The sequence below is a fragment of the Gigantopelta aegis genome, chromosome 15, assembly GCF_016097555.1.
Source record: "Gigantopelta aegis isolate Gae_Host chromosome 15, Gae_host_genome, whole genome shotgun sequence".
In the NCBI taxonomy this organism is placed as follows: domain Eukaryota; kingdom Metazoa; phylum Mollusca; class Gastropoda; order Neomphalida; family Peltospiridae; genus Gigantopelta; species Gigantopelta aegis.
In genome coordinates, this window is record NC_054713.1 from 30648604 (window position 1) to 30787963 (window position 139360).

General features: G+C 36.7%; 1 protein-coding gene across 1 annotated transcript; it reads left to right on the forward strand.

The window, feature by feature from the left end:
- Positions 1–291: 291 nt before the first annotated feature.
- LOC121389989 (eukaryotic translation initiation factor 4 gamma 1-like) lies at positions 292–65750 on the forward strand. Its single transcript, XM_041521680.1, is given in 25 exon segments — positions 292–517; positions 1228–1400; positions 7702–7906; positions 13325–13420; positions 14998–15084; positions 17530–17574; positions 19889–19990; positions 32192–32329; positions 37684–37743; positions 38721–38867; positions 39380–39459; positions 40688–40844; positions 43116–43220; positions 44802–44937; positions 45497–45624; positions 46383–46489; positions 49982–50059; positions 50578–50764; positions 51317–51489; positions 51866–52070; positions 54565–54660; positions 60439–60579; positions 61932–62013; positions 64347–64493; positions 65255–65750. Coding segments are annotated over 25 exon segments (3072 nt in total). The 5' UTR covers positions 292–502; the 3' UTR covers positions 65437–65750.
- Positions 65751–139360: the final 73610 nt, after the last annotated feature.

Sequence of the window (139360 nt, forward strand, 5' to 3'; positions counted from 1 at the left end):
TTCCACAATGTGAAGAGACGATAGATATCACATGGGTATCTCTTCCACTGCGGTGTAATAAAACAAGATATTCCACAATGTGAAGAGACGATAGATATCACATGGGTATCTCTTCCACCGCGGTGTAATAAAACAAGTTATTTCACAATGTGAAGAGACGATAAATATCACATTGGTATCTCTTCCACTGCGGTATAATAAATTCTATTATTACCCACCTGGTGAACGTACAAATTTCATATGCACCTCCAGTTGCATATTAGTTATTTTGATATGTGATATCATCTTCCCTGGTCTTAGCTCTGTATATTCGCACGTTTCATTGGGTTTTGTTGGAAGTAATATTATTGTCTGATTTTACATTGTTTGAAGGCGGGACAGTCAAGAAGGTAATAAGACACGAGACCCAAGACAGAAAAAAACTAAGAAACGGGCGGAAGCGGTTGAAGAATGGAGTGTAGGCGAATTCAAAACAAGGGAAATTATCGATGAACTTCTGCAGATGCAAGACAGAAAGGTGTGTTGAATGCAAGACAGAAAGGTGTGTTGAATGCAAGACAGAAAGGTGTGTTGAGTGCAAGACAAAAAGGTGTGTTGAATGCAAGACAGAAAGGTGTGTTGAATGCAAAACAAAATGTGTCTATGGTGAAAGTTTTGAAAACCAACAGAAGTGCGCTATTATACAAACGATGCAGTAAAAGGTAGTGTTTTTGTACCAGTATAGAGCTTGACAGAAATGTTGGTGGTTTTGAAAATGAAATGAAAAAACAAAACTGCACTTTATGATAACCTGTCCAGTTTATAATTCTGTTAGGTTGAGGTTTATTAAGCAGCATAAATTCATGTTATAAAGGTTTTAAATCACTGATAATAATGATGTCCGTCGGTCCATCTGTCTGTCCCACCTATAGTTTTCTGGATGATTTTTTCACAATCACAATGCCTTGAGATATTGAACTGAAATTTTGTTTATAGCTTTAAATTATCATGTACTGTTACAGATAAAGTTTACCCATTTTTGACAGAGTTATGGCCCTTGAACTTAGAAGATACGAACATTTGTTTTCCGCACTTTATTTTTGGCAATGCCTGAAGATATTGAGATGAGATTTTGTATATATTTTTATCATCTACTGTTATAGATCAAATTTAACTTTCATGGCAATTTACCCATTTTCCACAGTTATGGCCCTTGAACTTTGAAGATACGTACATTTTGTGTTTCAGGAAGCAGTTTTGTGTGTGATAGAGCTGCAGTGTCCAAGCATGATGGATACATTTGTACAGACTGCAATAAACCATGTGCTTGAACGGTCGCGCCCAGCTAGACACCAGACCGGGGCTTTCCTCCACGATCTCATCAGAGCAAATGTGATAAATCTAGATGCTTACTTAAAAGGGTGAGCTTTTATCTCAACCTTCATGAATATATTTTTCTTCCCAGTACTAATTTACCTGCGGTTTAGTGGGTGGGAGAATTGATGACTTTGATGGACACGAGCAATCCTGGAAAATAAGAAAATGACAAGTGAAGTTTAATTTGTCAATATACCAAAATAAATAATTAAGAAAAGTGACATAAAAAAATTGACAGTTCCATGGTGTTGCCAATTGCCCTGGTTAATTGCCAGAATTGCTCACATTTTAAAAGTTTTTTACAATCCCAAGCAACTAAAGACAGTAATTGTCCCATCAAGGGAAGACACCACAGACAACAGGAGTGGGTACAAACCTAGCTCAGCTCTAGAGGCCCAATTATGGGTACGACTATTAACCTGTAGTGTTGATTTACAGAATTTTAAAAGCACTCTCTCTCTGGCAGGAAAGTTTCCAGATATTTTAATGATATGAACTGGGCACCCCAAACCTCACTGGCATATAAAAGGACAGGCTCAACAAGAGAATTAAATAACTGGCATGAAATGTCTACTGGTAGGTTCACATTTGAGAATTCTTTCTGCATCTTGTAAAAACAACCTAGTCCTTTGCTCCAAAGTGATCGGGAACATTCTTTAAAAGTTCCATTTTGAGTAAAGTCAACCCCTAAATATGTATACTTTGTTACAACTGGGACTTTATTGCCCGAGAGATGCCAAGTAAGCTTATTTGTTGTACTTTGGCCACCAAAAATAACAATTTTTTTTTAATTTAAATTAATAGTAAGATTGTTGTCATTACAATATATATCTAGTTGATCAAGGAGCTGTTGTAGACCATGTGGGGTTTCTGATAAAAGTAGAAGATCATCTGCAAAAAGTAGATGGCTTAGGCGCATTGTGTCTAGTGATACTTTATCTCCAATGTTACATAAATATTCTTGGAAGTCATTAATAAACATAGTAAATAGTGTTGGAGATAAAATACAGCCCTGGCGAACACCAATGTTTGATTGGAATGGTTGTGATATGCCTTTATTAGTCTGAACACTATATGTAACATTAACATATAAAGATTCGATTATTTTTAAAACATTACCTGTAACCCCCATAAGAGCAATTTTATTAAATAATTTGCTTCTATCCACAAAATCGAATGCTCGTTTGAGATCTACAAAGCATGCATAGACCTTTTTCTTTTTACATTTATATTTATCAATTAGGGTTTTTAGTGTAAATATGTGATCTGTTGTTCTAAATCCTTGCCTGAACCCAGCTTGACAGATATCAATTTGGTTGGTTTGTTGTAGGTAGTCTACAATTCGTTTATTTATTATTATGCAAAACAATTTACCAATACAACTACTTAGAGCTATTCCATGATAGTTACTTGGGTCTGTTTTGTCACCTTTTTTGTGCAAAGGGACAATTATTGAATGGGCCCACTGTGGAGGAAAATAGCCTATTGACAATATATCATTGAAAAGTTTGACAACATGATCTAGTATTAATGGAAAGAGACATTTGATAAGCTCATTACTGACATTGTCTACACCCTGTGCCTTTTTCAGCTTAATATCTTCAATACATGCTATAATTTCCAGTGCTGATATTGGTGAATTAATCACTTGGTTATCCTGCAGATTAGTATAATCAACCTCATTAGAAGAACAGTTAACTGTTGGATCTTGGTAGATCTTTTCAAAGTGGTCTACTAATTCATGAGGATCAGGGAACACTTCGGGTTTTTTTTTTCATCCTTGATACTATTAATTGTATGTCATAAAGCTTTTGTGTCATTCTTAGGTATACTTCCAAGTTTTGAAACAAGATCACTTTTATGAGACCTTTTTTTATGACGGGTTAATCTCTTATATTTCTTTTTGGACAGAAATGCATTTTGCTTTGTTTCTTGTGTGTTATTAGCATTAAATGTCTTGAAATTAGATTCCATAGTCAATTTGGCATTTTTGCATTCTATGTCAAACCAAAGATTTTTCTTCAGAGATCTATTTAGATTCTGATTTTTGGTAGCATATATATTTATGGCATTTACTATAGATTCAAACAAGTTGACACAGCAGCTTGTGTCTACATCCGACGTTGGTGGTGGTGTCAAAATTAACCTATTGAGTGCCTCTTTGTTTTCATCTGACATTACTGCTGAGTATACACGTGGCATGCTATTATTATTGTGCCATTTTCTTTGTTTACGTTTCGTGAATTTATGGCTGAATTTTTTTGGATTTTCCTATGACTTTTTGTTTCTAACTGATATATTAAGTTTTAGGGAGAGCTGACAGTGATCTGATGTCCATGAAAGTGGTTTAATATTAAAATATTTCACAAGGCTGTAGAGTTCTTCAGATGTAAGAACATAATCTAATCCATAATGTAAATTCACTACATGCTACAAAAGAAACAAAAGGCTTTAAACCAGTTTTACATTAAAAAAGCCAATCCACCACGGGATGCTTGCACAAACTGTTTGCGTGGATTGGAAATTGAAAAATATCCTGTAAAATTGAAGTCACTCTTGTTTCCTAACCATGTCTCAGAGAGACCAATAACATGAAAGTTTTTAAAACACTTATTAAATTCATCACGTTTTAAGTCGGATATACCTTGTATATTCCAAAATGAAATATTAAATTGTGAATTTGATGTTAACATTAATCAAATTCAACCTTCCGGAATGTTGATCCATTGGCTATATAACCCCCTACTTCACCTCTCTCACATACACTTCACGTTTTGCACACATTTATGTACATGAATATCGGAACAGATTATTGAGATGCTGCAGTATATATTGAGCACTCTGATGATCAGTGAATGGCGTCCTGCTGGTAGCGCTCCCTGGGAAACCCCAAGGAACATTGCTGTCTCTTACTGTAGACGGTACGTGAGTTGAGAATGGATGATATTGATGTTGATTGCTTATCCTGTCATTTGGAGTTGAGAAAATGTTGGCATTATAAGTGTTTGTCATCCGTTGACCATTCATCCGTTCACTGGAATGCACCATAGTATTTTTGTTGTGATGATGCTGGTTCCTCTCGGCATGATCGGTTTTTCTGTGGGGATAACTGTTGCTTCTGTTTGGCAATGGTGGGAAATCTTGGTGGGTGTACTTGTGCTCCCTGGCATGCACCTGTGGATGGATGTCAGTATCACGACTTGATCTGTCTTTGTTGTGTTTAATTGTAAGACCCACAGACTCCAGGAATGAGTTGGCAAGAATACGAGATTTATATTTACTGGGGTGGACTTTGTCGTGATACATGTTCTTTTTGGGGGCACCATTCACTGTAACAAACAGAGTTGAATGGTCAATTACTTCCACATTTAATGAGGAAGCTAATTTTTTTTTATTATTATTTGCGTTGTTGATGTTTTTGTGGAGCTGGCCTCGAGTTGAAGAAGGCAAGATGAGTGAAAAGTAAATGGCTGCATTTGGAAATTTACTTTTACATTCATTAAACAACTGTTTGTATTCACTTACTTCAAAAGCGTAATCTGGAGGGGTATGGCAATCATTTACTCCAATGTGAACAATGACTTTCTTCACAGTTGTTTTTTGAGGCAAGTTCTTGACTCGTTCCGTGAGTTTGGTCACTCCATGTCCTGGGTAAAACAACACCTTTGACGTACGGTTTGGAATGTGTTGACCGATAAAACGCAGAATCGAGTCACCTAAGAAAAGTGAGGTTACTTCATCACTGATGTATGTATTGCATGTTGGGGTGGCTGGCTGCCTTTTGTTCTCATATTTACCTTCCGTTTGAAGTTTGGTGTTGTGAATGGTCTTTACATTTTGCTGTTTCTTTTTCACCTGAATAAATTGCTCTTCTTCGTTGTCTTCTTCTGTACTTGATTGCTCATCTGTGTTGTTTATGGGGTTGTTTGTTTCTTTTATGCATGACAGAACAGTTTTCTTTAACGGCCTTGGTCCGTGGTACATTTGATCTGTCCTCAAACTGTCCCTCTTTAATTTCTATCAAAGTCTCCACTGTTGATTTCTGTGAAGTTTGGAGTAACTCCACATTTACTGCATGTAAACTGGCAGATAGGGCTCTGTTTTTCTTTTCAAGTTGTTCAAGTTTTCTTTCTAGCGTTTCATTGACCTTTTTTATTTGGATATTGTCAAGTTGTAAATTTTCTATAGATCTGTTATGGGATTCTTGCATTTTCTTTATGCGATTTGAGAATTGCACTCTTATGTCATTGATCAATTCTACCGTGTCCCTCATGTGGTCGTCCATTCTGGACTCTTGGGTGCAGAAAGCTTCACGTAGGTCTGTAATCTTTTGGCTAAAATCTAATGTGGAGCCAGCCCACTGGTTACCTTTTCGTGTTGTGCATTTTGAATGGTTAGCTTTCACAGGTATTTTTTTTGTTTTGTACAATTTTTTAGGTTTAGTACAGTTGGTGTCATTGATTTCATCGTCCATATCAACCTCAGAATAGTTTGTTGTCGATTCTGTAAAAGGCGTTGTAACAGTATAGTCATCCGAGTTATCAATGGATACTTGAACAGGCATATTGGTTTGCATGGTGTTATAAGTGAATAGATCTTGTTCAGTGGTGTCTAGAGTTTTTCTGTCCTCTAGTTTCATTAATGTGGCGACATCTTTCTTACTTATTTCTCTGATAGTTATGTTTTTGGCAATTTGTGAGTTTTGGAACTTCGTTCTCAACCCACAACTGTGCCTGCCGCTGAAACATTAGATGGCATGTGGTTCTGTATACTTGCAGAGTTCCCCACTTAATGTGTTTTCCTTGGCTATCCACAGTTGTTATAGCTACATGTATCTTGTCTTCAGTGATTGTTGTTTTGGTTTCATCTGTTACTTCTGTCCATGTGATTCGTAATTGATTGTCATGTTCACTCTGTCCTCAGTATCGGTGAAATATTGCTTGTCTATATAATTGGAAAATGTCAGGTTTTAAAATCACACTTGCACATTTATTGTTATTTTTCCAAGTGAAATCAGAAAGATTGTTTTTCACATCACAAACATTCAGGGTAGTTTTTATTTTGGATAATGCTTTCTCTCTGTTAAGTGTATAGTTTGTTGTTTCTTGGTGTTGTGTTTTTGTTGGTGGTATACTGTTATTACATGTGGGTACTATCTCATCTGTGGCAGGATCAGACAATAAACATGCCTTACCAGGGGGGTCCAACACAGCCACGGCCATCATGGCCAAGCAGCATTGAAGGTTCACTTACATTATGTAACTCTGTTTAGGTCCAGCTGGTTAACAGAGGCACATATTCTTGTAAAGTTTTGGGTAATCCAAAAATGGTTTTCTTTAGAAAAAAAACAAAAAACAAAAAACATTTCTATTAATCTTTTTTCGAAAATATTTTCACAACAGATTACAACTAGTATTACAAACAATTAGACCAAACCATAGTGTTCCAAATGAAATAGAAATATAGAAATATCCAAGTTTCTGTGGAGCTAAAAATGCACGACTTACATGTATATGGCTAATGACTTGTAGCATATAACGTTGCCGTTTCAAAACGATGTCTGTTGCATTAAGATGTTGAACGAATAGCTCGTATCAAGAAATAACACTTACATGAACTATAATAATATTTCTTAAATGGGTTCTCTGGGGCAGTCTTCACAAACTAATAGAGTGATATTTTGGAATTTTAAATATTTATTCAATTTTAAATATTTATTAAAAAATTAACATTGAACATTTTTAAATATTCTTAAACTTGACACTTGGTTTCCTCAAAAGTGGTCTTTACAAATTAAAGGGACATACCCTAGTTTTTAAACACTATGGCATTTTTTTTTTTTTTTTACTATTATAGCCGTTTTTGATAACTGAAATCATGCTTAGATTTTATGGTTTAGATTATGAGTTTTCATACATTTGAAGTTTGTTTGGTCATCATGGTGTTTTTAATATAACAAAATTAATTTTCATATTTTTAAAAACGCACATGCGTCTGAGAAGTAACAGTTATGGAGTCGAGGTTTAGTCTATTGTTAGAGGGTATTTTACCGTTTCAAAATCACAGACTCCTGTTTCACTCAATTGTAACTGTATCCAAATGTGTTACAGGTTTGTAGATTAACTAAACTTAGTGTTAAATTTCATGGGTTGAAACTAGGTTCTGGATCTTTAATGAATTATCTACTACTGACAAAATTAAAAATTAAATAGAGCCCTACCAGTAGGCATTTTATTTTAATTTGATTTATGTTTTTCCAGAACTACTGTTGATTAAATGTTTTTAATATAGTATAACTCTAATTTATTAATTCAAGTAATGTAAAATCACAAACTTGTTTTCCAGTTTGACTAAAATTCTGCAGTTTGCTGAAGATCTGGAAATTGATATTCCCAGGATATGGAAATATTTAGGAGAGCTTATTGGGCCAATGGTGCAGGATGGAAGTGTTCCTTTGAGCTTCTTGCAGCAAGCTTGCAAACCTCTGATAAAGAACAATAAAGCTGGCATCTTGGTTGCTGAAATCTTGCATGATGCCAGGCAAGACCTGGTGAGTCATTTAATACTAGTAGAGCAAATACTGTAGGAAGGGTTTGACAAATCCACCAGCTTTCAGTCTGGGCTAGTGAATTTTTGGTCTGAGCTAGTGGAAATTATCAACTGCATTACTATAATAGATGGAACACTAGCCAAAGCTTCCGTGAGGGCTAGTGGAAATTGTCAACTGCATTACTATAATAGATGGAACACTAGCCAAAGCTTCCGTGAGGGCTAGTGGAAATTGTCAACTGCATTACTATAATAGATGGAACACTAGCCAAAGCTTCCGTGAGGGCTAGTGGAAATTGTCAACTGCATTACTATAATAGATGGAACACTAGCCAAAGCTTCCGTGAGGGCTAGTGGAAATTGTCAACTGCATTACTATAATAGATGGAACACTAGCCAAAGCTTCCGTGAGGGCTAGTGGAAATTGTCAACTGCATTACTATAATAGATGGAACACTAGCCAAAGCTTCCGTGAGGGCTAGTGGAAATTGTCAACTGCATTACTATAATAGATGGAACACTAGCCAAAGCTTCCGTGAGGGCTAGTGGAAATTGTCAACTGCATTACTATAATAGATGGAACACTAGCCAAAGCTTCCGTGAGGGCTAGTGGAAATTGTCAACTGCATTACTATAATAGATGGAACACTAGCCAAAGCTTCCGTGAGGGCTAGTGGAAATTGTCAACTGTATTACTATAATAGATGGAACACTAGCTAAAGCTGCTGTGAGGTCTTTCTCAAACACTTGTAGAACACTGCTGTAGGTGAGGTTCGACAAATCCACCAGCTCTGTCCCGGCTAGTGAAGTTTTGCTCTGGGCTGATGGAAATTGTCCACTGTATTACTATAATAGATGGAACACTAGCTATAAAGCTGCTGTGAGGTCTTTCTCAAACACTTGTAGAACACTGCTGTAGGTGAGGTTCGACAAATCCACCAGCTCTGTCCCAGCTAGTGAAGTTTTGCTCTGGGCTGATGGAAATTATCCACTGTATTACTATAATAGATGGAACACTAGCTAAAGCTGCTGTGAGGTCTTTCTCAAACACTTGTAGAACACTGCTGTAGGCAGGCATAACTGATATTAAAGCTGGTCTGATTCCTGTCAGTAACTATTGCTGGTAGAAGTAGTCACAGATGCCTCTTAATAATAAAGTGATGGGAACTGGTAGGTGTGCGGCAAGCACCGAGGCAGGATGTAGTTCAGTGGTGAAGTGCTTGACTGGTCCTGTCTGTGGAATGGTGCATATAAATAAAATGTGTTGAGTGCGTTGTTAAATAAACCATTTCCTTCCTTCCTTTACTAGCCTGACGTGTAGTTGGCCTGTAATCAATCTCCAATTGGAGACTGGTGTATCAAAGGCCATGGTATGTGCTGTCTGGTCTGTGGGATGGTGCATATAAAAGATCCCTTGCTATACAATGTAGTGTGTTTCCTTTCTAAGACTATATTTCAAAATTACCAAATGTTTGACATCCAATAGTTGATGATTAATAAATCAATGTGCTCTAGTGGTGTTGTTAAACAAAACAAACTTTTAACTATAGATAAGAACTGGAATAGACAGCAAAGGCTGTTGAAAGATGGAAGAATTTGCCAGATCAGAAGAAATATAGATAGATAACTAGTTTAACGTGCCCATATACCACTAGGGTTTCGAACATGGGGGGGTGAATTTAAGGTGGGCGGAATGGAATACGAATTTAGTTGTTAGGTCAAAGACCTAAAGCCAAAATGAGCTAATTTCATACTACTCATGTTTGGACAAAAAATTAAGTCCAAATAATAAAATTAGAGTGCTCGACCGAAAGGGTTTTAAGGTGATTTGAGCATTTTAGACGGGCTGCCAAAATAAAGTGCGTCGGACTGTTTACAAATAAATAAATAAATAAAATTAAATTAAAAAATAAAATGAAATAAAATTTTGAATGCCGGCCAAAATTTTAAAAGTCCAACTAAGCCCTTGGAACGGTTGGCAACTACGGGGATGAGATGAAGTGCTTCGCGTTGAACTGTGGCACCAGTTTCCTCCACCGGTGGGCTAGCAAGGTCTTGGCTAGCTGGACGTAATGGGCACCAGCGATGATCTTCAGGACTCTATGGACGGTGTTGTTGTCCATTTCTCTGAAGAGAACTCCTTGTTTGTAGAGTCCATCCCGGCGTGACGTCACCACAAGTCTAAATGTCCTGTCCCCTAGCTCCATGTCGTGGATCCCAACCTCAGTGCCGTCTGGGAAGCGCTTGAAGGATCCTTCGATGACGCCTCCCGGCAGTGATGCCGTGTGTGGTGTGTCCCCGACTAAGTACTTCAAGTACTGGCCCTTTATCTTCGACACTGCGAGACTCCAGGCAGCGAAGTCCCTGCCTCGGGTGGAGGCGGAAGGCCGGGCCTTGGCTGGCTGGTCACTCAGACGAGTGACGGCCTTCCGTTTCGCAACAGCAATATCTGGTTTGGTCGCTGCAGAGTCCCCCGGGGGTGGGGGTCCCGATGCGGATACAAGCGGAGGGGTTTGGAACGGAAGACGCCAGCCGTGGAGTCTCGCACATGGCGGTGTCCACACTGGCGTCGACTCGTCAAGCTGGTCAGTCTGCGTTGAAACAGCTGGCTTGTCGGGTTGTGGAGGTGGGGGCGGCGACGCAGACGGGACCGCCGCTGGCAGTTGAGCCGCCAACTTTGTTCCCCCCTGTGCCGACCCTGGCGCACATTTCCTCCTCCTTGTCCCTCTTCCCTTCCTCTTCTGAGTGACCGCGTCGCCATACACCAAAGTCACAGTTGCCCGTGATCCGGTGTAAGCAACGCGGTACTCTAACAGCTTCCCTAACTAACAAGCAGTCCCCCCAGGTGGGGGGGGTAAGTCGAGAGCATATGAACATACGTCCAGCTTCATCGCGTGTTGTCAGAGAAGTGAGAAAGAAATATGATGGAATTCAAAGTAATGGTGGTGGGGTGGGGTGGGGTGGGGGGTGGGGGGGGTAGTGTGATCATAAATATTAATAATATTAGTATTTTATCTCAGAAATTTGACCCAAATAAAGTATCTGTTCATGTTAAATGGGATAAACTGTGTTAAAATTAAGGGACATTAAAAACTGTAAATATTTTAATGATAGGAAATTAGGCATCAAAATAAGGCAAAAACAGTCATTTAGGTTACCACGAGTCAGAATTGAGAACAATTCTTCGTGGTCTGCAATGTCATTATAAACAAAAGGTACACCACATAAATTTTGGTCTTGTCAGGGCAGGTCACAGTGTAATCATAAATATTATATTAGTATTTTATCTCAGTTCTCATTTTAGAAAATAAAGTATCTTTTCATGTTAAATGGGATAAACTGTTAAAATTAAGGGACATCAAAATCATAAATATTATATTAGTATTAAAATTAAACGACATACATTTTGTGATAATTTATTGTATTAACCCGGTTAATATGTTATGCAAATTTAAAGGTACATGCAAATTTGCAAGATCTCTAGGTAATAATGTGTTGCTGTGAATGGGTCATTTGTTTACAAGCCAACAAAACATGTATACCTGAGCGTAACATTTTCATAAGATATAGTTAAAATGTGTGATGTCAAACTAATTTGTGATGACGTCATATTACCAATGGAGGCGACTTAAGTACTGAGATTTACTAAACATTTAATTAAAATTTTATTTTAGAAGTGTTATAGGATAAATAGAATTCGCTACTTGTGTTTTTTAATATGTAAAATATCTAGTTAATCGGTACTTGTCGAGGCAGAGCCTCGACAAATACCAATTAACATAGACTCTGTTGATATTTTACATATTAAAAAATACTCATGAAAAATCCTCTATGTAACCTCAAGGTTAGCAGGACTTTTAAGGTCAGTAATAGGGCTTCTAGAATATGGTAGCCTGACGTCCGTGGCGAGTGTTTGTCACAGTAAGGTCAGTAATAGGGCTTCTAGAATATGGTAACCTGATGTCCGTGGCGAGTGTTTGTCACAGTAAGGTCAGTAATAGGGCTTGTAGAATATGGTAGCCTGACATCCGTGGCGAGTGTTTGTCACAGTAAGGTCAGTAATAGGGCTTCTAGAATATGGTAGCCTGACGTCCGTGGCGAGTGTTTGTCACAGTAAGGTCAGTAATAGGGCTTCTAGAATATGGTAACCTGACGTCCGTGGCGAGTGTTTGTCACAGTAGGGTCAGTAATAGGGCTTCTAGAATATGGTAACCTGACGTCCGTGGCGAGTGTTTGTCACAGTAGGGTCAGTAATAGGGCTTCTAGAATTTGGTAACCTGGCGTCCGTGGCGAGTGTTTGTCACAGTAGGGTCAGTAATAGGGCTTCTAGAATATGGTAACCTGACGTCCGTGGCGAGTGTTTGTCACAGTAGGGTCAGTAATAGGGCTTCTAGAATATGGTAGCCTGACGTCCGTGGCGAGTGTTTGTCACAGTAGGGTCAGTAATAGGGCTTGTAGAATATGGTAGCCTGACGTCCGTGGCGAGTGTTTGTCACAGTAGGGTCAGTAATAGGGCTTGTAGAATATGGTAGCCTGACGTCCGTGGCGAGTGTTTGTCACAGTAGGGTCAGTAATAGGGCTTGTAGAATATGGTAGCCTGACGTCCGTGGCGAGTGTTTGTCACAGTAGGGTCAGTAATAGGGCTTGTAGAATATGGTAGCCTGACGTCCGTGGCGAGTGTTTGTCACAGTAGGGTCAGTAATAGGGCTTGTAGGATATGGTAGCCTGACGTCCGTGGCGAGTGTTTGTCACAGTAGGGTCAGTAATAGGGCTTGTAGGATATGGTAGCCTGACGTCCGTGGCGAGTGTTTGTCACAGCAGGGTCAGTAATAGGGCTTCTAGGATATGGTAGCCTGACGTCCGTGGCGAGTGTTTGTCACAGCAGGGTCAGTAATAGGGCTTCTAGGATATGGTAGCCTGACGTCCGTGGCGAGTGTTTGTCACAGCAGGGTCAGTAATAGGGCTTCTAGAATATGGTAGCCTGACGTCCGTGGTGAGTGTTTGTCACAGCAGGGTCAGTAATAGGGCTTCTAGAATATGGTAGCCTGACGTCCGTGGTGAGTGTTTGTCACAGCAGGGTCAGTAATAGGGCTTCTAGAATATGGTAGCCTGACGTCCGTGACGAGTGTTTGTCACAGTAGGGTCAGTAATAGGGCTTCTAGAATATGGTAACCTGACGTCCGTGGCGAGTGTTTGTCACAGTAGGGTCAGTAAAAAGTTTGTTCCACCATGCCCGACAGATTTTTTGTGCAAATTTACAGAACATACAGAAGTAGGCCTAGTAGATTTTTAACCATGACTAGTGGCTTTTGAAAATCGCTGATGGATTTTTAGTAAAATTCTAGAAGCTCTGTCATTAATCTTTTTTCCTATCAAAATATTCCCATTGATTATTTTATTTTTTATTTTTTACAATCAGGGTCACAAGATTGTAGGAGATTTGTGGCGGTCATCTGGTCTTCAGTGGTCAGATTTTGTTCCACATCAAGAAGTTGAGCAGTTCTTGAAATATAAGGTGTGTTTTATTCGTTTGTGTGTCCAAGAAGTGTTTACTTCTACATTTGTTCATCAGTAGACGGCAGGCAATGATTGACTGCAACTGTTAAAGATTGTTTATTTATTTCATGTTTATCGGGGTACGAACAAAACAAAAAAATCATCTGCAAACTGTGAATCGGTGAAGTGTTACAAAGTATTGTCTCCCACTGGAACCCATATGGTTATAAATATCTTGTTTCTTATTAAAGTGTTACATCCCACTATAACCCATATGGTTATAAATGTCTTGGTTCATATTAAAGTGTTACATCCCACTAGAACCCATATGGTTATAAATATCTTGTTTCTTATTAAAGTGTTACATCCCACTAGAACCCATATGGTTATAAATATCTTGGTTCATATTAAAGTGTTACATTCCACTAGAACCCATATGGTTATAAATATCTTGCTTCATATTAAAGTGTTACATCCCACTCACTAGAACATAAAGATTGGTGCACAACGACCGTACCAAAATGTCAGTCATACCAGTTTATAAACTATAGTGAAATAAATTAAAATCGATTATGTGTAATAAATAGGATATTAAACTTTCTTCCATTTCATATCATGTTTATGTCTCTCATGAAATAATTTCCACTGTCACTGACTAAAGTTTGTAAGAACTGAAAATTATTTCACTCGGGACATAAACATGATACGAAATGGAAGCTTGTTTAATATCCTCTAATTGCACGACTGGTATATCAAAGACCGTTGTATGTACTACCCTGTCTGTGGGATGGTGCATATAAAAGATCCCTTAAATAAAATATTGTGTATTTTATTTTGCTTAAATTTACAATATCAGCTGGATACACTGTCATTAAAATGTACGTTCAATACTAGCTTGATGTAATTCATTAGGTTTAACTTACAGTATCAGCTGGATACACTGTCATTAAAATGTACGTTCAATACTAGCTTGATGTAATTCATTAGGTTAAACTTACAGTATCAGCTGGATACACTGTCATTAAAATGTACGTTCAATACTAGCTTGATGTAATTCATTAGGTTAAACTTACAGTATCAGCTGGATACACTGTCATTAAAATGTAAGTTCAATACTAGCTTGATGTAATTCATTAGGTTAAACTTACAGTATCAGCTGGATACACTGTCATTAAAATGTAAGTTCAATACTAGCTTGAGGTAATTCATTAGGTTAAACTTACAGTATCAGATGGATACACTGTCATTAAAATGTACGTTCAGTACTAGCTTGATGTAATTCATTAGGTTAAACTTACAGTATCAGCTGGATACACTGTCATTAAAATGTACGTTCAGTACTAGCTTGATGTAATTCATTAGGTTAAACTTACAGTATCAGCTGGATACACTGTCATTAAAATGTACGTTCAATACTAGCTTGATGTAATTCATTAGGTTTAACTTACAGTATCAGCTGGATACACTGTCATTAAAATGTACGTTCAATACTAGCTTGATGTAATTCATTAGGTTAAACTTACAGTATCCTCTACACTGTCATTAAAATGTGTCACTACTTATTGAATTTGAAATGTTTTGTTTTTCCTCTTTCAGGACTTGGAGTTTACAGTGGATCCATCTTCCCAGCCTAGGGCACTCACAGTTGACAACATCTGTGATGGACAGCTCACAAAATCTGAGGTAAGATGATTTGAAACACCTCATAGACCGTAATAATGAAAGTGTATTCGACTGGATTGAGGTAAGATGATTTGAAACACCTCATAGACCGTAATAATGAAAGTGTATTCGACTGGATTGAGGTAAGATGATTTGAAACACCTCATACACTGTGATAATGAAAGTGTATTCGACTGGACTGAGGTAAGATGATTTGAAACACCTCATACACTGTACTAATGAAAGTGTATTCGACTGGACTGAGGTAAGATGATTTGAAACACCTCATACACTGTGATAATGAAAGTGTATTCGACTGGACTGAGGTAAGATGATTTGAAACACCTCATAGACCGTAATAATGAAAGTGTATTCGACTGGATTGAGGTAAGATGATTTGAAACACCTCATAGACCGTAATAATGAAGGTGTATTCAACTGGACTGAGGTACATGTAAGATGATTTGAAACACCTCACAAAATATCACTGTGATAATGCTTGATGTAATTCGATTGGACTGAGGTAAGATGATTTGAAACACCTCATACACTGTACGTTCAATGAAAGCTTGATTCGATTCATTTGAGGTAAGATGATTTGAAACACCTCATACACTGTCATTAAAATGTATTCATACTAGCTTGGATTAGGTTGACAGTATAAGCTGGACTTGAAACACCTCATAGATTGTATAATGAAAGTGTATTCAACTGGATTGAGGTACATGTAAGATGATTTGAAACACCTCATAGATCGTAATAATGAAAGTGTATTCAACTGGATTGATGTACATGTAAGATGTATTTGTAACACCTCATCACCGTAATAATGACTTGTGTTTTCGACTGGATTGAGGTAGGATGATTTAATTACCTCATAGACGGTAATCATGAAAGTGTATTCGACTGGATTGAGGTAAGATGATTTGAAACACCTCATAGATCGTAACATGAAAGTGTATTCAACTTCAGTGAGGTAGGATGATTTGATACACCTCATACACACAAGTAATTAAAGTGTATTCACTAGACTGAGGTAAGATGATTTGATAACACCTCATACACTGTGATAATGAACTTGTATTTACTGTGACTGAGATAAGATGACTTGAGATAACACCTCATACACTGTGATAATAAGTTGTGTATTCGAGATACTGAGGTAAGATGATTTGAAACACCTCATACACCGTCATCATGAAAATGTATTCGACTCTTGAGGTGTTTTGATTTGAAACACTCACAGATAATGAAAGTAGATCCACTGGAGATAGGTAAGTCATTTAGAACATCTCAATAACCGTGATAATTGAAAGTGTAATTCGACTGGATTCAGGTAAGATGAGTTGAAACATTTGAGATAATATCACTATGATAAGTTAGTAAGTGTATCCGACTGAGATTAGGTAAGATGATTTGAAACAAGTCACAAGTTATCAGTTATGATAATGAAAGTGTATTGGACTGGATTTAGGTAAGATGATTTGTTGACCTCATAGACCATCATAATGCTCAAGTGTATTCGACTGGATTGAGTTAAGATAATTTGTCAACCTCATAGTAAGTTCATAGTTGAAAGTGTATTCGACTGGCTGAGGTAAGATGATTTGAATCACCTCATACACGATGATAATGAAAGTGTATCCGACTGGATTGAGGTAAGATGATTTGTAACACCTCATAGACCATCATAATGAAAGTGTATTCAACTGGATTGATTTGAAACACCTCATAGACCGTAATAATGAAAGTGTATCCGACTGGATTGAGGTAAGATGATTTGAAACACCTCATAGACCATCATAATGAAAGTGTATTCGACTGGATTGAGGTAAGATGATTTAGAACACCTCATGCACTGTGATAATGAAAGTGTATTCGACTGGACTGAGGTAAGATGATTTCAAACACCTCATACACTGTGATAATGAAAGTATTCAACTGGATTGAGGTAAGATGATTTGAAACACCTCATGCACCGTGATAATGAAAGTGTATTCGACTGGATTGAGGTAAGATTATTTGAAACACCTCATGCACCGTGATAATGAAAGTGTATTCGACTTGACTGAGGTAAGATGATTTGAAATGCCTCATACACTGTGATAATGAAAGTGTATTCAACTGGATTGTGGTGAGATGATTTAGAACACCTCATACACTGATAATGAAAGTGTATTCGACTGGACTGAGGTAAGATGATTTGAAATGCCTCATACATTGTGATAATGAAAGTGTATTCGACTGGACTGAGGTTAGATTATTTGAAACACCTCATACACTCTGATAATGAAATTGTATCTGATTGGATTGAGATTAAAACTTTATTAAATACTGTTACTGTTTTTTATTGCAAACACTCAAGTATTATCAATCAAATATGTATACATTTAATGGATTTAGCATGATGCATATTTGACTGCACTTTCCTTTTTTCTTCTTTTTTTCCATTATTTGTGTTTTTAGCCACAGGCAGCCAATGTCATGGTACAGCAACAACAAATGATGGGGGTAAGTTAGTATGTTAGTGTTATTCTAATAATAATGTATTGGTCCATACAATGTAGCTTGGCTGTACAAGGCTTGGTGGTAATAAATATTAACGGTCAGGAGTAATAGACTTTTAAAAAAACCCACTGAACCTAACTCTTCCCCCCAAGAAAACAACAACAACAAAAACTTCAGAAATAAAGTGAAATTTCGTGTTAAAACAAAAACCCATTACAAAAATGCAACCAAACCACAACCTAACCTAACCAAAGATGACTTCGGTTATGCAAAGCAAGTAAGTTTTTCTCCATTCTGCCTTAATTAATATTGTCCTTGTTCCTCCTCCTTCAGTATCCTATGGGCCTGCTTTTGGGTTGGAAATACAAACCACCATTTCAGTGTATGTTACCTTCATCACAATTTGTTTCAATCTTGCGAGATCAGTAAATATTTGCACAGTTGTGTATTTATTGGGTGTTCTATAAAGGTCATTTAGAATTAATTAACTGGTGTTGATGGTGCGTTGATTAGGGCAAGATGATGCTAGACGATCGAGACATGGTGCTGTGTCACGCTAAGACACATTAGGGGAAACACTTGGCATTTTCTATTTCTGCGCCCCTGATGAAACTGTTGTTTATAATTGGGTTTTCTAAATCTATTCTGAATACTCCATTGGTTGAAGTTTGAGTTGCAATTCATTTTGAGTGAAGTAACATAATTTCAAGTGATGGACCTAGTTTTAAACACCGGCCTCGGTGTCGTAGTGGTTAGGCCATCGGTCTACATGCTGGTAGGTACTGGGTTTGGATTCCAGTCGAGGTATGGGATTTTTAATCCAGATACCGACTCCAAACTCTGAGTGAGTGCTCCGCAAGGTTCAATGGGTTGTATGACCAACATGTATCCGATCAATTACATCCTTAACTGGAGGAATGTTGGTTTTGCTGTCCTTCTAATTCATGTTTGAGATCCTGTTGCTGCCTGGAATAAACTTTAGCAGCACATTGTATTTGAACAAATCTTTGACTCAATATTTAGTGTACGAATGACACCAGTTTGGATTTCACAAAGTGGAACATTTTGTATAAATACAATATGCTTTAAAGTGGCATTCGTTTGGTCAAAACATAGAACAAGAATTAATTGATAATAGTATTTTTGTATCCACAGTGTATTTTTTCAATATTAGAAACATTTTTGATAGTTGATATGGACATTATCGTATCTTGATGGTGAGAGCAGTCTCCTTGTATATAAAAACCGCTTATTTTGACACTGCAATATCTAGTACAAAATCGTCAATTTCGTGTATAAGCCGATTTAGTAATTTTTTGTCCAGTTTGTATGTTGTATTGATTTGTCAACAAATAGACAATGTGCTTTTCTTTTTCAAAGTTTGAGGTTTTTATTTTAATCATTTAATACAACCAATCATCATTATACCTTTTATTTATAGTGCAAAAATAGTTGAGCAAATAAATCTAACAGGAAAATAAACAATTCAGCTGTAACAATGACATTGCAATATTTTGAAAAATAATTTAAGATACTAATTATGATATGAAAGAAGGGAAAGTAATATTTTTATATGCAGTATATTTTAGATATGATGTTTTGATACATAATTTTTAAATTTGACATAACAGTAATGAAATATTACCAAAAAACAAATGTCACGTCCTGGCTTACAATTTTTTTTTTCTTCAAATAAAACCATCATTAAAACCATTAAAACAAAAGTAAATTGGTGATAAAAGTATATTTGTATGTGCCTTAAGGGTGTTAACTTTAGGCTATAATAAAAACCTAGTTTAACAGATCATTTTAAAATGTCCACACCCATGGACCAAATACCATGGAATGGCCCTCATGTAGTATGGTCATGTGCCAATTGTAGGACGATTTATTTATGGCATCACTTATTTTATGTACCCTGCCAACTAGATGCTATTAGAAATAGAATAATTTTTTGAAGAAAAAAAAAGTTTTATAAATTAAATTTGCTATATGAAACAAAGATGGCGAACAGGATGAAAAACTTTTTTTTCACCATTAAAATGACAATAAAACAAGTAAAAAAAAATATATTCATCCAGCGTATAATGCATTCAAGAAAAAAAAAATACATGACATTGCATGCCCAAACATTTTTTTCTTCTTGATTTCCAGAACGCTATAACTAAATAGTCTTCTTATATGTAAGAGTCAATAGATGGTTTATATAATTTGTAAATATAATTTTTTAACTCGTCTGTCAAAATTTTTACTTGCATTTGGCAACTGGTCGAGTATTTTCTGCACCTCTGCAATAACTTAGAACTCTTGTCTACAGGTGTCAACAGAGCAAGAAGAAATAAAACTGCACAAATCTGATGCACCATGGCAACCCAGTCACAAGAAAGAAACAAAAAGTGGTGAAGAAGGAAAGACAGAGGTAAAACTGAGTTTTGAGAATATGGTGAAAATGGGAATAGTGGAAATATTTAGTCGACTACACTTTGAATGTTATTTATTTCCAGTATTGTAAAGTTACATTTTCAGGTCCAGGTCATAAAAAACCAATATCAACACGAACGATGGATCGTTTGTGCAAAAACTATAATCGCTCATCAGAAAATGTAAACTGACTTGTTTTGGCTAATATAACTATTTTTGGAATAAAATAAGAGAACGGGCCTAGCATTGCAGGTGTGAGAAAAAAACGATGTATCCATTTGAACTCGACATCACGGTCAATATTACAAAGTCGGCACTGTCATTAGAAGTGTCAATAATTAACATTTAGTAACATAGTTGCACGTTCCCTTTGAGCATTTCGCTGCGGGAAAATGATACGCGGTTTGGAAATTAAGCGGTTTATGAGTATTTATTAAACGTGACATCACTTTAGCTGGACATTTACTTATAGAGTTGTAAAATGTCAGGACCTAATGCGAAAAAATGCAAAAAGGACACTGTTAGTGAAAACTTTCAAACATTTGTGGTTTTTCGACGATTTCGCAGTTAATACAAATGAGAATGATATGTATGGACAATTTTTGCTATATCCGTAGTGAAGCTAGGTTAAAGACAAATGAAGGGTCAGCTTTGGACAATGTCAAAAATTATGTTGATGGGGTGTCATTTTGATTTACAAATGACGTCACGACTTATTAAGAGCTGTATTCGTAACGTCTGGCACTTTGGTACATTATGCTAAAACAGCGGTTTAAGATACACTGTTGATATATATATATATATTTTAAAGGTATGTAATAAATACAGAACCTCACATACGTTATTTTCACTTCCTGTTTATTGCACACGTTTATTCTGAGCAAGAACATACCACGAGACGGCTATGCGGGATATATTCTTGCGCACAATAAACTCGTGCAATAAATAGGACGCGAAAAAAACGTATGTGAAGTTCAGTGTATTATTTACTTTTTGACACCTGTGTGGTTACGTTGAAATATATGCATTAATTCTGAAATGACATGTATTGTAATGAAAACAAACACAGCCCTTGCTAAATCAACTTATTAAAATATGACATACACAGCGAAGAAAATAGTACATTTAATAAGGGACTTACAAATAACAAAGTGGAAATTAGAACATGCTGAAACACTGAGCTGCAGCATCGATTGAGGATTCGCGGGAAATCCCCGTTTCATTCAGACTGTTGTTTGGCGCCAACAAGTACTCCCCTGTAACAGAACCGATGGGGTAGTGTGCTGAAATGTAAATGGCAGCTTTCAAGTTGGTCCCAGCATACCAAATAATAATAATAATAATTTAGTATTTATGATGAGAATTTGGAGAAAAGCTACGAAAATCGCTCATCTTAGATTCTCCTTTGCTTACCGTTGCCGGTTAACCTTTTCATTTGTATCTGAATCACTGGAGAAAATTGTTCGTGCAAACACTAAACCACACGAACGACATATCGTTTGTCTGAAAAAATCTAATTTTATGCCCTGAGGTCAGGTTAGGTCAGGTAATAGGGTTTAACAGGCACATTCAGAACAAGCTGTTGTAGCACACGCCTGTCATGGGCACAAGTGTCGACTTATGCTGGCTCCTGTCCAGGACAGGAAAAGGTTAGGGGTGGGGGTGGGAGAGGGGGTCGCCCACGCTGGCATGTGCAAAGGAAGACAAGCAGCCTGACCAGGGTCGGTAGCAGCCGAGATTTGGTTTTGATGCTATTGAATTTGCAAATGTCCTGTAGGATAAAAGTCAGATAGAAAATGTTGCGCAATTTCTTAAAGGTAATTTTGATGCTTAATTTAGAACGGTTCATCAAAATTGAAAATGGAGCTAATTGGTTAATTTGACTTAGTTGATCGAAAGATAACTTCTTTAGCATTTTCTTAAACATTTAAGCCATTATTTAGATAATTTATTGAGGTATTAGTTTACACCAGTAATAGGGAAGTCGGGTGTACTTTTAGCGTGACCAGCCAAACAGGGGGCGGGTCTTAGTTCGCTGATTCAGCCGGCTCTACTGATTCAGCATGCTGAGTTCAGCGACACTGATTTTGGTTGTTTTAGATGTGAATACCCTCCCAGTGCGCTGATTCAGCACGCTGATTTTACCAGCATGCTGGTTTTTTCACTGATTAGCAAAAGTTATAAAAAGGCAGCGTTTAACGCTGGCCGTCAGTCTGCCTTTACCCTTACATTAGGTGGGTTGGGACCCATTTTGTTTATTTTCTAAAATTGTGGGGTTTTAAATAAAGAGTTGGGATTAAACAGCCATTCTCACTAATAAGTAGTATCAATAAACATGATAATTATATTTGGCAATAATAATTAATTAGAAATTTAATATTTAGATATAGGTTAGCCTTCAATAAACTGAGAGCCCAGAAGTGCTATGGTATTTACTGTGAAAAGTTAACATTAACAACTGGAGGCAGCCATTTTGTTTTGTTTTTGTGACGTCCGGTGATATAGCTTGGGGCGAAGTAACGTCAGCTCCGTCCATCTGCTCTATGCACAGTGTAAACAAACGCTCTAATTTATGACAAGGCGCATCGCTTTCATCAACCTGACTTGTAAAACAACATAAATGACTTGATAGTATAATAAACTATTTAACTAGATATATTTCAGTTTGCATCAATAGAACGAAATGGAGTTATAGTATTTTTCTTTTTTTTAAAATCCAAAGAAAAAAATGCATATTGTTAGGCCTATTGGTATGCTACATTCGAGCAAAAATTACCACTCACGATACCCAAGTGATAATTATCTTTTCTTTGGGACTACATAATTGGTCAGTTTTGTGATTTTAGATGGAAAAGTCTACTTAATCAAGGGTTTTACAGAATTACTTGTAGTAATAAAGCAGACTGCTTATCGATTACGATTAGAGGGGTGTCCGTACGGTTAACACACAATACCCTGTGATCTTAATAAAAGAGGCACGTCTTTTTAGTGTGTCTAGACACAGTGTCTGGGGACCGTCTAAATATACATATACACCTGCCAATCAGGAACCACAGGTACAGGCCACAGAAAGAAAAGACCAATTAACTAAGAAAATACTCGGATTATTATTTCAGTACGTGGGTTAATTTATGTACAAACAATAATACAGTTATTTCAACACTTTGACAATGGTGGTTTATTTTGTATTAAAAATAAATATATAATTGTTGCTGGCTTACTGGGATGACTATTATTACAGAATATTGCGATGCATCCGCAAAAATCAGGTATGTTTTGTTTCTTCAGTTCGAAGACTAATTCCAGATGTGACACGTTCGGTATTACGTAACCACCAGCTCGCCAGAGGGCATATTCACTGGGATGATACAAAATTACTGCGCCCGTTATATATATATATTAGCCGTCACATTTAACTGTTTTATTAATTAACTATACGATTATACTTGTTGATATTAAGCAATAATGTGTATTATATATTGTTGAATATGCATACCAGGTCAAATGCCTTGATTGTCCCTTCCTTTAAAACATAGGTGATATCATTCTGAGGTAGGAATATGTAGTCTGTTGAGTTAGAAATATTGAAATAGAAGTTAAGTCTAGTTTAATATTGCTGAAGTAGTGAAAAGTGAGGTAGTTCACTCGGTGTATAAGAGAAGATAGAATAGAAGTAGTGAAGAGTGAGAAGTATTGGAATAGAAGTTAAGTCTAGTTTAATATATTGCTGAAGTAGTGAAAAGTGAGGTAGTTCACTCGGTGTATAAGAGAAGATAGAATAGAAGTAGTGAAGAGTGAGAAGTATTGGAATAGAAGTTAAAGTGTAGTTTAATATATTGCTGAAGTAGTGAAAAGTGAGGTAGTTCACTCGGTGTATATGAGAAGATAGAATAGAAGTAGTGAAGAGTGAGAAGTAGTGAAATAGAAGTTAAAGTGTAGTTTAATATATTGCTGAAGTAGTGAAAAGTGAGGTAGTTCACTCGGTGTATATGAGAAGATAGAATAGAAGTAGTGAAGAGTGAGAAGTAGTGAAATAGAAGTTAAAGTGTAGTTTAATATATTGCTGAAGTAGTGAAAAGTGAGGTAGTTCACTCGGTGTATATGAGAAGATAGAATAGAAGTAGTGAAGAGTGAGAAGTATTGAAATAGAAGTTAAAGTGTAGTTTAATATATTGCTGAAGTAGTGAAAAGTGAGGTAGTTCACTCGGTGTATAAGAGAAGATAGAATAGAAGTAGTGAAGAGTGAGACGTATTGAAATAGAAGTTAAAGTGTAGTTTAATATATTGCTGAAGTAGTGAAAAGTGAGGTAGTTCACTCGGTGTATAAGAGAAGATAGAATAGAAGTAGTGAAGAGTGAGAAGTATTGGAATAGAAGTTAAAGTGTAGTTTAATATATTGCTGAAGTAGTGAAAAGTGAGGTAGTTCACTCGGTGTATAAGAGAAGATAGAATAGAAGTAGTGAAGAGTGAGAAGTATTGGAATAGAAGTTAAAGTGTAGTTTAATATATTGCTGAAGTAGTGAAAAGTGAGGTAGTTCACTCGGTGTATAAGAGAAGATAGAATAGAAGTAGTGAAGAGTGAGAAGTATTGGAATAGAAGTTAAAGTGTAGTTTAATATATTGCTGAAGTAGTGAAAAGTGAGGTAGTTCACTCGGTGTATAAGAGAAGATAGAATAGAAGTAGTGAAGAGTGAGACGTATTGGAATAGAAGTTAAAGTGTAGTTTAATATATTGCTGAAGTAGTGAAAAGTGAGGTAGTTCACTCGGTGTATAAGAGAAGATAGAATAGAAGTAGTGAAGAGTGAGAAGTATTGGAATAGAAGTTAAAGTGTAGTTTAATATATTGCTGAAGTAGTGAAAAGTGAGGTAGTTCACTCGGTGTATAAGAGAAGATAGAATAGAAGTAGTGAAGAGTGAGAAGTATTGGAATAGAAGTTAAAGTGTAGTTTAATATATTGCTGAAGTAGTGAAAACTGAGGTAGTTCACACTTTGTATAAGAGAAGATAGAATAGAAGTAGTGAAGAGTGATAGGTGAAATATAGTTGAAGTAGTTGTGGGTGATGTAGTGACACCCTACTGAGTTTATAGTGTTTAAGTGGTAGTTGAGGGTGATGTAGTGCCACCCTGTGTAGTTTATAGTGTTGAAGTAGTAGTTGAGGGTGATGTAGTGCCACCCTGTGTAGTTATTATAGTATTGAAGTGACAGAGAGTGATGTAGTGCCACTCTGAGTAGAGAAATATAGTACCGAAGTAGTAGGAAGTAGTGAGAGATAGTATTAGAGATAGTGTAGTGAACTGCAGTATTAAAGATAAAGCAATGTAGTAAACTAGCACATCTGAAGTTAAAGTATAAGTAAATAGCAATTAGTTATAATGGAAATAGTTGTGTAGTTGCATAATGTAGTTTAATGATAAAATAGGTAACCTGAATACTACTTACCTTAATGAATACATATAGCTGAGACAATGTTGGTTTTAGTAACATTTAATGACATAACTGGTCAATGTGTATGACTTGAAAGTACTTGTTGATAGCAAATACTGATTGATATACAAATAATATAGTGAAATGCAAGAAGCATTTTATTAAGACTGTTGGAAAACTATTTACCCGTATTGTTACATAATAAATGATTGAACTTTACAAATTTGTTGTGTCATCTTTGCCTTCTATAGTTATTTGGGAGTTTATTACAACCATTCACAAAACATTCAGATGCTCGGTTGTCACAATACATACATACATACATGTACATACATTGGTAGCGTTCCGGCCCAACAATTGCAGGCGATTGGGTGCCACAGGTTTGGGTCTCGGTAATGGCATGAGGAAATTTGTGAAGGCAATAAAGGATTTTAATATCCCCTGTGCCAGTGCGTCATTGAATATACATGTGGATGTATGTTTAAGTCAAAACCCGACATACATACAATAAAGATATTCAAAATATAAAAATACATATATAGCCAGTGCCAGGTCTGTCCACATCTGCATGTAAGTCAAACTTTGCCAAGCCATGGAGCCTTAGAACCGTGTGGTTGTTGGACAGGTACGAATACTGTCGACTAACGATCGTTCTATTTTTGTGGAACGTAGTTGGTCTGATTGGTAGCATTCTGGCCCAACAGTTGTGGGCGATTGGGTGCCACAGGTTCGGGTCTTGGTAACGGCATGAGGAAATTTGTGAAGGCAATAAAGGATTTTAATATCCCCTGTGCCAGTGCGTCATTGAATATATGTATGTTTAAGTCAAAACCCGACATACATACAACAGAGATATTTAAAATATAAAAATACATACATACATACATACATACACACACATACATACATACATACATACATACATACATACATACATACAAAGTGCCAGGTCTGCCCACTGTTTCATGCACGTAAGCGGGATCGACCGCGTAGATTGTAGGCCCCATGCATATGGTTGAGTTAAAGAGCTTCCTTTTTATGGAAGCTTCGATAGCTCAGAGCGTATCGTGGTTAGTCTTGCAATTTGTGGGCGAATCGGTGCCACAGGTTCGAGTCCCAGCAACGGCATGGGACAATTTGTGAGGCCAGAAAGGATTTAATTATCCCCTGCGCCAGTGCGTTAATATCTATGTATGTAATAGTCAACCTCGACATACATACAGTATATAGATATTCATACATCAATACATATTAGCCAGTGCCAGGTCTGCCCACTGTTTCATGCACGTAAGCGGGATCGACCGCGTAGATTGTAGGCCCCATGCATATGGTTGAGTTAAAGAGCTTCCTTTTTATGGAAGCTTCGATAGCTCAGAGCGTATCGTGGTTAGTCTTGCAATTTGCGGGCGAATCGGTGCCACAGGTTCGAGTCCCAGCAACGGCATGGGACAATTTGTGAGGCCAGAAAGGATTTAATTATCCCCTGCGCCAGTGCGTTAATATCTATGTATATAATAGTCAACCTCGACATACATACAGTATATAGATATTCATACATCAATACATACAAACATACATACATACATACATGCACGTAAGCTGGATCGACCACGTAGATTGTAGGCCCCATGCATATGGTTGAGTTAAAAGAGCTTCCTTTTTATGGAAGCTTCGATAGCTCAGAGCGTATTGTGGTTAGTCTTGCAATTTGCGGGCGAATCGGTGCCACAGGTTCGAGTCCCAGCAACGGCATGGGACAATTTGTGAGGCCAGAAAGGATTTAATTATCCCCTGCGCCAGTGCGTTAATATCTATGTATGTAATAGTCAACCTCGACATACATACAATATATAGATATTCATACATGAATACATACATATACATACATACATATATTATGGAGGTGCACGTGCGTGAATATGCTGCGTTTGAAGTGTCGACCTCATCTATTCTTACACAGTTTCAAAAAGGAGCAGTACGATACTATTTTTCAGCTTGTACAAAGCACATTTAAAATCCCAAAGAAAGAACTCACAAGGGTGCAAGTCAACACTAGGAGACAGTATTTTAGAAATAAAACTATGTTTCAGTGAGAAACCAGTTGTAGTGAGAAATGAGATGTCCACCTTAGTAAAAACAAATTTTCGAAAAAATTACAGATGCGGCTCAAGAACAATCTGGCACCAGCTTCGTGATGGCTTTGCCAGTGTGTCATACAGGAAATCCAGAAACAATCAAAGACATACCAAAAGACGTTTCCTAAGTTTACTAATACTGTGCCACCTAAACCAGTGACATCTGATGCTGTAAATGAACGATGGCAAATCGATTTAATTGATATGAGCAAGGGCAAAGTCATATATCATGGGAAAATTCAAAAGTATATCCTGTCAATCATCGACACATTTTCGCAATTTATTTTTCTCAGACCACTGGTCAGGAAAAAATCCTTGAAAATAGCAACAGTCTTGCAAAAAATCTTCGCAGAGCATGGAACCCCGAAAATAATCCAGTGCGACCAAGGCATGGAGTTTCGTGGAAAAGTGGAAAAACTTTTACACTAGATAGGAATCCAAATTATCCAAAGCTGCCCTTATCACCTGCAATCTCAAGGGAAATGTGAAAGGTCCCACCGGGAAGTTCGAATAAAAATACAATACAGAATCCTAAAGAAAAAGAGCTTCAACTGGGCGAAGAATCTCTTTCAAATTCAAGAAAGCATAAACTCCATTCCAAAAGAAGTGCTCGGGTACAAGACTCCGGTACAGGTTTTCACCAATAGAACATGTAAGTCCTTACAAGACTCTGTTAAACAAGCCTCGCAGCATTCGAGTGACATAATGATCAGAACCTGTTCTCGAAGCACTCACACTTCAATCTATAATATTGGAGAGAAGATTCTTCTCCGTTATCCTGCAAGAAATTCTAAACGGATTCCGCACCGATGATTTGTTTTGACAGGTATGGTCCAGGATAGAAATCTCCAGAAGAGTAAATATCTGGTCAAATATAAGAAACCAGATAATGAAGAAGTATGTCAGTGGCTGTCTGTCACGGACATAACAAGCACAACAGCAGAAAAAAGAACAACAAAAGAAACTGCTGGCAAAACGAACGTTGAACTCGGAGCTGAAGAAAGATTTTCACAAAAAGAAATATCTGATCACACTGACACATGCGGACAGAGTTAACAATTTGAGTAAAACTCACACGATTGATGTGTTATTAAACCTGACAGATAACCCTGGAAGTTGCCAGTTTGCTTCAGTGGAAAATCATTGTACGGAATCCACCGGACTGCAGCAACCCTTTGTCAGAATGCAGTGGATCATATACAAAGATTTTGTGACATGTACGGACTATTTGTTGTTGGGACCATCGAGCAATACCTCAAAGATATGCAGAAAAGTACGACTTATGGTGACCATGTTACACTGATGGCACTAGCTCGAGAATATAATATACATTTTTTGATACTCTCATCCGATTGACCAGCCCATACCATTTTAATATCACCCACTGGATATTACAACGAGCACTCTTTCTTGCTGACACTTGGCTATCTGCCTGAAAATGGGAGAACATTATATGAGTGTGAGTATTACACAGGATGTTGAACTAGAGCTGTTAAAATGGGTACCTCGGCTAAAAACCGGACGAAGCCCTATCTCGACTGGGCAGTCATTCGTGAATCAAGCATGGGATGTATCTGAGCAGTGGATGTACGAACATCCTTTTGAGTTGACAAATTGTACAGAGACAGGAAGCCCAAGCAACCATTTCAGGTCTGTGGTATCCGAAATTCCATTTCCCAGACTTCATATTAATTATTCCATGCTTCCAGTTGTTCCTAACATCATTAGTGTCAGGCAGTTGGTAAGAGCAGCAGGACGAAGCAGTGGCTTGGCACTAGAAATTAGGAGGATCATGAATAACCCCAGATGGTTTAATGGCTGGTTGTATTTACAAGAAGACCACCACAGAAGTTTACATATGTGGTTTAGGCGTTGATTATGGTAGCAACAGATGTTGCAAATCATACATTTGCAAACAAAAAACAAAACAAACAAACCCCCAAAAACCCAACTGTTAATATGTGGAAAGCCATATGAGAAGAAAGAGAAAAATACATTTTGTTATTAATAAAATACAAAATAAAAAACTTTTTTTTCTCTTTAATTTCACATCTAGACCAATTGGTGGAGGATTTAAACAAATGATTGTGATTCCAAATTACTTGACAGTTAATTTTAATTTTAAATATTCCACTATATAAATTTCTTTATTGAAAGTCGGAATTCTATTGTTCGGTCCTCTACCTGTAGCCCCAAATCAAAAAGAAAAACAATTAAAATCAAAACCATTGAAAGGTTTACAATGCTAAATTTAGCTTGACCCGTTTAAAACCGTGCTTTCTTCACAGTTAATTTCAGTCATTTTTTAGCATACTTAATAAAGTTACACTTCGTACTGTTGAAAGTGTGACTATTTTTTACCTTCTGCTCAGTGGTAAATGTGTATAATGTGTTGTAATTAGGCAGTATCTTTCGGATCCTTCTCAGTGGACCCATTTGCAGTTTGGGCTATTTTCTGTTCCATCCAGTGGTCCATAACTGGTTTGTCAAAGGCCGTGGTATGTGCTGTCCTGTCTGTGGGAAAGTACATATAAAATACCCCTTGCTGCATATCGAAAAGAGTATAGCCTATGTGGTGACAGCGGGTTTGCTCTAAAGAAATTTGTAAGAATGACCATATGTTTGTCGTAGCCGATGATCAGATAAAAATCAATGTGCTCTAGTGGCGTCGTTAAATAAAACAAACTTTACTCTTTTTTTATTGATGCGAGTCTTTATATAGGTCACAACTTTGTAGTTTAATTTTTTTAAATCTGCATTAGTGAAACACGGCAACTTTTGGGTGTGATTAATACAGTAATAAATACATCCGAATTTAAAACATTGTTTAGTGCTCCGATAGGTGGAATGAAATTTCATTTAGAGCTACAATCTAGAGAATATTGAATAGGAGGTGCTACATGAATTGTGCATATACTCCCAGTGGCTTAATACGCTGCATCTAATACTTCTATTACAAATTTCTAACATTATTGCCAGTTTTAGTTGATTTGGTGCAGTGATACTTTAACAATACCACTAGAGGTGATTAATTAATTATCGGATATCAGTTTTCACACATTTGGTAATTCGGACATAGTCTTGTAAGGAAACCCTCTACAATTTTCCACTGGCAGCAAGAGGTCTTTTCCATAGACAGGATATCACATACCACAGTATTCGGTAGATCAGTCACTGGCACCATATGGGATGGAAGAGCGGGACTTAGCTCAATCAGTAGCGTGTCCGCCTGTGAAGCGATCGGTCATTGGAGCGATCCTGCTCAGTGGACCCATTTGCAGTTTGGGCTATTTTCCATTCTAACCAGTGGTCCATAACTGGTCCATCAAAGGCTGTGGTATGTGCTGTCCTGTCTATAGGAAAGTGCATATAAAAAAACCCTTGCTGCTTATCGGAAAGAGTAGCCTATGTTGCGGCAGCGGGTTTCCTCTATGGAATTGTGTCAGAATGACCATATGTTTGATGTCCAATAACCGATAATAAGATAAAAATCAATGTGTTCTAGTGTTAAATAAAATAAACTTTACTTTTGTATGGATCGATCCTACCCGACACAATATAAATGTAATTAAATACATTGTTGAATGCGTCAAATAGAACATTATTCTTTCTTTTTTATTAAATTTTTTAGCATAATCATGATTTGAACAAATGGACTTTGATATTAAAGGTCTACAAAAATAAGGTACACACACCTGCACGATTTGTCAACAGGGAGAGAAAAATGCACACATGCTGCACCATTTGTCACCCTCTCTCGGGTGACAAATCGTGCCGGGGTGACAAATTGTCACTTAACAGCCATTATTACATCATTTAAAATATGTATAACCATATGTACAAAACATGCCTTTATTCACACATACTGTAAATTAGGAAATGTTAGCGAGCATAAAATAAATTTAGCGAGGCCTTACAAAATGCTAATATTTCATGATGCTAAATTTAAGACATTAGAAGAAAATCAAACAAAACTCTTAAAGGTGTATAGATATTTATTACCTATATGGTAGTACTAAACCAAATAACTTCCGGCTGGGTCAAAGTTCGAGGTGCACCGAACTTTTCATAGAGAAGTGAACACCACAAGTCCTGTGATTGGTTATAAATGTGAGTGTGTTGGTTGTAAAAAATAATAGTTTCATCTGGGTAAAAAAAATGTGCAATTTTATTTCATCTAGTACCAATGTGTCAAGTAGCCTTGTGCTTGAAACATGTATGGGGTACCTGTAAAAAAAAGTACTCGAATTTTGTGTGAAACTAGGGTAGTCATAGACGCTACCCGTTATCTCGGAAACGAGCAGCTTGACCCCCATTTTTTTCTGATTCACTTTAAGTGTAAGGGGTGGTAGTATTTATATCCGTGGCGTTTATGTCGGTTAATACGTTGCAGGTAGGAGTTTTAGCCACATATGTTACCATTGTCGTCTATGGGATTTGATTTGGTAGTATACACCCATATGCATTAATTAATAGCTTTCAATTTACTTGAACAAAGAAATGAGAACAATAAACAAATGCGCATTGTGTAAACAGTTTTCGAGAATCAATAATACTTGGGTACTGTAGTTAATACATCCGAGTGATTTAATAACATTATGACTGTTTTTATTTATTTTTTAATTTTAATATTTCAGATGCTGAATAAGAAGCTGAAGAGTATTCTAAACAAGCTTACACCACAGAAGTTCCAGACACTTCTACAACAGATGCATGGACTTACAATTGATACAGAGGAGAGGCTCAAGGGAGTTACTGATCTTATATTTGAACACGTATTTATATTTTGTCATCTTTTCTTTATCGAAGTGGGTGAAAAATAATTGCAAGCCTTGAAGAATTTCATAGCAACCATGTGTGTGTGTGAATGGGGAGGAGTACTGTAAAAAAAATTTTATTGACAATATTCTTAAAATATGTATGGATATTCAATGACAACAAAATTAACCTAGTCTAACAAAAATCTCATTATAATTGTATAATATATTAAAATCGAAAGTAAAAGCTGCTTATAGGCTTGATTACCATAAGCTAGAATTGCCTCACTCAGGGTTGAAAATTAACATGAAAACCATGGTCGCCAGCACGGCCAGTTGAAGAAAAATCTTATTGGCCCTTCTCAAATTCAAGTGGCCCTCCAATATTCACATTCAAATTTAACTGTACAGCCAAATTCAAAACTAGAATGTTCTTTGTTGAATAATAACCATGTGTTCATCGTATACAAACCGTTTGCTTCAAAAGGAATTGGCATGTAACTTCATAATGAATAAAGTTAAAAGTCATATAAAAATGTGTTAAAAAGTTTTAAACCCATAACTCAAATAACACTTTTTGAAAAAAAGAAATCCAGCACAAATAAAAATGTTTGTTTACAAATTACCATTAAATTATGCATATTAAATCTCATTTTAATACAGGGGTGAAGACAAAATGCTAGAACAGCCAAGGTATGCAGCTTGACTTGCATTGTCTCTGAAGTAAAAATAAATAAATAATGCAGTACAAAGAGAATAAAGGTAGAACTGTGCATGCTTTGGTATATAAACTAGTCTGGGATGGCAGTCCTCTGTGGCAATGCCAGAGGGATGAAATAAATTTTTTGCCGATGCAAGATGGATAACATTTCCTCGGGAGTGGCTGCATGTCCTACAGACGAAGCACGCACATGTTTAATTTGGATATATTAAGTGCTAGTAGGCTACTAATAAAATAAATATTGAAAGAAAAATAAATCTGTGACAAAAAAAAAAAAAACCCCCCTCCAAACACCCCCCCCCCCCTCCCCCATTTTACCAAAATATATGATGTATCATATTACAAAGTATAAAAACATACTTATTGTTTATTACAATAATATTTGATCGCTTATGTCATCATGAAAGTCTTGGTGTCACTTTAGATCTAAGCTGTTCTTATTTCAGGCAAATCGCTTAAACTTAAAACAATACCGACAACGACAATCAATTAACTGACCTTTGGAATAAGCCCTGTAGTACTGGAAAATTTAATTGACATTTTTATCTGCGCGCATGTGCTGTTGTTAGTATGAGTTAAAACTACATGATAGATATTGATATTGTCCAGGAATAATGTAAGCTAATTAAATATGATTCCTTTTTACCGTAATATTGAATAACAATTGTCAAAAAGCTAGTAGCTCTGCTAGATAACTGAGGGCTTCTAGAATTTTTTTTAAATCAACTAGCCATGGAATAAGTGATTTTAAAAATTTAATAGCCACGATTAAAAATTCGCTAGCCTTACTTTACTTTAACTTAGCTTAGTAACTAGTTAAACGTGTCCATATACCACTAAGGTTTCGAACACGCCTATCCCGAGTCTGGCCTTTACTTTAAAGGCGCTCAATCATGGATGGTTGACCTAATTATTGACCCAACGTATCATATGACAATATATATATTTGATTTGTACCTAAAAGTACTTTATTGAACCATCTACATAACCAGCATATTCCACTTATTATTGATATTTTTATAAAAATAATTGAATTATGTCGACGGTTCATAATTCAGAGAAAAATAACGGCTATTTGGAGAGCAGAGGTGTGACGTGTAATTTAGAGTCACATAAACCACTTGCACCGACCAGTAATCCATAACTGGTTCAACAAAGGCCATGGTTTATGCTATCCTGCCTGTGGGAAGCGCAAATAAAAGATCCCTTGCTGCTAATCGGAAAGAGTAGCCCATGTAGTGGCGACAGCGGGTTTCCTCTCAAAATTTGTGTGTTCCTTAACCATATGTCTGACACCATATAACCGTAAATAAAATGTGTTGAGTGCGTCATTAAATAAAACATTTCTTTCTTTCTTAGAATGATAATAAGCTTATACATTAATTTATTTTAGTAACAGAAGCATGTTAAACGTCGACAATCTTGACTAATTAGGCCTTTGCATCTATAGGTAAATTCATCTGGATCACAAACACCTTCATTTTCCACCTTGTCAAATTCATTTTATGCAAAATATGCCATGACAGCTGACTTGGGATAGGAATTGTAACATTTTAAAAGTATATGAATCTAGTGGACCCTTTTGTGTACATTTTCCATAGACGTATGAATAGCGTAATATTGCCCCTACAGTACTAACAAAAAAATTAATAATAATAAATAAATAAATAAAAATAAAAATTACAAATTATCAGCACTGCTGAGGTAGATTATTTGAAAGAGAAACTAACTTCTGACAGTACACAAACTAACAACAGGGCTTGAACTTAATAATTTTTCACTGATTGCAATTTTGAGGCTCCTTGCGTGTATTTTTAAAAAGGTAATTTTACCGCAAATAAATATGACTAAAAGGTTATTTTGCTGTATTTAGTCATATTTCAAATGCGCAAAATTGCAAGGGGCAATAAAACTCAAAATAATAAAAAAATTTATACCAGTAACCCTGAGACCACTCCTAGGTCCCCCTCTAAATTTATGTAATGTTTCTGTAACAACCGCCCCCTCCCACCCCACCACCAAGTGATTTTACCAACATTATAATACATGTAATAATAATAATAATAATAATAGTGTATTATTATTATTATTATCCTACTACTACCTTTTTGGGGTGGAGAGGTGGTGTTTTATCGGAGGGGGGGGTTGGCTATAAAAATGCAAGATTAACGTGCGTGCAGACATGCACAAATGGCAGGCTGGACTTGACCCTGCACGTAGAACTGGATTCAGCTGGGTTAAGTAATAATTAAGCCAACCTTTGGACGGCAAAACATGCGACAGTAGGCCCCTATACTGTTGGTTTTTTTGTTGTTGTTGTTTTTTAGGGGGTTTTTTTACGCTGTACATTAAACCGAATAACCACTTTGCGAATCAGTTAAAATAATTTGCAAACGTTTAACGAAACATTACTGGTTGGTTGTATGCCACATTTGTGACGCTTTCGAACCAAGCACTATAGCGTTGCAACCGTCTAGACTCTCTCCCCTGCTAAATTCCATGCACATGTGCCTGATAATAATAATAATAATAACAATAATAATAATAATAATAATAATAAATGGTGAGTTCATGTTCTGACTGTTTATTATTTTATTTCAGCGTATTCGCAGTTATTTTCATCATGAAATAATATTTCTTAAAATTATTTTTTATGTAGTTGGCCTTCATTTGCCAAGTCTCTATACACGGCGGTCGTTTATATAATATGCTAAAATACATTATATGGTTGTCGTATATACAACAAGTCTGTTTTGCCATATTTTTATGACTTTTCACAAGAAGAGTTCCAAATTTTAAAAATGAAGCATGTCATGGAATTCCCTCGATCGTAGTTCAATTAAAAAATTTTGATTATACAATAACTAGGTTTGGTATTCCAAATGAATGTAATTTCCATTTATAATCCATATTTAGAGAAATAAGGCCCACTAAATCCGTGATTGAGCGCCTTTAAGTGAATACATTTTTACTAAATAATAGAAATAATCATATATGCCACCCAAAGAGGGAGATAGAGGTTAAAAACACTAACACTGGGAGTTGGAGTGGGGGGTGGGTCAGGATATTCATATTTACAAAATAGACTTAACTGCAACATTTCACAAATTGGTTTTCACTAGCTGTCGGGCATGGCAATAGTAGTTATTTACTAGCCCAACATTGAATATCACTAGCCATGGGAGTGGGGCTACCATAATCTAAATGCCCTGGATAATTATGGGGTATCCAGTCCATTTCAATAAGCAGACGACTTCCAGATTTAAAAAAATATACTCTTCAAAAAAAGTAGGGGAACCTGAAATATTAATGTTAATATCAACTATTAGACTGAAACACATTCCATAGTTTGCCAGACCTTGCTTTTTAAGGTGCGTGGGTGCGATTGCGCTCGTACAGCACACGTAATTTCAATCTGACGATTGTGAAAAACAGTGCACATTACACTCAACTAACGGCACACGTAAAATAGATGGGTATATTTATTTCCACTGTTTACAAAAATCAACAGTTTTCATAACTCATTTAGCTGATAGGAAGGTCTTTTTATTAAAACAATAAAAATTAAAAACATGGCAGTCGCTTCCATGCAGTCGTTAAACTGGTATTTCTCTTTGTTGAACAAATAGACAATTTTGTAGACGTTCCAGTCAATCAGAGCTGCACTGGCTATTTTATTTATTGTTGTGAGTGATTTTTTACTCGCCGTAGCATATTAAGGTGAGCAATTTTCCACTCGCCTATAATTTTCAAAAACCAAAGACTGGTTTGCATGTGCACGTGCATGGGGTGTCATTCTCGATTTTGACAATTTCCAGGAAGGTCGATTAATCACTATGGAACATTATTTTTGTCAATCTTTTTCATTCTGTTAATCATACAGATGTTATTGTTTTGGTTTTAGTAATTTTTATTGTTTGGATTTGTGATTTACTGACAAAAACCCCCATTAACTTTCAAATTTCACTTCTGAGCCCAATCTCCTTCAAGATCTTTGGTGGTCATAAAACCTACTGTAATACTGAACTACCGGCTGTAATGTTTGCCCAATTAATTCACTATTATCATAAAACCATTCCCTACAGCTAATATACCTTACAATTTTGGCAATTGTAAATTCTTATTAGAGTTCCTCTACTTTTTTTGAAGAATTTTGAGCTCTATTTTTAGAAAGACCCAGCCCAAAACCACAAAAGCTGAGTCTGGCGTTGTCAAAATATAGAACATGTTCTACATGTATGTCTTTTGCTTCTGTAGTTCGCGCAGTGGCGGTGTGTTTTGTCACATTCATTTCAGTTTCAGTGTCTTTTCTTTTTTACCACACTCGCCAGACCCTCAAATCGATGGTCGACTAACAGACTACCTTTCTAAAATTCTTTGTCACCCTAAGCCAATAAAGGTCGCCACGGGCGACCAGGTGACTGCTAATTTTCAACCCTGCTCACTGAATATTATGCCTTGATATTCAGAAAACAATATAAAGAAAGGTTAATTTTGAAGAAATAATTACAAGATAAGGAAAATAAATGCATACATTATTTGAGAAATGTTGCTGCTTCTGTGAGTTTGTACAGCAATATCTTTGATGTTAAATCATTATAAAGTTGTAAATAGTGTTGTATGTTATCCCTTTTAAATATTTCTTTTTCAGGCAATTAGTCAACCTGGTTTTAGTGTGGCATATGCAAATATGTGCAAATATTTATTAATGGTGAGTTATGTTTACACAAGTTCAAACATTAATATCTGTAGTTTTGGTAATGTAACATGTTCTACTGACAAGTTTCATTATTCTGTTAACATATGTTCCAGTTGAGCGAACGCTGTACCACTGGGCTACATCCCGCCCCATATTTTTAGAAGGACCCAGCCCAAAGCCACAAAAACTGAGTCTGGCATTGTAGATTGAGCACTTGTAGTTCTCGCCAACACAGTGGTGGTGTGTTTTGTCACATTCGATTCAGTTTCAGTGTCTTTTCTTTTTTATCTGGTACCACACTCACCAGACCCTAAAATCGATGGTCAACCAACAGACTACCTTTCTAAAATTCTTTGTCGCCCTAAGCAGGCGACTGCTAATTTTCAACCCTGCTCACTGAATTTCAAGCCTTGATATTCAGAAAACAATATAGAGAAAGGTTAATTTTGAAGAAATAATTACAAGATAAGGGGAATAAATGCATACACCATTTGAGAAATGTTGATGCTTCTCTCAGTTTGTACAGCAATATCTTTGATGTTAAATCATTATATATAAAGTTGTAAATAGTGTCTCGTATGTTATTATTCTGTTAACATATGTTCCAATAAAGGGTCGTCATTTATAAATCCTAAAACGAAGGCAATCTTTTTAAAAATAGTTTTATTAACTGGTGAAATTATTCTTTTCCAAGTACTTTTTTCTTTTTTAAATTTTATCCATTCAGGACAGGTGCTTAATATTTAGTTTGATGTTTGTTTGTTGTTTTATGTAACTTATTTCCCTGGGTAAACTCACTGGATTTTATTTTCCAACCATTGCCTTGTTTGGGATTTTATTGTTAAAAAGTTTCTTTTTAAAATTTTCTTTTGCATTATATTATACTACTTAAGAATTGTTTAGTAGTAATTGAACTTTTCTAAGCAGTTTTATAAATGAAATTTTACAAAAAAGAATAGTACACATTCTTTTCACTTTCATTGTTTCAGTTGAAAGTGCCATCTGAAAGCAAACCAGGTGAATCTGTAAATTTCCGTGTGATACTGCTGACGAGATGTCAGAGAGAATTTGAGCGAGACCAAGATGACCAAGTTATTCTTGACAAGAAGAGGAAAGAGCTTGATAAAGCAGAGTCTGTGAGTCTCACAATATTTAGTTTTATGTAGATAGTCATTTAAATATATATATCAACTACACCAACACTAGTGAGTCTCACAATATGTAGTTGATGTGAATAACAATTTTTTTTTTAAACTTCACTACGCCACTTTAGTGTGACTGTGTGTCACATGGAGTGGTGGCAGCGGGTTTCCACTCGTATTATGTCGTTCTTAACCATTTATCTTGATGACATGTAACCATTACAAAAGTCTTGAATGCATTGTTACATAAATATGTCATTAAAAACATTTTTTTATTAAAATTTGTGTGACTGACCTTCATATCTTTTTATGTGACAAGATATCTACTTACCGGTATGCAAGCATATTACATTTTTTATTGCATATAGCGTAATGAAATCTGAATACACATACATTTAAGTTTGAATGTTTGAATTTACTGAAGGGTAAATTTCAGTTTTTACACAAGAAAATACACTATAGTAAATTGTTTTGGCAATTTAAAATATTGTGTTCTTTCATTACAGGAAGAGAAAAAGGCACAGCTAAAAGAAGAATTGGAATTCGAATCAAGAGAAGCTAGGAGAAGGTCTATAGGAAATATTAGGCAGGTTTTCTTAACAATTCTTACAACGGTATATGACAAAATTGGCTTGTTTTTAGCTTTGTATGCAATGAATGAGTCAGTAGAAGGAAGTTTTTCACCATGCAAATGTTCGGCTCTCTGTTTGTTAATCTTAATTTTTTTAATAACCCAACTTAAGTAGATTGATTTATCTTTTCACAATAAAGTACATAACATGTAAGCCATTATGGTTTTATGATTCTAGTTTTGAAAAAACCCAAGGCTTGACACCTAGAGGAGTGCTTTTTCTTGAGTATGATGTCAAAAAATGGTTTTCTAAAAGAACATGCCTGAGCTATATACATTTAAGAATGATTCCATTCAAGGGTCGGGGTCTAATCTCAGGTGGATGGGTTGAACCCTTTTTGTGGACCTGTTCAGTGATTAAGCTTTTCTTTGTCGCCACCGGTGCCCCACAACTGGTATATCAAAGGCATATGAAAGATCACTTGCTGCTAATTTTGATAATGTTGAGGGTTTCCTTTGACAAATGTTTGATGACAATAGCTGACAATTAATAAATCAAAGTGCTCTAGTGGTGTTGTTAAACAAAACAAAACTTTTAACTTTGATTTTCTATTTTTTTTCTTATTTTTTTTTCCAATTTGTACATGACAACTGGAAATGGATACTGTTCTGTTGATATTGCTTGTAAAAGATCCGCAATTTTTATCAGTTCCAAACTAAAATTATGTATTGCATCTAAAATGACCAGCCTCGGTGGTGTCGTGGCAGGCCATCGGTCTACAGGCTGGTAGGTACTGGGTTCGGATCCCAGTCGAGGCATGCGATTTTTAATCCAGATACCGACTCTAAACCCTGAGTGAGTGCTCCGCAAGGCTCAATGGATAGGTGTAAACCACTTGCACCGACCAGTGATCCATAACTGGTTCAACAAAGGCAATGGTTTGTGCTATCCTGCCTGTGGGAAGCGCAAATAAAAGATCCCTTGCTGCCTGTCATAAAAAAGAGTAGCCTATGTGGCGACAGCGGGTTTCCTCTAAAAACAGTGTCAGAATGACCATATGTTTGACATCCAATAGCCGATGATAAGATTAAAAATCAATGTGCTCTAGTGGCGTCGTTAAATAAAACAAACTTTACTTTTTTTGCATCTAAAATGCTGCTTCTTGTTTTTTTAAATATAAAAAAAAACCTGTTTTGTTTCAATCGTTTGCTTATTTAATACTTTTGCAACTGTTATTTTCAGGTTTGTTGGTGAATTATTTAAATTAAAAATGCTGACTGAAAATATTATGCACGACTGTGTCTTTAAACTGCTACGATCTCGAGATGAGGAAAATCTAGAGTGTTTATGTCGACTTCTCACAACAATAGAAAAAGAATTGGAATCGGAAAAGGTCAAGGTATGTGTTGGCATTTTGATTGAGTCCCTACATATAATGTTATGACTCTAGAACAATATTTTTTGTTGAATTTTATATGCTAATACTTTATAAGATGCTTTTGGGTAAGGGTTTGTTTATATACATATATATATATATATATATATATAGAATACTATACTCGTTTTCGCTAGATATCATTTTTACGAAACTTGTGAACTTCCCAAACATATCTGACCTCACTTTCGTTCAGTCAGATATGTTTGGGAAGTTCACGAGTTTCGTAAAAATTATATCTAGCGAAAACGAGTGTGGTATTTTACTTTATTACCCTCCTTTAAATCACGCAAATTATGAAAAATCAATCAATCAATCAATCAATTTCGCATTTCAAGACCGGATGTCAATTTGCATAACTAGCCGGTGCATGACTACGTGCCGCCGCATTGAGAAATAGTTTGTTGTACTTCCGCTACTTCTCAGTGACGTTTTTAGGGGAGTGGTGTAGACGTACTTCCCCGTAAATTTACATCGGGTTTCTTTTTTTAATTTAAAGAAAACTGTAAGGTACATGCATAAATACACATGTATATGTTTATTTTCATATTGGGTGAAAAATGGGTGAAACTAAAGCATAATTCCATATTTTAACAAAACGCCCCCAAGAAATAAATGTTCCCGTTACGCCACTGGTTATGCTAATAATGGTGAATTCACAAATCACAACTGACAATAACAATTTGTTGACCAAAAATCCAACCAATAAGAGAATAACAAGTGTTTTTGCAGTTATCACTTTAAGGTCAACGACTGGCTTTGTATACAATAAATATAGCATATCTTACTGTAATTTCACTTGAATCCTTATTTCATAAAAAGGTACAATTTTTTAATCACAGAATTTCCTTCAAACACATTCAGGTGCATCAGTAATGTTAAAAAAAACCCCAAATCAATAGGAATTTTGCATTGGATTTGTTCCAGCATTCTTAAAACGGAAACATCATGTACCCAATTTATGGTTATTGTAAGGAGGTGCAAAGTGACGTCATTGGAATTCTGACGTCATTCTAATTCAAAATTAGCTATATTATTACAATGCTTCGCCACATTAAAATAAAAACTGGTCTACTAACCTTGACCCCTGTTAAATTTCTACAACAAGCAGACAACGTTGTTTATAGGTTGGTATTTTTTAATTTTTCATAATTCTGCACAAAATATTAAGTTTAGTTTAAAAGATAAAAAGTACCTTTTGTCAAATATATCATATGAAAAAATTAACGTTGGATATGTTTCATTTATTGTGTATGAAGCCAAAACAAGGGTCCAAAAAGTGACTGTTGTCGACCTTAATAATGATGAATTCACAAATCACAACTGACAATAACAATTTGTTGATCAAAAATCCACATAATAAATAACTGTTTAATTATTGTTCTGTTCATTATTTTATTTTTATTTTTTATTTAAAAATATTTCTCGCGCGGTCCAGTTTACATCAACTTTTAATGAATGACATTGATGAATCGGTGAATGACATTTGTAGTAAAAGTTGTGGGAAATTACTGACCTTACATTAATTATGAATAAAAAAAATAGTCCCGTTATGCTAATTAGGTCGCTGTCCAACCAACTGAAATTGACTCTGTTCCCTGTTGTCAAGTCAAAATACAGTTTGTAATACGCACCTGGTGGTGCGTACGAAATTTGTACGACACCGCTATATCTTCACCAGGAGGGTAATAAATATATGTAATATATATAGCTTATCTGTAAATACTAAGGTAGCCATATTACTTTTATTAACTTAATGGATTAAAACAAGTTTCTAACATAAATTATTACAAGAGCCCAGTTTTCATTAATCTATAAGAATTTGTACCTTTATGGTAATCTTGTTTATTTGGGATGAAGTATTATGGACTAGCCCAGTGGTAAAGCACTCGCTTGATGTGTGGTCGTTTGTGACTGATTCCCGGCGGTGGGCCCATTGGGCTATTTCTCATTCCAGCCAGTGCACCACAACTGGTATATCAAAGGCCATGGTATGTGCTATCCTGTCTGTAGAATGGTGCATATAAAAGATCCCTTGCTACTAATGGAAAAATGTAGCAGGTTTCCTCTCTAAGACTGTCATAATTACCAAATGTTTGACATCCAATATTAAATCAATCATTGTGCTCTAGTGGTGTGTCGTTAAACAAAATAAACTTTTGTGCAGACTTGATGCAGCAAAATCTAGTTCTATGAAAGAAGAATTTGTACTAAAGGTATTTTCTTCACTTGCAGCCAAGGATGGATCAGTATTTCTCACAGATGTCAAAAATTGTAGCAGAGAAGAAAGTCTCATCCCGATGCAGATTCATGTTACAAGATGTCATTGAATTGAGAGGAGTAAGATTCACTTTCAGTTATATGAAAATAATATTTCCAGTTTGATTTGTAATTCAAATAGAGCTTTGTGAATGCACTCAGAATGTTTACGTTGCTGGTGTTGATGTCATAAAATTTTAATTATTTGATGTAGCCTCAGTTGTATAAATTGTATTTGAAGGAAAAACATAAAGGGAATGACCTTTTGTGGAATGACCTTGCTGCTAATCGACAAGAGTAGCCCATGAATGGCAACAGCGGGTTTAGTGAGTCGTTAAATAAATAATTTCCTTCCTCCCTGTTGTGGAATGAATTTCCACAAGCCTAGATTATTGGACTAATTCTATGAAAATCCTCTGAATGTGTTCATTATATTATATTACATGTATACTGAACAAAAAAAGAAACTTCCGATTTGTACATATAGTATTTGTTGTGTTAAAGAATTTATTGTGTAATGAAATTATATAGGTAGTATTAGCCTTGAGCTGTATTATCAGTATTCATGAATTTTATCGATTATTTTTGCACTGTTAATCATCAACAACGTGAAATTCAGTTTGCACGTGCATGCATGGTTCGACATGTCCCGTGTAGTATTGGGTCAATTTGTTTTAGTTGTCTTACTGACATTGTTGTCAAGTGAACGAAAACGCTTTTTACATTGTAGCATTTTTAGTATGCCAAGAATACCCAATAATTTACGCGAACGGGCGATTGGCATGCTTGATGCTGGCATGTCGACAGAAGACGTTGCAAGGCATGTTGGGAGTTCTAGTCGAGCGATACGAAATCTTCGCGTAAGATTTCGAACGACAGAAAGCACCAACGACTTGCCACGTTGTGGATGTCCGGGTGTTACAACGCGAGGTCAAGACCGCTATATCATGAACACGCATTTGCGCAATCGATTCCAAACTGCCACTGCTACTGCTGCTAACACACCTGGGCTTCATAATAACCGAATCAGTGGGCAAACTGTTCGTAATCATCTGCGGGAGAACGGTTTACATGCACGACGTCCTTACATCGGATGCGTTTTAACGCAACGTCATCGTCTAAATCGTCTTAATTGGGCACGTGTACATACTCGTTGGATACGGCGACGCTGGAATACCGTTCTTTTTTCGGATGAATCCAGATTTTCTTTACAACGTGGTGATGGCAGGGTGCGCGTCTACCGTAGGAGAAATGAACGCTATGCTGACTGTTGTGTTCTTGAACGAGATCGTTTCGGGGGTGGGGGTTCTGTCATGGTCTGGGCAGCCATTGCCCATGGTTATCGTTCACCACTAGTCGTCATTGATGGCAATTTAAATGCTCAATGTTACCGCGATGACATTCTCGCTCATCACGTCATTCCTCTGTTCCATAACAACGCCAACATCTCGATTTTTCAGCATGATAATGCCACCTCTCATACAGCTAGAGACACTGTAAAGTTTCTTAGGACAAATAACATTGATTTCATTGATGACTGGCCCGTTAAAAGTCCTGATCTCAACCCCATCGAGCATGTCTGGGATAGTCTGGACAGACAAGCAAAGTTAGCGGAAGTTTCTTATTTTGTTCAGTATATATAGATGGGTTTTTTTTTAATAGAACCGGTGGGTGCCAAGAAGAGATGAAAATAGACCAAAAACAATCGAGCAGATACACCGAGAGGCTAAACAAGAAGAGATTCAGCGCCATATGATTTCACAGATTAATGCCCAACAACTAATGAAGCGAAATAGACGTATGTTCAGTCTTATAACTCGCAAGGAATTTCATACTAAAGTGTTCAAAATCAAATAATGATCCATGACATTATTATGATGTTAAACTGTAAAGGCTCATATATATTATATAATATTTTTCAATTACTGCTTTCAACCAGTGATCCATAATTTGGTATCTACGTCTGTGGTATGTACTGTTCAGTCTGTTGGAAAATGCATATAAAAGATCATGGTGGCAATGGATTTTCTCTTTATTCTGACCAGCTTTAAAAATAACTGTTAACAAGGCTCAAAATTCATTATGTTGAATGGGAAGCAATCTTTGTTTCTGACATTCACATCTAGAAGCAAATGCTAGAACTTGAGAAGCAGTTCGAAAACACTTGTACTAATAGAAACTTTACTGTAATTTTATGGTGTGAAATAGTCTTATATTAGGGTAGAAATTCCATTTGTTTGAGGTCAGTTTAAGTATTCATGAAAAAAGACACTGATATCAAGTTCTCTACAATTTACCTTTTTCTCTTTTTTTATTTTTTATTGATGAAATTTTGACCTTGCGTGTGATTTTCTTAGCACCCCGTGGACCATCTCAAGGGGGCCAGGGAGGAATGGGAGAGGATGGCTGGAACACTGTCAGCAGCAAGGCCGGCATGAGAAAGATTGAACATAACATTGACGTGTCCAAGCTTAGAATTAACAAAGTGAGTATATACTTAGCTTTTTTTTAAATTACTATTTAAAAAATTTTAACGAAGCAATCAACACATTTTTTATTTACAGTTATATGGAGTCAGATATATGGTTAAGGACCAACACAGATACTGAGAGAGGATACCCACTGTTGCCACTTCATGGACTACTCTTTTCGATTAGCAGCAAGGGATCTTTTATATGCACCATCCCACAGACAGTATTAGTACATACAACGGACTTTGATATACCAGTCGTGGTGCACTGACTGGAACGAGAAATAGCCGAATGGGCCCACCGACAGGGATCGATCCTAGACCGACCGCGCATCAAGCGAATGCTTTACCACTGGGCTACGTCCCACCCATATTTAGCAAGAGTATGAGCATTCAGATTCAGTATTAAAGAGACTATCCTGAGTTTTATATCCATTGAAAATAACGTTTTTAACAACAAAAAAGATTTTTTTTTACATGATTAAAATTACATTTCTGAATATCGTAATATTGATTTTGTCGAAAATAATCTTTATATGTGAATTTATTATTTTTTTCATTTGGAAATTTTGAAACAATTCAACAGTGGTCATTCCAGATCTATTTATCCATATAATGGCTTCATATTTAAAACATTAAGGTAAGACTGCTATTAAAAAAAAAAAGGGGAAAAAAGGAAATCTTTTGACAACAGGCACCCAGTGGTTACTTCAGTACTAAGGTATTTGTGGATGTACGTTTCCTGTCAGTTTTAAATCATTCCTTGCTTGCAGAGTTCTGATGACAACATTCAGCTTGGTGCCGGTGGTGGATCAAGGTTTGGTGGGTGGGGTCGTGGTGGTGGTAGTAGGCCATCACAGAGACCCAATACTCCAGACAGGTTAGTGCGGTAATTTGGATGTTAATTATCGACACAGCCTTTGAAATTCTGATAATTTGCAGACGTTAGGATAGTGTAGTTGCAAATTCATTTTACCACGACATTGTATTGGCAGTTTAAAAAGTGCATGCTGCAAACAAATGGGTATGTATATATGATCCACATACCTAAAAAAAATTGAAAATACATATGAACATCAACATTAAAATCTTTTCAAGTATTATTTGTGTAGCCTGGACTGCTTATAACATATTTTACTGTTAAAGGTGGCATTAAAATGTTATCGGTAATCAGTTTTACAGTAGCTTTTGTGGCGACATTGTCGATTGATATATCAATATAAATGTTCCTCACATTGGTCGACTTCAGAGTAAAACTCGTTCAATTAAAAAATATCCATGAAAAATATTCTATATGAATATTTTTCATGGATATTTTTTAACAGGCATTGGTTGTCTCTTAAGTATTCAGTATGAAAACTACCAGTCTGCTTTATATCGGGGTGTATTCTACCAAATCAAATCCCATAGACGACAATAGTCATATATGTGGCTAGAATTCCTACCTGCATCGTATCAATCGACATAAATGCTACGGATATAAATACTACCACCCCTCATCCTTAAAGTGAATCAGAAAAATTTGGGGGTCAATCTGCTCATTTCTGAGATAATGAGTGACGTCTATGACTACCCCATATTAGTTTCAAGCTCAAGGCTACTGATGAAATAAAACTGCATAAATTGTTTGCCCAGATGAAACTTTTTTTTTTTTACAGCCAACACACTTATATTTATCACCAGTAACAGGACTTGTGGTGTTCACTTCTCTATCAAAAGTTGGGTACACCTCGAGCTTTGACCTAGCCGGAAGTTATTTGGTTTAGTACTGCCATCAAACCTTTATAACCTGAAGTACCCACCCAAAATATCGGGTTTCTATAGACATTATTTGCTGGAATAATGGAACTTGATGATGGCAGCAATTTTCAAACCATGGTTACCAAAATTACCATTTAACTTCTAGTACGTGGAATAGAGCCCAAATTTTGGATTTTCATGTGAATGACAAAGATATAATTATAATTGCGAGAAAACTCAAGTGAATCAGACCAAACAGGTTACCCACAGTACAGGGAAAACGGAAAATGATTTTTAAATGTTCCATGCAACGACAATTCAGGGAATTCAAAATTTTGGTCAGATTCAGGGGAAATACAGGGAATTTTATTTGGATGTAATGGCATCTGGGAAAATATCAGGAATTTTTGTCAAGTCCTAGATTTTCTATACATATCCATGTATATACAAGTTGTTTATATTGTATATACATGGATATGTATAGAAAATAATGTAAAAATGTAATAAACCTAAGATATTGGTCTTTTGGATTTCTTTATCTTTTTCATAAGGGTATCGAATGATAGCTACTGGTGATTCCTTATGTGTTTCAAAAATTATCTATTTTTATTGAGAAATCATCACTATATCAAACTGTACCACCAAGGAAAATGTCCTATTTATATGATCTACATATAGCACCCAAAACACAGGAAGTCGAAACAGAAATAAACCAACATTGCTCCAGAGCTTATTCTATGTATATCAGAAATGTTGGTTAATTTAATTTGGTTATGCCATCCTAATGTATTGTTAACAATGACATGGTGTAGTCTTAGATCTGCTTTACTAACATTTCTGCTATACATAATCATCTTCAATGTGAAGACTTGTTTTTGTGATAATTAAATAGCTTGTCTAACATTTCTGTTGTACATAATCATCTTCAATGTGAAGACTTGTTTTTGTGATAATTAAATAGCTTGTCTAACATTTCTGCTGTACATAATCATCTTCAATGTGAAGACTTGTTTTTGTGATAATTAAATAGCTTTTCTAACATTTCTGCTGTACATAATCATCTTCAATGTGAAGACTTGTTTTTGTGATAATTAAATAGCTTTACTAACATTTCTGCTGTACATAATCATCTTCAATGTGAAGACTTGTTTTTGTGATAATTAAATAGCTTGTCTAACATTTCTGCTGTACATAATCATCTTCAATGTGAAGACTTGTTTTTGTGATAATTAAATAGCTTTTCTAACATTTCTGCTGTACATAATCATCTTCAATGTGAAGACTTGTTTTTGTGATAATTAAATAGCTTTACTAACATTTCTGCTGTACATAATCATCTTCAATGTGAAGACTTGTTTTTGTGATAATTAAATAGCTTTTCTAACATTTCTGCTGTACATAATCATCTTCAATGTGAAGACTTGTTTTTGTGATAATTAAATAGCTTTTCTAACATTTCTGCTGTACATAATCATCTTCAATGTGAAGACTTGTTTTTGTGATAATTAAATAGCTTTTCTAACATTTCTGCTGTACATAATCATCTTCAATGTGAAGACTTGTTTTTGTGATAATTAAATAGCTTTTCTAACATTTCTGTTATACATAATCATCTTCAATGTGAAGACTTGTTTTTGTGATAATTAAATCTAAAACAAAAAAGCTGGAAGAGAAAGAAATATTTTTACAAAAATATTTTTAATATTTGGAAAAATACATTCTGATCCAAAGCCTTTATTATTAGTTTATAAGGCAAAATAAGTCTCCACAGCTATTAACGATACAGAGACATTTTAATCTTAGTTTAAAATGCCCATGTACGTGTATGTGTTTGCTTACATGCACAGACAAGTTGTTTCAAAATATAAAAACAGTTACAGTTCAGATGTTTGAAATATTATTTGCTGAACTTTGAACAAATAATGTTTGTAAAGTCTATTAATCTGTTACTCATCTTTATGATTGCTGTATTAATACAAATTTAAACACAGATGTGAGTAGAAGGTTATACCAGACTTAATCTAGTATATATAATATATATTTGTAAACCATAATCATTATATTCAGGCATGTAACTTTTACATGTACTGTAGTTATAATGGCTAGACAACATCAACTGGAATTTTCTTTTAATTAATTGAAATATACACACATACAGTGTATGTATATATATATATATTGTCACAATATGCTGATTATGGTATTTGGATTTGAAGGCACGGCTGTTGGGGGTGACAGCAGGCCCTTGTATACAATAAAAAATTATGGATATGGGAAAATATTTTACAACAGGGAAAGTTAAGGGAAAATACAGGGAATTTTATTTGAAAATTATGTGGGTACCCTGCCAAAGTACTTGGGAGACACTTAATATTTGTTGATTTGAAATTGAATGACACCAGGACAACATTGGCCCCAGTTTCTTGAAATGATGACAGTCATATTCGCAAAAGCACTAAACAGAATAAATTCTTTCCTCAACATACAGCTGTTTATATGAGCATTTGGTAGCTGCTTCTCTTTACTGCCCTACTTGGATATTTACGTGGACACTAAATATTTATTTCAGATATGCTGTAAATAAAATGTGTTGAGTGCATCGTTAAATAAAGCATTTCCTTCCTTCCTTCAGATATGCGGCTTTGAAAGGACGACCTGGTGGACATGGGTCTCAGGAACTGGAGAGAGAGCGAGCAATTGCCAGTGCCAGGTAGGCTTTAAGTGTGGCTTTGGAAAATAGCTTTTAAAACTTAGATAATGCGATTTTAATGCTATTAGGTTTTCAATGTGACAGTAAAACATTTTAATGAGATTTAAACCAGAACATTATATTAGTGAGTCGAAAATGTTTGATTTTATCCTAAAATCTAGTTTCATGTAGTTTCTGTTGTGAACAGTACATTTTCTCTGTCAACAGAATGATATGCAGGAATTAGAGTGTTTGAAAGGTGGGGGGTGGGGGATGGAAATTTGAGAAACCAAAGCTAGGGCCTGAGCCTGTTACTAGGGTTTTAAAGGAATGCTTCTCCAAGAACATTTTGAATGTCTTGAGTTTAAATATAGCATTTGCTTCCTTGGGTTTTGTTTTTTTTAGCATAAATTAACAGAAAAAGTGTAGGGCCATGTTGCAATGGGCACCACAGCCTTTGGTGTGTTGCACATCAAACAGATGTAGTTAAAGTGCTGAGGTGTCATGAAACAATAAATATTCTTGCCTTTCAATTACAGAACAATTGTGAGTGGGAGATCAACCCCTCCATCTGCACCAGCGAGCCGAGAAGGCAGTCGAACACGAGAACCCAGACAGAAAGAAACCGAGAAGCCGGCGGAAGTGGTTAAAGAATGGACTGTGGAAGAAATGGAACTCAAAACAAGGGCAATTATCAATGAATATTTGCATATACAAGACAAAAAGGTGTGTTGATTGTGAAACAAAATGTGTATTGTCAAAGTTGTAATATGTATGTTTGCCCCAGTATGTAGAAAGACCAATGTAGTGGTTTTGAAAAATTAAGCAAATTTAGGATTAATATTGCATGTGTTTTTTGTTTTGAATTTTGTTTCCCCTTTTTTTTTTGTTTTTGTTCAGCTTTTACACTTCATATAATAATCAGTCGCATACTGTGAAAGTGGTACAGATTTAAGAAATTTCCTTGACAGCTATTGTTTCTCTGTGATGTTCTCAAACATTCTGTAAATAAAAATAAATGTATATGTTGTAAATACAGTTTAGTTTTCTATTCTTCGCCATGAACAAACTTGGGTGAGCTGAAGATCATCCTTCTAGAATGGTTCTAGATCTGTAGTTTTAAATAAAATTTATTCAATTTTTTATTGCAAGGTGTTGATGTACAGCACTCCTAAAAGTTTTCCAGATTGTCATGTATTGTTTTGATACCTGCTTGTAGGTGAACAAGAATAAATGTACCCTGGCATTACTGGCTGTTACGTTCTATTTTTTTTTCAGGAAGCAGTTTTGTGTGTGACAGAGTTGCGATGTCCAAGCATGATACATATATTTGTACAGACTGCAATAAACCATGTGCTTGAACGTTCGAAACCAGCTAGACGCCAGACCGGGGCTTTCCTCCACGATCTCATCAGACAAAATGTGTTAAGTGTCGATACTTACTTAAAAGGGTGAGCCTTTACCAGCCTTCATTGATGTATTTTTCTTCTCTGTACTAAGTTTACCTGAGGTACAGTGTTAAATAATCAATGACTTTGATTAGATATGTTCCAATGATGGATTATATTAAACAAATTGTTTGGTTGGTCACTACTGAAGTGATGATCGATTATAAAAGTCGAATATATCAGTTTTAATTGTTCATCCAGTTTAGATGTAAATATGTTGGGGTTTATGCTTATTTTCATGAATTCATAAAGAAATAAAGATGTTATATAGCTATTAACAGTAGGGAACGTGTATTGCTTTAGTAGTACTGTCAGAATGCTTGCTTGTTATTAAAGTAATATCAAAATTCAATAACTTGTTTTTGTTTTGTTTTTCCAGTTTGACTGAAATTCTGCAGTTTGCTAAAGATGTGGAAACTGATATTCCCAAGATATGGAAATATTTAGGAGAGCTTATTGGGCCAATGGTGCGGGATGGAAGTGTTCCTTTGAGCTTCTTGCAGCAAGCTTGCAAACCTCTGATAAAGAATAATAAAGCTGGCATCTTGGTCTGTGAAATCTTGCATGATGCCAGTCAAGAACTGGTGAGTGATGTAATAGAGCAAACACTGTAAGCATAGCCACTATTAAAGCTGGTCTGACTCTTGGCTCTTTTGATTGCCAGATGTAGGGGATAAAATAGGTGGTCACAGATGACTCTTAATAATGTCATAAGTGATGGAATCTGGCAATGTGTGGCACAAATGACAATGAGCCAAGCACCTCTAGTGTTGAAGAGACGAGGGCTGGGATTCGGACATTGACAACAAAAGAAGTTTAGAGATGGGAGAATTTGCCAGATCGAAAGGGGTGGGTGGGTGGGGTGGTGGTGGTGGGGTGGGGGGGGGGGGTATTCCTGAAAACTGACTTAAAGCTTATTGTACTGGTTGCAGAAACTAAAGTATCATTTCATGTGAAAGGGGATGAATTGTGACCTCAGTGTTAAAATTGGTTATTAAATCTTTAATTTTGCTCTTATTGAAAGAAGAGGAATTAGGAATTGAAATAGTTTAAGAATCGTTTTGGTTACCAGGAGGCTACCACATGTCAGTCAGAACGGTACTTTGTTCTCCAAAATATAGTAAGTAATATGAATTTTAAACTTGATGTGTCGTAACCTATAGATTACCAGGGCCCCGTTCCATGAAGCGATCTTAGCACTACTGTTGCCGTAAATACCTACTACCGTTCCACGAAGCGATCTTAGCACTACTATTGCCGTAAATACCCACTACCGTTCCACGAAGCGATCTTAGCACTACTATCGCCGTAAATATCTACTACCGTTCCACGAAGCGATCTTAGCACTACTATTGCCGTAAATACCTACTACCGTTCCACGAGGCGATCTTAGCACTACTATTGCCGTAAATACCTACTACCGTTCCACGAAGCGATCTTAGCACTACTATCGCCGTAAATACCCACTACCGTTCCACGAAGCGATCTTAGCACTCCTATTGCCGTAAATGCCCACTACCGTTCCACGAAGCGATCATCCACTACCGTTCCACGAAGCGATCTTAGCACTACTATTGCCGTAAATATCCACTACCGTTCCACGAAGCGATCTTAGCACTACTATTGCCGTAAATATCCACTACCGTTCCACGAAGCGATCTTAGCACTACTATCGCCGTAAATACCCACTACCGTTCCACGAAGCGATCTTAGCACTACTATCGCCGTAAATACCCACTACCGTTCCACGAAGCGATCTTAGCACTCCTATCGCCGTAAATACCCACTACCGTTCCACGAAGCGATCTTAGCACTCCTATCGCCGTAAATACCCACTACCGTTCCACGAAGCGATCTTAGCACTACTATCGCCGTAAATACCGACTACCGTTCCACGAAGCGATCTTAGCACTACTATTGCCGTAAATACCTACTATCGCCTCCTTAATTTTGTTCTACAATCGCCAACCCGTTCCACGACGCAGCGTAGGTTACTATTGTCATGAATTACTGTGAAAATTTACAATAGGTACGAGGCAGTTGTAAGCCACTAACGTAGCTGTCAAATGGCAGTTAAATGATGATTTGGTCATTTTCTAAGAAGGATACTAACTTTTTGTATAAAAATGGATCTAATATATATCAAATACCATTTGTAAAACTCGGCGTTCGATATGAAAAAACATTCTAGGCCATATGACTTTCACACGAAAATACGGGAGATAACTCACATGTCTTATGCATGTGACAATTATCGCTTAGCAAATAAACTGACAAAGTTACTTCATGGATGTCCGATACCAATGAATACATCTAAGATGTTCCGAAAAGTCGGTAACCAATTCATTATTTAACTAATTCGTACTTCTTCGTAAAGAATATTTTAATCATTAAAGGGGCACTTACGACTACTATAAGGTTCCTTTGTGGAACGGCTGTAAAGTTTACGGTGCCAGTTGTAAAATTCACCGTAAGTCACTACAATTAACCTTAGCTACAATTATTTCGTGGAACGGCTGTAATGTTTGCGGTGCCAGTTGTAAAATTCACCGTAAGTCACTACAATTAACCTTAGCTACAATCTTTCGTGGAACGGCTGTAAAGTTTACGGTGCCAGTTGTAAAATTCACCGTAAGTCACTACAATTAACCTTAGCTACAATTCTTTCGTGGAACGGCTGTAAAGTTTACGGTGCCAGTTGTAAAATTCACCGTATGTCACTACAATTAACCTTAGCTACAATTCTTTCGTGGAACGGCTGTAATCATTAAAGGGATAGTTACGACTACCTTAAGGTTCCTTTGTGGAACGGCTGTAAAGTTTACGGTGCCAGTTGTAAAATTCACCGTAAGTCACTACAATTAACCTTAGCTACAATTCTTTCATGGAACGGGGCCCAGGGCTGTAATTTATGGTAACCTGTTTAGAGATTAACCCCACACTATGCTTGCTTTTATTCATGCCGAATGTTGACCAAAGCTCTGTTCTTTAAACAAAGAAAGTCCGATTTCGGGTATTTCTTTTAATGTAATTAATCTTGTTTTCTCAAAATATTTCCATTGATTTTTTCACAATCAGGGTCACAAGATTGTAGGAGATTTGTGGCGGTCATCTGGTCTTCAGTGGTCAGATTTTGTTCCACATCAAGAAGTTGAGCAGTTCTTGAAAGATAAGGTGTGTTTTATATATTAATCATTTGTTTATCCTACAGTAGTCATAATGTGGTGATTATTTATTTTCCTGCAGCTACTACTAATGCACCACTGTCTACTTTTCATGATTAGACCCCTCACTGTATTCAGTTTATGCAGGAACCTACTTTCCATGATTAGACCCCTCACTGTATTCAGTTTATGCAGGAACCTACTTTCCCTGATTAGACCCCTCACTGATTAGACCCCTCACTGTATTCAGTAGAGGCAGGAACCTACTTTGCATGATTAGACCCCTCACTGTATTCAGTACATGCAGGAACCTACTTTCCCTGATTAGACCCCTCACTGTATTCAGTAGATGCAGGAACCTACTTTCCATGATTAGACGCCTCACTGTATTCAGTAGATGCAGGAACCTACTTTCCATGATTAGACGCCTCACTGTATTCAGTAGATGCAGGAACCTACTTTCCATGATTATACCCCTCACTGTATTCAGTAGATGCAGGAACCTACTTTCCATGATTAGACGCCTCACTGTATTCAGTAGATGCAGGAACCTACTTTCCATGATTAGACCCCTCACTGTATTCAGTAGATGCAGGAACCTACTTTGCATGATTAGACCCCTCACTGTATTCAGTAGATGTAGGAACCTACTCTGCATGATTATTCACTGTATTCAGTAGATGCAGGAACCTACTTTGCATGATTAGACCCCTCACTGTATTCAGTAGATGCAGGAACCTACTTTGCATGATTAGACGCCTCACTGTATTCAGTAGATGCAGGAACCTACTTTGCATGATTAGACCTCTCACTGTATTCAGTAGATGCAGGAACCTACTTTGCATGATTAGACCCCTCACTGTATTCAGTAGATGCAGGAACCTACTTTGCATGATTAGACCCCTCACTGTATTCAGTAGATGCAGGAACCTACTTTGCATGATTAGACCCCTCACTGTATTCAGTTTATGTAGGAACCTACTTTCCATGATTAGACCCCTCACTGTATTCAGTTGATGCAGGAACCTACTTTGCATGATTAGACCCCTCACTGTATTCAGTAGATGTAGGAACCTACTTTCCATGATTAGACCCCTCACTGTATTCAGTAGATGCAGGAACCTACTTTCCATGATTAGACCCCTCACTGTATTCAGTAGATGCAGGAACTTACTTTCCATGATTAGACCCCTCACTGTATTCAGTAGATGCAGGAACCTACTTTCCATGATTAGACCCCTCACTGTATTCAGTAGATGCAGGAACCTACTTTCCATGATTAGACCCCTCACTGTATTCAGTAGATGCAGGAACCTACTTTCCATGATTAGACCCCTCACTGTATTCAGTTTATGTAGGAAATTACTTTGCATGTGATTACAGCCGGGGTTGGGACGTAGCCCAGTGTTAAAATGTTTCGTCTGATGCATGGTCCATCTAGGATTGATCCCTGTCACTGGCCCATTGAGCTATTTTCTTTTTACCAGCTAAGGCTATGGTATGTTATGTTCTGTCTGTGGGATGGTATGGTATGTTCTGTCTGTGGGATGGTATGGTATGTTCTGTCTGTGGGATGGTATGTTATGTTCTGTCTGTGGGATGGTATGTTATGTTCTGTCTGTGGGATGGTATGTTCTGTCTGTGGGATGGTATGTTATGTTCTGTCTGTGGGATGGTATGTTATGTTCTGTCTGTGGGATGGTGTGTTATGTTCTGTCTGTGGGATGTTATGTTCTGTCTGTGGGATGGTATGTTCTGTCTGTGGGATGGTATGTTATGTTCTGTCTGTGGGATGGTATGTTATGTTCTGTCTGTGGGATGGTATGTTCTGTCTGTGGGATGGTATGTTATGTTCTGTCTGTGGGATGGTGTGTTATGTTCTGTCTGTGGGATGTTATGTTCTGTCTGTGGGATGGTATGTTCTGTCTGTGGGATGGTATGTTATGTTCTGTCTGTGGGATGGTATGTTATGTTCTGTCTGTGGGATGGTATGGTATGTTCTGTCTGTGGGATGGTATGGTATGTTCTGTCTGTGGGATGGTATGGTATGTTCTGTCTGTGGGATGGTATGTTATGTTCTGTCTGTGGGATGGTATGGTATGTTCTGTCTGTGGGATGGTATGGTATGTTCTGTCTGTGGGATGGTATGTTATGTTCTGTCTGTGGGATGGTATGGTATGTTCTGTCTGTGGGATGGTATGGTATGTTCTGTCTGTGGGATGGTATGGTATGTTCTGTCTGTGGGATGGTATGTTATGTTCTGTCTGTGGGATGGTATGGTATGTTCTGTCTGTGGGATGGTATGTTATGTTCTGTCTGTGGGATGGCGTATGTTATGTTCTGTCTGTGGGATGGTATGGTATGTTCTGTCTGTGGGATGGCGTATGTTATGTTCTGTCTGTGGGATGGCGTATGTTATGTTCTGTCTGTGGGATGGTATGTTATGTTCTGTCTGTGGGATGGTATGTTATGTTCTGTCTGTGGGATGGTATGTTATGTTCTGTCTGTGGGATGGTATGGTATGTTCTGTCTGTGGGATGGTATGTTATGTTCTGTCTGTGGGATGGTATGTTATGTTCTGTCTATGATATGGTATGTTACGTTCTGTCTGTGGGATGGTATGGTTTGTTCTGTCTGTGGGATGGTATGGTATGTTCTGTCTGTGGGATGGTATGGTATGTTCTGTCTATGATATGGTATGTTATGTTCTGTCTGTGGGATGGCGTATGTTATGTTCTGTCTGTGGGATGGTATGTTATGTTCTGTCTGTGGGATGGCGTATGTTATGTTCTGTCTGTGGGATGGTATGTTATGTTCTGTCTGTGGGATGGTATGGTATGTTCTGTCTGTGGGATGGTATGGTATGTTCTGTCTGTGGGATGGTATGGTATGTTCTGTCTGTGGGATGGTATGTTATGTTCTGTCTGTGATATGGTATGTTATGTTCTGTCTGTGGGATGGTATGTTATGTTCTGTCTGTGATATGGTATGTTATGTTCTGTCTGTGGGATGGTATGTTATGTTCTGTCTGTGGGATGGTATGTTATGTTCTGTCTGTGATATGGTATGTTATGTTCTGTCTGTGGGATGGTATGTTATGTTCTGTCTGTGGGATGGTATGGTATGTTCTGTCTGTGGGATGGTATGTTATGTTCTGTCTGTGATATGGTATGTTATGTTCTGTCTGTGGGATGGTATGTTATGTTCTGTCTGTGGGATGGTATGGTATGTTCTGTCTGTGGGATGGTATGTTATGTTCTGTCTGTGGGATGGTATGTTATGTTCTGTCTGTGGGATGGTATGGTATGTTCTGTCTGTGGGATGGTATGTTATGTTCTGTCTGTGGGATGGTATGGTATGTTCTGTCTGTGATATGGTATGTTATGTTCTGTCTGTGGGATGGTATGTTATGTTCTGTCTGTGGGATGGTATGTTATGTTCTGTCTGTGATATGGTATGTTATGTTCTGTCTGTGGGATGGTATGTTATGTTCTGTCTGTGGGATGGTATGTTATGTTCTGTCTGTGGGATGGTATGTTATGTTCTGTCTGTGGGATGGTATGTTATGTTCTGTCTGTGGGATGGTATGTTATGTTCTGTCTGTGGGATGGTATGTGCTGTCCTGTCTGTGGGATGGTATGGTATGTTCTGTCTGTGGGATGGCGTATGTTATGTTCTGTCTGTGGGATGGCGTATGTTATGTTCTGTCTGTGGGATGGTATGTTATGTTCTGTCTGTGGGATGGTATGTTATGTTCTGTCTGTGGGATGGTATGTTATGTTCTGTCTGTGGGATGGTATGTTATGTTCTGTCTGTGGGATGGTATGTTACGTTCTGTCTGTGGGATGGTATGTTACGTTCTGTCTGTGGGATGGTATGTTACGTTCTGTCTGTGGGATGGTATGTTATGTTCTGTCTGTGGGATGGTATGTTATGTTCTGTCTGTGGGATGGTATGTTATGTTCTGTCTGTGGGATGGTATGTTATGTTCTGTCTGTGGGATGGCGTATGTTCTGTCTGTGGGATGGCGTATGTTCTGTCTGTGGGATGGTATGTTATGTTCTGTCTGTGGGATGGCGTATGTTCTGTCTGTGGGATGGCGTATGTTCTGTCTGTGGGATGGCGTATGTTCTGTCTGTGGGATGGTATGTTATGTTCTGTCTGTGGGATGGTATGTTATGTTCTGTCTGTGGGATGGCGTATGTTCTGTCTGTGGGATGGCGTATGTTCTGTCTGTGGGATGGTATGTTATGTTCTGTCTGTGGGATGGCGTATGTTCTGTCTGTGGGATGGCGTATGTTCTGTCTGTGGGATGGCGTATGTTCTGTCTGTGGGATGGCGTATGTTCTGTCTGTGGGATGGTATGTTATGTTCTGTCTGTGGGATGGTATGTTATGTTCTGTCTGTGGGATGGTATGTGCTGTCCTGTCTGTGGGATGGCGTATGTTCTGTCTGTGGGATGGCGTATGTTCTGTCTCTGGGATGGTATGTTATGTTCTGTCTGTGGGATGGTATGTTATGTTCTGTCTGTGGGATGGTATGTTATGTTCTGTCTGTGGGATGGTATGTTATGTTCTGTCTGTGGGATGGTATGTGCTGTCCTGTCTGTGGGATGGTATGGTATGTTCTGTCTGTGGGATGGCGTATGTTATGTTCTGTCTGTGGGATGGCGTATGTTATGTTCTGTCTGTGGGATGGTATGTTATGTTCTGTCTGTGGGATGGTATGTTATGTTCTGTCTGTGGGATGGTATGTTATGTTCTGTCTGTGGGATGGTATGGTATGTTCTGTCTGTGGGATGGTATGGTATGTTCTGTCTGTGGGATGGTATGGTATGTTCTGTCTGTGGGATGGTATGTTATGTTCTGTCTGTGGGATGGTATGTTATGTTCTGTCTGTGGGATGGTATGGTATGTTCTGTCTGTGGGATGGTATGTTATGTTCTGTCTGTGGGATGGTATGTTATGTTCTGTCTGTGGGATGGTATGTGCTGTCCTGTCTGTGGGATGGTATGTTATGTTCTGTCTGTGGGATGGTATGTTATGTTCTGTCTGTGGGATGGTATGTTATGTTCTGTCTGTGGGATGGTATGTGCTGTCCTGTCTGTGGGATGGTATGTTATGTCCTGTCTGTGGGATGGTATGTTATGTCCTGTCTGTGGGATGGTATGTGCTGTCCTGTCTGTGGGATGGTATGTGCTGTCCTGTCTGTGGGATGGTATGTTATGTTCTCTCTGTGATATGGTATGTGCTGTCCTGTCTGTGGGATGGTATGTGCTGTCCTGTCTGTGGGATGGTATGTGCTGTCCTGTCTGTGGGATGGTGCATATAAAAGATAATTTGCTACTAATGGAAGATTTCTTCTCTTAGACTGTCAAAATTACCAAATGTTTTACAGTAAATACCCGATGATTAATAAATTTTGCTCTAGTGGTGTCATTGAACAAAGCAAACTTATATTCGATTTTGTGTGCATTGAACTCGGCTAATAATGAAATGGCTGAACTGATCGAAAAACATGGTGCACAATATCAAATAATCCCATACCAAAAGAGGATTACTATTGTCACCATTCATCTATATGTTTGTAATGTAATAAAAAATGTCTTTGTGAAGTCTTTAAAGAAACAAACCTGTAATTTGACAGATCATTGATGTTATATTAAAAGTGAATAATTCAACCATCTTCATAATTTGTCTATTTTGTTAACGATTGGTACATTTGCCACTACCTGTCATGTATTGCATATGTAATGGGTTTTCTGTTTGTTTTTTGGTTGTGTTTTCAGAACTTGGAGTTTACAGTAGATCCATCTTCCCAGCCTAGCACGCCTACAAGCAAAGTTTCATTTGACAAGATCTGTGACGACTTGAAAGAACAGCTCACGCAATCTCACTGTGATAATGAAAATGTATTTGACTGGATTGAGGTAAAACACTGACCAACTAGCAATAGCAGAACATGTAAAATTTGGGGAAATGAAATAATATTGTAACATTGTTAATTATCATTTACTATTCAAAATTTAATTCGTGTTTTTGTGCATTTCCTAGTCTGTTCTGCAGTTAAATGTTTTGATGGCAGAATATGTCTCCAAATTTTAATAAATTTGAAAGGAAAAAACAAAACTAAAATGAATGTCATCCAGTAATGTTAGAAACCAAATCCTATGATTTTCAAGGATTTTTATTAACATACTTTATTATTAGTGTTTTAAAGCAGATTGGCTATGAAATCCCTATGACTTTGTGTTGCTTTGAATGTAGGCCAGAGGTAAATGGCTCACTTGATACACAGTCGGTTTGTGATAGATCCCTGTCGGTGGGCCTATTGGTGGGGTTCGCACAGGTGCTTGGAAGTACTTGAATTTTGTTAATGTATTTTAAAGGCCTTGAAAATCTTGAAAAATCATATTTTTGTGAAAAAGTCTTTGAAAAGTCCTTGAATTTTATTTTTCTCTCCTGAAAAGATATGAAAGATGCCTTTCCTAGCTTTAGTAAAAAAAAATGAATCGCTTCCGTAGGTTTATTTATGCGTCAATCCAAAACTTCTTTGTCATTCCCGCCAAATATGTGCTTCGGCTGTCCACGGAAATTAAATATTCACAAATGCTGCTCTCTGATTGGGTCAAAGTATTTGCGCATGTGGACATGTGGTCGTTGTACATCATCGGAAGACATCATTGTTTGATTGTTAAATTGACCGTGAAAATTCTTTCAACATGCCAGGCAAGATCAAACAACAGGGAATTTATTGGTAAGTTTAACTTTTTTAGAAATGCTATTAAGGAAAAACAAGCCAAGTTGGAAGGGGTTAAGGACTCCATCCAGCAGACCATGAAGGAGTGACAGTGAACACTTGAAGCAGTGTATAATTATATGTGCAATGACATTCTACTTTTTATTACTAGGTAAATTTATTTAAAACATGTTTTTGTGTCCTTGAAAAATGAATTTAAGTACTTGAAAAAGTCCTTGAATTCTATTTTCTCAAACCTGTATGAACCCTGTTATTGGGCCATTTCTCGTTCCAGCCAGTGCACCATGACTGCTATATCAAAGGCTTTAAACGTTTTTGTGTTTTTAAAGGGTGGGGTGGGGGGGTTCGGGTGTCTTAAAATTTGCAACTAATTTTAATTTTCCATAACCCAACTTCATTCTATGACTCACAGAATTTTCATGACATGTATGGAATTATTACAGCTGTAATGTATAAACCTTGTTATATATTTCACTAAGACCCACCATCTTGATGTTTTTTTCACTGATGTTCTGTTTGCAGGCAAATGTGTCTGAGGAAACCACTAAAGATCCTCGATTCATCCGAGCCTTGATGACGGCTGTATGTTCCAATGCTATATCTGGTGAGAAAGAGATTTATTAGACCCAAACTGGTCCAACCGGGGGTGACTATAGGTTTCATCTCTATCTCTGTCCCACATATAGTTTTCCAGACTTCTGTATGTTCCAGTGCTCTATCTGGTAAGAAAGAGGTTTATTAGACCCCTACCAGTCCAACCGGAGGTGACTCTAGGTTTCATCTCTATCTCTGTCCCACATATAGTTTTCCAGACTTCTGTATGTTCCAGTGCTCTATCTGGTAAGAAAGAGGTTTATTAGACCCCTACCAGTCCAACCGGAGGTGACTCTAGGTTTCATCTCTATCTCTGTCCCACATATAGTTTTCCAGACTTCTGTATGTTCCAATGCTATATCTGGTAAGAAAGAGGTTTATTAGACCCCTACCAGTCCAACCGGAGGTGACTCTAGGTTTCATCTCTATCTCTGTCCCACATATAGTTTTCCAGACTTCTGTATGTTCCAATGCTATATCTGGTAAGAAAGAGGTTTATTAGACCCCTACCGTTCCAACCGGAGGTGACTCTAGGTTTCATCTCTATCTCTGTCCCACATATAGTTTTCCAGACTTCTGTATGTTCCAGTCCTCTATCTGGTAAGAAAGAGGTTTATTAGACCCCTACCAGTCCAACCGGAGGTGACTCTAGGTTTCATCTCTATCTCTGTCCCACATATAGTTTTCCAGACTTCTGTATGTTTCAGTGCTCTATCTGGTAAGAAAGAGGTTTATTAGACCCCTACCAGTCCAACCGGAGGTGACTCTAGGTTTCATCTCTATCTCTGTCCCACATATAGTTTTCCAGACTTCTGTATGTTCCAGTCCTCTATCTGGTAAGAAAGAGGTTTATTAGACCCTCCAACCGGAGGTGACTCTAGGTTTCATCTCTATCTCTGTCCCACATATAGTTTTCCAGACTTCTGTATGTTCCAGTCCTCTATCTGGTAAGAAAGAGGTTTATTAGACCCCTACCGGTCCAACCGGAGGTGACTCTAGGTTTCATCTCTATCTCTGTCCCACATATAGTTTTCCAGACTTCTGTATGTTCCAGTCCTCTATCTGGTAAGAAAGAGGTTTATTAGACCCCTACCGGTCCAACCGGAGGTGACTCTAGGTTTCATCTCTATCTCTGTCCCACATATAGTTTTCCAGACTTCTGTATGTTCCAGTGCTCTATCTGGTAAGAAAGAGGTTTATTAGACCCTCCAACCGGAGGTGACTCTAGGTTTCATCTCTATCTCTGTCCCACATATAGTTTTCCAGACTTCTGTATGTTCCAGTCCTCTATCTGGTAAGAAAGAGGTTTATTAGACCCCTACCAGTCCAACCGGAGGTGACTCTAGGTTTCATCTCTATCTCTGTCCCACATATAGTTTTCCAGACTTCTGTATGTTCCAGTCCTCTATCTGGTAAGAAAGAGGTTTATTAGACCCCTACCGGTCCAACCGGAGGTGACTCTAGGTTTCATCTCTATCTCTGTCCCACATATAGTTTTCCAGACTTCTGTATGTTCCAGTGCTCTATCTGGTAAGAAAGAGGTTTATTAGACCCTCCAACCGGAGGTGACTCTAGGTTTCATCTCTATCTCTGTCCCACATATAGTTTTCCAGACTTCTGTATGTTCCAGTCCTCTATCTGGTAAGAAAGAGGTTTATTAGACCCCTACCAGTCCAACCGGAGGTGACTCTAGGTTTCATCTCTATCTCTGTCCCACATATAGTTTTCCAGACTTCTGTATGTTTCAGTGCTCTGTCTGGTAAGAAAGAGGTTTATTTTTCTGGCAGGGCATAGTCGTTTGTGATACTGAAAATGCACAAGTCGAAATTTGGGATGTGATAATTTTTAATTCATTTACACAATGTAAATTTATTTTATTTAATTAAGGTATCAAGCTTCATCTTTAAAAAAAATTATTAAGTTTTTACTTTCAAATTGGTATCACACCCCGGTTGAATGTTTTGTTCAATACCATAAAAATTGGAGAAATTGAGCCAGGTACAGATATTTGTCAATGATTTTGGGGATGTGGTCTGCTTTTGATCAATTTCAGCTTTCTGCATTAAAATAATGAAAATTGGATATTACCTTAAGTACTGAAAAGTGACCTTTGAATATGGTGTAAAGTTTTTATCTTTTATTAACTGGATATCTCGTTTTGGCTAAACAGTGATGCATGGTTTTGACTATTGAACAACAATCTGCCATAGAGATACACAGAAAAATCAAACAAATCTTTGCCATACCAATGACTATGTTCTGAATCTTTTATTGGATTTATTTGCACTTGTATTATTGTTCGGTTCTGTCATAATTGCTTGTAAACTGCTTGTTTTTCTGCAGTTTTTGGTAACATGGCCATGGTTGACCGCAGAAGCATTAGGTCACGGCGAACCTTGTTACAGAAATACCTGGAACACAAAGCTCTGCATGAGCTGCAAGCTCTGTATGCTCTCCAGTGTCTCGTCTTCAAGTTGGATAATCCACCCAGTCAGTACAGTACCTTTAACTTTCATTGTGTTTTCATGAAATTTTATCACTTATTAATGCATGAATGTGTATGGGTTTGTTAAGGTTTTTTTTGTGATTTTTTTTTTTTTTAATCTCACTGTTGTCTTTGAATTCCCTCTTTATTTCTTTCCAATCTGCCAGCAGCCCCTCTTCTTGTGGTCCATCTCTACATCCCAGTGCTTGAATATCCATAAAATGTGCTGGTCCCTTGTGACTGTCTGTGCCACACATCTGCCCTTTCCCATCAGCTTTAGCTGTGGACCAAGTCTGACCACTTCGGAGAGTACCGTCTATAATGGGTCGTATTATGGTATGGCATTGTCTGTCTGTCCGAATCATATCTTCCATACAGATGCATATGGGACCATCAAACCTCACATGTAGGAACAACTTGGGATGATGGTTGGTCCAAAGCAAACTGTTCATCCATCCCATTGTAAAAATTTCACATAATTAGAATTGAATCATACCCGTAACATATTCATTAATATCTGTGGTTTTCCATCAAACTCCTGACGGGCATATCATGTACCTCACCAGTACTCTTGGTATTTTAATTTTATTTTTCAAAGTAAGCATTTTCAAAGTGTTGATATGCAGAAGAATAGTAAAATATGCTTTGATCATGTTCTGCCAAAATTGTGGAATTTGAACAACTATTATATATCTATAAATATTTATTTCTATTACTTAAGTGAATTTTATCCTCTTTTTTATTATTATTATTATTCTGCCCACAGGAGCCCTGCGGACATTTTTTGACACATTGTACGATGAAGAAATTATATCAGAAGATGCATTTAACCAGTGGAAAAACAGTAATGATCCCGCAGAAGTGGATGGCAAAGGTGTCGCTCTTAAACAAGTCGTGCAGTTCTTTGCCTGGCTTCGTGAAGGCTAAGAGGACAAAAACGACAGTTGATTCTTGGAGTTGTGTAGAAAACCTCATTAACTGTATAAATGTGTACATGTTTTTTTTTTCATGTTGCCGTTGTGATACAATGCATGATAATACAGGCTGGGCTTTTTTGACAGGGTTGCGTTTTTAGTCACTTTGTGGCAAAACTTTTAATTGTCACATTTCGAGGGAACACCCCTTTAAAAAGGACCCGTTGTATGTGGATGTGCCCTAGAGGAACGAGCTGATGGATCGAATGTGTTTTGTGTATAAATGATCTTTTTGTAATTGGGAATTTATAATATTTGAAATGCATATTATGACATTACGTATGCTGATACCGTTTTTGTTTTTCCTTTGAAAGCACTCATATTTTGTTTTAATGACTGCAGTTTCATTTATTGTGCAAAGCACAGGATCGTATTTAAGATGCCTCAAATTTTTGTCCAAATGAATTCTCTGTCGGCTACTTGCATATGTGTATTTGGTTTTATTAGTGTCGGGTTTGGATAAAAAAAAATCTTTACATATATATAAGTGTATATATTTGTTACAGCACCAATTGACTTCCAAACCATTGTCAGTTTATTGGTATAAATCATGTTTTTGATATCCAAGGACTTAAATTATATTTATATTTGCTTAATTGATATTTGGTATTTGGTGTCTGATCATATTTTGGAAGGCACAAATGTTGTTAACACCGGAGAAATGAAACTTTTTCCCTCTCCACTGTCAACAATCATAGATTGGTTTCCTACCTTGTTCTTTAAGCTTATGGATTCCGAATAGCGAGCATGGCGACCTAGAATAAACCAGTCTAGCAATCCAGAGCCATCGCTGATAACATTCCTATTATGGGAGTGTGATTCCTATTTTTGAAGGCCTGGATTCCTATGACATTCCAACTAGGGTAGGTAGGAGCGGGACGTAAAGGGCTCGCTTGATGTGCGGTCGGTTTGGGATTGATCCCCGTCGGTGGCACATGTATCCCCAAACAATAACACCATAATATGTTATAATAACGTATAATGTAAATATGTAACTGTAACATTTGTATTACGGGTTTCTATTTGGGGGTACCTGTGGTCGGTGGGCCCATTGGGCTATTTTTCGTTCCATCCAGTGCACCACAACTGGTATATCAAAGGCTGTGGTATGTGGTATCCTGTCTGTGGGATGGTGCATATATAAAAGATCCCTTGCTGTTAATTGAAAAGAGTAGCCCATGAAGTAGCGAGTGGGTTTCCTCTCTCAATATCTGTATGGTCCTTAACCATATGTCTGACGCCATATAATCTTAAATAAAATGTGTTGCGTCGTAAGATTGAACCACCTCAGTGGATCCGTTCAACTGATTGTTTTTTCTCATTCCAACCAGTGCACCACAACTGGTCAAAGGCCGTGGTATGTGCTTTCCTGCCTGAAAAAGTGCATATAAAAGATGTTTTGCTGCTAATAGAACAATGTAGCGGGTTTCCTCTGATGACTACGAGTCAGAATTAACTGTTCAAATTGATTTATTAATCATTGGATGTCAAACATGGGGATTCCTATTTCCTGTCTATATAATACTAGTATGTTTGCAATATGTTGTCCATGAGGAAATTTAGGGTGAGACTTAACTCAGTGTTACAGCGCTCGCTCGATGCGTGGCCGGTCTGGGATCAATCCCCGTCTGTGGGCCCATTGGGATATTTCTCGTTCCAGCCAGTGCACCACGACTGGTATATCAAAGGCCGTGGTATGTGCTATCCTGTCTGTGAGATGGTGCATATAAAAGATCCCTTGCTGCTAATAAAAAAGAGTAGCCCATGACATAACAGCGGGTTTCCTCACAATATCTGTGTGGTCCATTACCATATGTCCGATCTATGTAAGATAGTTACATATTTATATCTTTGTTCACCATTCCTTGTAACATGCCCCATTGATTAAGGGATTGAGTTTTTCCTTAAGCTTGTCGTGGGTAATTGTGTATAATATTGAAAAATCAACCGTTTAAATATTATTGAACTTTGATCTATATAGAGCGAATGATTTCAAATAAATCATTGGAATTCTTGAGAATCCACGTGATTAATACCACTTGTCTCTAGTGGATAAGCTGCTGAACAATCAAGCTGACAACAGTGGTTCAAATCCTGTTTAAAGTTTGTTCGCACTTTCATTCATCTTTCTCGTCTATCACCCTCTGCCTATCATTCTCATAATCTTAATAAAAACAACCCTTTCCAATTTGTCGCACGATTTCAGTCTGTTTCGACCCTGTCTGTCCATGTCCTCCGACTAATGGGTGCGACTTAGCCCAGTGGTAAAGCACTCGCTTGATGCGCGGTAGGTTTAGTATCGATCCCCGTTGGTGGCCCCATTGGGCTATTTCTCGTTCCAGCCAGTGTAAAGCATCTGGTTTCTGTATTGTTTATGGACGTCATATTGATGGTTCTTCAAATACTTTTACTTTTAATGGTACACGAGGTGTTAGTGTAGTTGATTACCTAATCACAAAACCAAGTTTGTTTCCATGCATCGAGTCGTTCACTGTTGGTAATTTTAATCAATATTCAGACCACGCCCCATTGCTTGTGAATATACACTTGGATGCTCGCTGGTTGGTCGATAGCGGTGTGCATGATCTAGGTCACAGGGGTTATAAGTTTGTCAGGTATCGGTGGTCTGCGGAATGTAAACAGCAATGTATTGAAGTGCTACATGTTAATTATGATGCATTAAATGTTTGTGTAACTAGTGATAGTGAATATTCACAAAGATATATTGATAGTATTGTTGACAAGTTTATTTGTACGTTAAGGGATATCACACAGCCTTTTGTTGTAAATAGCAAATGCAATGAACAAGGTCATGTGACCAGTGATTGTGTTCGCCAGCATGAATTTGAATGAATGAATGAATGAATGTTTAACGACACCCCAGCACGAAAAATACATCGGCTATTGGGTGTCAAACTATGGTAATGCAAATAAATAAAGTGATGATCAACATCAATATAAAAATTCAAGGTTTAAACAAAAACAGTGTAAAGAACTGTGCAAAAATACAAATACAAATATCACAGAATTTTACGGACACCGAATCTTACTCTAAACTTCAATTTGTGCTGTATTGGCCATTCTCAAAGAGAATGTTACACCCCTGCACCACGGTGAGGTTACAGCACGCGCAGGGGCATGAATTTGTGTCACGTGTTAAAATTGACAAGCCATGGTTTACACCTGAATGTAGGACATTGTATAACAAATATATTGACTCTGCATCAATTTAATCTTGATAAATCCAGTGAAAAACATAAAATCCTAAATGAATGCAAAAAGAATTATAAGCAATTGGAAGTAGAACTAAAAAGACAATATAAGTCGATGGAAGGAAATCAGTTGGAGTTTTTGCGTAAATATAACCCAAAGAAATTTTATCAGCACTAGAAAACCAAAAAGGAATTTCAATAACATTACATTAACTGATTTTTTCAACCATTTTAAGAAAGTCACTACTGGAGACTCTACCCTAGAAATGCCAAGTGAGAATAATAACTATTATAATATCAATACTGTTTTTGAGGAGTTAGATAAAACTATTACAGAATGTACGGTGTTATGTGCTATTAGAAATTTAAAACGTAATAAAGAGTTATGGTCTTGATGGAATACTAAATGAGTTTCTTATTGAATTTAGTGACATATTATTACCTATAATTTGCAATATATTTAATGTAATACTTAATTCAGGGTTTTTTCCAACATCGTGGTCTCGAGCCGTTATTATACCAGTTTTTAAAAAAGGTGATGTAAATGACCCCAATAATTACAGAGTCTTGTTAGTTGTTTAGCAAAATTATTTACTAGTGTACTTAATAAATGGTTATATAAATGGTCTGAAGAAAATAATGTTCTAACCATTGCACAGTTTGGATTCCGTAGTGGTGTCAGCACTGTTGATGTAATATTTTCCCTCTATTCTATAATAACAAAGACATTAGAGACCAAAAGAAGACATTACTGCTGTTTTGTGGATTATAAGAGGGCCTTTGACTCGGTGAATAGAGCCAACCTTTGGCATAATTAAGTTACGTCAATATGGAAAATGTGGGGAAATGTTGCAAGTTATAAAATCTATGTACCTTTGTGTTAAATCTTGTGTTAGTGTAAATGGCTTTCAATCAGAGTTTTTTTTAAATGTGACCTGGGTCTAATGCAAGGTGAAGTATTGTCCCCAATATTATTTTTAAATGATATAGAGAATGAATTTATTATAAATGGATGTACAGACATGTTATTTAAAGATTTGAGTCTCTTTTTGTTGTTGTATGCAGACGATATGGTTATTTTTTCAATAGTATAGAAGAATTGCAACAGATGTTAGATGTACTATATAGTTATAATGAAAAATGGGGGCTAACCGTGAATATATTAAAGACAAAAATTATGGTATTTAGGAATGGTGGTAAAGTGAAGGATGAGGAAAAATGGTTATACAATGGTGTATTGGTTGATGTTTTAGACCAGTTTATGTACTGAACAATAACAATAAATTCACACCTGCTATTAAATGTATATCTGAACAAGGTAGAAAAGCTTCCTTTTCTTTGAGGAAAAACATTAAGACATTGTTCTTGAATTACAACACAGTAGTATCATTGTTTGATACATATGTATCTAGTATATTATTTTATGGCTGTGAAATATGGGGATTACAGAATGCAGAGGCTATTGAAAAAATACATTTAGACTTCTTTAAAAATGTGCTTAAAGTTAAAGGATCTACAACAAATATGATATATCTTTAATTGGGGAGATATCCATTGTTGTATGAACGTAATTATCGTATGGTAAAATATTGGTTAAAACTGATTTCTTCAAAAAATTGTATTTTACATACAATGTATGTTGAGTTGAAAGCTACTTGTTTGAAAAAAAAAATTGGGTCACACATATTAGAAAACTATTACATGAATTAGGACTTGGATATATATGGAAAAATCAGGAATGTCTTGCAAAAAATAAGAGTATTATTTGACAATAATTAGGCAAAGGATATTTGATCAAGCAAAACAGAATCTTTTCCACCAGTTGAATACATCTAGTAAATGTTCCACACTGTATAAATATTTGGTATATGTTAGTATATAGATTCTGTCAGATCTATTATGTAGTAGTGGTGATGTAGAAGATGAATATCATTTTGTACTATGTTGTTCTATATTTAAAGATATAAAAAAAATATACATAAAACGCTATTATTGGACTAGACCTTCAATGTTTAAGTTTATACAATTACTTAGTTGTTCAAATGTAAAAATTCTACACAATCTAGGAAAGTATCTGGTAAATGGTTTTAAGTATAGAAATTCTATAATTGTTTAATTGTCTTCCATGCTGCTATGTGTTTATGTTCTCCACTAGCCATTTGTCATTGCCATGACTATCATTTTATATGTTTATGTTTCTACCAATAAACTATTGCGAGCTTACGGTAATAAAGAATTGAGTGTACTTCCCTGCACCCACCTGGCATCCTCGTCCTCTTCCGCTAAATACAGCTGGTGCGAATGACAGCCGGTAGTAGGGGAGTATAGTAGGTGGTTACAAGTGCACCGTGACAATGCCAGAAATATGTACTGAACACTCTCCGAAGTGGTCAAATCTGATGAGAAATTGCAGGTATCGCACAAGACACAATCACCTGTCACGGTTGGAGAGACCGGGACGGATGTGGAGGTGGACACAGTAGCGTAGGCAGGATTTTGTATTTGGGGGGGGGGGGGGGGGGGGGGGGGGGGCACCTGGCAGCCAAGTAAACAATGATATCGAGTATGCCATTGATCACACCTCCACTGGGTGGACAGAGGAGTTTCCTGATCGAGAAGATATAAGATGGAATTTAAAGGAGAGAAAGGAAAGGGGGTTGTGTGATTAAAATAATAATTTTAAAAAATACCACTTGTCTCGATGATTTTTTGACATTACCTAGAAAGACCATGGTCATAAAAGAAGCTGTTTGGATGGTGCTTGCTGCCCAGACACTTTGTTAGATGGTCCTAGTTTGTGCCCCATGTTACCCTGTATACTGGGGTAAACTGGGATACAAATATTGTGGTTTTGTACAGGTTGTATACTACCAAATCAAATCCCATAGACGACAGAAAGTAACATGTGGCTAAAACTCCTATCTGCAGCGTATCGACATAAAACCATGGATATAAATAGTACCACCCCTCGCCCTTAAAGTGAATCAGAGAAAAAAATTGGGGTCAAGCTGCTCATTTCAGAGGTAACGGGTAGCATCTATGACTACCCTAGTTCTGCACAAAATTTTAGTACTTTTTTTTTTTTTTTTACAGGTACCCCATACATGTGTCAAGCACAAGGCTACTTGACACAGTGGTACTAGCTGAAATAAAATTACATACATTTTTTGCGCAGTTGAAACTAATTTTTTTTTACAACCAACACTCACATTTACCACCAATAACAGGACTTATGGTGTTAACTTCTCTATGAAAAGTTGGATGCACCTCGAACTTTGACCCAGCCGGAAGTTATTTGGTTTAGTACTACATACATTGAGTGTCTCTAGATGAAAAGGTAATTTTAAATACCAGCAGCACGGAGGCCAGTATGGTCCATCTAGCCAGTGCTGGTATATCAAAGGCCGTGGTATGTGCTATCCTGTCTATGGGATGGTGCATGTAATTAAAGACCCCTTGGTACTGAAAAATGTAATGTATTTCTTCTCTGTCAAAAGTACCATATGTTTGACATCCAATAGGCGATGATTAATAAATCAATCTGCTCTAGTGGTGTCGTTGAACAAAACAAAATTTAACTTTTAACATTCTTTTTCGGAAAATTCTGTAGAAAAAAGTAAATTTTGATTAGAGGAGTTTTGACCCTAACCACCACCCACCAACCAACCCTGCAAATGCAGCTGATATGCACTATTGCATAGACAGGATTGTATTGTCTGACACCCAATGGCTGATGTATTTTTCGTTGTTAAAGGGACATTCCTGAGTTTGCTGCAATTTTTAAGATTAACAGAGACTTTTTAACGATTGTAATTACATATAAAATATATTTTTCTGCATAAAATATTAGTGGTTCTATATTAAACTAGGTAAGTAGTATTATCACATTAAGTCAATACTTTCTACGTCCCTTCGGACTAAAACGTAGTGTCGGAAATAGAATAAAAATGATTTTCTTTGACGACAAAAATCCAGTTTAGGCGTCTTACAAATATTAAGTCGACCAGAAACACATTGAATATACAGTCACTGCTATTCTAAACAAGAAAATATATTTAATATGTAAGTTTAATCACAGAAATATTTTATTAGTCAGAAACATGTTACAATGCCGCAAACTCAGGAATGTCTCTTTAAACATTTATTCATTCTCATTTCTCATTCATTATAATAATATTATGCGGTTACCAACGCCTTTATATTTCACGATCGTTATGCCACGCCGACAGATCTGAGATTACGGAAGTCAACATTAAACCGAAAGTAGGTTTTGGCGATATATTATTGGCGACAGAATTTGTTTCTTGGAAACATTTAACTAGTTTTGGTTTCAAATTAATGAACTACTTTACTTGTCTATATACTTTTTTCAGTAAATGTTGTAGCCATAACTGTAGGCCTAGGTAAGTAGTATTATCACTTGCAGGGCGCACATTAAGTAAATACTTTCTACGTCCCTTCGGACTAAAACGTAGTGTCGGAAATAGAATAAAAATGATTTTCTTTGACGGCAAAAATCCAGTTTAAGCTTCTTACAAATATTAAATCGACCAGAAACACATTGAATATACAGTCACTGCTATTCTAAACAAGAAAATATATTTAATATGTAAGTTTAATAGTAGAAATATTTTATTAGTCGGAAACATGTTACAATGCCGCAAACTCAGGAATGTCTCTTTCATTTCTCATTCATTATAATAATAATAATGTTACAATGCCGCAAACTCAGGAATGTCTTTTTCATTTCTCATTCATTATAATAATAATATGCGGTTACCAACGCCTTTATATTTCACGATCGTTATGTCACGTCGACAGATCTGAGATTACGGAAGTCAACATTAAACCGAAAGTAGGTTTTGGCGATATTTTATTGGCGACAGAATTTGTTTCTTGGAAACATTTAACTAGTTTTGGTTTCAAATTAATGAACTACTTCACTTGTCTAGATACCTTTTTCAGTAAGTGTTGTAGCCATAGCTGTAGGCCTATGCCTAGGTAAGTAGTATTATCACTTGCAGGGCGCACATTAAGTAAATACTTTCAATGTCCCTTCGGACTAAAACGTAGTGTCGGAAATAGAATAGAAATGATTTTCGTAAATTATTTCTTTCATATTAAACTGATAAGTAAATATTTTGTAAATACCTATTTAATGATACTGTACCTAATTTAGCATTCACTTGTTTGGGCTCTCATTGATGTACAAGGTGGTGTTTACTCTTGAAATTGAAATACAAATGTCAGTAAACAGGAGATATGTGACCTTTATTGGAACAGACTATAACACATTTTGACAATGTGTCAATTTCATTTACTCTTAAACAAACTTTTAATTTAAAACTGTAAGTCAACTGATTATTTTGAATTGCAGCATAAATTATTAATTATGACCAGCATGTTTAGTGAATATAAATTCAATATAGGGGCCTAAGTACATTAGAAATGTACACAATCTTGCAACCACTTAAAGGTGCTATATTAGAAGTTATAAGTGAGCATCTGTTTATATTACGACCGGCCTCGGTGGCGTCGTGGCAGGCCATCGGTCTACAGGCTGGTAGGTACTGGGTTCGGATCCCAGTCGAGGCATGGGATTTTTAATCGAGATACCGACTCCAAACCCTGAGTGAGTGCTCTGCAAGGCTCAATGAGTAGGTGTAAACCTCTTGCACCGACCAGTGATCCATAACTGGTTCAACAAAGGCCATGGTTTGTGCTATCCTGCCTGTGGGAAGCGCAAATAAAAGATCCCTTGCTGCCTGTCGTAAAAAAGAGTAGCCTATGTGGCTGTGGTATGTGCTACCTGTTGCATATAAAAAATCCCGTTCTACTAATTGAAAAATGTAGCGGGCTTCATCTCTAAGACTATATGTCCAAATTACCAAATGTCTGACATCCAATAGCCGATGATAAATCAGTGTGCTCTAGTGTTGTCGTTAAACGAAACAAACTTTAACTTTATTGTGTTATAATGATACATGTTTTGAAAACTGCTTGCTGGCAACTTTAATTGCAGGGCTCGAAACGCGGCCTGTGGCCAGGTTGCCAGATGCAACCAATGTCCTGCGACTTAAATATTTAAAAAATAATGGCATTAGTTTCCCAAATAATATTATTTTCTCTAGAGCTATAACACATGAGCCACTATTAATATATGTATTTGCTCATGATTCGCTGACCATAATTTGCCAACATGCATTATTATTTTTGGGGCCACCATATTTTTTGGCGAGTTTTGAACCCTGAATTGGTGATAACTTCAGGATGCATGAAATTAGAAGCAATTGTTAGACTTAACGTTATTAAAATACATTTTATTGCCAGATGCTAGTACTGCAGACTCCATTTCCAAAGATGTGAAATCAAAACGTGAACAGAATTCAGAGGAATGATGAAGACAAACTGAGAACGGAAATGGATTCATTTATTGATAATCAAGTAAGTCTAATTAAATTTCCATTTCATTCATTACAATTTCATTCTCGTTCGAGCCAGTGCTCCACAACTGGTGTAACAAAGACTGTGGTATGTACTATCCTGTCTGTGGGATGGTGCATATAAAAGATCCCTTGCTGCTAATCGAAAAGAGTAGCCCATGAAATGGCGACAGCAGGTTTCCTCTCTCATTATCTGTTTGGTCCTTCACCATATGTCCGACACTTTATAACCGTAAATAAAATGACATTGTGTTGAGTGCGTCGTTAAATAAAACATTTCTTTCTTTCTTTCCATATAACTGTAAATAAAATGTGTTGAGTGCATTGTTAAATAAACATTTCTTTCTTTCTTTCCATATAACCGTAAATAAAATGTGTTGAGTGCGTCGTTAAATAAAATGTGTTGAGTGCGTTGTTAAATAAAATGTGTTGAGTGCGTCGTTAAATAAAATGTGTTGAGAGCGTCGTTAAATAAAATGTGTTGAGTGCGTCGTTAAATAAAAACATTTCCTTCTTGTCTGATTGAGTTTTATTATTTATGAACCAAAAAATAATTCAGAATAAAATATGAACTTTTAATGTTATTATTAGTATGTTTCAAATTTAATTGTAAGTATTGTCTGTTATTTCTATTCCTATATTTCACATAAAAATGTACGACTGTTTCCAGGAAAATGAAGAACATACCAACACGCAGGCAGACACGGTCTCCACTCCTGCTGTAGAGGGAAAGCGCCAGTACGACAGAGACTTCCTTCTGCAGCTCCAGTTTGCAAAGGCTTCCAAGATAAAACCAAATGCATTGCCCAACTTTCCAGATATTATTCTTGATACGGTAAATACTGTATGTGATTCTTGTATTATCATGACATGACTACAAAACTTGTCTGATGACGACATTTTATATGGGCAAGTTGTCTTATTGAGCGTTATTGTTTATGGACCAGAAATAATTCAAAATATAAGTATGAAGATTTACTATTATTATTAGCAAGCATGATTCAAATTTAATTGTAAGTATTGTCTGTTATTTCTTCTATGTTCATTTGGGTATGAAAACAAAAATTCATCAGCAAACATATGTGAGAATGGCTTTGCCAATATGTGAAATATGATTTTTTAAACACCAGTTGCATCCCGTGGTTACCTGAATTCTGAGGGGGAGAACATTAATTTCATTTGTTCCTTGCAGAGTCCTGATGACAACATTCAGCTTGGTCTCGGTGGTGGAACACAAGCGTTTTGGGAATGGGTTTATAATAGAAGAGCATTGCAGGAGGGATACAAACCAAATACTCCAGCCAGCAGGTTGGTTCTGTTCTCTTAATGTTAATGATTCTGCAAAATGGAGGACACTCTGTTAAAAAACATTAATGCATTGCCAGTTTAGAATTTGTTACTCATGTTTTTTAACATAAATATAAGCCTAGTTTTGCACGTAAACGTGGATCATAAATCTACAACTAAAGCACAATTCTTATTACTATTATGGTGCAACAAATATAGTTCAAAGTACACCTATTTCATGTTCCTTTATCCTTAAAATGTTCCATTTTCCGTAATGATGTAATTGCATAGGGTAGCTATGTGCCTAAGGTAATCTTAGGGCTAAGATCAACTTAAGTGCATAGGGTAGCTATGCGCCTAAGGTAATCTTAGGGCTAAGGTTGTGTTGCACACCCAGAAAATGGGCGTGGCTGAAATATATAAAAACAAGTTAAGTTGGTGGTCATCGGATTTATTCCGCTGTAATGACAATATGGCGTCGAGACAAGCGACGCATGTGCTATGACGTCATTATAAACAACTTCTAAGGCACATGTCATAACAACTACCCATTCATACTAAACAGCTTCAATGTAGAAACTAAGGTGATGTGTGGAGTTATCTCCCCTTCAGAGTGCAAAGTGATGACACATGGAGTTATCTCCGTTTCTATATAATGCACAAACATTTTAAAGTACAAGCTGATATAACATGTATGGTTATCTCCCCTTGCAATAGTTTACACACTGTTTACATATTGTATTGAAAACACCATCTCTTCGCTATTATTAATGTGTATCAAAACAACATTTTAACAAACAACCAAATATTAAACAGATAACTAGTAACTCATGAACTTAATAACTCCTACTAAAACTAACTTGAATAACTATTGAAGTTGGCAATATCAATTCCCAAATAATAATTGTACTTCTCCTACTGTACAATATAAAATACGCTTCACAGAGTTTATATTTAGAATTGAACATGTTTCAAATATTTTTATATTAAATCTTAATGATAATACAGATAACAGTTAATTCTCTATTAAAATGCAGTATTTCACATCACAAATAGCCTTTAAACCACTGCTTCAGTGATCAACCGCCATTATGCTGTTCTGAAAATAGCACACTTTCACACCAGGCTTCACCCTGTTGCTACACGATCTAAAATACTGCTACATGGTACAAAATACAGATATATGCATCAACAACCTACTATACCCATTACAACATACATACAAGGTGTTTTGGAAAGCTAAAAGATTGATATAGAGAATGCCCATAATATCGCAGGTGCGTTCGACAGTTCAAACGGACTATCTTGCAAATTTCTAAAACAACTGTTCCTAGTGAACCGAACACATTATAATCTATTCTAGTACATGGGGAACATGTTTGCGAGTGTGTTTTGATGCTTTTACATACCTGAAATATATAAAAACAAGTTAAGTTGGTGGTCATCGGATTTATTCCGCTGTAATGACAATATAGCGTCGAGACAAGCGACACATGTGCTATGACGTCATTACTTCTTGTGGTTACGTCTGCCGACAACACATTGAAACATTTAAAGTAGTCTACTCTGTTGGTTCAATTATTAAAAATTATATAGGGGTAACCTAAAACTCTAATAAAAATACAAACAACTATTGGTCAGTTTGACCAGTTCAACAGTTGCTTCATGGAACAGAGCCCGGAACTTTAACACCTTCTGTGCAAACTGTTGGCCAAGAAGATGCAACTCTAGGAATGTCTCCCACTGTCAATGATACATAGAGAATACTAAACGAGTTCCCATGTGAGACCGTTAATATTACAACAAGTGGTTTTTTCAATGGTACATCACGAGCGAAAGTTGTAATATAAACAGTCTCACATGGGAACTCGTTTACTATTCACAATGTATCACAGACAGTGGGAGACATTCCTAGAGTTGCATCCTCTTGGCCAACAATACGGGAACACTTTTTGCATGAAGATCTGTGTGAAGTTGTACTGTGTGACACAGTCGATCACCTGATCAGAGGTCATGACCTCTCAAAAGACATATTCCACAATGTGAAGAGACGATAGATATCACATGGGTATCTCTTCCACCGCGGTGTAATAAAACAAGATATTCCACGGGTATCTCTTCCACTGCGGTGTAATAAAACAAGATATTCCACGGGTATCTCTTCCACCACGGTGTAATAAAACAAGATATTCCACAATGTGAAGAGACGATAGATATCACATGGGTATCTCTTCCACCGCGGTGTAATAAAACAAGATATTCCACAATGTGTAGAGACGATAGATATCACATGGGTATCTCTTCCACCGCGGTGTAATAAAACAAGATATTCCACAATGTGAAGAGACGATAAATATCACATGGGTATCTCTTCCACTGCGGTGTAATAAAACAAGATATTCCATAATGTGAAGAGACGATAGATGCTAAATATCACATGGGTATCTCTTCCACCGCAGTGTAATAAAACAAGATATTCCACAATGTGAAGAGACGATAAATATCACATGGGTATCTCTTCCACCACGGTGAAATAAAATAAGATATTCAATAATGTGAAGAGACGATAGATGCTAAATATCGCATGGGTATCTCTTCCACCGCAGTGTAATAAAACAAGATATTTCACAATGTGAAGAGACGATAAATATCACATGGGTATCTCTTCCACCGCGGTGAAATAAAACGAGATATTCCACAATGTGTAGAGATGGTAGATATCACATGGGTATCTCTTCCACCGCAGTGTAATAAAATAAGATATTCCACAATGTGAAGATACGATAGATATCACATGGGTATCTCTTCCACCGCGGTGTAATAAAACGAGATATTCCACAATGTGTAGACACGGTAGATATCACATGGGTATCTCTTCCACCGTGGTGTAATAAAACAAGATATTCTACAATGTGTAGACGATAGATATCACATGGGTATCTCTTCCACCGCGGTGTAATAAAACGAGATATTCCACAATGTGTAGAGACGGTAGATATCACATGGGTATCTCTTCCACCGCTGTGTAATAAAACAAGATATTCCACAATGTGTAGAGACGGTAGATATCACATGGGTATCTCTTCCACCGTGATGTAATAAAACAAGATATTCCACAATGTGAAGAGACGGTAGATATCACATGGGTATCTCTTGCACGGCTGTGTAATAAAACAAGATATTCCACATGTGTAGAGACGGTAGATATCACATGGGTATCTCTTCCACGGCTGTGTAATAAAACAAGATATTCCACATGTGTAGAGACGGTAGATATCACATGGGTATCTCTTCCACCGCTGTGTAATAAAACAAGATATTCCACAATGTGTAGAGACTGTAGATATCACATGGGTATCTCTTCCACGGCTGTGTAATAAAACAAGATATTCCACAATGTGAAGAGACGGTAGATATCACATGGGTATCTCTTCCACCACGGTGTAATAAAACGAGATATTCCACAATGTGTAGAGACGGTAGATATCACATGGGTATCTCTTCCACCGCGGTGTAATAAAACGAGATATTCCACAATGTGTAGAGACGGTAGATATCACATGGGTATCTCTTCCACCGCGGTGTAATAAAACGAGATATTCCACAATGTGTAGAGACGGTAGATATCACATGGGTATCTCTTCCACCGCGGTGTAATAAAACGAGATATTCCACAATGTGAAGAGACGGTAGATATCACATGGGTATCTCTTCCACCGCGGTGTAATAAAACAAGATATTCCACAATGTGAAGAGACGGTAGATATCACATGGGTATCTCTTCCACCGCGGTGTAATAAAACAAGATATTCCACAATGTGTAGAGACGGTAGATATCACATGGGTATCTCTTCCACCGCGGTGTAATAAAACAAGATATTCCACAATGTGTAGAGACGGTAGATATCACATGGGTATCTCTTCCACCGCGGTGTAATAAAACAAGATATTCCACAATGTGTAGAGACGGTAGATATCACATGGGTATCTCTTCCACCGCGGTGTAATAAAACAAGATATTCCACAATGTGAAGAGACGGTAGATATCACATGGGTATCTCTTCCACCGCGGTGTAATAAAACAAGATATTCCACAATGTGAAGAGACGGTAGATATCACATGGGTATCTCTTCCACCGCGGTGTAATAAAACAAGATATTCCACAATGTGAAGAGACGGTAGATATCACATGGGTATCTCTTCCACCGCGGTGTAATATAGTGTTTTCCTAGCTTGTTTTAGCCTGGTGTGGCAACATGCCTCAATAGCCAAGCGCCATCTTGCAATAATCATCATCATTCTGCCCGGGGATTAAACAAGCCTTTTTCAAATATTAATTTTCAAATAGCCTTTATAAAATACTTTATAAAATGTATTAATTAACTGATAAAAAATTCCTGTTATATATTTCACCATTTATTTATTAAAGTAAGCTCATTCATTACATTTATTTTTATTTCAATCAAAAATTGTGTTTTTAGTGGGAAAAAAATGCCTTGAAAATGGTTAAAATGCCCCAAAAGTATTTAGTCTACCTTGCCTTGCCAAATTTCTAGGGAAAACACTATAATAAAACAAGATATTCCACAATGTGAAGAGACGATAAAATTAATATGACATGGGTATCTCTTCCACCGCGGTATAATAAATTCTATTATTACCCACCTGGTGAATGTCTGGGTGCATCGTACAAATTTCATATGCACCTCCAGTTGCATATTAGTTATTTTGATATGTGATATCATCTTCCCTGGTCTTAGCTCTGTATATTCGCACGCTTCATTGGGTTTTGTTGGAAGTAATATTATTGTCTGATTTTACATTGTTTGAAGGCGGGCCAGTCGAGAAAGTAATAAGACACGAGACCCCAGACAGAAAAAAAGTAAGAAACGGGCGGAAGCGGTTGAAGAATGGAGTGTAGGCGAATTCAAAACAAGGGAAATTATCGATGAACTTCTGCAAATGCAAGACAGAAAGGTGTGTTGAATGCAAAAAAAATGTGTCTATCGTGAAAGTTTTGAAAACCAACAGAAGTGCCCGATTATACAAACGATGCAGTAAGAGGTAGTACCAGTATATAGCTTTGAGAGAAATGTTGGTGGTTTTGAAAATGAAATGAAGAAACAAAATTTACACTTAATATTCATGTATTTTTTAGGTAAACTCATTTTTGGTTGTCAGATTTTACATTTTGAAGTTACACTGTAATCAATCACATAATGTGTCCAGGGTACAGATTTAAGAAATTTCCGTGACAACCATTATTTTGGTATGCTGTTATTGATACATTCTGTAGCTATAAGAAAATAACTGTATACCGGTATATATATTTGTTGTAAATGTGCAGTTTATATTCCTATTCACAATATGCATGACATAACAGTTTGGTCACACGTCTGGTTTTTGGACAATAATTAATTTTGCAGCAAAGCCATAGCATTCATTAAGTGTCAGTTCAGTCGACCCATCGTCTGATTGGGAGTTTTTCCTGCCCCAACCAATGCACCATGACTGGTATATCAAAGGCCATGGTACGTGCTATCCTGTCTGTGGTAAAGTGCATATAAAACACATATAACTCTAAGGTTGAGGATAAACTGCACTTTATGATAACCTGTCCAGTTTATAATTCTGTGAGATGAGGTTTATTAAGCAGCATAAATTCATGTTATAAAGGTTTTTAAATCACTCTGATAATAATGATGTCCGTCGGTCCATCTGTCTGTCCCACCTATAGTTTTCTGGATGATTTTTTCACAATCACAATGCCTTGAGATATTGAACTGAAATTTTGTTTATAGCTTTATCATGTACTGTTACAGATAAAATTTACCCATTTTTGACAGAGTTATGGCCCTTGAACTTAGAAGATACGAACATTTGTTTTCCGCACTTTATTTTTGGCAATGCCTGAAGATATTGAGATGAGATTTTGTGTATATCTTTATCATCTACTGTTATAGATCAAATTTAACTTTCATGGCAATTTATCCATTTTTGACAGAGTTATGGCCCTTGAAGTTTGAAGATATGTACATTTTGTTTTTCAGAAAGCAGTTTTATGTGTGATAGAGCTGCAGTGTCCTAGCATGATGGATACATTTGTACAGACTGCAATAAACCATGTGCTTGAACGTTCGCGCCCAGCTAGACACCAGACCGGGGCTTTCCTCCATGATCTCATCAGAGCAAATGTGATAAGTCTCGATGCTTACTTAAAAGGGTAAGCTTTTATCTCAACCTTCCTGAATATATTTTTCTTCCCAGTACTAAATTTACCTGCAGTTTAGTGGGTGGGAGAATTGATGACTTTGATTGACACGAGCAATCCTGGAAAATAAGAAAATGACAAGTGAAGTTTAATTTGTCAATATTCAAAAATAAATAATTAAGAAAAGTGAAATGTAAAAATTGACAGTTCCACAGTGTTGCCAATTGCCCTGGTTAATTGCCAGAATTGCTCACATTTTAAAAGTTTTTTTCAATCCCAAGCAACTAAAGACAGTAATTGTCCCATCAAGGGAATATGTATATAAAAGATATTTTGGTACTGTTCGGTAGGAATAGCCAGTGTGATTGATTTTGATACTGTTCGGTAGGAATAGCCAATGTGATTGATTTTGATACTGTTCGATAGGAATAGCCAATGTGATTGATTTTGATACTGTTCGATAGGAATAGCCAGTGTGATTGATTTTGATACTGTTCGGTAGGAATAGCCAATGTGATTGATTTTGGTACTGTTCGGTAGGAATAGCCAATGTGATTGATTTTGATACTGTTCGATAGGAATAGCCAATGTGATTGATTTTGATACTGTTCGGTAGGAATAGCCAATGTGTTTGATTTTGATACTGTTCGATAGGAATAGCCAATGTGATATGTGATTGATTTTGATACTGTTCGGTAGGAATAGCCAATGTGATTGATTTTGATACTGTTCGGTAGGAATAGCCAATGTGATTGATTTTGATACTGGTAGGAATAGCCAATGTGATTGATTTTGATACTGTTCGATAGGAATAGCCAATGTGATTGATTTTGATACTGTTCGATAGGAATAGCCAATGTGATTGATTTTTGATACTGTTCGGTAGGAATAGCCAATGTGATTGATTTTGATACTGTTCGATAGGAATAGCCAATGTGATTGATTTTGATACTGTTCGATAGGAATAGCCAGTGTGATTGATTTTGATACTGTTCGGTAGGAATAGCCAATGTGATTGATTTTGGTACTGTTCGGTAGGAATAGCCAATGTGATTGATTTTGATACTGTTCGATAGGAATAGCCAATGTGATTGATTTTGATACTGTTCGGTAGGAATAGCCAATGTGTTTGATTTTGATACTGTTCGATAGGAATAGCCAATGTGATATGTGATTGATTTTGATACTGTTCGGTAGGAATAGCCAATGTGATTGATTTTGATACTGTTCGGTAGGAATAGCCAATGTGATTGATTTTGATACTGGTAGGAATAGCCAATGTGATTGATTTTGATACTGTTCGATAGGAATAGCCAATGTGATTGATTTTGATACTGTTCGATAGGAATAGCCAATGTGATTGATTTTGATACTGTTCGGTAGGAATAGCCAATGTGATTGATTTTGATACTGTTCGGTAGGAATAGCCAATGTGTTTGATTTTGATACTGTTCGATAGGAATAGCCAATGTGATATGTGATTGATTTTGATACTGTTCGGTAGGAATAGCCAATGTGATTGATTTTGATACTGTTCGGTAGGAATAGCCAATGTGATTGATTTTGATACTGTTCGGTAGGAATAGCCAATGTGATTGATTTTGGTACTGTTTATAGCACTGCTATGATGTTTCGTTCTATTTAATCCATACCTGTGATGTCACACTATAGTTCAAATAGATTATTTTTCAAGAATCAACACCTGTGAAACAATGCAATTTGAAACCCACTACCGACTTGTAAACAAGTACAACACTTTAGCGCACGAGGGCAAGCATCTGGCATCTGCATCATCAAATGAACATGTGATTTAAACCTTATAAACTTGATACGAATCCATGACGTTTCGCCCCCAAGGCAGTTCGCACCCAGTCAGTTCGCCCCCAGTTTGACCTGTTCGCCCATGTTACCAGTTTACCCCCAAGTCAATTTGCCCTGAACTGTTTGCCTGTTCGCCCCAACTATTTGTCAGTTCGCCCCCAACTTTTGGTCAGTTCGCCCCCCAACTCCCAATTATTTATTACTTTTAAACAATTATTGTATCTTTTCTTTAGATGTTAAAGTGTGTGTGTGTGTGTGTGTGTGTGTGTGTGTGTGTGTGTCTGTGTGTGTGTGTGTGTCTGTGTGTGTGTATGTGTGTCTGTGTGTGTGTTTCCACGATTTTGTCGGATCATGAGTCAGTCCGGCACCGATGATATAATCACCAATTTAATTAATATACATATACATATGTTTCATAAAATAAAAAATAGCACTTTTACAAATATAGGGTCACACTAGAGGACACTTGGCACACACAGAGGGGCCCAGGCCACACATTCACATCGACACAGTGGTATCTTTACGGGGAGCGAACTGCTACCTTTGTGGGGGCGAACTGGTTATGCACGTGGGGGCGAACTGACTGGGGGCGAACTGGCTTGGGAGTGAACTGGCTTGGGGGCGAAACGTCTGGTACCCACTTGATACTAGTGATAGTAATGTATTCTGGCGGAACACAACAAAGATTGTCTGAAACTAAATCAGAAATCAGAGATTACACGTTTAGCATGTGCATCACACTTAATGCCAATCTAATTAAAATTAGCTCCACTATTACATATGGATCTAACAGCAGCCCATTGGAGCTCATGTCCAGTTAACCTTTTGTTCGACCAATCAAAACCTTACTTGCAAAATCATGCCAGTGATTTGAAAAGAACTTGAAATTTTGGGGGATTATGCCAAGGGTATATGAAATGATTCGGGTGAATTATGAAGTATGCCGGAAACTAATTTCAATATAAAATTTTATATAAAATTTGTTTCAAGACGAAAAAAAAACCTGTGATGGTATAGCCATAAAATCTGATTATACTAGTATACAATCCAGAGTTTATTACTACACTTTTCCCTCTGTTTTTTCAATGTTGAAATAGACCAACAAGTTCACCTATTGCATAAATAGTCTCACCCGATATTTTTAGAATTTGTATGCTCCTGAATAACGCTATAAAATGAGAAGTGTAATTGGTCGATATTTAAATTGTTATTTATTGATAAAATGTCACCTGGACATGGGGAGTCCATGCATTGCTGTTAGATCTACTGGCAGACCAGTTGAGATAATTTTAATCGGATTGACTTAGGTCTCACTACACAGATGTCATCTGCCATTGAAACTTCAAACGAAGATTGCCAATAGAATGGGTTCTCATTGGCACTAACAACATACACCATTGCGAACATACATTATATACTACTCAAAAGAATTTAAGGGTCAAAAATTTATAACCAAATAAGTTTCAGAGTGTATTAGATTGATGATGTAAACTACACCAAAAATTTAATTTATTGTTCCATATTTACAAAAAACCACAAATAAACGTCACTGTATACAAGAAAGTCACATGACATGCTGTCAAAGTTGAAGGTTGTCAAACATGGATTTTACACATTAGAACATTCGTTTAATAGTGTGTGAATCCACCCCAGGCGCGAATACACTCGACACATCGTTGCCTCATGCTGTTGATCAGACGTCTGAAGAACTCTTGGGGAATGGCCTGCCACTCTGCCATAAGAAGTTGACCCAGATCATGAAGGTTGGCCGGAGGGGCATGGTTATCCCGTACTCTCCTGCCTAATTCGTCCCAGGCGTACTCTATTGGGGCCAAGTCAGGCAAATATGCTGGCCAATCCATCCTGGCGATACCTTGTTGTCTGAGAAAGTCCGTTACCACCCTTGCGCGGTGGGGTCTGGCATTGTCATCCTGCAGAACTGCCTCGCCGCCAATCTGCTGAAGGCCTGGGAGAACCAACGGCCGGATAATCTCATTCAGATAGCGGATTCCATTCAGATTGCCATCCACCACATAGAGGGGGGTCCTGTGGTGGATAGAGATGCTGCCCCACACCATGACGCTGCCACCACCGAACCGGTGACGTTGTCTAACATTAATGTCAGCGAAGCGCTCCCCAGGACGTCTGTAGACACGAACCCGACCGTCGTTGAACTGGAGACTAAACCTGGACTCGTCAGTGAACATCACTCGACCCCACTGAACACGTTGCCACCGCAGATGAAGTGTGCACCAGTGATGTCTGGCCATTCTGTGACGTGGTAGGAGTGGTGGTTGAACAGCCTGGCGACGGCAGCGTAGATTATTGGCTCTCAGACGATTGCGTATGGTTTGATCAGACACTCGAGTTCCAGTCGCAGTCCGCAGATTGTCACGTAATCGGCGTGCAGTGGTTGTGCGTTGACGTAGAGCCATATTGGTGATGTAGCGGTCCTCTCTATTTGTAGTGCTTCGGGGACTTCCCGAACGTGGACGATTTTGAACAGAATTCGTTGCTTGGTACCGTTGCCATAGTCGGCCAACGACACTCTGACTGACACCAAGTCTCAGAGCAACATTTCTTTGCGTATTGCCATCCTGAAGCCAAGCAATAGCCCTTCCTCGATCTTCGATAGTCAGTTGACGTCGTACCATTGTCGAATTTGGAGTGTGCACCGTACACGAACGCAAGCTCCAATTATACGGAAGTTCAGCATTGGGAACATGGAATACACATGCAAAGCGTGCAAATGAAGCGCTTTGTGAAAAAGCAAGTTATGGGCACTTAGCAGACCTTTCGCTTTCGCCCTAATTTACGTGCAAATGTAAGCATGTTTTCGCCATTAGAACTAGTCGACAGTGTCAATGACAGTGGATTTTAATTCATTTATGGGTTGCTTAGACCCACTTTCGTCAAAATGGAACAATACCATGTGTGACATTATGGTCTAGCTAATATAATTGACATTCAGAAAATAATGTCGAAAATATCGTCTGACCCTTAAATTCTTTTGAGTAGTATATATAAGCATTTATTTTCACTCCAAATTTGAGAACATTTCCGTCTCAGTTTTTTTGCTATATGACCGCATCTGGCTGTAGTACTGGTCCAAACAGGTGGTTCATTAACCGATTCACTCCGGCTGTCTCTTGCGCTGTACACCCATGTCCCAAAAGGTCGATGCACAATATTACAAAATAACATGGGTAAAATACAGCCAGAAAGCTTACCATTAAGCATACATATTGTTTTAATTCTTCACCATTTCCTAGAAGTGAATATGTGAACCATAACATGTGTCACAATTAGGAACTATAGTGGATCAATGAACTCTCACCCGGAAGTGATCTCTGTAGTGAGACCTTAATGCCAGCTATCCACTGCTGAGGTTTTCTAGATCGCATCATTCAGGTTAGGTCTGGGGCATCCTCCACAAACTAATGGAGAGATATTTTGAAATTGTTTAATTTTTGTAAAATGATTTTAAAATTTAAATTGAAAATTCTATTTTCAAGAGTTTTGATCGGATAGTTCTTAACTTGGTTCTTTGGGGCAGTCTTCACAAACTAATAGAGAGATATTTTGGAATTTTAATTTTTTTTATTCAATTTTAAAAATTTATTAAAAAATTAACATTGAACATTTTCAAATATTCTTAAACTTGACACTTGGTTTCCTCTAAAGTGGTCTTTACAAATTAAAGGGACATACCCTAGTTTTTAAACACTATGGCATTTTTTAATTTATTTTTTTTACTATTATAGCCGTTTTTGATAACTGAAATCATACTTTACTTAGATTTTATGGTTTAGATTATGAGTTTTCGTACATTCGAAGTGTGTTTGGACATCATGGTGTTTTTGATATAACAAAATTCATTTCTCATATTTTTAAAAATGCACGTGCGTCTGAAAAGTAACAGTTATGGAGTCGAGGTTTAGTCTGTTTTTAGAGGGTATTTTACCATTTCAAAATTACAGACTCATGTTTCACTCAATTGTAACTGTATCCAAATGTGTTACAGGTTTGTAGATTAACTAAACTTAGTGTTAAATTTCATGGGTTGAAACTAGGGTCTGTCCGTTTAATGAATTGTCTACTACTGACAAAATTAAAAATTAAATAGCAGAGTCCTATAGGCCAATAGGCATCTTGTTTTAATTTGATTTATGTTTTTCCAGAACTACTGTTGATTAAATGTTTTTAATATAGTATAACTATAATTTATTAATTCAAGTACAGTGGACTCTGTCTAAACCGGACTCACTTCGTACCGTAGAAATAGTCCGGTTTATATAGAGGACTGGTTTAGGCAGAGTTCATCCAGAGTTATGGTTCTTGAATGATCGACAACTCATTTTGGTTCCTAAAACATCATTTATTCATACGTACGAAATTATTTGAATACAAAATCCAGATCTAACGGCCTACCGCAATAAGAGTCAACTTTACACGAGTGTCATTACATTTTGTATTTGATCTTGCGACGGCGTTCTGATTACTCGGCAAGTGACGATCATTGTTCAACTAATTAAGCAGCCTGTCGTTCAGTCAAATCCCAATCCGGTGTAAACAGAGGCAATTAATGCTTGAACGGTTCTTTCGTTCTTGATTTTTGATCCGGAGTCCGGAGTGGACAGAGTACGGATTAGGCAGAGATTTATACCTAAGAGATAAACGGTAGCTGGACGGGGTTTTAGAAATGGACCGGTTTACGCAGAGATCCGGATTACACAGAATCCGGTTTAGACGGAGTCCACTGTAATGTAAAATCCCAAAATTGTTTTTGTTTTATTTTTCCAGTTTGACTGAAATTCTGCAGTTTGCTGAAGATATGGAAATTGATATTCCCAGGATATGGAAATATTTAGGAGAGCTTATTGGGCCAATGGTGCAGGATGGAAGTGTTCCTTTGAGCTTCTTGCAGCCAGCTTGCAAACCTCTGATAGAGAATAATAAAGCTGGCATCTTGGTCGCTGAAATCTTGCATGATGCCAGGCAAGAACTGGTGAGACATTAAATACTAGTAGAGCAAATACTGTAGGTAAGGTTCGACAAATCCACCAGCTCTCAGTCTGGGCTAGTGACTTTTTCGTCTGAGCTAGTGGAAATTATCAACTGTATTACTATAATAGATGGAACACTAGCTAAAGCTTCTGTGAGGGCTAGTGACTTTCTCAAACACTTGTAGAACACTGCTGTAGGTGAGGTTCGACAAATCCACCAGCTCTTTCCCAGCTAGTGAAGCTTTGCTCTGGGCTGATGGAAATTATCCACTGTATTACTATAATAGATGGAACACTAGCTATAAAGCTGCTGTGAGGTCTTTCTCAAACACCTGCTGTAGGCAGGCATAGCCGATAATAAAGCTGGTCTGATTCCTGTCAGTAACTATTGCTGGTAGAAGTAGTCACAGATGCCTCTTAATAATAAAGTGATGGGAACTGGCAGGTGTGCGGCAAGCACCGAGACAGGATGTAGTTCAGTGATGAAGTGCTTGACTGGTCCTGTCTGTGGGATGGTGCATATAATAGATCCCTTGCTGCTAATTGAAAAGAGTAGCCCATGTAGTGGCAACAGCGGGTTTCCTCCCTCAATATCTGTGTGGTCCTTAACCATATGTCCGACACCATATAACCGTAAATAAAATGTGTTGAGTGCGTCGTTAAATAAAACATTTCCTTCCTTCCTTTACTAGCCTGACGTGTAGTTGGCCTGTAATCAATCTCCAATTGGAGACTGGTGTATCAAAGGCCATGGTATGTGCTGTCTGGTCTGTGGGATAGTGCATATAAAAGATCCCTTGCTATAAAATGTAGTGTGTTTCCTTTCTAAGACTATATTTCAAAATTACCAAATGTTTGACATCCAATAGTTGATGATTAATAAATCATTGTGCTCTAGTGGTGTTGTTAAACAACTATAGATAAGAACTGGAATAGACAGCAAAGGCTGTTGAAAGATGGAAGAATTTGCCAGATCAGAAAGAAATATGATGGAATTCAAAGTAATAGTGGGATCATAGGGTATGTATATTATATCAATAATATTAGTATTTTATCCCGAAATTTGACCCAAATAAAGTATCTTTTCATGTTAAATGGGATAAACTGTTAAAATTAAGGGACATTAAAGACTTTAAATATTTTAATGATAGGAAATTGGGCATCAAAATAAGGCAAAAACAGTCATTTAAGTTACCATGAGTCAGAATTGAGAACAGTTCTTCATGGTCTGCAATGTCATTATAAACAAAAGGTACACCACATAAAAAAATTTCATGTCAGGATAGGTCATAGTGTGATCATAAATATTATATTAGAATTTATCTCAGAAATTTGACTCAATAAATTTCTCATTTTAGAAAATAATGTATCTTTTCATGTTAAATGGGATAAACTGTTAAAATTAAGGGACATTAAAATCATATATATTATACTAGTATTAAAATTAAGGGACATAAATTTTGTGATTATTTAGTGTATTAACCCGGTTAATAATGTTATGCAAATTTAAAGGTATATGCAAATTTAAAGGTATATATTTCGGGCACAATGTTTATCGTCTCAATTGTGGTGCAATCAAAAAGCCCCATCTATATAAAGTTATATAATCCTGAATCTTGACCAAAATTAAATGGATCTTGACCCAAAATAATTGAATGCCTCAAACAAATTTCTACATTGTGGTTAGATACATATGGCTATGGAGTGTTTTGCTGTGAGATGCAGCAGTCAGACACAGATGCATGCACACCCGCACACACACACAGTCAAAAAATACCACAATATTTGTTTAATTTATGTATTTTTACTACTTTAGCATCCATGTGATATATCTAGATTAGGTGTAGCTTATGTTTGAGACAGTTTACTGGGGAGTTGTTAAAACAATCCTTTCCAGGTAATGCATTGGAAAAATGTAAAAAAGTCCTGGAAAATGAAAATGTTTTAAGTATATGAACCCTGAAGGAGCCTTGAAAAAGGTTTTTGCTGACTTGAAAAAGCCTTAAAAAGGCCTTGAATTTTAGTGGTGAGTGGCTGTATGAACCATGTATATGCAAATTTGCAAGGTCTATAGGTAATAATGTGTTGCTGTGAATGGGTCATTTGTTTACAAGCCAACAAGACCTGTATACCTGAGCGTAACATTTTTATAAGATGTAGTTAAAATGCGTGATGTCAAACTAATTTGTGATGACGTCATATTATCGATGGAGGAGACTTTAGTACTGAGATTTACTAAACATTTAATTAAAATTTTATTTTAGAACTTTTATAGGATAAATAGAATTCGCTACTCATTTTTTAATATGTAAAATATCAACCTCATCTAGTTAATCGCTGTTTGTCTTGGCAGAACCTCGACAAATTCCAATTAACATAGACTCGGTTGATATTTTACATATTAAAAAATACTCATGAAAAATCCTCTATGTAACCTCAAGGTTAGCAGGACTTTTAAGGTCAGTAATAGGGCTTCTAGAATATGGTAGCCTGATGCCTGTGGCGAGTGTTTGTCACAGTAGGGCCAGTAAAAAGTTTGTTCCACCATGCCCGACAGATTTTTTGTGCAAATTTATAGAACATACAGAGATTGGGCTAGTAGATTTTTAACCATGACTAGTGGATTTTGAAAATCACTGATCCCATGGCTTGTGGATTTTGAAAATCACTGATCCCATGGCTAGTAGATTTTTAGTAAAATTCTAGAAGCTCTGTCATTAATCTTGTTTCCTATCAAAATATTCCCATTGATTATTTTATTTTTTATTTTTAACATTCAGGGTCACAAGATTGTAGGAGATTTGTGGCGGTCATCTGGTCTTCAGTGGTCAGATTTTGTTCCACATCAAGAAGTTGAGCAGTTCTTGAAAGATAAGGTGTGTTTTATTCGTTTGTGTGTCCAAGAAGTGTTTACTTCTACATTTGTTCATCAGTAGACGGCGGCCAATGATTTATTGCAACTGTTAAAGATTGTCTATTTCTTTTATGTTCATCGGGGTACGAACAACAACAAAAATCATCTGCAAACTGTGAATCGGTGAAGTGTTATAAGATATTATCTCCCACTATATGGTTATAAATATCTTGGTTCATATTAAAGTCTTATGTCCCACTAGAACCCATATGGTTATAAATATCTTGTTTCTTATTAAAGTGTTACATCCCACTAGAACCCATATGGTTATAAATATCTGGGTTCATATTAAAGTGTTACATCCCACTAGAACCCATATGGTTATAAATATCTTGGTTCATATTAAAGTGTTACATTCCACTAGAACCCATATGGTTATAAATATCTTGGTTCATATTAAAGTGTTACATTGTCCCACTAGAACCCATATGGTTATAAATATGGTTCATATTAAAGTGTTACATCCCACTAAAACCCATATGGTTATAAATATCTTGGTTCATATTAAAGTGTTATGTCCCACTAGAACCCATATGGTTATAAATATCTTGGTTCATATTAAAGTGTTATGTCCCACTAGAACCCATATGGTTATAAATATCTTGGTTTGTTAAAGTGTTACATCACTAGAACCCATATGGTATAAATATCTTGGTTCATATTAAAGTGTTTCCACTAGAACCCATATGGTTATAAATATCTTGGTTCATATTAAAGTGTTACATCCCACTAGAACCCATATGGTTATAAATATCTTGCTTCATATTAAAGTGTTACATCCCACTAGAACCCATATGGTTATAAATATCTTGGTTCATATTAAAGTGTTACATCCCACTAGAACCCATATGGTTATAAATATCTTGGTTCATATTAAAGTGTTACGTTCCACTAGAACCCATATGGTTATAAATATCTTGCTTCATATTAAAGTGTTACGTCCCACTAGAACCCATATGGTTATAAATATCTTGGTTCATATTAAAGTGTTACATCCCACTAGAACCCATATGGTTATAAATATCTTGCTTCATATTAAAGTGTTACATCCCACTAGAACCCATATGGTTATAAATATCTTGTTTCTTATTAAAGTGTTACATCCCACTAGAACCCATATGGTTATAAATATCTTGCTTCATATTAAAGTGTTACATCCCACTAGAACCCATATGGTTATAAATATCTTGGTTCATATTAAAGTGTTACATCCCACTAGAACCCATATGGTTATAAATATCTTGGTTCATATTAAAGTGTTACGTCCCACTAGAACCCATATGGTTATAAATATCTTGGTTCATATTAAAGTGTTACATCCCACTAGAACCCATATGGTTATAAATATCTTGCTTCATATTAAAGTGTTACGTCCCACTAGAACCCATATGGTTATAAATATCTTGCTTCATATTAAAGTGTTACATCCCACTAGAACCCATATGGTTATAAATATCTTGCTTCATATTAAAGTGTTACATCCCACTAGAACCCATATGGTTATAAATATCTTGGTTCATATTAAAGTGTTACATCCTACTAGAACCCATATGGTTATAAATATCTTGGTTCTTATTAAAGTGTTACATCTCACTAGAACCCATATGGTTATAAATATCTTGGTTCATATTAAAGTGTTACATCCCACTAGAACCCATATGGTTGTAAATATCTTGGTTCTTATTAAAGTGTTACATCTCACTAGAACCCATATGGTTATAAATATCTCAGTTCATATTAAAGTGTTACATCCCACTAGAACCCATATGGTTATAAATATCTTGTTTCTTATTAAAGTGTTACATCCCACTAGAACCCATATGGTTATAAATATCTTGGTTCATATTTAAGTGTTACGTCCCACTAGAACCCATATGGTTATAAATATCTTGGTTCATATTAAAGTGTTATGTCCCACTAGAACCCATATGGTTATAAATATCTTGCTTCATATTAAAGTGTTACGTCATCCCACTAGAACCCATATGGTTATAAATATCTTGCATTATATTAAAGTGTTATAACTCACTAAAACCCACATGGTTATAAATATCTTGCTTTATATTAAAGTGTTATAGCTCACTAGAACCCATATGGTTATAAATATCTTGCTTCATATTAAAGTGTTACATTCCACTAGAACCCATATGGTTATAAATATCTTGGTTCATATTAAAGTGTTACATCCCACTAGAACCCACATGGTTATAAATATCTTGCTTTATATTAAAGTGTTACATCTCACTAGAACCCATATGGTTATAAATATATTAAAGTATTATATCTCATTCATGGTTATAAATATTGGTTTATATTAAAGTGTTATATCTCACTAAAACCCATAAATATCTTGCTTTATATTAAAATGTTATAGCTCACTAAAACCCACATGGTTATAAATATCTTGGTTTATATTAAAGTGTTATATCTCACTAAAACCCATATGGTTATAAATATCTTGCTTTATATTAAAGTGTTATAGCTCACTAAAACCCACATGGTTATAAATATCTTGGTTTATATTAAAGTGTTATAACTCACTAAAACCCACATGGTTATAAATATATTGCTTTATATTAAAGTGTTACATCTCACTAAAACCCATATATGGTTATAAATATCTTGGTTCATATTAAAATGTTATGTCATCCCACTAGAACCCATATGTCCCACTAGAACCCATATGGTTATAAATATCTTGTTTCTTATTAAAGTGTTACATTCCACTGGAACCCATATGGTTATAAATATCTTGCTTCATAAATATCTTGCTTTATATTAAAGTGTTATAGCTCACTAGAACCCATATGGTTATAAATATCTTGCTTTATATTAAAGTGTTATAGCTCACTAGAACCCATATGGTTATAAATATCTTGCTTCATAAATATCTTGCTTTATATTAAAGTGTTATAACTCACTAAAACCCACATGGTTATAAATATCTTGCTTTATATTAAAGTGTTATAGCTCACTAAAACCCACATGGTTATAAATATCTTGCTTTATATTAAAGTGTTATAGCTCACTAAAACCAGCATGGTTATAAATATCTTGCTTTATATTAAAGTGTTATAGCTCACTAAAACCAGCATGGTTATAAATATCTTGCTTTATATTAAAGTCTTATAGATCACTAAAACCCACATGGTTATAAATATCTTGCTTTATATTAAAGTGTTATAGCTCACTAAAACCCACATGGTTATAAATATCTTGCTTTATATTAAAGTGTTATAGCTCACTAAAACCAGCATGGTTATAAATATCTTGCTTTATATTAAAGTGTTATAGCTCACTAAAACCAGCATGGTTATAAATATCTTGCTTTATATTAAAGTGTTACATTCCACTAGAATGTATATGGTTATAAATATCTTGGTTTATATTAAAGTGTTACATCCCACTTACTAGAACATAAAGATTGGTGCACAGCGACCTTACCAAAATGTCAGTCATACCAGTTTATAAACTATAGTGAAATAAATTAAAATCGATTATGTGTAATAAATAGGATATTAAACTTGCTTCCATTTCATATTATGTTTATGTCTCTCATGAAATAATTTCCACTATCACTGACTAAAGTTTGTGACAATTGAAAATTATTTCACTCGTGACATAAACATGATACAAAATGGAAGCTTGTTTAATATCCTATAATTGTCAAGTAGTCTCATACCAAACAAGGATTGCTATATCTTCACCGTTCATCTATATAGGTTTGTAACAAAAAATGTCTTTGTAGAGTCTTTTAGGGGACAGGACGTAGCCCAGTGGTAGAGCGCTCGCTCGATGCGCGGTCGGTGAGCCTATTCGGCTATTTCTCGTTCCAGCCAGTGCACCACGACTGGTATATCAAAGACCTTGGTATGTGCTACCCTGTCTGTGGGATGGTGCATATAAAAGATCCCTTCGAAAAGACTAGCCCATGAAGTGGTGACAGTGGGTTTCTTATCTCAATATCTGTGTGGTCTTTAACCATATGTCCGACGCCATATAACCGTAAATAAAATGTGTTGAGTGCATCATTAAATAAAACATTTCCTTCCTTGTAGAGTCTTTTTAAAAAAACAAGACAAACAGTTAACTTGCGAGATCATTAGTGCTGTACGATATTTCTCGCAAACTGTTGTTCTGTTCACGTGTTGGTTATACAACTTAACTTCACGCGAACTGGCAATCGGTTACGTGGTAAACCATTACACATTCTGAAATTTACTTAATCAAGTATCAAGCAAATAGTCTCTAAAGATTTGCAATAAAACACATTGTGTATTTTATTTTGCTTAAACTTACAGTATCCGATGGATACACTGTCATTAAAATGTACGTTCAGTACTAGCTTGATGTAATTCATTAGGTTAAACTTACAGCATCAGCTGGATACACTGTCATTAAAATGTAAGTTTAATGAAAGCTTGAGGCAAATACAATTAAAAATCATGTGAAATGACTTTTGGTAATCTAAGATTTTGAAATATTGTCCTCTGCTTGGTGTCACTACTTGTTGAATTTGAAATGTTTGTTTTTCTCCTTTCAGGACTTGGAGTTTACAGTGGATCCATCTTCCCAGCCTAGGGCACTCACAGTTGACAACATCTGTGATGGACAGCTCACAAAATCTGAGGTAAGATGATTTGAAACACCTCATAGACCGTAGTAATGAAAGTGTATTCGACTGGATTGAGGTAAGATGATTTGAAACACCTCATAGACCATAATAATGAAAGTGTATTCGACTGGACTGAGGTAAGATGCTTTGGAACACCTCATAGACCGTAATAATGAAAGTGTATTCAACTTGGCTGAGGTAATGATGATTTGAAACACCTCACAAAATATCACTGTGATAATGAAAGTGTATTCGACTGGACTGAGGTAAGATGATTTGAATCACCTCATACACTGTGCTAATGAAAGTGTATTCGACTGGATTGAGGTAAGATGACTTAAAACACCTCACAAAATATCACTGTGATAATGAAAGTGAATTCGACTGGACTGAGGTAAGATGATTTAGAACAACTCATAGACCATACTAATGAAAGTGTATTCAACTGGACTGAGGTAAGATGCTTTGGAACACCTCATACACTGATAATGAAAGTGTATTCGACTGGATTGAGGTAAGATGATTTGAAACACCTCATACTCTGTGCTACTGAAAGTGTATTCGACTGGATTGAAGTAAGATGATTTGAAACACCTCACAAAATATCACTGTGATAATGAAAGTGTATTCGACTGGACTGAGGTAAGATGATTTGAAACACCTCATACACTGTGATAATGAAAGTGTATTCGACTGGACTGAGGTAAGATGATTTGAAACACCTCATACACTGTGATAATGAAAGTGCATTCGACTGGACTGAGGTAAGATGCTTTGGAACACCTCATACACTGTGCTAATGAAAGTGTATTCGACTGGATTGAGGTAAGCTGATTTGAAACACCTCATACACTGTGCTACTGAAAGTGTATTCGACTGGATTGAGGTAAGATGATTTGAAACACCTCACAAAATATCACTGTGATAATGAAAGTGTATTCGACTGGACTGAGGTAAGATGATTTGAAACACCTCATACACTGTGATAATGAAAGTGTATTCGACTGGACTGAGGTAAGATGATTTGAAACACCTCATACACTGATAATGAAATTGCATTCGACTGGACTGAGGTAAGATGCTTTGGAACACCTCATACACTGATAATGAAAGTGTATTCGACTGGATTGAGGTAAGATGATTTGAAACACCTCATACTCTGTGCTACTGAAAGTGTATTCGACTGGATTGAAGTAAGATGATTTGAAACACCTCACAAAATATCACTGTGATAATGAAAGTGTATTCGACTGGACTGAGGTAAGATGATTTGAAACACCTCATACACTGTGATAATGAAAGTGTATTCGACTGGACTGAGGTAAGATGATTTGAAACACCTCATACACTGTGATAATGAAAGTGCATTCGACTGGACTGAGGTAAGATGCTTTGGAACACCTCATACACTGTGCTAATGAAAGTGTATTCGACTGGATTGAGGTAAGCTGATTTGAAACACCTCATACACTGTGCTACTGAAAGTGTATTCGACTGGATTGAGGTAAGATGATTTGAAACACCTCACAAAATATCACTGTGATAATGAAAGTGTATTCGACTGGACTGAGGTAAGATGATTTGAAACACCTCATACACTGTGATAATGAAAGTGTATTCGACTGGACTGAGGTAAGATGATTTGAAACACCTCATACACTGATAATGAAATTGCATTCGACTGGACTGAGGTAAGATGCTTTGGAACACCTCATACACTGTGCTAATGAAAGTGTATTCGACTGGATTGAGGTAAGCTGATTTGAAACACCTCATACACTGTGATAATGAAAGTGTTTTCGACTGGACTGGGGTAAGATGATTTGAAACACCTCATACACTGTGCTACTGAAAGTGTATTCGACTGGACTGAGGTAAGCTGATTTGAAACACCTCATACACTGTGATAATGAAAGTGTATTCGACTGGACTGAGGTAAGATGACTTGAAACACCTCATACACCGTGATAATGAAAGTGTATTCGACTGGACTGATGTAAGATGATTTGAAACACCTCATAGACCGTGAGAATGAAAGTGTATTCGACTGGACTGAGGTAAGATGACTTGAAACACCTCATACACTGTGATAATGAAAGTGTATTCGACTGGACTGAGGTAAGATGACTTGAAACACCTCATACACTGATAATGAAAGTGTATTTGACTGGACTGAGGTAAGATGATTTGAAACACCTCATACACTGTGATAATGAAAGTGTATTCGACTGGACTGAGGTAAGATGACTTGAAACACCTCATACACTGTGATAATGAAAGTGTATTCGACTGGACTGAGGTAAGATGATTTGAAACACCTCATAGACCGTGATAATGAAAGTGTTTTTGACGGGCGCGAGTGCTATCACGCCCGTGAACCCCCATCAACTCAATCTGACGGGTGCTAAATAACTCGCTCCTAAATTAAACAAATCATGCTTGTATTTTTTTTTTTAACTCTGCCATTTTAATTGTTTATTGAACCAATCCACAACGCGACAAACCTTTCCATTCTGTTCACAATGAAATTCCTAGGAATACATTTTATAAATTGAAACACGATAGATTGGTTATCTTTACACTGAGCCAATCAGCTAGGAGTTCACTTATTATTATGATCTCGTCTGTTTTGTTTTGCTTAATTTCGTACAATGCAGGTAATGATCGCAAAATTTACTTTACACTGTTGTTGTTTTGGTCACGTCCAATAATTCTATGATGTGTATAATGTTTATACATGTTGATATCATAGTAAACGCGTACACCAACAAAAAACTAATTTAGTAAAGCAGATTTTGTTTTCGTTAATAGCATAGCGACGTACTTGCAGACATTTCTACTTTCTGTTTCACGATACTGCCACGTGATTTAAAGCCAAGGACATTGACCTTGGTAGAGTCGAATTTCTAGTACATGTGATCGGTTGATGGGCACCTGAAAGAAACATACACCAATTTAATTTCAACTCGGTAATTAGAATTTACCGAGCGTAAAGCATGTATATTTTAAAATTAAATTTACATCAGGGTGGGTTTTTTTTTGTTTTTTGTTTTTGTTTTTTATGGGTTACTATGATTCGAGTTAGTATAATAAATGACATGTTAACTACAGTACACCGATAATGAAAGTTAATCCTGTTTGTAAAAATATGTATTTATAAAAATTGTAGTAAGATATATTTGGGTACAAAACAATAGATGTTGACATTTTCTCTGTTATGACATAAATAGAGAATATGCAGGTACATAACATGTATATCTCAGTACATATTAAAGTGTAACGTTGTCCCACTAGAACCCATATGGTTATTGATATCTTGGTTCATATTAAAGTGTTGCATCCCACTAGAACCCATATGGTTATAAATATCTTGCTTCATATTAAAGTGTTACATCCCACTAGAACCCATATGGTTATTAATATCTTGGTTCATATTAAAGTGTTACATCCCACTAGAACCCATATGGTTATAAATATCTTGCTTCATATTAAAGTGTTATGTCCCCCAGTGGGGGCAGAACGTAGCTCAGTAGTACAACGCCAGCCTGATGCACGATGATCTAGGATCAATTCCTGTTGGTGGGCCCATTGGGCTATTTTTCGTTTCAGCCAGTGCACTACTACTGGTATATGAAAGGCCTTGGTATGTGCTACCCTGTCTGTGGGATGGTGCATATAAAAGATCTCTTGCTGTTAATCGAAAAGAGTAGACCATGAAGTGGCGACAGCGGGTTTCCTCTCTCAGTATCTGTATGGTCCTTAACCATATGTCTGACGCCGTATCACCGTAAATAAAATGTGTTGAGCGTCATTAAATAAAACATTTCCTTCTTTCTAAACACTGGATCCAGATAAATATTAGGTCCCAGGTGTGATCTGCTTTAGACAGTTTCAGTGTACATAATGTGTAAATCTAAACACTGGACTATATTAGGTCCCAGGTGTGATCTGGTTTAGACCGTTTCAGTCTACATAATATGTAAATCTAAACACCAGATCCAGATAAATATTAGGTCCCAGGTGTGATCTGGTTCAGACCGTTTCAGTGTACATAATGTGTAAATCTAAACACCGGATCCAGATAAATATTAGGTCCCAGGTGTGATCTGGTTTAGACAGTTTCAGTGTACATAATGTGTAAATCTAAACACCGGATCCAGATAAATATTAGGTCCCAGGTGTGATCTGGTTTAGACCGTTTCAGTATACATAATGTGTAAAGCTAAACACCGGACTATATTAGGTCCCAGGTGTGATCTGGTTTAGACAGTTTCAGTGTACATAATGTGTAAATCTAAACACCGGATCCAGATAAATATTAGGTCCCAGGTGTGATCTGGTTAAGACCGTTTCAGTGTACATAATGTGTAAATCTAAACACCGGATCCAGATAAATGTGATCTGGTTTAGACCGTTTCAGTGTACATAATGTGTAAATCTAAACACCGGATCCAGATAAATATTAGGTCCCAGGTGTAATCTAGTTTAGACAGTTTCAGTGTACATAATGTGTAAATCTAAACACCGGACTATATTAGATCCCAGGTGTGATCTGGTTTAGACAGTTTCAGTGTACATAATGTGTAAATCTAAACACCGGACTATATTAGGTCCCAGGTGTGATCTGGTTTAGACCGTTTCAGTGTACATAATGTGTAAATCTAAGAAAACCCAAAACAGTGGAGTCCATAGGAAATTATATTCTGCAATAGTCGAAGATGGGACTGCAGAATTATTTTATTTTAATTTACAAAAAATGTATGCATTCTTATTCATACATGTTATATTAATTATGCATTGTCATCTAAAGCTGTGCCTTCATATGTAGTAAAACACCTTTTATCTGAACGCCAACCCTATATGCTAGTCGTAATGTATTATTTTATGCACATTATCCTTTTTGTCGGGGCTGTATTTAGCTCAGTCGGTTGAGTGCTCGCTTGAGGTGCTTCAGCTGGTTCGGGTTTTTTTCTCGTTCCAACCAGTGCACCACAACTGGACAAAGGTTGTGGCATGTGCTTTCATGTCTGTGGGAAAGTGCATCAGAAAAAATGTAGTTGGTTTCCTCTGATGATCAAATGTCAGAATTACCAAATGTTTGAGATCCAATAGCTGATGATTAATTAATCAGTGAGCTCTAGTGGTGTCATTAAACAAAACAAACTTTCTTTCCCTTTTGTCTTGCCATCACAAAGTAAAAAGGCAAGATATAGGTATCGCTGTTTCGCTTGTGACATCAACTTTTGTGCTAAAGTTTAGCACTGAAATGAATTTCTCACAAACTATAAGTCCTAGGTTAATGGTTTGTAGTTGTACCTATGGATGTTCGTCAGTGCACCAAAAATGTTTATAGTAGGTGAGATATTTAATTCTGCAGAATTCTTGTTACATTAAAAATGTTTTGTCATCTTTCAGGAAAATGAAGTACATGCATCTCCTGCTGACACAAATGCGGACACAGTCTCTACACCTGCTGCCGTTATTGAGTCTAAGAATGTAGCGTCATCAAAAATCGTAGTAGAATTGTCCAAGCCGCCAGCAGAGGAGTCACCCAAGACCATGGTTGAGGTGTCCGAACCGGTGGTTGATTCAAGTAAGCCGGTGGTTGAGGTGTCAAAACCTCCGGTCGAAGTGTCAAAACCAGCAGTAGAGGAAGAGACGGAGAAATCTTCCACCCAGCATCCTCAGGTTCAAATTGTGATAATGGAGCCTGCATCTATGCCAAAGGAATTAGAGATAGAAATAATGGATGCTAAAATGAGTAAGGATTCCGAAGTGAGTGGGGAAAACACTAAAAACAACGTGAAAACAAATGAAACTAATACGGAAAAAACTGAAAGTGTGATGCAGAAATACAAATACAAAGAAGGTAAAACAAAAATTAAAATTCGTAAGAATCACGATTTATAAATTGGATGAATTGTATCTCTCTGCTTGTATTTATTTATTTTGCATCTTTGGGGGGAAAAAGGTCAATGCCAGATTGTGTATTTGATAAATATTGTGACTCGTAGAAATTTGTAGGGTTGTGGAAGATAAAATAATTATAGGTGAATGTGTTATGGTCATGTAGGTGAATGTGTTATGGTCATGTAGGTGGATGTGTTATGGTTATGTTATGGTCATGTAGGTGAATGTGTTATGGTCATGTAGGTGGATGTGTTATGGTCATGTAGGTGAATGTGTTATGGTCATGTAGGTGGATGTGTTATGGTTATGTTATGGTCATGTAGGTGAATGTGTTATGGTCATGTAGGTGGATGTGTTATGGTCATGTAGGTGAATGTGTTATGGTTAGGTAAATGGTATGGTTATGTTATGGTCATATAGGTGAATGTGTTATGGTCATGTAGGTGGATGTTTTAAGCATGTTTTTACATCTGTTATGGTCATGTAGGTGAATTTGTTATGGTTATGTTATGGTCATGTAGGTAATGTGTTATGGTCATGTACAGATGTGTTATGGTCATGTACTATGTGTCACAGTGTAATGTATTTCCACAATGTTATGGTCATGTAGGTGAATGTGTTATGGTCATGTAGGTGGATGTGTTATGGTCATGTAGGTGGATGTGTTATGGTTATGGTCATGTAATATGGAGCATATATTAATAACTAGAGAATATTTATCTAACGAGCAAAAGTGAGTTTGATACATTTTTAAACGAGTTGTGAGATAAATGGTATCTAACAGACATGAATATATTATTCTGTTTCTTACATATCCTCAAAAACCAGGTTTTAAGCACATTTTTACATCTTTTTCGACTAAAAGTTATTTATAACCGTTGCACTTGTAGCTAACTTACACATTACAGACACATGATTGTCAGGTTAACTATATGTCACAGTGTAATCTATTTCCACAATGTTGTTTTTCATTGGATGCATGGCACTGGTGACCTGGTCATCACCTAGGAGCAGCCAGTGGTATGTCTTGAAATTGTTAACACACGTACGTGCGTAAAAAAAAAAAAAAAACATGTTATAAAAAAATAACACATGATGTTCTCACCAACGGGTGTGTAAAGAAAAAAAAAAATATTCTGGTGCTCGAGGTTGCTCAGTGACAGAACATTCGCCTAAGGTATAATTGTTCGAAGATGCAATTGGTGACAGCTGCACATTTCTATTTGTTTGTTATGCCCCTCCAACACCATATAACCATAATTAAAAGGTGTTGAGTGTTGTTAAATAAAACATTCCTGTCTTTCTTGTTATGCCCCATACTTATAGATTCAAGATGAAATAGTCTGGAATGTTAATGTCATACATGTCATCAGTGTACAGAGAATCAATTTTTTTAAGCTCAGACACTCGTGTTAAAATGACTGCTTGTTAGACACCAAATGTCCATAAATTATAATGTGCTGATTCGTAGCTCAACAAATATTTCTTTCCTTTTAAATGACTGATCACATCTTGTTAAGTTTGTTGTGACCGATCTTCCATGGTATTAAAATTTAAGGAAATTTGGAGGATACGGGAACATATGAAAGAATCCCTGCTTTAAATACATGGAATATTTTCTTAATACGTTATCACAGCTAATCAAAGGTTAAATTTTTAATGCCATTTATTTCAATTTACAGATCAATGGAGTCCGTTGAATCCAGAAGGAAAGTGCCAGTATGACAGAAATTTCCTTCTGCAACTCCAGTTTGCGAAGGATTCCATGACAAAACCAAATGCATTGCCCAACTTGTCAGATATTATTCTTGATAAGGTAAATATTGTGTGTGGTTCTTGTATTATCATGATAGAATACAAAACTGTTAACTAAAAACAAACCCAATGCCGTACTGCTGTGTATGGTATCAAAACTGCTGACATTTGCCTGTACGCCAACATATGAAAGAATCCCTGCTTTAAAACACACACACACACACACAATCCCGAGTCAGGCCACCGATCTTATGGTATTAAAACTGCCGACATTTGCCTGTACGCCAACATATGAAAGAATCCCTGCTTTAAAAAACACACACACACACACACAATCCCGAGTCAGGCCACCGATCTTATGGTATTAAAACTGCCGACATTTGCCTGTACGCCAACATATGAAAGAATCCCTGCTTTAAAACATGAAAGAATCCCTGCTTTAAAACACACACACACACACACACACACACGAGTCCGGCCACCGATCTTATGGTATTAAAACTGCTGACATTTGCCTGTACGCCAACATATGAAAGAATCCCTGCTTTAAAACACACACCCACACACACACAATCCCGAGTCGGGCCACCGATCTTATGGTATTAAAACTGCTGACATTTGCCTGTACGCCAACATATGAAAGAATCCCTGCTTTAAAACACACACACAATCTCAAGTCAGGCCACCGATCTTATGGGAGGTCGGACTCGGGCTGGTCATGTTCAAAACCCTAGTGGTATATGAGCACGTTAAACTAGTTATCTATCAATCTACCTGCTACTGTTCGATCAGAATAGCCTGTGTTGGCATGGTTTTACACCAAATTCTTTTACACCAGCTCTGAACCAAGAGAAATAAAAAATATTTCCATCATTGGTCTAATTTAAGGAATGTAGCATTGTTTAATCTAAGTGTTTCGTTGTGTTTTCTGTTAAAAACTATAGTAAGTTTAACAATTTGATACTAATGCTTTGTACATTCAATTAAGGATTTTTTGTTTGTTTTACATTCATCGGGATATGAACAAAAACATAATTCGCAAACACTCTGAATTGATGAAGCCGTTTCACGCATAAGTTTGCAAATGACTTTTTCTTGTTCATACCACAATGAACATAAAACAAATAAATATTCCTTATAATTAAATTAAAAATACTTATTAATAATAACGCTAAAAATCCCATTTTTTTATTTTGAAAATTTGTTTACTCTAAAACAGTGCTCAATAAGACAAAATACCAATGTAAAATGATGTCATCAGATACAATGTTCCCTGACGACATAATTTTTATGTTCGAAAAATTAACAAACTGAAGTTGCAAAAGCTGGACCAATGAGGTGACATTATATTGTAATCAATGTAATGGAAATTTAATTATTAGTGTGACAGTTATGCATTTTATTTTGTATTGAGCTGTGTTATACTGACAAATGATGTATTAAATAAATCCAGTGTCTGATTTTACTTCACATATTTTCTTTCATTTAAGCAAATATACCAAATTGCTCAACTCTTTTGTCTTGGTAAACTTCAGAATAGTAATATAGTTTCTAATTTTTTCAGCCTTATTCCAGAGAAAATAATTCTGCCAAGAACTTTGAACCGAGATACAACATGCCAGATTTTACATTTGGATATGCATGGCCAAAGGTATGTTTACAACCCCTATAATTGCCCGCAGCAATCGACATTGCCGCAGAGTTTTACATTCTATGTGGCATGTTTTTTGCCATGGACTATATTGGAATTTTTTTTTCACAATGTATTTTTTTCCTTTGTGAACTGAAAACAGATTAAAGTTAATATTAAAATAGTAACTGCACTGTTATTACTTAGTATTAAATTTATCAGACATAATCGAAAATACATGTAAATTACCAGTACAAAGTTTAGCCAGCTAACGTTCGCAAACTATTTGGTTATTTCCTGACGTGTCCATTTGTTTTAATGTGAAGCACATAAACCAGTTTAGATTTTTCCGCTCTGGCTGAACGCAATCCTGTTGACTGTTCATAGCTCGTGCATTGCGGGGGGTGTGTGTGTGTGTGTGTGTGTGTATTACAGTTGATACATTGTTGAACCATGGGTATGATACATTACGAGTGTTTTATTTTCAGTAAAATGTTCAACATACAATCCTACAAGCCTACAAGATATTTGTAGATCTACAGAGAAAGGGAGGGATCATTGGGATAATTTAATCAAAATTTCTCTATGTCATTTATATTGACTAAATATGCTACACTTTTCTGGTGCCGAGTGGACTTCTAAAAAATAAAAATAAACATTACTGGTTTACTTGGGTTTGAAAGGAGGGCATTCTGTCTTGGTGACAAATTTCCTAACAGAAATTATGTCGTTATTAAGGAAAATTATTTTAATTATATATCGCATCAAATATATTCTGACACTTTGATGTAATATAATTAAAAGATAAAGATTGAATTGGCTCATCACTGCGAACTGACTACACTGTATATGATAAATTGTCATCCCCTTGCAACCCCATTGTTCTTGATTGTGCACGGGTCATTCGTAAACGTAGATTAATAATCATATAATTGGGTATTAAATGAAATTACCACAATTACCTAGAAAAAGAAGAGAAGGCAATTCAGACGTTGAATTTTTAATGGTGGATACATACAAGTGTTGGTCACGTGTTTCGCCACGTCATCAATCATCCAACGTTGCCTCCCTTCCTACGTTGACTAATTTCTGATTACCATAGTCACTATAATTAAGGTTGGTTCAACAGTGCATAAAAATAAAATAAAAATATATATCGTTTATCATGGATATAGCCCGTTTACCTTGATGTCTATTTTAAATAAAACATGAGTGAAGTAGTCAAGGTTAACATTCAATTTACACAATCCTAGTGTCGGATCGGAACGTTACAACAACTTGGTATGGTGGTGTCGCATACCATAACTTGGTCATTGCAACCTACTTTTGGCGGCCGTATCATGTACTTCCCTGGCTAGTGTAGGGGTTTTTTCGTTTTGTTTTTTAAGATGGGTGGTGGCGGCGGGGGACCGATCTCTATGACCAAGCGAGGAAGCCAGTCGAGGATGCGTGGCGGTGAGCAGCGTATAATAAAGTCTGTGTCGATACAGCGGGAAGAAGTGGAACTGCACAAATTTGATTCATCGTGGAAACATGGCCACAAGGAGGAGAAGAAAAGTGATGTTGAAACAAAGACAGAGGTAACACTGAGTTTGGAGAAAGGGTGGAAACATTTTAGTTGGCTACACTTTGAATGTGATTTATCTCCTGTATTCTGGATTTAAGTTTTTTCTAAACATTTAGGCCATGTATATAACCATTAAAGTAATTAATTAAGGTATTGTTGGTCATAAATTGCAATTAAATAATGAATTTTGACAGCCCGAGACAAACCAAAAACCCCCCTAAATTTGCCCTTGCTTAATCCCAGACATGATTTTTATGTGTAATAAATAGTGATGTAGTATTCTACTGCAAGTAAAAGTAAAAAGGTTCAGTAAACTTTGTAATTAAAATTAGTGGAATTTGTAATATAAAAAATATATATAAAAAGAGGAAAGTATGTAGATAAAGTTTGGGTCAGTTCAAATTATCCTAAAGGAACTGTACTTTATCTACTCTAGTAAACATAGTCATATTTACCTTTAAGAATTCGGTACTCCTACCTTCAATGTTTGGTGAAAAGATGAAGTGCTGAAGTGTAATTGATTAATTTATATAAAGTGCGTGCATGAATTTTTGCATTGATTTACAGTCGAGCACTCGATCGAACATAGTCTAGGAATTTACCCAACCGAATAAAACCGAACTGAGCCCAGTGATAAAAATAAAATGGCGTCCAACTATGTTCAGAAATTTACATTGTGTCGTAGAGTAACGCCTTTTGTTGTGACTTAATGGTTCAAATTATCAATTAAGCAGAAAAACATGTATGTATATAAATAAATCTATTATTTGACCACAAAAGTTGGCATTTTGTTTGACAACTCAAAAAAAAGCAAATTCCGTTTAAGATTTGCAATTCTCAGAACCGAAGATACGGGTACTTAGACCCCTGGCCGCCATTGTTTGTCACGTGACGTGGTGAAGCTTTTCCTTAGTTACCTATGGTTATGGGCTATTTCTCGTTTCAGCCAGTGCTCCACAACTGGTGTAACAAAGGCCGTGGTATGTACTATCCTGTCTGTGTGATGGTGCATATAAAAGATTTTAGTTCGCCCTCACTTTGAATGTGATTTATCTCCTGTATTCTGGATTTAAGTTTTTTCTAAACATTTAGGCCATGTATATAACCATTAAAGTAATTAATTACGGTATTGTGTGGTCATAAATTGCAATTAAATAATGTTTGACAGCCCGAGACAAACCGGATCCCTAAATTTGCCCTTGCTTAATCCCAAACATGATTTTTATATGTAAGACAGTGATGTAGTATTCTACTGCAGTAAAAGTAAAAAGGTTCAGTAAACTTTGTAATTAAAATTAGTGGAATTAAACACCATATAAAAATATATATAAAAGGTGGAAAGTGGTTTAGAAAGTTTCAGTGTACATAATGTGTAAATCTAAACACCGGATCCAGATAAATATTAGGTCCCAGGTGTGATCTGGTTTAGACAGTTTCAGTGTACATAATGTGTAAATCTAAACACCGGATCCAGATAAATATTAGGTCCCAGGTGTGATCTGGTTTAGACAGTTTCAGTGTACATAATGTGTAAATCTAAACACCGGATCCAGATAAATATAGTCTAGGAATTTACCAATCCGGTTTAGACCGTTTCAGTGTACATAATGTGTAAATCTAAACATAGATCCAGATAAATATTAGGTCCCAAGTGTGATCTGGTTTAGAGTAGTTTCATTTGTGTACATAATGTGTAAATCTAAACACATGTATGATCCAGATAAATATTAGGTCCCAGGTGTGATCTGGTTTAGACAGTTTCAGTGTACATAATGTGTAAATCTAAACACCGGATCCAGATAAATATTAGGTGCCAGGTGTGATCTGGTTTAGACAGTTTCAGTGTACATAATGTGTAAATCTAAACACCGGATCCAGATAAATATTAGGTCCCAGGTGTGATCTGGTTTAGACCGTTTCAGTGTACATAATGTGTAAATCTAAACACGGGATCCAGATAAATATTGTGGTCCCATATGTCTGATCATATAACCATAAATACAATGTTGAGACCGTTTCAGTGTACATAATGTGTAAATCTAAACACCGGATCCAGATAAATATTAGGTCCCAGGTGTGATCTGGTTTAGACAGTTTCAGTGTACATAATGTGTAAATCTAAACACCGGATCCAGATAAATATTAGGTCCCAGGCATGATCTGGTTTAGACGGTTTCAGTGTACATAATGTGTAAATCTAAACACCGGATCCAGATAAATATTAGGTCCCAGGTGTGATCTGGTTTAGACGGTTTCAGTGTACATAATGTGTAAATCTAAACACCGGATCCAGATAAATATTAGGTCCCAGGTGTGATCTGGTTTAGACCGTTTCAGTGTACATAATGTGTAAATCTAAGAAAACACAAAACAGTTCATAGGAAATTATATTCTGCAATAGTCGAAGAGAATTATTTTATTTTAATTTACAAAAAATTTATGCGTTCTTATTCATACATGTTATATTAATTATGCATTGTCATTTAAACTGTGCCTTCATATGTGGTAAAATACCTTTGATCTGAACGCCAACCCTATATGCTAGTCGGTCGAGTGCTCGCTTGAGGTGCTTCAGCTGGTTGGGGGGGGTTTCTCGTTCCAACCAGTGCACCACAACTGGACAAAGGTTGTGGCATGTGCTTTCATGTCTGTGGGAAAGTGCATCAGAAAAAATGTAGTTGGTTTCCTCTGATGACCAAATGTTTGACATCCAATAGCTGATGATTAATTAATCAGTGAGCTCTAGTGGTGTCGTTAAACAAAACCAACTTTCTTTCCCTTTTGTCTTGCCATCACAAAGTAAAAAGGCAAGATATAGGTATCACTGTTTCGCTGGTGACATCAACTTTTGTGCTAAAGTTTAGCACTGAAATGAATTTCTCACAAACTATAAGTCCTAGGTTAATGGTTTGTAGTTGTACCTATGGATGTTCGTCAGTGCACCAAAAATGTTTATAGTAGGTGAGATATTTAATTCTGCAGAATTCTTGTTTCATTAAAAATGTTTCGTCATCTTTCAGGAAAATGAAGTACATGCATCTCCTGCTGACACAAATGCGGACACAGTCTCTACACCTGCTGCCGTTATTGAGTCTAAGAATGTAGCGTCATCAAAAATCGTAGTAGAATTGTCCAAGCCGCCAGCAGAGGAGTCGCCCAAGACCATGGTTGAGGTGTCCGAACCGGTGGTCGATTCAAGCAAGCCGGTGGTTGAGGTGTCAAAACCTTCAGTTGAAGTGTCAAAACCAGCAGTAGAGGAAGAGACGGAGAAATCTTCCACCCAGCATCCTCAGGTTCAAATTGTGATAACGGAGCCTGCATCTATGTCAAAGGAATTAGAGATAGAAATAATGGATGCTAAAATGAGTAAGGATTCCGAAGTGAGCGGGGAAAACACTAAAAACAATGTGAAAACAAATGAAACCAATACGGAAAAAACTGAAAGTGTGACGCAGAAATACAAATACAAAGAAGGTAAAAAAAAAAAAAAACTTCGTAAGAATCACGATTTATAAATTGGATGAATTGTATCAACACTGATGAGTCTTATTTACACCTTCTCTGCTTGTATTTATTTATTTTGCATCTTGGGGGGGAAAAAGGTCAATGCCAGATCGTGTATTTGATAAATATTGTGACTCGTAAACATTTGTAGGGTTGTGGAAGATATATAGGTGAATGTGTTATGGTCATATAGGTGAATGTGTTATGGTCATATAGGTGAATGTGTTATGGTCATATAGGTGAATGTGTTATGGTCATGTAATATGGAGCATATATTAATAACTAGAGAATATTTATCTAACGAGCAAAAGTGAGTTTGATACATTTTTAAACGAGTTGTGAGATAAATGGTATCTAACAGACATGAATATATTATTCTATTTCTTACATATCCTCAAAAACCAGCTTTTAAGCATATTTTTACATCTTTTTCGATTAAAAGTTATTTACAACCGTTGCACTTGTAGCTAACTTACACATCACAAACACATGATTGTCAGGTTATTTCCACCGTGTTGTTTTTCATTGGATGCATGGCACTGGTAACCTGGTCATCACCTAGGAGCAGCCAGTTGTATGTCTTGAAATTGTTAACACACGTATGTGTGTAAAAAAACCCAAAAAAACCTGTTATAAAAATAACGCATGATGTTCTGGTGCTCGAGGTTCCTTGTTATGCCCCATACTTATAGATTCAAGACAAAATAGTCTGGAATGTTAATGTCAACAGAGAATCAATTTTTTTAAGCTCAGACACTCGTGTTAAAATGACTGCTTGTTAGACACCAAATGTCCATAAATTATAATGTGCTGATTCGTAGCTCAACAAATATTTCTTTCCTTTTAAATGACTGATCACATCTTGTTAAATTTGTTGTGATCGATCTTCCATTGTGGAAATTTAAGGAAAAGCTTGGGGGATGATGGGATGTTTTTTTTAAATAACTGATATAAATACATAGCATATTTTCTTAATATGTTATCACAGATAATCAAAGGTTAAATTTTTAATGCCATTTATTTCAATTTACAGATCAGTCGAGTCCGTTGAATCCAGAAGGAAAGTGCCAGTATGACAGAAATTTCCTTCTGCAACTCCAGTTTGCGAAGGATTCCATGACAAAACCAAACGCATTGCCCAACTTGCCAGATATTATTATTGATCAGGTAAATATTGTGTGTGGTTCTTGTATTATCATGATAGAATACAAAACTGTTAACTAAAAACAAACCCAATGCCGTAATGCTGTGTTTTTTTGGGTTTTGTTTTTTAAGATGGGTGGTGGCGGCGGCGGTGGACCGATCTCTATGACCAAGCGAGGAAGCCAGTCGAGGATGCGTGGCGGTGAGCAGCGTATAATAAAGTCTGTGTCGATACAGCGGGAAGAAGTGGAACTGCACAAATTTGATTCATCGTGGAAACGAGGCCACAAGGAGGAGAAGAAAAGTGATGAAGAAACAAAGACAGAGGTAACACTGAGTTTGGGGAAAGGGTGGAAATATTTTAGTTGGCCTCACTTTGAATGTGATTTATTTCCTGTATTCTGGATTTAAGTTTTTTCTAAACATTTAGGCCATGTATATAACCATTAAAGTAATTAATTACGGTATTGTTGGTCATAAATTGCAATTAAATAATGAATTTTGACAGCCCGAGACAAACCAAAAACCCCCCTAAATTTGCCCTTGCTTAATCCCAGACATGATTTTTGTGTGTAATAAATAGTGATGTAGTATTCTACTGCAAGTAAAAGTAAAAAGGTTCAGTAAACTTTGTAACTAAAATTAGTGGAATTTGTAATATAAAAAATATATATAAAAAGAGGAAATTATGTACCGGTAGATAAAGTTTGGGTCAGTTCCCATTATCCTAAAGGAACTGTACTTTATCTACTCTAGTAAACATAGTCATATTTACCTTTAAGAATTCGGTACTCCTACCTTCAATGTTTGGTGAAAAGATGAAGTGCTGAAGTGTAATTGATTAATTTATATAAAGTGCGTGCATGAATTTTTGCATTGATTTACAGTTCAGCACCCGATCGAACATAGTCTAGGAATTTACCAAACCGAATAAAACCGAACTGAGCCGAGTGATAAAAATAAAATAGCGTCCAACAATGTTCAGAAATTTACATTTTGTCGTAGAGTAATGCCATTTGTTGTGACTTAATGGTTCAAATTATCAATTAAGCAGAAAAACATGTATGTATATAAATAAATCTATTATTTGACCACAAAAGTTGGCATTTTGTTTGACAACTCAAAAAAAAGCAAATTCCGTTTAAGATTTGCAATTCTCAGAACCGAAGATACGGGTACTTCGACACCTGGCTGCCATTGTTTGTCATGTGACGTGGTGAAGCTTTTCCTTAGTTACCTATGGTTATGGGCTATTTCTCGTTTCAGCCAGTGCTCCACAACTGGTGTAACAAAGGCCGTGGTATGTACTATCCTGTCTGTGTGATGGTGCATATAAAAGATCCCTTGCTGTTAATCGAAAAGAGTAGACCATGAAGTGGTGACAGCGGGTTTCCTCTCTCAGTGTCTGTGTGGTCCTTAACCATATGTCTGATGCCATATAACCATAAATACAATGTGCTGAGTGCGTCATTAAATAAAACATTTCCTTCTTTCTAAACACCGGATCCAGATAAATATTAGGTCCCAGGCATAATCTGGTTTAGACGGTTTCAGTGTACATAATGTGTAAATCTAAACACCGGATCCAGATAAATATTAGGTCCCAGGTGTGATCTGGTTTAGACGGTTTCAGTGTACATAATGTGTAAATCTAAACACCGGATCCAGATAAATATTAGGTCCCAGGTGTGATCTGGTTTAGACCGTTTCAGTGTACATAATGTGTAAATCTAAAAAAACACAAAACAGTTCATAGGAAATTATATTCTGCAATAGTCGAAGATGGGACTGCAGAATTATTTTCTTTTAATTACAAAAAATTTATGCATTCTTATTCATACATGTTATATTAATTATGCATTGTCATTTAAACTGTGCCTTCATATGTGGTAAAATACCTTTGATCTGAACGCCAACCCTATATGCTAGTCGGTCGAGTGCTCGCTTGAGGTGCTTCAGCTGGTTGGGGGGGTTTTCTCGTTCCAACCAGTGCACCACAACTGGACAAAGGTTGTGGCATGTGCTTTCATGTCTGTGGGAAAGTGCATACGAAAAAATGTAGTTGGTTTCCTCTGATGACCAAATGTTTGAGATCCAATAGCTGATGATTAATTAATCAGTGAGCTCTAGTGGTGTCGTTAAACAAAACAAACTTTCTTTCCTTTTTGTCTTGCCATCACAAAGTAAAAAGGCAAGATATAGGTATCACTGTTTCGCTGGTGACATCAACTTTTGTGCTAAAGTTTAGCACTGAAATGAATTTCTCACAAACTATAAGTCCTAGGTTAATGGTTTGTAGTTGTACCTATGGATGTTCGTCAGTGCACCAAAAATGTTTATAGTAGGTGAGATATTTAATTCTGCCGAATTCTTGTTACATTAAAAATGTTTTGTGATCTTTCAGGAAAATGTAGTACATGCATCTCCTGCTGACACAAATGCGGACACAGTCTCTACACCTGCTGCCGTTATTGAGTCTAAGAATGTAGCGTCATCAAAAATCGTAGTAGAATTGTCCAAGCTGCCAGCAGACGAGTTGCCCAAGACCATGGTTGAGGTGTCCGAACCGGTGGTCGATTCAAGTAAGCCGGTGGTTGAGGTGTCAAAACCTTTAGTTGAAGTGTCAAAACCAGCAGTAGAGGAAGAGACGGAGAAATCTTCCACCCAGCATCCTCAGGTTCAAATTGTGATAACGGAGCCTGCATCTATGCCAAAGGAATTAGAGATAGAAATAATGGATGCTAAAATGAGTAAGGATTCCGAAGTGAGCGGTGAAAACACTAAAAACAATGTGAAAACAAATAAAACCAATACGGAAAAAACTGAAAGTGTGACGCAGAAATACAAATACAAAGAAGGTAAAAAAAAAAGAATCACGATTTATAAATTGGATGAATTGTATCAACACTGATGAGTCTTATTTACACCTTCTCTGCTTGTATTTATTTTGCATCTTGGGGGAAAAAAAGGTCAATACCAGATCGTGTATTTGATAAATATTGTGACTCGTAGAAATTTGTAGGGTTGTGGAAGATATATAGGTGAATGTGTTATAGTCATATAGGTGAATGTGTTATAGTCATGTAGGTGAATGTGTTATGGTCATGTAGGTGAATGTGTTATGGTCATATGGGTGAATGTGTTATGGTCATGTAGGTGAATGTGTTATGGTCATGTAGGTGAATGTGTTATGGTCATGTAATATGGAGCATATATTAATAAATAGAGAATATTTATCTAACGAGCAAAAGTGAGTGATACATTTTTAACCGAGTTGTGAGATAAATAGTATCTAACAGACATGAATATATTATTCTATTTCTTACATATCCTCAAAAACCAGGTTTTAAGCATATTTTTACATCTTTTTCGACTAAAAGTTATTTACAACCGTTGCACTTGTAGCTAACTTGCACATCACAGACACATGATTGTCAGGTTAACTATATGTCACAGTGTAATCTATTTCCACCGTGTTGTTTTTCATTGGATGCATGGCACTGGTAACCTGGTTATCACCTAGGAGCAGCCAGTTGTATGTCTTGAAATTGTTAACACACGTACGTGTGTAAAAAAAACCCCAAAAACATGTTATAAAAAAAATAACACCAATGGGTGTGTAAAAAAAAATAATATATATTCTGGTGCTCGAGGTTGCTCGATTGACAGAACATTCGCCTAAGGTATAATTGTTGGAAGATGCAATTGGTGACAGCTGCACATTTCTATTTGTTTGTTATGTCCCTCCGACACCATATAACCATAATTAAAAGGTGTTGAGTGTTGTTAAATAAAACATTCCTTTCTTCCTTGTTATACCCCATACTTACAGATTCAAGACAAAATAGTCTGGAATGTTAATGTCATACATGTCATCAGTCTACAGAGAATCAATTTTTTAAAGCTCAGACACTGGTGTTAAAATGACTGCTTGTTAGACACCAAATGTCCATAAATTATAATGTGCTGATTCGTAGCTCAACAAATATTTCTCTCCTTTTAAATGACTGATCACATCTTGTTAAATTTGTTGTGATTGATCTTCCATTGTGGAAATTTAAGGAAAAGCTTGGGGGATGGTGGGATAAATAACTGGTATAAATACATAGCATATTTTCTTAATACGTTACCACAGCTAATCAAAGGTTACATTTTTAATGCCATTTATTTCAATTTACAGATCAATGGAATCCGTTGAAACCAGAAGGAAAGTGCCAGTATGACAGAAATTTCCTTCTGCAACTCCAGTTTGCGAAGGATTCCATGACAAAACCAAATGCATTGCCCAACTTGTCAGATATTATTACTGATAAGGTAAATATTGTGTGTGGTTCTTGTATTATCATGATAGAATACAAAACTGTTAACTAAAAACAAACGCAATGCTGTGTATGGTACTGAAACTGCCGCCATTTGCCTGTACACCAACATATGAAAGAATCCCTGCTAACCTCCAATCCCGATTCAAGCCACTGATCTTATCAGAGGACGGACTCGGGGTGGGCGTGTTCGAAACCCTAGTTGTATCTGAGCACATTAAACTAGTTATCTATCTACTACTGTTCGATCAGAATAGCCTGTGTTGGCATGGTTTTACTCCTAATCCAATTACACCAGCTCTGAACCAATTTAAGGAATGTAACATTGTTTAATCTAAGTGTTTTCTGTTAAAAATATACTAATTTTAACAATTTGATACCAATGCATTGTACTTGAAAATTTAAGCTACATATATTCAAGCTATATTCAATTAAGGCTTTCTGTTTGTTTTTACATTCATCGGGGTATGAACAAAAACATGATTGGCAAACACTGAATTGATGAAGCCGTTCATACATAAGTTCGTAAATGACTTTTTCTTGTTCATACCCCAATGAACATAAAAGAAATAAACAATGCCGTAATGCTGTGTATGGTATTACATTTGCCTGTACGCCAACATGAAAGAATCCCTGCTTTAAAACACACACACACACACACACACACACACACACACAAATACACATGGTTAGAGAAAACTTGCTACATTTGTCCACCAGCAACAAATCTTTTATACTCATCTTTCCAGTCAGGACAGTACATACCACAACATTTGATATGCTAACTTAATTCATGTTATATTCTATTTTGACCACATATAAATATTATAATAGTCTTCTAACCAGTGACATATAACATCAGGACAAAACAGTAATTATAAAATCTAAATACTACTAGTGGCTGATTAAAATATTGTGGTGGCATTTTAATAACTCATTTTATGGAGTGCAAACCCATTATACTCTTTTGTCCATTTTACTACACTATTTCGCCATACCAAACAGAACAAGAAAATTCAACTGAACAAACAAATGTAACTCCAAATGTTAGGAGGCTATCATATAACTATTTTGGGTATCTATGAATACCATGCTATGAAGTCCTGTACTTTACAATGAGCACTGCCATTTTGTTTAATGCATTATAGGTAATAAGTACTTTCACTCATGTTGTATAATGGACATTGCCATTTTGTTTAAAGCATTATGGGTAATAGCACTTTCACACGTGTGATATAATGGCCACTGCCATTTTGTTTAATGCATTATGGGTAATTACCATTTTTGCACTGATACCCACATTCAGTCTGATTTTTCAGATAACCAGCTCTAATACAACACTGCCTTATTCCTACTGTTAGCCTTTGTGACTAATGTGCATTATATCTTATCTATAACATAATCAATACCCATAAAAATGAACGCTAAACTTTTCGGATTCCACAATGGTGGTTCCTCGCTTCACTCTTTTCTAATCAACACACAAATACACTTACAATCAACTTAACATAACCAGATTATTAATTATTTTGGGTTCCTGAATACTTCGTAAACGTAGATTAATAATCATATAATTGGGTATTAAATGAAATTACCACAATTACCTAGAAAAAGAAGAGAAGGCAATTCAGACGTTGAATTTTTAATGGTGGATACGTACAGGTGTTGGTCACGTGTTTCGCCACGTCATCAATCATCCAACGTTGCCTCCCTTCCTACGTTGACTAATTTCTGATTACCATAGTCACTATAATTAAGGTTGGTTCAACAGTGCATAAAAATAAAATAAAAATATATATCGTTTATCATGGTTATAGCCCGTTTACCTTGATGTCTATTTTAAATAAAACATGAGTGAAGTAGTCAAGGTTAACATTCAATTTACACAATCCTAGTGTCGGATCGGAACGTTACAACAACTTGGTATGGTGGTGTCGCATACCATAACTTGGTCATTGCAACCTACTTTTGGCGGCCGTATCATATACTTCCCTGGCTAGTGTAGGTTTTTTTTTCTTCTTTTTTTTTTAAGATGGGTGGTGGCGGCGGTGGACCGATCTCTATGACCAAGCGAGGAAGCCAGTCGAGGATGCGTGGCGGTGAGCAGCGTATAATAAAGTCTGTGTCGATACAGCGGGAAGAAGTGGAACTGCACAAATTTGATTCATCGTGGAAACGTGGCCACAAGGAGTTGAAGAAAAGTGATGAAGAAACAAAGACAGAGGTAACACTGAGTTTGGAGAAAGGGTGGAAATATTTTAGTTGGCTACACTTTGAATGTGATTTATCTCCTGTATTCTGGATTTAAGTTTTTTTCTCTAAACATTTAGGCCATGTATATAACCATTAAAGTAATTAATTAAGGTATTGTTGGTCATAAATTGCAATTAAATAATGAATTTTGACAGCCCGAGACAAACCAAAAAACCCCCTAAATTTGCCCTTGCTTAATCCCAGACATGATTTTTATGTGTAATAAATAGTGATGTAGTATTCTACTGCAAGTAAAAGTAAAAAGGTTCAGTAAACTTTGTAATTAAAATTAGTGGAATTTGTAATATAAAAAATATATATAAAAAGAGGAAAGTATGTAGATAAAGTTTGGGTCAGTTCAAATTATCCTAAAGGAACTGTACTTTATCTACTCTAGTAAACATAGTCATATTTACCTTCAAGACAATATGGGAGCAGTGGTATAATTTATTTCAAACATCATAAAAATTTATTAAATCTATCAAATATTTATTTCTAAAATACCTTCTTCCCACTTTATACTCCTTCACACATCTTTTTATAATACTTTCTTGTATCAATACTAATTCCGTACATATCATCTCCTTTTTCTTTTTTTTTCCTTCTTGGACCCAGAAAATAATAATTTAAAAAAAACAAAAAAACAACAACAAACAAACAAAATATCAACAACAACAATATACATGGATTTTATCTATTCGTGTGTATATATTTTGCCATTTATATGTATGTATATAAAACTGTGTATATCATATGAAATTTAAAAAATATTGTGAGACAGTGAGCTCAGGGCACCCCAACCCTGACACTGCCTTTTTATATTCTGGGGACAATAAAAAAAAGAAAAAAAGAAAAACAAAAACGAATTCGGTACTCCCACCTTCAATGTTTGGTGAAAAGATGAAGTGCTGAAGTGTAATTGATTAATTTATATAAAGTGCGTGCATGAATTTTTGCATTGATTTACAGTCGAGCACTCGATCGAACATAGTCTAGGAATTTACCGAATAAAACCGAATTGAGCCGAGTGATAAAAACAAAATGGCGTCCAACAATGTTCAGAAACGTGTGTTTACATTTTGTCGTAGAGTAATGCCTTTTGTTGTGACTTAATGGTTCAAATTATCAATTAAGCAGAAAAACATGTATGTATATAAATAAATCTATTATTTGACCACAAAAGTTGGCATTTTGTTTTACAACTCAAAAAAAGCAAATTCCGTTTAAGATTTGCAATTCTCAGAACCGAACATACGGGTACTTCGACCCCTGGCCGCCATTGTTTGTCACGTGACGTGGTGAAGCTTTTCCTTAGTTACCTATGGTTTGATAGTGAAATGAGGCAACTTGCGTCGATCATTTACAGCAATTAACGGCCAAGATGCCTACAAAATGTTTTGCAGTTGGCTGCATAGATCATATGATGTTAAAAAAAATATTGTTTTATAAATTTCGAAAAGATGAGACCAGACGCCGCTTCTGGGTAGATGCACTAAAACATGACAAACCTAATGGAACACCATGGCTTTCCACATAAAATGTGACTGTGTTTGAGTTTAATGTTGTTGCTTGACGACACTAACCGACGTTAATAGCAACCAAAATGGTTAAAGCATGTGCAATAGTAGTAGGGGGGCCTGCCGGGCACCATGACCTACTTTCCGTGACCTTGACCTTGATGACGTCACGTGACCTCGTCCTGCCGGGCGCCATGACCTACTTTCCTTGACCTTGATGACGTCACGTGACCTCGTCCTGTATAGCCCCATGACCTACTTTCCGTGGCCCTGACCTACTTAGACTGGCCTTGACCTTGATGACGTCACGGACTACTGTACCGTGTGCAACGTCCTACTGACCCGGCCCTGACCTACTTAGACTAACACGAAAGAGTATAAAAAGGCTAGATATGGTTTCATTGTCATTCGCTCGCTGAAAACGATCACATCTACTACGTCATTGTTATTCGTTTGAGATATTTCGTCATTGTTAGAAGAAGATTCGTTTGGATCATTGTGAGAGATTTTGTCACTGTTAGAAATCGACTGGATCAAGACTTGAAAATAGTAAGTTAATTTTCTTATACTGATTTAGTTTGAAGATCTATGTGTTTGCAGTGGTGGACAAATTTAACAAATGATACTTTTTGAAAATCGTTCTTTCTTCAAACACGGTGAAATAAATAACAAATTGACATTGAAAGTGTTCTAAAAACGGAAGCAGTTGTTCTTGTATGCAACGTCATTCAAAGACTGACGTCATTCAAACATTATAAACGTGTTATACTCTCACCCTTGTTGAGTCGTTGTCTCTATTAAGTCGTGTCATTTCACCTCTTTTTAAAGTACCTACCGTTTGTTTACGTTCTAGGTCTGTAAGATGTGTAGACAGTCAAATAGCTAGGAAATTTTTATGTATATCCAATTATTTGTTACCTTAAAAAATAGCTTTTTTTGTACACAGGAACCAAAATAGGTCAAAAACACATGACCCGTATGACAATTAAAACATTTGTAGTTTTCGTAATTTATGGCGATCATGCCCAAAATATCTATCGAAGTGTCGTCTGCATGTTTATTTTTACGCATTAGTGAGTGACGTCAGTAAAAATGTAAGGTCACACGTCAATCGTTTTTTCATGCAAGCAAATATGGGCGCTAAAATTTGAAAACGTAAACTAAGATCAATACAGTTTTAAAAATATGGATATTACTACAATATATATATAGTGAGTATTATATTTGAATACATATTTTTAAATCATACACTTATTTCCTGAAAAAAAATATGTGTTTAATCTAGAGCGTTGACCTTGCAAATAATACGTTGACAGGATAGCGGGCGAATCGTAGGTCACGTAAAGGTGGTTCAGTCGAATTGTTAATAACAAATATATGCGAATGTGCCCTGATTAGTGTCATTGACAAGGCATCATACCCATAAACCTGTTATTTTTTTTTTTTTTTTTTATAGTTTTTTTTTTATTTCCTCAATTTTTAAAATTAAACTGTCCAGATCTTCTTTGATCTTAGTCCTGGAAAAAAAGAAATAGTTTTTCAAATGTGATGCTCTCAAAAAAAGTTAATATTCCTGAAAAGCTTAATATATATGTAGCTGCCTGGGATGAGGAAGATTGCTATTCGAGACGTTACCTGTTCTGTCATCGTCCCGAAATGAGACATTTCTATGCCCGGATGCTGACATTTGGGTGGTGGCCCATACAATTACGTCAAAAACCAAAAGAACTTGCCAAGGCCGGTTTCTACTACACAGGAGACCACGATGCCGTCGTCTGTTACTGTTGCGGACTTCGCGTCTACCGATGGAAGAAAACAGACGACCCAGTGATGGAACATTACAGACTCTCTCCAAGATGTCCTTATGTGAACAACCTGTTCAGACATTAAATGTTTTAGACACTTGTGTGCTATGTTTTCATGTTGTATGTTGTGAATAAAACCGTGAATAACAGGTTTTGCTTTCTTATTTATGTCCTGGGTCCATGAGTGTGTCTCTGGACGTGTCCCTATGGTAGTAACACTGGTAAAGGGTAATATTTTGGTAACGATGTTTTTTGGGAGCTCGCACGATGAGATTTGTGCTTGGGAGGAGGGACACTGGTCATACGTATCACACACACATTCAAACATTCCTGTACCATATCTTTATGCGTCATAAGGTATATAAGTAAAATAGTTTTGGAAAACTCGTCATTTGAGGTAGAACTTTCAGAGGAGCAACATGTCAGACCAGTACAAGTTATATGTACCCGACGTGGATAAGTGGACCCGTTTCTATAAACTGCAGGCAGAAGGTAAACTTCAACCTCACTTCGAAATTCAACGTGGTGGGGAAAGTCAGATCATGTACAGTGTGGATCGATGTCTAGAACTCTACGATCCCACGTGGAAAAAAGAAAAAGAGGAACAAAACAAGTCCCCGACACCCAAAGTCGTCATGGTCTCCCCAACACAACAAGTGGTAGAGCAAGCCAAAGCCGATCTGAAACGGAAACAACAACAACAACAACAAAGTGGTACGGGTTGCAAAGCCCCGAAACGGCAGAAGCATTTCTGAGAAGGCTATAAAAGGGGGCATGGCAGTTTCAACATCGCCAGTTCACGTCGATCACTTCAACAGTCAACATCATGAATCAGTGTCACATTTGCGAAAAGAAATATGTTTGGACCCACGACCTAACTCGGCACGTACGAAATAAACATGGACTCTTGGAATCTGACAATAAGCCTTCCCAGCAGCAGCAGCAGCAGCAGCAGCAGCAGCAGCAGCAGCAGCACCAGCAGCAGCAGCACCAGCAGCAGCAGCAGCAGCACCAGCAGCAGCAGCCACCACCACCACCACAGCAGCAGCACCAGCAGCAGCAGCAGCAGCAGCATCCCCTAAGATTGTTACATCCGTTCACCATGATCGTGTCGGGACCCACGTCGTGTGGAAAGACAGTTTTGTTGTACAAACTGCTAAGGGATGGTAAAATCCAGCCGCCTCCCCAGCGCGTCATCTGGCTCTACAAACGATGGCAACCCCTCTATGATACGATCAAAATGGTTGCTCGAGTGAAATTTGTTCAAGGCATACCTGAGAATTTGGAAAAGGATCGTTATTTGGATCCCAGAGTCAGAAATCTCATCGTGTTGGACGACTTGATGTCTACAGCTGGAAAAGACCCTCGCATCACCGACCTGTTCACAGAAGGAAGTCACCACAGAAACCTCTCTGTGATTGCCATCAACCAGAACTTGTATCACAGCAAGGACCCGACACAGAGAAGAAACTGCCATTATCTAGCGCTGTTCAACAACCCCATCGACAAGCAGCAAGTTCTGACTTTGGCACGGCAGATGTATCCTGGAAATACTCGTCATTTCATGCATCAGTTTGAGGAAGCTACCCACAGGCCCTACGGACATCTCTTGGTGGACTTGAAACCGACCACGCCCGAACATTGGCGTCTTCGGCCTAATGGTTTAGAGACGGGGCCGTCCGAATGGTATAAAAGCACGAACGTAACGGCGAATGTCTCAGAAGAGTTGCAGCCACCGACGAAGAAAGAGCTCTACATGCAAATCATGCAAAGAAACGCATTCAAGAGAAAACTACCAGGCATACCCGCCTACGAAAGTGACGACGAAGAAGATGATGAGGTAGAACCCTATCTGAAAAAAGTCAAGAGAATGCAGTCTTGCGATACGTGTGGTCTGGTCTTTAAAGACGGAAGCGACTTGCAGCGACACGTGAAAACGTGCGAAGAGGGAAATGAAAAAGAAGAAGAGCCGTCGCCCGACCTGGAAAACGAAGGCATTCGTCTCATGGTGGAACGTGTATTCGACATCAATCGTGCCTATCTCCAAAGCAAGAGGAAACGCTACGAAGAAAAAAACATGTCCCAAGATGCCATTGAAAGAAACATGAAGACATTGCAATGGAAGTTATTTAAAGACACGTACTCTCGCTTCCTGACCTATATACATTACTTTGACAAAGGTCCCAACACCAGGAAAATTTTACAGTTTGTGAATCCAGACAAAGATGTGAGACCACAGATTCGTTCTAAATTAAATCAGTATCGTTCATGGATCGGCGAATATTTGGATGAACAAGACGACGACGATACCGACGATGAGGAGGACGTCGATGATGAAGAGAAATGAACACTCATATTATTCACATGTCGCCCTTAAGGCCTCTCGATGTAACCCAGTGTGTGTCCATTTTATATATGTGTCAGTGATTTGTAATTTAGAAATAAATGAAAAACCAAAACATTGCGTTTGTTTTTTGTGTTTTTTACTCTATGACTAGATTTGTGATTGGATATTACTACCGCTACTTTATAGTAGCAAGAGCTGTGTGTACAAGACAGAACATACCACGATCTTTGATATACCAGACATAATACACTAGTTGGCTATAGCTTAATGGGCCACCGACGGGGATCGATCCTAGATCGACCACTGTATTTACCTATTTGGTAATTAAAAAAGCCCTGTAAAAAGGCTTGTACTCTAGGGAAATACTTGTGTTTAAAATGTAGTTAAAAGATCATAGTTTAGGTCGGAGCGTCTTTTATTTCAATATCACAATCTACTGAATGTAAAACATTTTTTTTTTATATGAACACTATGAAAGGGGATTGTTTCAATGAACTGTTACAAAGTATAACATGTGACACGCTTAGCACTGATAGCAGTCAGAGACGGATCCCTGGGGTGTGCAACCAGAGGGGTGCTGTCGAAGTACTGAATGACGTTGACAGTCATTGCGCTCACTATCATTTTGTGTTCGATCATTATCCCATGTTTATATGTTAACTTTAAATTATTTTGTTGAAGTATTAAACTGACACGTAAACGGTGTTGTCTTATCAGTATCGAATACCATTTTAGCATGGGACCCTGGTAAGTCAAGGTACTTAATAATTGTATTAATCTATTTTTAAACTGCTTTGTAAATTTATTATAATTATTAATCAAATTTAATTGTTACTTGAACCAACAATGCAGAAAAATATACATATTTGATGTAATCAAAAGTACACACGTGCTTACAATCGGTCTACCCCCGCCCACTAAACGAAAAAAAAACACGATTCGTGTTATTTACTATGTTCAAGAATAGAAGCGTAAAACGTTATAAAAACAAAGTATATAGCTGCAATTTGCTTGGCTGAATTTATATCTTAAAGAAATCAATAAAAAAAACTGTTTTTATGAAAAAACATGATTGATTTAGCGGTCAGCAGATTGCTACATGGTGTTTAAAAAATATTGCTTGCAAGATAAGGTGGGACAAACTTCTTTTTTGGTTTTTTTAAATAGGTTTGATTATTTCTAATTGTATTGATCTACATCTTAGTTTACGTTTTCAAATTTTAGCGCCCTTATTTGCTTGCATGAAAAAACGATTGACCTCACATTTTTACTGACGTCACTCACTAATGCGTAAAAATAAACATGCAGACAACACTTCGATAGATATTTTGGGCATGATCGCCATAAATTACGAAAACTACAATTGTCATACGGGTCATGTGTTTTTGACCTATTTTGGTTCATGTGTACAAGAAAAACTAATTTTTAAGGTAACAAATAATTGGATATACATAAAAATTTCGTAGCTATTTGACTGTCTACACATCTTACAGACTTAGAACGTAAACAAACGGTAGGTACTTTAAAAAGAGGTGAAATGACACGACTTAATAGAGACAACGACTCAACAGGGGTGAGAGTATAACACGTTTATAATGTTTGAATGACGTCAGTCTTTGAATGACGTTGCAAACAAGAACAACTGCTTCCGTTTTTAGAACACTTTCAATGTCAATTTGTTATTTATTTCACCGTGTTTGAAGAAAGAACGATTTTCAAAAAGTATCATTTGTTAAATTTGTCCACCACTGCAAACACATAGATCTTCAAACTAAATCAGTATAAGAAAATTAACTTACTATTTTCAAGTCTTGATCCAGTCGATTTCTAACAGTGACAAAATCTCTCACAATGATCCAAATGAATCTTCTTCTAACAATGACGAAATATCTCAAACGAATAACAATGACGTAGTAGATGTGGTCGTTTTCGGCGAGCGAATGACAATGAAACCGTATCTAGCCTTTTTATACTCTTTCGTGCTAGTCTAAGTAGGTCAGGGGCCGGTCTAAGTAGGTCAGGGGCCGGTCTAAGTAGGTCAGGGCCACGGAAAGTAGGTCATGGGGCTATACAGGACGAGGTCACGTGACGTCATCAAGGTCAAGGTCACGGAAAGTAGGTCATGGCCCCATACAGGCCCTGATACTACTTGCAATGATAAAATTTCCACATTATACTATAAATAAAATACACAATTCCATCGACATCCATAAAAAAAAGAAATGGATGCATCCAGTTCTTGAATAAAAAGTATATATATATTATAATTATAATATAAGTTCTTGCTTAAACTTTAATTATTATTATTATTTTTTTTTTTCAAATGTGTCTGTAGCAGGCCTGTAGTACGAAAATATAGATTGTTTTCTTCTACTCGCTCTCTCTCTCTCTCTCTCTCTCTCTCTCTCTCTCTCTCTCTCTCTCTCTCTCTCTCTCTCTGGCTTCTCCCCCACCCCTTCCAGACTATCCCTACTATTAGAGATTTTGCCCCTCCCTCGCTCCAGATATTGTTCCTACGGACGTGTAATAGCCCAAATGTATAATGTATTAAACACAAAAGGTATACTTGTATCTCTGAAACTAAAATAATGGACTGTGTTTAGTATTTACTTGGTTCAGAGGGAAAATTATGTGTGCCTTTATATATATATATATATATATACATATACACACATATATATGTGCGTGTGTGTGTGTGTGTGTACAATCTGCTTCAGTAATTACCTGCAATAAAATGGTCATCTACCATATCTGATATTTGTTTTCCTTTCTGAAAACACTGACATGGAGAATAATATAGCATTTAACCATCTCATTAATACATTTTCCTTTAATATGCTACATAAGTGCATCTATACAAGAGGTAATTTAACCCAGGTTAAAAGCAATTTCGGTTAAATATGTGTAGTCTAGCAGAAGGCATATTGATATAGATCAGTCATGACATCTCCTTTCTCCAGTTGTATATTATTAAAAATTAGTTTTGTATGTATTACTTAAATTTTATTATATATTATATATATATATATATATATATATATATATATATATATATATATATATATATATATATATTAACCATTATTTACTCAGGAAAGTTTTTGTGTTTTATTAATAAATATACCATGTTAAACCCTATTATTAAAACATTTGTATGTATGTTTGATGAGGTAACACTATATTTTAGTAGGTTGTAGACCATGACATGAAAATAACTAAGAGGAGTTATTAATTTCTCCCCTAACTTAGATTATGGGGGGGCAATTAAAAATATTATTAATGTTCACATGCCAAAGGGAGCTATATATTATTCTCCTTGAACTAATCTCAGAGGAGTGATGGGTAGCTAGAGAGAGAGATATAACTCCCCTTAGATGACAAGATCTGAGGTTAGCTATATGTCATTATTGCTATTTTCTTTTCGCCTGCATTCAACCGGTAAGGAAGGCCAACATCATGAGATAATTTCACAATCTGTAAAAACAAAATCATTTCATTATTTCAAGAAACTTGAGATTTTTTTTAAGAATAAAAGAATGTATTCAGTAGAACATTTTCACTGTTGCCATTACATCTATATAATAAGAATGACAATAATAATACTGTAATTTAAAGTTGTAAAGTAACAACTTTGTAATTGTTTAATTATATCATAAAAATAATTATCTTGAATCATGCATACAAATTTTATTATTATACATACAAATTATATATTTTGTAGCCCACATCATAATTATTATAATATTAATAATTATCTTATTATTTCAAAGTTGTTAAAATTTATAATTAATATTACCGGAAAATTGCATCAGCAAAAATTATATTCTGCCCAATCTGCCTTTAGCCAGGTCCCCTCGACATACTAGCACGTCGGTAATAAATATAGATTGTACTAATTCAGATTCCCGTTGTTCGCTTCTGTTATATGACAACCCAAGCGGCTATAATACTCATAAGATATGCTGCAACTATGTGTGAGCTACAGAAAATAAATGACAATATGCAAGGCATGCAAAATGTTAATATGATAATTTTATTCTATGTAAAACAGTAATCACTAACTTGACTAAAGCTTTGCTTCGCCCCCAAAGACCCGGATGATCAGTAACTAGGCCGTGTGACATCACGCCGGTTCCAAGAATTCTGCGATTCCCTGATCGCGGAAAATCGGTATAGTCGGGCTCTCAGTTAACGCAGGCTTGGCTATTTTTGGAATAAACATTTGGAAGCGCCATCTAGCGTTTGTTGACATATGCAAACAGACAGAAGGAAGTATGGTGTTAACAAATGCGAACAAATCGGTGTGAAATGTTCCATTCTATTGTAAGTTAAAAAACAAATATAAATCATGCGCAATTTTCACAAACCTTGAAATAGTATTTGATCCCCCTCTTGCGAAAGTGTTTATTATTTCCTTCCAATTCACCCTCCGACTCTCCACTGTCTCAGACCGGCCGTCTGCTATTTGGGTTTGTCAGCTGACCAGCCGAAAAAAATTAATGACGTCTCAAAAAAAGTCTCGAATGGCTACCAAATTTACTCCCACCCTATCAATGTACAAATAGTGACTATGTTTGCACTGGGCTATATGGTTTACATGTGACAATCTGGTTAAAATGTATTTTAATTGTGTTATTTTTGACATGTATTATTAATATGGAATTTATGGACCATAAAGTCTAGACTTTAAGGTTTATAAGCACGGGGCCAGGTCATCTTCAAATTCTCCAGGCCAGAACCAGAACCTGCTGGACCAAACATGATTGACAGAAACTAATATGTGAATATAAAATGTAAATAATTCCTGGTCCAACGGAAGCATGTTTCACACCTCTGTGAAGACCAAATGTCGAAATAACTGCTAAATACTAAGGTGTGGTTAAAGAAACGTTCCTTTCTATTTGTAATCTTTTGGCAACATCTCTCTACTAAGAGAAATAGAAAGAACTTCAATCATTTGTCTAATTTAAAGTGACAAACCCTAGTTTTTAAACACTACGGTGTATTGTTTACAATGATACGAGTTAGATTTTATTTTCTGGTATCAGTAAGAGTTTAACTAATGATGATAAAAATGTACTAGTTTAAATATATTTAAGAAAAAATATTTCAAATGCTTCTTAGAAACATGACTGTTTATCTACATAATTATGTTTTAATATCTTTTATGGTTGTATATATTGTACATACATGTATGGTTTTGTTAGTTTGTTTTTTAATAATTAATATGATTATTATGACGACGATTATTATTATTATTATTATTATTGTTATAATTAGTAAGAAGGCCTAAGGGGAAAATAGTCTAGAACTAATTGAGCTACCTTCTATAAATAAAGATTTTATTATTATTATTATTATTATTCATTCATTCATTCATTCACTTTTGACTGCTTCCCGAAAACTACTTGACAAACTTCAATCATATTTTGTGGGAAGCATCCTCGTTAAATGGAGAAATAAATTTGTGAAATTGGTCAGTTTCACACACACACACACACACACACACACACACACACACACACACACACACACACACACACACTCATGCCAAGGGGCTTGAGATGCAGGGAATATAAGGGGGAAATCAAAACAGGTTTTTAAACAAATTCTTCTTGATTTCCAGAAATGCTATAATTAAATAGTCTTCTTATATGTAAGGGTCAATATGTTGAGAACCAAATTTGGTGGGAAGCCCCGATTATGCATCTTTGACGTTGCACCTTTAAAAGTCATGCTGGGTTGCAGATACTGGGTTGAAAAAATAGGTGGAATGATCAACACTTGCAAGCCCTAGTTTTACTCAAACAAAATTACAGTTAGTCAGAAAAAAGATAGATTGCCTGTTGGACTGGTTGTTGCATTTTTTAACTCGTCTGTCAAAATTTTTACTTGCATTTGGCAACTGGGCGAGTACTTTCTGCACCTTTGTAATAACTTAGAACTCTTGTCTACAGGTGTCAACAGAGCAAGAAGAAATAAAACTGCACAAATCTGATGCACCATGGCAACCCAGTCACAAGAAGGAAACAAAAAGTTGTGAAGAAGGAAAGACAGAGGTAAAACTGAGTTTTGAGAATATGGTGAAAATGGGAAGGGTGGAAATATTTAGTCGACTACACTTTGAAGATTATTTATTTCCAGTATTATAAAGTTACATTTTCAGGTCAGGTTAGGTCAGGTAATAGGGTTTAACGTGCACATTCAGAACAAGCTGTTGTAGCACATGCCTGTCATGGGCACAGGTGTCGACTTATGCCGACTCCTCCATCCAGGACAGGAAAAGGTTAGGGGTGGGGGTGGGAGAGGGGGTCGCCCACGCTGGCATGTTCAAAGGAAGATAAGTAGCCTGACCAGGGTGGGTAGCGAGCCAGATTTGGTTTTGATGCTATTGAATTTGCAAATGTCCCATAGGATTTAATTGGCTTCGTGCTCTGTGAGGTTCAATTGTCCAAAGGTTTAATGGTCCGAAGGTTCAATGGTCCGAAGGTTCAATTGTCCAAAGGTTTAATGGTCCGAAGGTTCAATGGTCCGAAGGTTCAATTGTCCGAAGGTTTATTGATCCGAAACACTGTACTCCATGAACATAGGCTAATTAACATTAATGTTTTACTACGTCTAATATGTGTATGGTATAAATAGGGCGTTATATGTTAACATGTATTTTATCCTTTATAATATGGATAATGGAAATGACATTTTGTTCACATCATGCCAAAACTCCACACATGTATACTAGTATATAGCTTTGGAACATGAAATATATTTTGATTTTTCTTCAGTAGTCTCTCAAGTCTTGGTATAGTTTCTTTTGGATGTCCATACCATGTTATAACATCGATTACGAAATCAAAATGCAGGCATAACTGCACTTTTATGTCTTGTGAATTGAGTAGTAGGTGTTTGATGATATCTGTTGATAGCGATGACAGTTGCAGTTGTGCTTTTATTTTGCATTAGTATTCGACATTATAACGTGGAAACCGGATATAGGAGCTTTAACTGTTATAAGCACGGGGCCTTCATTAAAGTCATTTTAATTAAAAACTGACATTTCTTTTTTGTCAACTCGTGTATTATTATATTACTGACCTATCAAGGTGTGGCCTGTATTATACTACTGGCCTATCCAGGTGTGGCCTGTATTATACTACTGGCCTATCCAGGTGTGGCATATGTTTTCAAATATCCACTCTTAATAGGGGAATTATTTTTGTTATATTATTTATATAATTTCTATAATTAGATATATTAGATAGCATCACCAAGCGTTTAAATCATGACCACTGTAGAATGTTCTGGTATAAACATAGAAAACTACATGAATCATCATTACATACCGTTTAGCTTCCGAGTTGCTTCAAACCGTACCTAAGAAGCAAACATTGGCGTTGCCTGGAGAGGGGAAGGGGGATTATGCTCTCCCCTCAACTATATTGTTTATGTTTGTCACCCTGTTAACATGGAACCGGGTCGTAGCTCAGTGATGTGGCGCTCGTCTGATGCACGATCAATCCCCATCGGTGGGCTATTTCTCATTCCAGCCATTGCTCCACAACTGATGTAACAAAGGCTGTGGTATGTAATATCTTGTCTGTGGGATGGTGTAGTAGCCCATGAAGTGGCGGCAGCGGGTTTCCTCTCAATATCTGTGTGATCCGTAACCGTATGTCCGACGCCATATAACCTTAAATAAAATGTGTTGAGTGTGTCGTTAAATAAAACATGTCCTTCCTTCCTTCACTACTGACAGTCTCTCAAAAACAATGTGGTTGACCCTCCATGACATTGTGGTCCCCCATCAATATAAAATCCTGGCTGCACCAATGGGAGCGAACACGAGGTGACTACAATTTTAAATGAAATGCAAGATAAATGGTATCTAACTGACACGAGAGCTGAGACACGAGTGTAGAATTCTTTTTAGACATATCTTTTTCTTTAAAATACAGGTTTAAGAGAAATTAAAATGTATTTTGAACCAAGTTATATATGGCGTTCACGTTTATGTAATGTATACTGTTGACCTGTACATTATCTGACAATAGAAATTTATCTGTGTAGCCTTAATCTCAGTGGTTGGTTTGGATTGATATGTAAGAAGCCAATCAGATGCCTTTAAATTGATATCCAATATGTATCATATCATCGTGTTACACTGTTGCTTTAAACGTTTTACACAGAGGTACGCTTAGTGATTACTTTAAATAATTCACATTTGTTTAGTGCCTTTGACACTGTTCTTTTGCAATTCTTCAATATTATAGTTACATGTAGGTCTATAAACCTTTGGACTACTGAACTTTTGGACTATTGAACCTTCGGACTATTAAACCTTCGGACCATTGAACCTTTGGAGTATAGAGCTGTAACCTTACAGAGTACAGAGCCAATTTACTTGCCAATTGGCAAGTGAATGAAAAAAGATTTAACATGTTAAATCTCACTTTACAAATTATTAATAGTTAATAATACCCAAAATAATATTTAGCTAAAATGTTGGGATCTTTGTACATTTTGAACGTTCTCTACTAATGTCTGTAACATATACATGTGTATAACATTTTCAGTTATACTTATTTTCATGCTTACTGTATATCCAATTAAGGTTCCTGGGCATACACATCAGCCATCCAGGCTGTCTGTCCTGGACAGTGGGTTAGTTAGTTGTTAGTGAGAGAGAAGAGGGTGTAGTGGTCTTACACCTACCCACTGAGTTATTAAAACTCGCTGTGGGTGGAAGCCGGTACTGGGGTGCGAACCCAGTAGCCAGATGGCTTAACCATGACACCACCAAAGCCAGTCACATAAACAAAAGGTTGTCTGAATTGTTTCATTTCATTGTGAAATGAATGCTCATGGGATGTCAAACTACCTTGTGTCATAGCCATTATTAAATCATTTAAAATATGTATAACCATATGTACAAAACATGCTTTTATTCACACATACTGTAAATTAGGAAATGTTAGTGAGCATAAAATATTAGCAATTTAGCGAGGCGTTACAAAATGCTAATATTTCATGACGCTGAATTTAATTAAGACATTAAAAGAAAATCATTTGTGCACAAAACTCTTAAAGGCGTATAGATATTTATTACCTATATGCATTAATTAATAGCGTACAATTTACTTGAACAAAGAACTGAGAACAGTAAACAAATGCGCATTGTGTAAACAGTTTTCGAGAATCAATAAAGCATAGCGCACACGACCAACAATTGTCGCAAACATTGTTGTCAACAATGTTGTCAGATTGGTTTATTTTACCCGCACACGGCAGACTTTTGTTGGCCGTGTGTGGGTAAATAAAACATTGTTGACGTGACGTCATCGTTAAAATGGCCAACTACAGGAATAATTTATATCAATGATGTTGCATCTTAGATGAATGGGCAGGGCGCGAAATAAGCGGTATCACATCGCAAAATGTGACACAAATACTGTTCAACTTCAAAATAATTATTATTGAATTTTAGTTATACATAAGTACATGCATCAAGATTCATAAATATTAAATCAAAACTGTACAAACATTAGACTTCAAAGCTGACGGATTGATGCTGCACAAATCAACATATCTTTGCTGACGAACGTCATAACGGAGCTAAACAAGGATATGAAATTTTAAAGATTAAAAAAAAAAAAGTGATTCCAAGAATTTGTTTTAGTCAAAAACCATTTTAAAATGTCAATTTGGTTTTTTATGCAGATGTGAGAAAATTGTGTTTCAAGCCATCTATATTTCAAAACACTTCCCGGAATAGCATAAAGATTAGTCCCATCCCCTCGCCAACCCCTGGGTCCACAAAATCATTTTAGATATTTTGAAATGTATTTTAACATTAAAATGAACACATTTGTAGTATTTTTTTAATTACTATTTTTTTCATTGGGTTGCCCTTTCCACGAGTTGGTCCATGAGCTCTTTTTCACTTCGTCCTCCCACCCCCCACCCTCCCTAAGAAAAACCCCCCAGCAACAACAAACAAAACCCCCAACAAAACCATTTTAAAATAGTCCAAAATCACCACTAAAAAGCAACATTGTATTAATATATATTTAACAAATTTCCGGGGAGCATACTGTCAGATCTGCATAGGGAGCTCGGGCAATTCACGCCTATGCGTAAGGCACTTCATGCCTTGCATGTTAAGACCCCCTGACAACACGCCAAGATCCCCCTTACTCAGTGTTTCGCTTATAAAAATACTGATGGCTTTGATCATCTTGTTAAGAATGTGTGGCAATATATTCCATTATTCGGCGATCAGATGCCTGGCAGCCTTCAGGTTCAGAAATTATTACAGCCTTTTATTACATATATATGTCTGTGAATGTATGTGTGTGTGTGTGTGTGTATGTATGTGTGTGTGTGTATGTGTGTGTGTGTATGTCTATGTGTGTGTGTGTGTATGTATGTATGTATGTGTGTGTGTGTGTCTCTCTGTGTGTGTCTGTCTGTGTGTGTGTGTGTGTGTATGTATGTGTGTGTGTCTGTATGTGTATGTGTGTGTCTGTGTGTGTGTGTGTATGTCTGTGTCTGTCTGTGTGTGTCTGTCTGTGTGTGTGTGTGTCTGTCTGTCTGTGTGTGTCTGTCTGTGTGTGTATGTGTGTCTGTCTGTGTGTGTCTGTCTGTGTGTGTATGTGTGTCTGTCTGTGTGTGTCTGTCTGTGTGTGTGTCTGTCTGTGTGTGTCTGTCTGTCTGTCTGTGTGTGTCTGTCTGTGTCTGTATCTGTCTATGTGTGTCTGTCTGTGTGTGTATCTCTGTCTGTGTGTCTGTCTGTATGTGTGTGTGTGTCTGTCTGTATGTCTGTCTGTGTGTGTGTGTGTGTGTGTCTGTGTGTGTATATATGTATGTGTGTATATGTGTGTGTATATGTGTGTCTGTCTGTCTGTATGTATGTGTGTGTGTATGTATATGTGTGTGTGTGTGTGTATATGTGTGTGTATATGTGTGTGTGTGTCTGTCTGTCTGTCTGTGTGTGTGTATATGTGTGTGTATATGTGAGTGTGTGTCTGTATGTGTGTGTGTATATGTGAGTGTCTGTATGTGTGTGTATATGTGTGTGTGTGTCTGTATGTGTGTGTGTATATGTGTGTGTCTGTCTGTATTTATGTGTGTTTGTATATGTATGTGTATATGTTTGTGTGTGTGTCTGTCTGTCTGTATGTATGTATGTGTGTCTGTCTGTCTGTCTGTCTGTCTGTCTGTCTGTCTGTCTGTCTGTCTGTCTGTATGCATGTGTGTGTATATGTCTGTCTGTCTGTCTGTATGTGTGTATATGTGTGTGTGTCTGTCTGTGTGTCTGTCTGTCTGTGTGTGTGTGTGTGTCTGTCTGTCTGTATGTGTATATGTGTGTGTCTGTCTGTCTGTGTGTGTGTATATGTGTGTGTGTGTTTGTGTCTGTCTGTATGTCTGTCTATATGTGTGTGTGTGTCTGTCTGTATGTGTGTGTGTCTGTCTGTATGTGTGTCTGTCTGTCTGTCCGTCTGTATGTGTGTATGTGTGTGTGTGTATGTGTGTCTGTCTGTCTGTCTGTGTGTGTGTGTGTGTCTGTCTGTGTGTGTGTGTGTCTGTCTGTATGTCTATGTGTGTGTTTGTGTGTGTTACATTTCGTAATATTTGACATATAGTCTTAGAGAGGAAACTCGCTACATTTTTTTTCATTAGTAGCAAGGGATCTTTTATATGCACCATCCCACAGACAGGATAATACATATCAAGGCCTTTGATATACCAGCCGTGTTGCACTGGATGGAACGAGAAATAGCCCAATAGGCCCACTGACGGTAATCGATCCTAAACTGACGACGCATCAGGGGAGCACTTTACCACTTGGCTACGTCCTGTCCCGGCTAATAATAATGATAATATGCCTAATAATAATAATAATAAGAAGAAGAAGAATAAGAATAAGTTTATAATATATCACTCTCCCATACATTCCGCCATTATATTACGCATGTCACATGACAACATACTTCACGCTGATTGGTTATAAACTCTGAATTGTATACTAGTATAAACAGATCTTATGGCTATACCATCACATGATGATGATAACTAGTTTAACGTGCCCATATACCACTAGGGTTTCGAACACCCCATCCTGAATCCGACCTCCGATAAGATCGGTGGCCTGATTCGGGATGGAGGGGGGGGTTGAAAATGGGCAGAATTTTGAAAATAGCAATTAGTAAAAAAGTTAATAGAATAAATAAAAAAAATTAAAAGATTACAAGCCAAAAATAAAAAGAATTGACTGCTCGGCCGAATATTTATATAATTTGGAGCATTTTAGAAGGACAGTCCAAAATTAAATAAGAGAAAGAAGAGAGGATGGGACTATTTAATAATATTAAAAAAAAAAAAAAAAGTAATTTCGACATAAAATTTTGAACGCAGATCTAAAAGTTTAAAAGTCCGATCGATATGTCCACGCGAGTGGCCTCGTTAAGGCCGTTTGGGTGCACAGCTTAAAGGGACGAGATGGGTTGCATCCCGTCAAGAAAACCCCTAGATTGACAGTCGATACACGTTGAAGGTGTAGTGCTGTGCTGAAATACAGATCTTGAGAAGCCGGATCCGTCTGAACGAGAGAGAGTATCAGACTAGGGTATAGTCCCGTCGTCATGGGTTGGTATAGTGGTGCGGACGGGCCCGACTCCGGAGAATACGAGATGGTATCACTATAAAGCAAGGTAAAGTCTAGAAAAAGAGTAGTAGGGGCCGACCCCGCTTCCTATTTCTTCTGAGAGTGGGGCGGTCAATCTTCCAGTGCTGCTAGGACAGGCTCGGACATGTAGAGACTAAACGCGAACAACTGTGGCGTTCTGCAGAATGGCCGTCATACGAGTCACGAAAAAAAAACAAGTCGACAGTCAGACGGAGAAATAACGTGGAGGCAAGGAATCTCGCTAAAAAAGAATCCAACCTGGTGGTGCAGGCTGTCGAAACGAGAATCGTTCCAGCGTTCAATCAGTTCCAATGGCCGCATACATCCCAGTACAAAACTTCATTTCGCTGACAAAAACAACGAAATGAAGGACCCCCAAGTCGAGCACACGAAAGCACATGCAGTGTGCACACGCGAAACAAACACGTCTTACCGCGTGGAGCTCCAGACTGGGAATCACAGGGGTTTTTTTTTCGTCTTGAAACGAATTTTATATAAAATTTTATATTGCAATTAGTTTCCGTCATACTTCGTAATTCACCCGAATCATTTCATATACTCTCGGCATAATCCCGAATGTTTAAAAAAAAAAAAAAAATCACTGACATGATTTTGCATGTAAGGTTTTGATTGGTCGAATGCTGTTAGATCCACTATTACATGGTTGATTGTATTTGAAGGAAAAACATAAAGGGAATGACCTTTTGTGGAATGACCTTGCTGCTAATTGACAAGAGTAGCCCATGAAGTGGCAACAGCGGGTTTAGTGAGTCATTAAATAAATAATTTCCTTCCTTCCTGTTGTGGAATGAATTTCCACAAGCCTAGATTATTGGACTAATTCTATGAAAATCATCTGAATACTTCCACAACTGAACTAAAAAATCTTTCCTACATTTATATTTGTAAGTGGTTGTAGCTTTGAAAGAAATTAACGTTTAGTGTCTTCAAACATTTAATGACCGGCCTCGGTGGCATCGTGGCTAGGCCAACGGTCCACAAGCTGGTAGGTACTGGGTTCGGATCCGAGTCGAGGCATGGGATTTTTAATCCAGATACCGACTCCAAACCTTGAGTGAGTGCTCCGCAAGGCTCAGTGGGTAGGTGTAAACCACTTGCACAGACCAGTGATCCATAACTGGTGTAATGAAGGCCATGGTATGTACCATCCTGTCTCTGGGATGGTGCATATAAAAAATCCCTTGCTGCTAATCAAAAAGAGTAGCCCATGAAGTGGCGACAGCAGGTTTCCTCTCTCAATATCTGTGTGTCCGACACCATATAACCGTAAATAAAATGTGTTGAGTGCATCGTTAAATAAAACATTTTCTTTCTTCCTTCCTCTCATGGGACGTAGCCCAGTGGGTAAAGTGCTCGCCTGATGCGCGGTCGGTCTAGGATTGATTCCCATCGGTGGGCCCATTGGGCTATTTCTCATTCCAGCCAGTGCACCATGACTGGTATATCAGTGGCAGTAGTATGTGCTATCCGGTCTGCGATGGTGCATATAAAAGAAGCCTTTGCTTGAAAAAGTGTAGTGTGTTTCCTCTAAAGAATTACGAAATGTTTTACATCCAGTAGCCGATGGTTAATGAATAAGTGTGCCCTAGTGGTGTCATTACAAACAAAAAACCCACAATAACATTGTGTTGAAACTGCGGGTTTCCTCTCGTTATCACTGGGATCCTTTACTGTATGTTAGATGCCACATAACTGACGCAATTAAAATGTGTTAAATGGGTTGTTGAATAAAACATTTCTTCCTTATCCAGACAACATATAATTGATGTTAATACATCTGCGTGATTTAATAGCATTATGACTGGTTTTATTTATTTTTAATTTTAATATTTCAGGAGCTGAATAAGAAGGTGAAGAGTATTCTAAACAAGCTTACACCACAGAAGTTTCAGACACTACTACCACAGATGCATGGACTTACAATTAATACCGAGG